Here is a 137,139-nt window from a genome sequence, read left to right as displayed (position 1 = left end):
CTTATTCTGTTTGTTCCGGGTCCCTTGCGTTTCCATGTAAGTTTTAGGACTCGCTGGTCTACCAACAGGCAGCTGGGGATTTGACGGGGACCCTCCCGAATCTGTGGAGCGATCTGGAGAACCCGATTCCAGTGCCTGCGTCGGAGAGCAGCTGACCTCCCGGAGCTTCACATGTGTGGACGGGTGGCCATCGCCCTCGGTTCTGTCACAACCACGTGTGCCAGTGACACCTGGGACACTTACCTGCCACCTCTCCTGGGTAGATCCAGAACCTGTGGACTAGCTTTCCTCTGCCCACACGAAGGTAAAACCAAAGCATTTTTCTTCTGGTTATAAAAGTGAGCAAACCCATCACCACGCACTTGGGGCGGCAAACAGCTAAGAGAGGGAGCTCCAGTGCCACGGCGCGTCCGCGGTGGGGGGCGGGTGTGTGGCGATGGGGCCCACAGAAGCTAGTCTCTGCTCAACTCTGCAAACCTGAAGCTGCTCTAAACATAGTCGGCTTAGAAGCAACAGGAAACACAGAACTCATGGTCACAGCCCGAATGACGTCCAGCCTCCCTCCTGGTCTGTTCCCTGGGTTGTGATTCGAGAGACACATAGGCAGCCGCTGCTCGACCCCCGAGGTATCACGGGAGCCCAGGACGGTCAGAGGCAGAGCCAGGATGTGGCCCGGGTGCCCCCAGAGCCCTCGCCTCATCAGGACACCCCGCCGTGGGCCTGGGGGGCAGGCAGGATCTCACTCACCTCATCTGACACTTTAAACCTTCGCAGCAAGGCCACGACCTTCTGCTTGAAGTTTTGTTGCTGCAAGGCAAGTGGGACAGAATCAGAACCGAAGGGGGTGGGTTCCCCGCGAAGGACACAGCGGGCTGCCAGGGGCAGCCGGCAGGAGAGAGGTGCCTGGCGCACAGTCTGTACGGGCTCCCGCGAGCGCGGCTCTCGCCCGCCAACAGCACTGACCCTTCGCAAGCATTAAGAACCACAGCCGCACCGGACTTAGTAACAGACCCAGGAGGGGCGCGGGGAGGGCGTGTGCCGTCCCTGTGGCTCTTCCCTCGGCCTCCTGTGGCTGGCCCCTTGCCACGGCACCGCCTCCCTCCTGTAGGACCCAGGGGTGGGCACGGGCTGGGCAGGGGGGGCAGCGAGGGCTCAGCAGAGACCCCAAGCTCCCTGTGTGCCCAGCGCTGCGCTGGGCCTCAGAGTCCAAGCTCCGGCCACGACTGAGGCAGCCACCCTCAAGGGGAGCCACGCTCCCTTGCACGGACACCCAGTGTAAACAGAGGCTCACACAGGTGCTGCCGTGCCCCCAGCCGGGGCCTCCAGAGGAGGTGGGGAGGTGTCTGGGCTTGTGCCCCGTGGCCTTTTACCCGGTGTCCACCCACCGTGCTGGGGGGCCTCAGCCCACGTGCAGCAGCGGCTTGGCTCTGGGAGCTCTCCCCGGGGTGGGCGTCCTGTGACGGGCCTCCATCTCCGTCTGGAGCTCCCCCCACCCGCCTACAGGCCTGCCCAGGCCCCAGGGCCTCTGTGCTGGGCGGACCCAGAGGCTGAACAGAAACAAGGGACTGGCCTCACTCAGGGAAGGGGACAGCCTCCCAGCTCTGTTCCTCTGCTCTTGGAGTGGCCTGAGCAGGACGGGGGTAGCCCTGCCTCCTCCCCTGCCCCCAGGGCCAGGAGCCACTGGCCCCCCAGGGTGAGCTCCAGGACCCCCTGCCAGAGAATAAAGAACAATGGGCGGCTCCTGGAGTCATGGCCTGGGCCTCAGGGTAAGCCAGCAGAGCCAGATCAGGGGGACCCGGACGGCGCCTCACCTCCCGACCCCCCACCCAGGGCCCCCCAACCCCGACCCCCCCCACCCTGCCCCAGTGTTAGTAAAACCAGTTTCCACCGACCCTGGTCATGGACGCCGTTCTTACTATCGATCGCCGCTGCTTCTTGGGCTTGCCCACATCGAAGTCCTCCTCGTCCAAGTCCTGGGGAGACACGGAGCCCCGGGCTGGGAGGACTGCCCTCCCCCCCCCCCCCCCCCCCGCTTCCCCTCCCAGTGCCTCCCGCACGCGGGCCCCTCAGGAGGGTCCAGGGCTGTCTGCCGGGGGCTGTGCGGCTGCGGGGAGCCCTGAGGCCACATCTCCCAGGTGGCCGCACGTCCCGCACACCAGGCCTCAGGTTACCTGCCCTTGCACGGCATCGTCACTGGCCTCCTGCTCAGAGGAGAAGCTCTCATACTCCTCCTCAGAGTAGTTATCTACGGAACGAGCAAATGGAACAGGGAGTGCCTTGAGATTCCGACCGGTGTCCCGGCAATGAGGCAGCAGCCAGAGGACCGGGCCCTGGGCACCCGCAGCCCCCACGGGCACTTCCAGGTGGGGGCAGGGCCGCACCTCCCGGCTCCCACAGCGGCCCCCGTGGGCCTCAGACACTTCAGCCTGGATCTCGTGCCTGACTGGCTCCCCCATGTGCCCTCCCACACCTCAGGGGAACAGTGGCCCCATCATGACGGTGGCAACAGCCACGCCAGGATCTGTGCCAGACTCCAGAAGGCATCGTGATCAACCCTGTGACCTCCTGCTGAGCTTGCAGCTGTGGGGCGCAGGGACGGGACATGTGGCACGGGGTGCGGGGCGCAGGGATGGGACGCGCGGGACACGGGGTGCGGGGTGCGGGGATGGGACGCGGGACACGGGGTGCGGGGCGCGGGGACGGGACGCGGGACACGGGGTGTATAGGGCGCGGGGATGGGACCCCCAGCCTAGGTTCCCAGAGCAGGCACGATGTTGCCGTGAGGGTGCAGTCCAGAGGGAAACCCACAAACCCTCTCAGCCCCCCGCCCCGCCTTCTCAAACCCGGCAGGACAGGAAGGCAGACACACCTGTGGACTTGGCTTTGGGCCCAGCCTGCATGGCACTGTCCTCGTGGTCAATGGGCTGGCTGGACAGGGAGAAGATCCAGATCTCGGCCACCTTCACGGAGGCCTCCTTGACGCTGCTGCAGAGGCTCAGGACCTGGCCGCCCTCGGAAGGGTGCTGCATCACCTGGGGGTAGGGCAGGGCTGGGCGCTAGAAAGCGCACCGGGCAGCGCCACTTTCCGGGTGCACGTGAGCAACGGCACGCGGCAGGCAAGAGACACAGCCGTGGGGCAGCCTGACAAGGGGAGGCACGGGACACGGGTGTGGGGGCCGCGGGAGGCCACTGGCCAAGAACGGGGGGGGGGGGGGGGTGGATCGGCACTAGGCTCTGCCACTGGGGACTGGAGGCTGTCAGAGAGGGGAGGGGCTTGGCTGCAGCGAATAGCGTGTGAGGCTGTGGCTGTGGGCCACCAACCCCGGAGACCCAAGTCCAGGGGCCTGTGTCTGTGGGGGACCAAGGAGGACCGGCCAGCAGCGTGGGCCGGGGGTCTCGTGTGGCAAAGCCAACGCCCGCGAGGCTGGCCCACCTGGCCGGTGAGTCCTTAGAGCCATTCCGGTCGGGAGAAATTTCCATTAGACCAGGGAGAGGGGCACTGCCTCCGCGCACCCCGTGCGCCAGCCCGGGTGAAAGCCTGCGCCCCACACCCGTCCCTCAACCCAGTACCGCCACTGTCCGAGCCCCGCATGGGGGTCCCGGGCCAGATGAGAAGGGCCGAGGGGCACGGGGTCAGGCTGGTCAACCCACTCACACGTGGCGCCCTGCCCTGCCCTGCCCCAGGCGGGCACCAGCACAGCTCTGTGTGGGCACCAAAGTGGCCTGGACAGCCCGGACCGCCACCCCATGACGGTGGAGGCCCCACGGCACAAGAGACACCAGGGCCCGCCCCACAGCTCCCAGAGGCCCGGGCTCCTGAGCCCCACACCTGCCACACCTGGGACGCCAGGTCCCCCAGGACAAGGTGGCGTCGGGCAGTCGGGTTCCATTCTGACCAACAGCGCTTGTTTCCAAGGGAGCTTCCTGACGTTCAGGTCACCCCCTGACCCAGAGCATGCGCGTGCCACCCTCCCGGGCAGTGCCGGCAGAAGGGAGCGGGGCTGTCCCGGGAGGGAGCAGCTGGGGTGGGGGCACCCGCAGGGACGCTCTTTCCGGGAGGCCGCAGGACGGACCCACGCCGGGCCAGGATCTACCCTCGGCCAGAGAGCAGCCGTCACAGCAGAGCCCAGCCACACAGGCCGTCGGGTCGGGGCGCCCGGGGGGGGGGGGGGGGGCAGCCGGCTGAGCGGGGACGCGCTCACCTCGGCCATGTTGATGGAGCCCGCCGCCAGCGTCTTGTAGCCCAAGATGGTCCGGTTTTTGTACCGCTTTCTCCGCTGCAGCATGATCTGGAGCTTGTTGCCTTCTCTTTTCAAGAAATGAGGGTACTGCAGAGAAGGGAAGTCACGGCTGCCCTATGTGCCAGCCGCCACTCCTCGCTGGGCCACCGTGGGCCTCAGTCCGGGACACGCTAAGAGCCGCCGCTGGCAGGTGTGAGAGGACTGCCAGGGTCTCTGGGCAATCAGCGGGGCGGTGGCCACCCAGCACAGCTGCCCACGACGCAGACTGCAGAGGGCGTGGGCCCGTGAGTGGTGCTGGTCCAGGCTGCCGTGCAGAGCACGCCAGGGGCTGCCACAACAACAGGGCTCACGTGCGAGGAGCACAGGCCACACCCCTGCACGCGGCTGTCCAGACCGCAGAGCCGTGCACTTACGAGGGTGAACAGCTCTCTGATAAAACTGGCCCCCGAAAAAACTCAACACATAACCCAGAAGGTCCCGTGGTGGCGTCAGAATTAGGGTCACGTGCACAGCCAGGCAGGCCCGGGGGGGCCGGCGGGAGGCAGGGGCCAGCGGGGTTGTCGCCGGCCTCACTCAACCACAGCCCTCTGCGACACACTCACCAGGAGAGAAGGTTTTCAACGGGACGTGAGCTGACGCCCACACGGTATTCATCTTTAAAGCGAGTGTGTTAACAGGACAGCAGCACCCCCTTAAAACAACCCCCCAGAGAGAGAGGAAGGCAGGAGAGCAGCTGTGCAGGCCGGCCCTCGGTGGGGGGGGGAGGCGCCAGGGCAGGGGTTCTGGTTCTCGCTGGGGGGGCCCGTGCCGCGGTCGCACCAAACCCAGCATACTTCACGGGGGTCTGAACTTGCAGCACTGAGGGTCCATATGTTCCCCCCACCTCTTCTAAACACTGGAACAAAATAGTCTTTTTAAAAAGGTTTTCTTTCTTCATCTAAGGGATCTCTACACCCAGCGTGGGGCTCGAACGCACAACCTCCACCGACTGATCCAGTCGGGGGCCCCCCAAACGGCCTTTTGAGGGTGAGTCTAGGCCTCACTACGTTCTCTTCACGGCAGGAACAGGAGGGAAAGCTCGATCTGACAAAGCACACGCTCTTCTAAGGCTCTGGCTGAGCCCGAGGGGAGGACAGGCCCACCTGCAGGGAGAAGGTCAGCGCCAGGTCGGTCTCCACTTGTCCACTGGGGGGCAGCACGATCTCGTGGGACCGCAGGATCCGTTTGGAGCCCTGGGACACAACAGGACAGCTTCTCACTCACAAGAGGAAACTGGCTAAGGACGTCACGTCGGCTCCCCGAAAACACTCGGGATGAAAAGCCACAGGTCGGAGGGGGGACGGCACAAGCTCACGGGATTCCCAAAGGCACCGTTGGGGAGACTTCTCAAGAGTCTTAAATATGTCCACGTCCTTGACCCTCCAAGTCCTCCTGTAGCTGACCAAGAATGGTCCCTGCCACACCTCATGTGACTACCAAAATGCCGCAGCGGGGTCAGGGGGTAAATGGACGGCACCCATTCAGGTGTGTGAGATGCCAAGCATTTCTGAGGGGTGACTGCCTCCCCAGAAAACAAAATGTGGTACAAGGTGTAATAATTAACACACGGCAGCGCCATCACTGGGACCAGATGAGAAGTCTAGAAACACAACTGAAAATACATACATAGATGCACAAAACACAAACTCAGTGTATGATGAGCTCTCAGGTCACTAGGAAAAACTAATCACTAAATACCTGTGGTAAGAAAATAACAAGTCATTTGTACAAAACATACAGGTCTTTACCTCAAGTCCTCTACCAAAATAAACCCCAAAGGCATTAAAGATGTTTCTCACAGTACTGTTTTAAAAGTGACTGTCCTAGGGGCGCCTGGTGGCTCAGCTGGTTAAGCGAGCAACTTCGGCTCAAGTCGTGATCTCACGGTTTGTGAGTTCAAGCCCCATGTCGGGCTCTGTGCCAACAGCTTGGAGCCTGGAGCCTGCTTCGGATTCTGTGCCTCCCCCGCGCTCTCTCTCTCTCTCTCTCAAATAAACATTAAAAAAATTGTTTTCTTTAATTTTTTTAACAGTTCATTTATTTTTAAATGTTTGTTTATGTTTGAGAGAGAAACAGAGACAGAGCATGAGTAGGGGAAGAGCAGAGAGAGAGGGAGACACAGAATCTAAAGCAGGCTCCAGGCTCTGAAGAAATGTCAGCGCAGAGCCTGACATGGGGCTCTAACCCCCGAACCGGGAGACCATGACCTGAGCTGAAGTCAGATGCCCAACTGACTGAGCCACCCAGGGGCCCCCCTCCCCCGCCAAAATTTTTTTAAACAGCTGTCCCAACATGGACAGACCGGGAGGCTGAATGCTGATTGCAGGAAGCCACGGGACGGACATGGTGTGGCCCCACGTCTGCGGGGCACCAAGGGCAGGTGGGTTCGGAGCCACAAAAGAGAACTGCGGCTACGGGGGGAAGGGGCTCCTGTGGCGTCTGACCAAGACGAGGGTGCAGAGAAGCAGCTGAGGGCAGCAGCGGGAGTGGGTCCAGGACAAAAACAACAGACGTGTGAGTTGATGGGAGTGATGGAGAGGGAGGGGTCCCGGGCACAGCTGCGGGTCCGGGTGGACGGCCTGTGGACCACATGGCATCGGCTGCTCCCGGCCCACACGGAGCTATGGAGCACGCGGACCAGCACCCCCGTCGCCTGAGCTCGCGGGGTCCGTGAATGTGGGCTCTAGCAGCCCGGGACGGGGGTGCAGCAGGCACTCTGTCCCGTGGGGCGTCGGACGGTCTGGGGCCCTAACAGGACAGGCACAGCTGAGGGGGCCGCTCGAAGGAGGAGCCGGCACACGCAGCTGCCTGTGAGCACGGCCACTGGGGGAGGGAGGTGCCTACAGGGCGGACCCCATCCGTAGGGGGGACGCGCCTGCAAAGGGCCACGGGAGGCACCATATGAGCAGCAGGGGGCTGAGAGCCCTCCTGACTCGGGAGTGGACGGGGAACTGGCATCCCTGAAGGGGTCAAGGAAGCACACACGGCACCTCCTGCAGGGCGGCTGGCGGCTGGGTGAAGGCAGTGCTGAGGGCCGCTGCCCCCCAGGGTGGGGGCCCGGGTCAGGTCCTCCTGGAAGAGTGATTTGTTTCAAGGCAAGATCCCACGAGGATCAGAGGGACAGAGAGGGGCCTGAGGATGACCAGCCCCGGGTCAGAGGTTGGCAGAGAAGGGCCGGCGGGCACTGGGCGCACATGCGAGGGTGTGGGCGGCACAATTCTGTTCCGGGAAGGCCCTTGTGCAAGTCACCTGCACACACACACTCGCGTCCCTCCACACTCCCCAGCCGCCAGCCCTTCACGCGGACAGGACTGCACCCTGGTTGTGTGGGGTCCAACCGTGCCAGAGCGCCAGGACCCTCCTCCAGGTCAAGCACCCAGGGCAGAGAGCTGGCCGTGTGGCCATGCCCCCATCTCCAGGACGGCACAGGCACCCTGGGTGGACTGCCCTCACCTGCATCTTGACGGCAATCACCACCGAGACCAGCTCCTTCTCCAGCTCTGTGAACACCACCAGCTTCTTCAAGGTCAGGCTGCACAACCTGCAGGGGCCAAAGGGCTGCTCAGCAGGGCCAGCGCCCTCCCACAGCCCCTGGAGCCCTAGGAAGGCCCGCCCTGGGCAGCTCCAGCCCCAGATGTGGCCCTCGCATCTCCCCAGGGACCTCAGCTAGGCCCAGGGCCACCGTCAAGGCTCCCTGCAGGTGGTAGGTGCCACTGGGCATCCCCTTGCTCCGGAGGGTCGCAGGGAGCGGGTCTCCTGCTTGTGGGGGCGCTCGATGCACGTCTGGGGGCAGGGCAGCCCGGGAAGGGTGCGCAGACCAGGGAAGCCCCCCCAGGTACCGGCTGCCCACCTGCAGTCCCAGCTTCCAGCCTCCGCAGGCCCCGCCCACCCGGCCCCGCCCCCTCGTCTCGACCCCCCCCCCCTCCCCCCGCCCTTGCCCCAGGCCTCCTGCTGGCCTGGGCCCTGAGCTTCCGGAACCCTCCCTTTCCCCACTCACCCTCCCACCCCCAGAGCAGGGGACTGGGAAGGGGGGAGGGCGGGGCCCGGGTGGCCTGGGGGCACGCCCGCACTGTGCCCCGCCGTCAGTGGGGTCCCTTTCTTCTGCTGTTGCTGCGGCGTGTGCCTCGCCCACCTGACATTACAGGACCCCGTCCACGCAGCCTTTCCTCCCGGGAGGCATTGGGGCCTGCCCAGAACAACCCCACCAGGGGGTCCAGGCAGGGGAGCGGGGCTGCGGGGAGGGGAGCGGGCACGGGCGGGGGTGGGGGGGGTGGGCATCACGGAACTCAGCCGGGACCTCTCTCCACGGCTCCCTGAAACCCCGGCCCGGTTTCCCTCCCGGAGGCCAGTGGGCTGCTGACGCGACAGCACCACACCCAGGAGCGCCACCAGCCAGGGCTGCCGCAGCCGGCCACACAGCTCAGGGAGCCGGGCCGAGTCCCAGACACCTGTGCCGGAACCCCACGGGCCCTATTTGGGAAAGGCACTCTGTCCGTGCCCAGCTGAGTCGTCACTCAGTCCCCGAAGCGTGCGTCTAACCCCAAGAGGCAGGACAGGTGCGGCCGTGGCCAGGACGAGGGGTGCGGCCATCTGCTGACTTCGGAGACTCTTCCTGCTCACATTTCTACATCTGGACAGCAGGCAGCGACCGTGCGAGGCAGGCGGGTTCAGGTCTGGATATAGGCCTGCGTGTGGTCAACGGTGTGGCCTTGGAAAGTTCCGTGGGCTCCCTGAGCACTTGCCAACCACCCACGGGGCAGAGATAGCCACCATGGTCCTGGGCATGGAGCTGAGACCCCACTGCCATTGTGGGCATGAAATGAAGAAGGACCCTGCTGTTGTGTGTTTCATTAGATTCTGTATTTTTCTAGCTGACATCCTTTAATTACGGGCCAACTCCTGGCCAGAACCGCTTCCATCTCCCCTGAATCCACAGCCCATACTCTGAATCCCTCCTTAACCAACCCTCAACACCAACCTAATGTCCCTCTGCCCTAAGCACCCAGGGCCAGCCCCCAGGACCTGCTGCCTCCTGTTTCCAGGGGCTGGTGAAGGACAGTAAACTCTCCTCTCAACGGCAGTCACGTCTCTGATAAGCTAGGACCGGCACACGCCACCCATTCCCATCCCGGGCCGAACGCCAGCCTGTCACAACGCGGCACTCAGGGCCACGTGGCGGACGATGGTGACGGCACTGCACTCCACTGAGCCCACAGGGGCCAGGAGACAGACGTGAGGGCCTCCCCCGGCAGCGAGGCAGGTGACTCGGCAGCAGGAGGGCTCCAGGCTGCGACGGCCCCGGACACGCGTGCGCCCTGGGGAAGCCCAGCCTGCTCTGCCCGGCAGGCAGCTCTGAGTCTGCAGGAAACAGACTGCCAAGACGTCGCGTACAACTGGCATTGCTTCATCTTTAAAGAACAGAAGTCACGTAAAGTGTGTTCTCTGACCAACACAGACTCCGCTAGAAATCAACAGTAAAGGGGCACCTGGCCACCTTGGTCGGTGGAGCACGAGACTCTTGATCTCAAGGTGGTGAGTTCGAGCCCCACGTTGGCCGTGGAGTCTACTTAAAACCAAAACAGAAAACCCAAACAGACAAAAAGAAATCAACAGTAGACAGGTGGCTGGAAACGCCAACCACTGGGGACAGCAGGCAGCGCTCGGACCCAGGAGGAAAGCTCAGAGGAGACCAGAAGTACCTTGTGGGGTCGTGAGTGAGATGGGAGCGGAGACCCCTGGGAGGCAGCTACAGCCACTCCTGTGCTCGCTCACACTGGGCAGTGAGAAAGGCCTCAAGTGCCCAGGCTGGGCTCCACCTCAAGATCTTGGGAAAGATCTTGGGAACCCAGAGCGAGCGGGCAAGGAAGTAAAGAGACAAAAGCAGTAACAAGAAATCGAAGATAGAAAAACAATACGGAAATAAAATATAGAGTAAAGGATAAAACAAAACGAAAACTGGTTCTTTGGGAAGAGCAATGGAACTGATAAAACCCCTAGCCTAACAAAGAAAAAAGAGGACAGAACCACCAATACCAGAAACGAAAGAAGGTCACAGGGTGTCAGGGACAAGGACCCCGGTAGACAGCGGGAAGTCTGGGGGCTTGCACACGACATAACGATACGTAACAGTGTGCGATGCGACCCCGAACCTACAAACTGCCGCGGACCATGAACAGATCATCCCAACAGCCTAATCCATTAGACAAACTGAAGAGCAAAACACCTCCTGAAAAAGAAAACTCCAGGTGCATTTAACCAGACACCAAAAGATGAAACAACACCAATTGCATGTAGTATCTTCCAGAAAAGAGAAGAGGAAGGAATACTTCTCAACTCATTTTATGAGGTCAGCAATTACCCTGATACCAACACCAGGCAAAAACATACAAAAAAAGAAACCTATAAACCAGTATTCCTTTATGAACACAGACGTAAAGATCTTCAACAAAATATTAGCACACTGAACTCATCATGTATGGAAAGAAATGAGTATAACATGTCACGACTACCTGGGTCTGTTCCAGGAAGACAAGGCTTATCAACATTTATAACCAATCAGTGTAATTAACCCCATCAACGGGCTAAATAAGAAAAACCATAAAATCTCAACCGATTTTTAAAAATTGACAAAATTCAATCCCATTTGTGATCAAAACTCTTGGCGAACTGGGGGCAGACGGGAACATGCTGAGTGGCCAATGTCGTGCTGGCGGCAGGACGGGCCAGCACCTGAGACCGAGAGGCAGGCCTCCCCCTCACCGGGGGTAGGCTGTCCCCTGCAGCACAGCACAGAGCTGAAGGCCTGCCTATGCAATAAGGCAAGAAAAGGAAAAACACAGCTCTTGTTTGCGTAACACAATAGTTTATGCAGAATAGCCCAAGGAATGTGGGAAAATGTGGAAGCCCCCAAACTAATGAGCTCACTAGCAAGATCATATGATACAAGTTCAAAAGATAAATAGTCCCATTTCTACATATTGGCAACGAACAACTGAAAGTCAGTTTCCTAAAACTGCCATTTGTAGGAACTCCAAAAACAAAAAGAAAATACCCGAACGTAACAAGACCAGTGTGGGACGTGCCAGCTAATGAAAGGGGCCAGCCAAGGGTTCAGCAGGTGGACCTGAGCCACCGCATGGGGCATCAGTGTTCCCCAGACTAGACCTGCAGGCTTAGCACCCGTGAAATCCCAGCACCGCTCTTTGGTAGCTACCAGTAAGCTGGCTTTTAAGTTCACGCAGAATGGCAAAGGAACTAGGGTAATCAAAAGGACTCTAGGGGCTCCTGGGTGGCTCAGTCGGTTGGGTATCCAACTTCGGCTCGGGTCATGATCTTGAGGTTCTTGACTTTGAGCCCTGGGTCCGGCTCTGTGCTGGCAGCTCAGAACCTGGAGCCTGCTTCGGATTCTGTGTCTCCCTCTCCCTCCCTCCCTCCCTCTCTCTCTCTCTTTCTCAAAAATAAACAAACATTAAAAAAAAAAAAAAAAGGACTCTGAAGAGGAGAACCGAGGAAGGCGAGGGCTGTCCGGATCCGCAGGGACCTGCGCGCTGCTCGCAGGGCAGAGGCAGGGAGGTACAGGACAGACACAGGAAGTCCACTGTGCTAGACTTCACCAAAATTTTGTGAAAAATGGAAAGGGGCTAGGACTGGCAGAAAATACTTGCACACTGCGTATCTGACCAAGGGTTTAATCCACAACATATAAAGCACCCTCAAAACTCAACAGCAGGAACATAAAGAATCCAATTAAAAAACAGGCAAAAGATTTGCAGATGCTTCACCAAAAAAGACATACAGACAGCAAAGCAGCACATGAAAAGATGTAAATGAAAACCAACAAGGTCCCTGCCCCACCCCTACTGCAGGGGTGGTTCTGGGCGGACTGTCCAGCGTCCTGAGCCTGGTTGAGGGGGTAACATGGACCTCAAAGCTGGGGACAAACACGGCGGCAGGCTGAACTTTACTGTAAGTTGTGAACAGTAAGTTTTCAAAAATTAAAAGATGCCACAAGACCCAAGGGAGGCCTTATCTGGGTCCTGCTGCGAAGAAACAAATTATCTGAAATGCCCACACAGCCCCTCTTTGGGTCTCGAGCTCCTCAGGGCTTTTCACGACGCCTGTTTCTAGACAACTGGTTAGACTGGGCAGGGGCTGGGGTGGGCCCAGCATCTGCTTTCCACAGCTGGGACGGACACGACTGTGTCTGGGGGAGTGGCACCCCACTCTGACGTGTCCTTGTCACAGGGACCCCTAGAGAGGCCACGAACAGAGCCTCGGACTTTCTGTGGGAAGGGAAGGGTGTCTCTTCTCGAAGCCTCTGCAGGCGACTCGTGGCCGTGCAGAGGGTCCGTCTACACTGCCGCTGACCGGCTTGCCTCCAGAGTTACGCCTTCCGGATGGGCAGGACAATCACAAGCCATTTGGATTTCCCTCTTTTTTCTTTCTTTCTTTTTTTTTTAAATTCTAAGATACGTTTGAGCTGATGCGACGTGCAAACAACATGAGAAGCATCCAAGGAGTCATTTGCATACAGACACTGAGCCAGATGGAAGAAACATCACTTGTTTTTCTACAAGATGGGTTCGGAGAGAAAGGCCTGAGGGCTGGGTTATAGATTATAGCCAAGGACGAGAGTCATTGCATAACACCAGGCCCGCAAGGAAATCATGAGCAAATCCGCTGAAAACACCCCACCAACGATGATTCATCACTAAGCTGGGGCTGTTACTGTGTCAGACGCCCTGCAACGTAGCAGCCTCAGCAGTAACAGAAAAGGAGGCCGCGCTGTCAGTACGCCCACCGTGCCCCCAACGGGCGAAAAGCCGGCATCCCATCCGAGGGACACCGGCCCCCCGCCTGCCCTCTCCTCCCTCTGGGATGGCGTCTGCTCGGGACTGGAAAGCCCACTGCACAGCCAACCCCGGAGGAGCGCGGTCTGGCTTTCTGAGGCACAGAAGCGTGGGGCTTCCAGAAGCACCGCGGTGACATCACTAACACCCACCCATCCCACGCCGGAAATCAATAACCCCTCTGCGTTGACTTCAGATCTTTTTAAAGAGATCGGGGCCAGAACCACAGACACCCGCCGTGTGCCCGCCGTGTGCCTCCCCGCCCCGCCCTCCTTCCCCTTTGCGGGAGCCACCATGGGGGTGGGGGGGGGTCTCCTTCCAGGAGTCGGCCAGCCGTCCCCCAACCGCCCTTCCCCCCCAGAGGCCACAGTCCTGCCTGGCGGGCAGCCGGGTGAGGCCCCTGAACGGCCAGGTGGTGGAACCTGAGCAGGGGTGACGTTGGCTCCCCCCTTGCTCGTTCCTTCTCCAGGCCGCGGTGTCTGGGCCCAGGCAGCCACCCTGACCCAGACATGGACGAGACGTGCCGTCCGTCCCTGGACCACAAACACCTGCGGGGCTACCCCAGGTGGGGGGTGGGGGTGGGGAGGCTCAGTTTCTGGTTCCCCGATGGTGCCAGACTGCCAGGCACACTGTTGTCACCACACACACACACACACACACGCGGCAGGGCATGGTTTCTGAGGTGGCACGGCGCACGTCACACAGCCTACGTGTCTGTGACGTGTCCTCTCCACCCCACACCTGGTTTCTCTCGGACTGCGGCAGCGCTGGACCACCTGATAAACGCGCGCTCCCGTACCACGCGAGCACGTGGCCTGTCCACCCTCTCCGGGTGCCTGCAGACACACAACACGCTCTGGTCCACACGTGCTCCGAGGGGCAGCCACATGCAGGGGGCTGCGTGGTCCGGGCTCTGCCCAGAGCTCCCAGGTTACGGGACTAATGTGCATCCTACTGGCCCAGGGGCGTGCTGACCCGCACACACACTCGGGGGCCCGGGACGGCCACCAGGACCCAGGCGGCTTCCGGAGGCGGGAAGTCCAAGACCAGGACGCCGGCAGGACCGCACCTGGGACAAGGGTCCGTCCCAGGCCTCTGTCCTCGGCTCGCGGGCGGTGGCCCTCACACCCCCTCCCTTTGCACACGTGTCCGTGGCTGTGCTGCGCTAGGACCCGCCTAACGGCCTCGTGTTTCCCAAACGTCCTGACGAACGGTCTCACCGTCTCAACTTACCACCTCTGCAAGGCTGCGACCACACTCTCCCCCGAGGTGCTTCCGGAGTTAGGGATTCGACGTGTGGTTCGAGGGGGAGGCAGTGGGGCTCGGGACGCTCACCAACACCCCGAGGCAGCAGTCTTTCCGTCTGGGTCTGTGTTTCCCTCTTGCGCTTGCTGCCGGGAGGTGCCCGTGGCCACGAGCACGGCCTGCAGCCCGTCCGTGCCCTCCGCCCGTCCCTCTCGCGCGGTGTCTTCTCACCGCCCAGGACTCATCTACTCTGGAGGCATTCGCGGCAGATACCATCTCCTGGCCGCAGGCGGTCACGCGAAGGTGTTTCCCGCGAGCTTACGTAATAAACGCGTCTCACGGTTTAGGCCTCGGGGCGCACTCTCGCGCGCTGTTCTTTGAGCCCGGCCCCCTCCTCCCGACCGCTCCTCCTGCTTTGACGCCCAGGGCAATCGGGCGCCCCGGGCCGTGCTGTGTGTGCAGAGACGGTCATTTACGGGTGTCCGGCGGTCCCCTAGTTCAAGGGCTCGTCCTGTCCTTACGGACGCCCGGGCCCTCTCCGAAGCCTGCCGTGGTCCCAAGGGTGATTCTGCGCTCATCCGTCTGTACTTGCGCCAAACTGACGGTATTAATTAGTACAGCCTATTTAAACAAACACCCGTCTGCTGCGGAAGGAAGGTACGCCGCCAACGCGGACACCCTTCACTCTTGCCTCAAGCCACCGGTCTGTTCCACGTAAACCGTAGGCTTAGCTCGCAGGGGTCTTTCCCTGCCTGGGTCCTCGTGTGCCTGACTTCTGTCTGGGCAGCGGAGTCTGTGCACCCCTCGCCCAGGTGCTTCCTGTCCTGGGGCGAGTGCCACGTGCCTTCGAGGCCCGCGTCCACTTGATTCCTAGACAGACACCCCTTGTTCTCGTGACTAAAGCTGCTTTTATTTTCCAGCTGTTACTGCCGGCATTTCGACACGGACCCTGGACGCTGCTCTTGGACCAATCAACATTACAGAACTCCTGTTTTCAGGGTCCTACTGCCCTTATAAAGCGGATGCCTTTCCAGTCTCCGCAGCACTTTGTAGGAGACAGGACTTATCTCTTAAAGAGTTGGTGACATTCACCAATAAAACCATACGACGCTGTTTAGGGAACAGGAGGTTTTAACGCAACTTGACTAAATTGTAGTGTAATTCACGTTTTCTCTTTCACCAAGTCAGTTTTTCATTCATGATCTCACCAACTGCCCTCTCAGGTTTCGTATTAATCGGCGTTGTCTGCCGCGCTCCTGACGTTTCCCTGCCAGCTCCTCCCCACCACGTCTGTATGTGCGTTCTCCGACTCTTCCCCCCTTTTGCCAAAGGCTGGCCACGTTCTCGGCCTTTCCCCGCAGTGGGCCTCCGGCTCCGTTAAGTCACCGTTGTTTCTATCTCATGACGCTGGCTCTTTGCGACCTCCATTTTTCTGTCTGTCTTAGACTCACGCTGTTCTCCACATGCCCGTGACGGACGCTCACTAGGTCCCCAACATCTGCACTCCGAATGGGGGTGTCCGTGCTCAGGAGCGACGCTGGCGTGGGGGCAGCAACACGGGGTTCTGGACTCCACCATCCCATGCGCACCACCTCCGCGAGGGGTCGGGCAGGGCGGCCGCTGTTTCCTGCGACCCCACCACGGACGTGCCGCTGGGGCCCACCAGCCACCCCCGGCCCCCTCCCCGGCTCCAGCCCGGCCCTGGGGCCTCCCTCGTGCAAGTGGACCTCCCGGGGATCTCCTTGGTTTGTTCAAGCGTGGGTGTGCGCCCAACGACGGTTTCCTCCTCTCTCTCCAAGGCAGCCGGCCTGGCCCCGGGTAAGGTCATCCTAGGTGTGTGTGTGTGGGGGGGGGGGGGGGGGCGGTTAACGTGAGACGCCTGTGCTCCTGGCAAGGGGGAGTCCGTGTCTCTGCGTACGAGGCCCTGAACACACACTTCGCTCCCCAGGGTCTCTGGTTCCCGCCGTGAGGGAAGAGCCCACCCACAGGGCAGCCGGCCACGGCAGTCGGCAGAGGCTCCCCTGACCCAGGACAACTGGACGCCCGGGCCGGGCTGTAATCGGGCTGGAGCAGGCGCCAGGCCCCCTGCCCCCGGGCCTCTGTCTCTGCACCAGGTCCGGGCGCTACGGCTTCCGAGTGTTCTATGGTCAGTGGTCTTCGTGGGGGGTCAGGGGGTCAACAGGACGGAGCCCCTGGAAGGAGGGCAGGCCTCCCGGCTGCCGCAGGGAGCCCCCCACGCCCAGGCCACGAACAGAAGGGCCGGCTCGGGCGCCGGGCGGAGGATGGACACCTGGGTCGTGAGGGCCAGCGTCTGGAAGAGGAAGGTACCGGCAGGTGAGAGGGGACAGCAGTTGGGGGCAAGGGTGGAAGCGAGATGGTTGCACAGGAGAGGGGACTCGGGGGGGTGGGCCACGACCACTCGAGGTGACCTGTACTGGCAAGGGCACAGGACCTGGAGGGCGGGGACCGAGTGCGGGATCGAGGTGAGTGTGAACTGAGCCATGGGACCCTGGGACAGAAGGCTGGCAGGGAGGCCAAGGCGGGGAGCAGAGCACCCTGTGAAAGGGAGAGTGGGGTGCAGGGGCCTCCCCCTGGGCCTCTCAACATGGCCCCACAGGCCAGAACACGCATGGCGGGGGGGGGCAGGGTCAGGCGCTCTGCCCTGGGGTCAGGGAAGGTGCCCTGGGGAGGGCAGGTGACAGGGGCCACCAACACCGTTCCCTCAGGGCGGTGACACGAGGTGGGGGACAAGATCCCGAGGCCCCCTGGTTTAAGTGAGTTGCAGAATAAGTGAAATTACAGAAACTTCACAGAAACCTGATTTTGCAGAAATTTTATACACGCGAGGCCTGCAAGGCCTTTCCACCTCCACCAGAGCGTCTTGTGGTGGCTGGGAGGACGCCCACCCGCCCCTCCCCCAGTCCTGACCTTTGGGACCCACGCGCTGGCCCCACCGCTCCCCATTACTGGGCCAGCACCTGCGCCCCCGCCCCCCAGGACCTCAATTCCAAGCTGGAGGAAAAGCCCCGAGGGGGGGAGACAGAGCTGGGAGCAGCACAGGGAAGAGGGACCCCCCACACACACATCCTCACGTGTGACACAAACCAGAGACGGGAGCCCGTGCAGATGCAGTGGCCTAGGAGGTGTGTGTGCCACTAACCAAATTACTCACGAGGAGCTGCGTGGGGACAGTTCTCCAAAGGTGGGGTCTGAGTGGGGCACCATGGGGGTCCCTCGGGCTCCAGGAGGTCAAGGGACAGAGGAAGGTCAGTCCCCACCTGTGGGGGGGTCTGGTTGGCCTGGGGCTTTGGAGACCACACCTCAGTCTGCAGGCAGACCTGTCACGTGTCTCGTGGGCTCCCCTCTGGGTCTCCAGCTGAGTCCAGCCGGACACTGAGGGTCAGAGCTGGTCGACACCACGGTTTCAAGTCCCGACCCCTCCCCCTGTGAGTGTTAATCGCTACAGCATTATTTTGGGGGACAGTTTGGCAATGTCCAGTTCCCTTTATTGAAGTAAAACATACGTAACATAAAATTTACCACTTTTAATTGTGCAGTTGGGAGGCATTAAGCACGTTCACACTGTCACACGTCCATCGCCACCGTCCGTCTCTAGAACTTTCCATCGTCCCCAACCTGAAACTCTGTTCCCGTTCAACGCTCACCACCACCCCCCTCTGTCCTGCTCTGTGTCCGTATGGACCCGACCCCTCTAGGGACCTCGCGGGAGTGGAATCTGTGTCCTCTAGGACTGGCTTGTCCCTCAGTGCGGTGTCCTCGCAGCTCACCCACGTGCGAGCAGGGCCAGAATCTCCTCCGTCTCTAAGGCTTGTTTATTCACTCACCCCGTGATGGACACGGGCCGCTTCCGTGGCCCAGCTACCGTGCATCATGCTGTTTCCAGTTCCTTCGGGACACCCAGCCGGGAGCGCGGCTGCTGGGGGCTGTGTGCTCAGCACCTCCCCTGTGACCCCCAGGCTACACCAATTACGTTCCCCCAACAGGGCACGGCGTTCTGGTTTTTAACGTTCGGTCAACAACTTTCGCCAGCAGGGTTCTCCCACAAACAGGGCTCCACAGCGCCACGTGTCCCCCAGGCCCGTCCAGAGAGTGGGCACGCCCATGTGCCGCACTCGCTCACTCACTCGCTCACTCACCCGCTCACTCACTGGCTGCAGGCTCTGAGCAGACAGTGCGTGGAGAACACACTGACCCCTCAGAGCGGAGGGGCCGACACGTCAGGGGCCGCGTCCCCACCTGGGCCCTGCCCGCAGCTCGGCGCCTGCATGGCCGGGGGAGGGGCCCAGATGACGGATCCTGCCGGGAGGAGCGCCAAGACCCCCGTCTTCTCCACAGCCTGTGCCTGCTCCTGGGGTACCGGGGCTCCTGCGAGGGGCCTCCAGTTTCTTTTTTGTCTGTTTCCACCTATTTCAGCTCCAGTCTCCAGTTCTTCTCAGCTTCGTCTGGCCCCTCGTGCTGAGCCTTCTGCGTCTGCCATTGAGTTCCGGCAGCCGCGGCGGAATGTTCTGGAATGTTCTTTCACCAGACCCTCCCATCCCCATTTCACAGATGCAGGCGTGTGCCACTGTTGAGTTCTGCCCCCCCCCCGCCCACCCACTCTCCCTTGCTCTGCTGGGCCTGGAGGCCGGTGGCTGCTAGAATCTAGAGCAGGGACCAGGAGGCCACCAGGCTCCAGCCTCTGCCCTGGGCGTCTGTGCCTCGGCTCCACCCTCCCACTACCGGTTGACCCGGTGGCCCTGGTCCTCCTCCCAGGGCTCCTCCTGAGGCTCCAGCCCTCCTTGGCTCTGCCGGGCCTCAGGAGGGGGCACACCAGCACCTGTGCCCACTCTGGTCTTCTGTACCCTTCCCGCTAAGATGGAAAGTTCCCAAAATGAAGCCTCTCTCCAGTGTGTGGCCTGTGTCCTCCAGACCACCCAGGGGTGAAGCCCAGGCCTCCTGCCCCTGCCTCTCTCCATCTCTTGGACGCCCTCCGTTCTGTCCTCCTCTGCATCCGCCCCGTGGCTCCGTGCGGTCCTGCTGGTGCCCGCTGGTATGGAGATGCCTCGCTGCCAGAGCCTGGTGCCTGTCCCCGTCCGGCCTCTGGGCAGGCCCGACGGGCAGCGTCGACCGAGACTTCCTGCACTGCCGGCCCAGGATCCGAGCCGGCCCGCGCTCAGCCGCCTTGTGACCCCCGCCACCCCATCCCCCGCCCCGGGCGGCGACCAGGGCCCTGCCGCCGTGTCACTGCCTCTTCTCCCCTCACCGAGGGCCCTCGGGGCTGGGAAACGTTCGCTTCCCACCGTCTGGACTGGCCCCAGGAACCAGAACAGCACCCCGCGCACACAGGCAGGTCCTCGCCCAGGAAGACGAGAGCCAGGAACACCAAGCCGCGTGGAGGAAGGCGCAAGACCCCAACTCTTCCTGAGATGGGGAAATGCGGACGCCAGCACAGAGAGGTCAGAGATGGACCACAGATGCGGGAAGACAGCTGCTAGCAGACAAAGGGCCAAAGTCCCGGGAACAAAGCCTCTCACAGAAGCACAACAAAGAGACAAACAATCCACAGAACGGGGGCGATGGCCACGAAGAGGCGACCCACAGAAGTGCAGACCCACGACCCCAGTGACCTCAGGCTCCAGAACCTTCCGGGGCTCTGCTCACCCCTTGCTGCCCGGAGCCCCGAGGGCACAGCAGTTCGTACTTCTCACCCCCCACCGCGAGGGACACCTCCCGTGTGCACGTCGGATTTGTGAAATGAGTCAGGGCAGAAGACCCTCAGCCCCCAGCGAGCGGCCCCCAGGAGTGGCGGACTGTCCCCCAGGACGTCCACACGCCCGCCCGTCTGCCACACGCTGCAGCCCACCGCCCGCCACCGCTCCTGAGCCGTGAGCCTGGCTCCCCCACCCCCACTGGCAGCCAGGGTCCGGGCAGACCACGCGTCACACAGGCTCACCTGCTGCTGGTCTCGAATCTACGACCACCCGAGCCCCATGTCTTAGAATCACTCTCAGAATCACCGTTTTAAAGTGTTCGAGTCGGTGGCACTTAGTACACGCAGAGCGTTGAGCAGCCGCCGCCTCCAATTCCAGAACATTCTCGTCAGCCTGCAGAGAAAGCCCTGCCCCTCGGCCGTCACCCCCATGGCCTCCCCCAGCCCCTGGCGGCCAGCAGTCTGCTCTCCCCTGTGGGTCCCCCTGCTGGGACGGTTCACAGAAAGGGAACCGCTCGACAGGCGGCCACAGTGCCTGGTTCTCCACCGAGAGCCTTTTCCAGACTCGTCCGTGCTACATCCACGTTCCTCCGTGGGCAGGATAACCCTCTCTGCACGTCTTGTTCGCGCATCATCCACCGATGGACGCGCGGGTCGTCCACGCCTTCTGGCAACTGTGAGTAGTGCCGTGAACATTCAGAGGAGTCCCCCCTTATCCGAGGGGGGCGCGCTCTGAGACCCCCTGAATCCTCGGGCAGTCCTGACCCCCACAAGCACATGCTTCTCCTCTCCACACACAGCCGGGACAAGGGTGAACTTACAAACCAGGCACAGGAAGGGGTCAACAACCGTGGCCGGCCGTAACGGGACAATCCTAGCGATACGCCGCAAGGGAGGCCGCGTGACCGTGGTGTCCTGCGGCCCGGGATGACGGGGGACATGAGATGCCAGGGACGAGGTGACTGAGGTGAGTGGCGCTGGCTTGTGACCAAGCGTGAGGCAGCACTGCCCTCCAAGCACTGCCGGGGGACCACCACCCTGCCCCAGGTGGCGGCTGATGCCCGTGACGGACTGCCGGGCGGGCTTCGGCTGGAGTCCCTGCCCCTCTCAGGAAAGACCGGTTTGCTGGGCCACGTGGTAACTCTGCTGAACCTTCTGAGGGCCTGCACACTGCTCCAGGGCGGCCGAGCAGGGACCCCGCCAGGCCCGGCCCTCTGGATGGCACCCGGCGCCTGCAGGGACGAGACCACTTTACGGGTTTCTGCAAAACAAGCGGCACCGGGGCTGGCCCTCTGAGCAGAGGCCGACTTCTACTGTTCTCCTCCAGGCACCGGGGGAACGGTTGAAACCGCGGCCACGCGTGGGGCGCACCTCCGGGGTCCCAGACGCGCTGACTCTGCGTTTGGCAGGAGGGAAAACCAAGGGGCCCTTTGTCTTCAGGAGCTGACCCGCCTGTGCGGTCGCGTGTCTGCCCCGGTGGGAGCGGGGGCTCTGTGCTGGCAGCTGGCCGGGGGCGCCCACGCCCTGCCCACCTCTCGGGGAGCAGCCAGCCCAGGAGCGGGGCCGGGGTAGACGCGGAAGGCCAGCCTGCCCCACGCAGGCCCCAAAAGTGCCACAAGTCTACGCAGCCGGACCACGGCCTAGTCTCGGGGCAAGGCTGGGGCACGTGGAGGCCTGGAGCCTCGCGTTTGGCCCAACGTGCTTCCTGTAGAAACGTGCCAGCAACGGCGAGCCGTGGCCAGCTTACAAGAGCAAGCTCCGCCAAGGGCTAAGGGCTCCTGTTCCACCCACGTCCTGAGCATAGGTCACCTGCCCCTGGCAGCCCAGGGTGGCCGCTCTCTCTCACTGGCCCAGCTCAGCTTTCTCTGCTGTCCGAGCCTTATCCGGACACGGCTGCTTCCTGCTAATCCGGAGGCAAGGTCAGAGGTGCCGTCTCAGTGTCTCTGCTGGCTGGCATGTGGGGCCAGAGTGGCCTTTGTCACCGAAGCTGGGAAGCCCTGCAAGGGGGACGGAGGAGGAGCGGCTGGGTCACCGTGAGCCCACCTTCGGGCCCCGGCCCAGCCAGCCTGCCCACGGTGGGGCCAGGGCGCAGGAGGAAGGGGCGAAGGAGCCGGTCCCCGAGCGAGGTGTTGCCGTCAGAGGCCAGCGTGGCCACCCGCAGGGAGGAGCCGGGCACTCGCAGAGAGCACTGCGTGTCCGTCAGGCAGAGCTTCAAGGGGGCCTGGGACCCCGAAACTCCAGCCAGCCAGCAATGCAACCATGTTACACAAGGGCGTTGGCTGTCGGCCAATGCCTGCTCTGGGACCAGCCACGGGGAGGTCTCCTGGGCCAGTGTCCTCCACCTGGGTGACCCAAATGCCCCAGAGGTCACCCTCGGCCCCTCATCCTCCAGCCCAGCAGCCTCAGGCACGAGGGGAACCCCACATGGTCTCCGGCAGGCGAGGCCCTGCCCAGCGCTCTCCCTCCCGCCTGCTGAGGCCTTTACTTTTGCAGAGGCGGCCCCGGCCAGCGCCTGGGAAGAGAAGGACGCCATCCGGCAACAGGGGTGGGGACGGCAGGCTGGGGAGCCCCCAGGGCACCTCGGTCGAACCCTGTGTCCCTCCAGAGTGGCCTGCAGGCTGGACTTCAGGGACACAATGATGGTTCTGGGTGGCCCTGCTCCAGGCAGGTGATGCTCGGCCAGCTGCCGGCCCTAGGGTCTGCCCAGACAGGGTCAAGCGCCAGCCTTTCTCTGGCCAAAATCCACCCGCTTCCCGCCCCTCCCTGACAAGGGCAGGGAGGGGTGTGAGCACACTCGGTGGTGAGCCTGGAAGGGGGCGGCCTCGCTTTCCAGCTCCTCTGGCTCCCCCAGGGGCTCACCCCCCCAGCCAGGCTTGCCCCAGGCACGTCCCCAGGCTAACCCAGAAAGCAGCCGGAACCTTGTCTCTGGGGACAACAAGTGCCCCACGTTGGACAGTACCGCCCTGAGCGATGGGTGTCCACGAAGGCCAAGGGGAGCGGGACCCACGCTGACGGCGGGGCGCTGTGCCACAGGCTGTCCCCCCCACGGGCAGGCTCAGTGGAGCGGCAGAACCAGCCCTGCCGGGCGTGGAGTGCTTCCAGCTCGTCTAATGACCACAGTGCGCCCGGGGCAGCCCGACCTCCCAGAGGTGACGGGTGGCGTGGGACCCCGAGGGGCAGCGGGTGGGTGGGAGTCATGAGGCGAAGGAGCCTCTGTGGTCCCGGCACCTCTGACGCCTCACACCAGGGGTGGCCCAGCAGAGCCCCAGGCCGAGTGGGCGCTCCCCCCTGGAGCCCCTGCCAGCACATAGCACAGAGCCCCGGCACCGCACCCCCCGCGCCGGGCTCGGCTGGGCCCCAGGTCGAGGCAGATAAGGAGCCGCGAGGCCGCCCGCAGGAGGCCTGTGTCGGGGAGCGGGAGAGTGCACGGCTGCGGGCGTCCCCCCAAAACCCCGGGGGGGCAGTGCGTGCCACACGCTAAATTTTGTTTCCCCCCAAATTCGTGCTGAAACGGCCCCCCACCTCTGGCATCATGGCGGTAGGAGGTGGGACCTGGGCGGTGAGGCCCGGGCGGGATGGACCCCAGGCTGCCGGACTAGGACCCCCACAGGCACTGCTCCATTTGTGCCGTGAGGCGTCCCTAGGGAAGCCTCCACCAAGGAAGCCCAGGTGCCCCAGGACTGCTCCCCTCCCCACCGAGAGGGCAGCAGGGGTCCGTCCCGCAGGAGCGCGCTGCATCTGCGACGGCCGCGTCAGGGGCCGGGTGGCAGGGCGGTAACGTGCAGGCTGGCCCGATCCGGGACAAGGAGAGGGACAGCGGTGACGCTGACCGCGGATTCGCGCCGTGCGCACCAAACCACAGGAAGCCCTTCCAAGCAACCAGAGAGAACTCCCTCCCCACGAGGAACCTCCAGCAGGCTTCTCCCCAACTTCTCAAAATCGCCGCAGAGGCCAGAAGACAGAAGCGTCCGAGGGCCCCGGGAGGGCGGGGCAGAGGCGAGGCCGTCCCCTGTGGCTGTCTCGCAGGGGCCAGGGTGGCGGGGAGGGGGCGGCTTTCCCTTCAAAGGCAGCGCAAGCCAGTAACAGACAAATGGACAGAAAACTTTCCTGGAGACGCTAATAAAGGAAGGCAAATCAGTCTCGATCGGTTTCCTCGGAGAAAAATGGCCAAAAACGCAAAGAGAAGGAAGCACGACAAACGCGTGTGACAGGTGCCGCAGACGTACAGACCTGGAGTCAAAAGTGGGTTTGTGCGAGAGAGCGGCCCTCCCGGGCGGGGCGGGGGCTGCCGCCGACACAGCTGGCCAGGCGGTGCTGAGGACACAGCGGGATTCGAGCAGAGGACAGAAATGACAAGGGGCCCGTCACCAGGAAGCCGAGCCGAGGCCAGCTCCAGCCACGCCAGACCACCTGCGCAGGGCAGCAGGCGGCGCAGCCCCGGCGGTGACCTGGGAAGTGGGCCAGGGTCCACGGGGGGGGCGGGGGGGGGGGGGGGACGCGTCGCCAGAGGCCTACGAGCAGGCAGCGCGGCTCCGGCCGGAAAAGGACACGAGACGAAGTCTCCAGGAAGCCCCGTCCACCCCTCTCACAAACCTGTCTTGGGCTTCTCGCACATCCAGCCCACCTGGGCTGTGCCCACCCCCCCCCCCCCCCCCCCGGGAGCCACCAGGCTGCCAGCAACACACAGACCACGCGCTGCCTCCGCCGGCACCAGGACCCCCTCCCTCACCCCGTGCCAGCCCCCAGCCCAGCAGCCCCTCCTCCCCACTGGTTCCGCCCACTAACACCCACTTGGTCAGCAGCTGTGCACCTGAGACGCCGGCCACGGCCACGGACTACCCACCCAGGTCCACGGCAAGGCCATGCGGGCTCTGGCGCTCCCGGGTCTGCGCCCCACTCTGGGCCCCCGTCTCACCACCCCCTGCTCTGCCACATCTGAGAATCAGGTGATCGATCCAGGAGAAGCCACACCCCTCACCCCCTTCCTCCCAATGACTCCAAGCCCCCGCCCCTCCCCCAGCGGCCACCACCCCCCTCCTCTCCCAGACGGCGCCCACCCCTCCCATTGTCTCCTGGCCGCACCCCAGCAGGCTCGGCCCCAGCCAGAGACACTCCTGGATGGTCCCGACAGGGGGTCTGTGCTCACACGTTTCCCAGTAGCAGCCTCCTTGGTCTCTGGCACCCAGGGAGGTTCTCGCCCTTCCAGACAGTGCCGGGCCCCTCTTCTCAGCCACACCCTGAGGGACCGCCTCAGATTCACCGGGGCCCCCGTCACCCGAGGGGCAGGGTCACACCGAGGTCAGGCCAACGGTCAGGCGGACTGGCCTGCAGGCTCGGCCACTTCCCACCGCCCTCTGCGGGCACAGCAGTGACCGCTCGGGGCCCCCAGCTCCCCGCGCCAAGCCAGGATCGTGCCCACAGCCCACTGGGTGGCCGGGATGAAAAAGCCAAGGTGCCATCACATGGGATCAGGTGCGCTGGCTCAGGGGGGCCCTGCCTCACAGCCCTTCCTCTCTGGAGGGGCTGCGAGACCCCGAAAGGGAAAGGGCAAGGTGGGGTGCCACGTGGAGCCGGCGTGAGGCGGGTGCAGGTGCCGGTGGGCGCTCGCCCCTCCTCTGCACCCGCCCCGAGTTCCAGCTGCAGACGTCCGCTGCCCGGCAGGCTGGGGACGGGCGCCACGGGCGCGCCTGTCGGCTCTGCGGACGAAGCAGCCTGCTGTGTGCTGTGTGCTGTGGACCCGCTGGGCACCGGGAGCCCCGGGTCTGGGGACAGCGCTGGGCCCCACCACGTCCCCCGCCATTCCCGTTTCGAGCGGCCCCCTGGCTGCTTACACCACAGCAACGCCCCCCACCCCCCGCCCCGCCCAGAGGACACCGAGGACCCCAGCCCCGGAAACTCCTGGAGCTCCTGAAGGCCACCACACCCCCACCCCGTGTCCTCTCCACAAGCATCAGCCAGCCCGGTGCCCAGGACGGTGCTGGAGGCCGGGGGGCCACAGGGAGGGGACAGCAGGCTGGGCCTGGTTCCAGGGGCTTCTCATCCAGGCAGGAAAGGCAACAGCTGCTGGGGAGCAAATCTCAAATGACGCCCAGAATGCCAAGCTGGGCATCTGTAGCGGGCGGGAGGGAGCAGGGGGTTGGGACAGGGCCGCGTGGGGGCCCAGGGCCTCTACACTACAGCGCACGGCCAGTGAGGACGAGGACCCCCGCCCTGGCTTCACCGTGCCCACGGCTCGGGGCCCGGCTCGTGCCCACCTGAGCACCACGGCTCAGGGCTCTGTCAGCCGGGGGATGGGCCTGAAGGTCACCGCCGAGTCCCCTGCTGTGGGACTCTGGGTCGAGGAGCTGGCCTGCCTTTCTCGTTGGGTCGCAGGCCGCGCTCTTGGGAGAAGGGACCTCATCCTCCCCTCCTCTTGAGGGAACCAGAAAACCCCCAAGGAGCAAATTCACCAGGAGCTCTCTCCTAAACCAATCCAATCAGACACGTTTTCTGTTTGTTCCCAACACGAAGATCATTGCCCAGCGAGCTCCCTGTGAGCAGACAGGCGCTGGGGCGCGACCACGAAGGTCCTCGGGGTGGTATTTTCTCACCCACCGGGCCGGCCTCCTCCGCCTGAAGACCCCGCCCGGGGCTATTTCAGGGACGGCACGTGCGGACACCCCAGCTTTCAAGTGACCGTGAGGCCAGGCCAGCAGTTTCCTGCGTCCACCCCCGGCGGCGGCTGGTGACGCAGCTGTCCCCTCCCTGGTGGGCCTCCGCCGTGGTGGCACAGAATGGAATGTCCTCCTGTCCACGGGAGCAGCCTGCCCCGGGCAGGGTGGTCACCACCTATTCTTGAGGAAGTGATTCTCCAAGAGGCAAAGCAGGAAAGAGGAACGCAGCTGTGGTCGACTCTGCTGGTTCAGACGAAGGCAGAGGCAGGGCCTCACTGCTGGGCAGAGGGCTCGGCGTCCACACCGGCTTCTCCCGGAGAACCCTCACCACGGCCCTCACGCCTGGCCTGCCGCTGCACGCGGCTTTTATCTGCCGAGATCGATGCCACCAGCGATCCTCAGGGGGCTCAGCTGTCGACAGTTCTGCTCCAGACCCAGACCACGAATAAACACACAACCGGAACCTTCCATGACCTGCCAGGTGGCTTTCCAGAACCCACGGATGGGTCCGGCCCATGCCTCCCGGCACATGCGGGCAAGTCGGAGGCGAAGGTGGCAGACGCCCCGCCCAGACCCCGAGGCCTCAGCCTCCTGCCTCCTCACCGGGGCCCCCAGCAGGGCCCCTCCCTCAGCTGCAGTGCTCACAATGCTGAACTCAGACCAGGAAGGCAGCCTCCACCGTCACAGCACAGCCTGGTGGGGAGCCAGGACCCGGTGCCCCTTGTGTGCAAACAGCCCGTCACCCCCCGCGACGCCCCTTCTGTCCCAGGGAGCCCCGTCGTCTTCCCTTCCTCCCAAGGGCTCGCCCTGACCAGGCCCTGTCCGCCCTCCCAGCCACCCGCTCAGCCCCTCATCCTCACTCCTCTCTCAGGGGCCCCACACCCACAAATGAGTTCATCGTCCCACCCCCGGACGCTCCATCGGACAAGTGCTATGTTTGTAAACACAGTCCCCGCTCGCGCATTTCCTGGCAGAACCAGCCAGAGAAGAGGGTGTGCCGACCCGTCCCTACTAACCTCCAGTTACGCTACGGCCGGCTGAAGCCTAAGCTAGGATCCAGCCAGAGCCTGCACGCTCCTGAAGGGCCCTCTGCGATGGCCTAGGACCCCCGGGGACCCCAGAGGACAGTCAGCTGGCCGCAGGCGAGGTCCCCAGAGCCGGCCCTCGGCAGGACACCTGCCTGAGGCACTTCTGGGGGCCCTGGAGACCCACAACGTCCCCTCCCGGGCGGGCAGGGATGCGTGTGTGAGCACGGAGGCACCGCCCGGCTGAGGGCAGAAGTGCGAGGCCGGGGCACCTGCAGAGCCGTGCTCCACGTGCCGCCCCTGCCACCCGGGAGGGCACGCCGTGCCACAGACGCTCACTCGAAACCAGGGAGGTCCCAACCTTCCAGCACACAATCGGGAGGTACGGTCACGGGTGCGAGATCTGCCACAGTCACGCGGCAACACGAGACTCAGATTACATGACGGATCCTAGCAAATACGTTAGAAGAAATAAAAACTATCTGGAGAAAAAACTCAGGGAAAGAGGCAGGCGCCCCAGCTGTCCACAGTTCGAGGCTCTGACTCACAGAGGTCACCCCAGAGGTCACCTGAGGGCCTGCCTGGGGGCGCCAGCACCGTCCCAGTGGGGACGACATGTACCCTACGAATTGAGCCGAGCAACCGGGGACAGGAAGGAGGTGGTTGCCACACGAGGATGGAGACTGTGCAGCCCACCCAGGGCAGAGCCGGGCTGGCACTTCGGTGAAGGGTACGACCACGTCTGAGCAGAGGGGGTGCCTCTGAGGGCCTGCCCGGTGGTGGAGGAGGGACGAGGGCCTGTGGGGGCGGGTGTGGGGGCAGAGACAGGGGCTAAACCCCCTGCCAGCAGGACTCCACCCACAGAGAGGGCAGAGGGTGACGCTGTGGACAGACACTGCGCCGTTCACCTCAGACCCCACGATGTGCGTGCAGGGGCGGGGCGCGGGGGTGCATGCTGGAACGGTGGTGTTGCCACGTGGAAAGCAGACACGGAGCCAGCTGACAGCCGGCCGTGAGACACTCGAGGCACCTCCCTTGCTGCCAGGAGCACAAGCCAGCTGGGAGGAGAGGCTGGGCCAGTTCCTCCCGGGCCCCTCCCAGCCCACCTGCCGATGGGCAGCAGAGCCCCACGTGTGCCCACCGCCTGTCCCGGCCCCCGGCCCTCGTCTCCCACCATCGGGACAACAGCACCCACAGGCTCTCGGCACCACGGCTGGGTGCTACCTGTGCCTGGCCAGGGGGCAGGTGCGCCAGTCGCTGGTGCCCCCGCCGCCACAGGGGACCCACCCTGGCTAGAGCAGCAAGAGACCCGGCGCCGCGGCCTTGACTCCCTGGGGCGCCAACCGCCAGGCAAGCGGCAGCTGGGCTTTGTACGCGTGCCTCCCTGCCTGTCAGGTGCACAGCTGCCCTTCCCCCAGAGGGAGACGGGGCCGGAGACACCGACAAACAGAGCGCTTCCACCGGACGGAAGTCCAGACGGTGCGGCTCGGGTACAGTCCCCCTGGACCGAGGCACCTCGAGGGCAGACAGGAGCCGGGCCTCTAAGTACGCGCCCACACCATCTCCAAGGCTGACTTTCCACTGCAAGGCTGCCTAGCAACCGCGGGAGCCGATGAGGCGCAGGTGCGGTCCGGCAGTTCCACGCGCTTGCCGCGCCCTGCCCGAGTCCAAACGCTGCCCCGCACCGCCAGCGGGGACGCGCGGATGTGCCAGTGCCCAGAGCACAGCAGCCTGGGGCCGGCCACGATGCTGGATGACACTGGGCTGTGCCCGCGGGAAGGGCACGCTCAACCCGTGGGCTCTGGGCGCACACGGTCCGCCCGCCCTGCCTGCATCCCAGCACCCGTCTCTGTGACGGGTCACTCTGGCCGGGCCGCATGCTGCCTGGGCTCCCGACGGACCCTCGTGATCTGACCCATCACAGGGTCAAAAAAACACATCATTTTTCCCGATTGAACAGCCACTCTCTGGAGCGGTCCCCCTACCCCACGGACACCCGCCCTCACCCAGCCCTCCCACGCGGGACGGCCAGCACGTGGGGCAGGAGCGCGGAGAGCTGCTTCTGGAGCCCAGCCGAGGGGTCCCCACCCAAGCATCACATGAGACCACCCTGCCCCCCCCCACCCCCCAGCAAAGCAGCTGTGAGCTCCCTTAAGGCAGCTGCTTCCTGCCACACAAAGGCCAATTCCGCACAGGAAGCAGACCACGGCCCAGGTGCACACTCACGGGTGGGCTGCAGCGAGAGGCACTGGATGCCCAAGTGCCCCCCACAGATGCCAGCCCACGGGCCACAGAGGGCCAGCCTTCTCGGTCTCCCCTCCGAGCCGACTTCATCCTTCGGACGCGGCAAGCACCGCGGCCCCCCCTCCGCCCGCGCACACATCCACCCCGCCCCAGCTGCCAGCCAAGTCCACGGCGCCCAGCCTGTGCCTCTCCCCCAGCACACACCCGCACACTCGAAACAAAACCCACACTCGTGAGCAGAGCACCCCCGTTCAGCTCCGGGAGCTCCCCAAGCAGGCGCACCATGTCCACACCGAGCCCTGGGTGGAAGACGGCACAGTGCCCACCGGCTGCCCCGTGGGACGCGGGCAGAGGTAGAAGGAAGAGCTGAGAACCAGCCACCGTCACGGGGACACGCAAAACCTGCCCGGCAGTGGTCTCTGTGACCACCCGCCGGGATGGTCGCATCCGGACGGGGCTCCAGAGGCCCGCAGGGACGGCGCTGAAGAGAGGGCGGCTGGCACTTCCCAGAACTGGTCAAAACCACCGACCCACGAAGTTGGAGAACCCCAACCATGACCAGGCAGTATCAGAAGAAAGCCACACCTGGAGGCGACAGAGAGGCGATCGCGGAGGACAGACCTTCAAATGAGTCTCATCCGACCGACGGCCGACTTCTCAACAGCAAAACTGAGCACAAAGTCAGGAAGATACGCCCTCCACGTGCAGAGGGGAGATGCCACCTGCACGTCCACACCCACAGGACACCCTCCAGAAAAAAGGACAAACGTTCCCGATACACAGAAAAGCAGTTATCAACACCACCTCGCTAAAGAAAATCCTGAAGATGCCTTCTCAGACATAAAGAGGAGGAAAACTATTCCAGGTTCTGAAATAAAGGAAAGGAAGTGGTGAGTTTTGCGGTTAATCGAGTGCTAACAGAAGAGCGGAGTGAACAACCCCTCCCGGGCTCACGAGCACGGTGACGTACACCAAACAGGAGCGTGTCAGCATGAAAGGGTTGGGTCAGAATGACAGGTTGTAAGGTCCGTCCTTGCGTCTGCCAGGAACAGAATAAAGGTAAATTACCTTGAAAATACAGCCAGTATGCAAACTGCAACGTACACAGTAATCACTAAGACACAGAAACAGTGGTAAATTTCAAACTAATATATGATGGAGAAATAGAACGAGAAAAAGCCCGTTCAAAATAAGGTAAGACCAAAGAGAAAAACAAACACAGAAAATAGAAAACTGATGAGCACAAAACGTAAACAGGTAGACGCGAACCGAAACGTCAGTAATTTAGGCAAAAGACCTAAATTATTCTAGTTAAAAAATAAAGATTCTCAGATTCTAGTTAAAAAATAAAGATTCTCAGAGTGAACAAAAACTAGATCCATGCCGAATAACCAAAGATACATCTCACGTGAAAGGACACACGAAAGTCTAAAGAAAAAAGGTGGAAAAAGAAGTAACACATAGTGCTTTCCAGAAGCTCAGAGAGCTTTCCTGTCACCAAAGTCCACGTTCAGACAGCCATATGTGCTCAAAGTTCAAAACCCCTGGAAGGTATCATAATCCAAACACGTATGTACCTAAGAGCTTAGTCTCAAAATGACACAAGTCCAAGAGAAACAGATCAATCCACCATCAGAAGATTTTAACACACTTCTCCGGTAGACAAAAAGGGGAAGAGATCTGAAGACGGCAGTGAACCAAGCCTGAAGGGCGCGGACAGACATCAAACGCCATCAACTGCCAGAAACGCATTCCTTTTCGGTACAAACAGAACATGTATGAAAACTGACCTCAAACTGAGCCATAAGGCAAGTCACAAAAAATATTATGGACCTGGTGTCATGCTGACCACTCTCTCTGACCACAACATAATTAGGTTAGAAAAGAACAGTCGGAAGAAGAGAGATGAACTGCATCATGGAAAACTAGGAAACAAACCCATATGTTTGCGTATCGAGAAACTTGGAAACTTGCAATTCCGACAGGTTACGGAGAGAATAGTGGAGACCACGAAGAATATTTTAAGTGGAACGACTCTGTGAGGCACAGCTGATTTCCAAAGTACAGACGCTTATGTGAAAGGAAACGAGGAGGAAAATGAGGAGCCACACATTTATCAGAAGAAACTACAACAAGAACAGCAATGTAAGCCCGAGAATCATAAATGGCAGAAAACAAAGAACCAGTATTCATTTCATCCACTGCTGAGCCCTCGGTGAGACAGAGACAAGCGTTCTTGTCCACCTGCACAGCAGCTAGTGTGACGAACTGAGGGGACAGCACTACAGACCCTGCGGGCGTTAGAAAATAAAAATAAGAGAATATCGTGAACGACTATATGCCAATAAACTCAAACATCTGGACAAAATGGACACATTCTCAGGAAAACATATTTTAAAACGCCAACTCAAAGGGGGGAAAGTGTCCTACAGCTATGGAAGCCACTGAATCTGGGCAGTGCCTATAAAGCAATCCCACGCTGAGGGTCCTTTCTGGCTGGCTTCCCACAAACATTCCGCGATGAAGCAGCCCCAGTCTTGCATACAGGACACCACAAAGCAGCAAAAGGAGACACACTCTGAAGCGTGTTCTACAAAGTGTCTTGGCATCAGAATCTGGTGAGACTGCAGACCACACGCGCACACACACAGATCCTAAACAAAATCTTCATCGTCTAAACCCGCCAGTGAGCGAGAAGGGTGACACTGCACGACCAGGCTGGAATTTTTCCAAGAACAGAAGGTTAGTTTAATACTAGAAAATCCATTTACGTAACGTAATGTACCACAACAGCAAGTCAAGGAGAATCAGATGATGCTCTTAATTTAAAAAAAAACCTGTTTGGTTATATTCAACATCCAGGCACAATAATCCCAGAAAAGACCCTCAGGAGAAGCCATCACCCAGCTGTCGGAATGGCTAGAAGTCACAAGACGATGGAACACAAGACGGAACACAGGACGCGGCTAGTGGCAGCAGCAGACAGTGCCACCACTTCAGAAAACTGGCACACGCCACCCCCCCCCCCCGGTGGCCAGTTGTCACCAAGGACAAGTGACAGCCCTGCCCCAAACGGCCATGGCAGCTGTGAACCCAAGAGCCTCACCCTGGAAACAACCCACACGCCTGCCGACAGGACAGGTAGAAACAAGGCGCGGTTTCTTCCCACCGCGGGATACCGTGCGCACCCAGAGGAGGGACCGTGGACACGGACTCGGCGTGCGTGAGCCCAAGAGCCACGTGCTGCCTGATCCCGCCGCAGGGAGGCCCCAGAACAACGGAACTAGCCTGCAGGTGCGAGCGGCCGCTCCCGTCTTGCTGGGGTGTGGCCGACGGGCACACAGCCACCAGACGTCCCCTGCCAGCTGGACAACCTCCTCCCTCCACCATGCGAACCAAACTGCAATTCGGTCCCTGAAATGGGCCAAGGATGCGAACAAGGGGTTCACAGAGGTAAAGATCGGAGTGAACAGTAAGCAGGGGAAAGGATGACCAGCCCCCCAAAATTTAAAAACTAATCGATAACCTGAACAGGAAAGAAAAAATAAATGGGGCGCGCAAGGGTATAAAGTGACCCAGAATCTGCTGGGGCCCAGGGGTAGGGGAGGGGCCACCTGCGGAACCCCGGCCACGGCGCAGACAGGAGGCGACAGGGAAGGGCGCCACGCCACTGCTGATGGCCACCCGGGAAGAGTGCACCTGTGACGGCCTCCTCGGGGAAAGCCACCAACTCAGGGCTCCCTGGAGTTCCAGCTTCACACCTTGCACAGGCCCCGGGGAGAGCAGGGAGCTTCCGCCACGACCAGGAAGGGAAGGGCGAGAGACAGGAGCCAGGAAAGGCAGAGGTGCACACCTCGCGGACCGCCAAGGACCACGCATCACTGGGAGAAGACGGCCCTAACGCTTGTGGCTGGGGAAGGATGACCTTCCCCTCAAGAAACTGACCCGGCTCAAGGGGGGACAAAATAAAAATAAGAAGGAGAAAGAAAAATTGGCAAAAGAAGTGGCCTGCAATTTTGCGGACGAGGAAGTGCAAACGGCATCAGTAATCAGAGAAATTCGAATTAAAACCACGAGACCGTTTCACACCCACCAGACTGGCAAAAATTAAAAGTCAGGCAAAGTGTTGGCAAGAATGTGGAGCACTGGGGACTCTCCTCCCCGCCGCTGGGGGCTGGAGTTGGCACAGCCACTGCGGGAAGCCTCCTGGTAGCAACACCGCGCACACACCCCCAAACCCTACTACGGGCACGTGCTTGCGGCAGGCCTGGCCGCCCCCTGGACACACACGTGCACAGGACGGGGACTCGACGCCGACGGCAGCACATCCGACATTGCCGAAAAGCTGGAAACAGGTGAAAGGTCCCCTGAAGAGCAGAGGCCCATGTTGTCATCTTGCAGGGACAGCCACGGGTACGCTGTCACTCGGGAACTTAAAGACTGGGTGAAAGCAAGACACGCAAACGAACAGAGAAAGTATGACCCCTTTAGGTACGAAAAACAGTCCTGCGCAGAAGGTATGGGCAGGGGACGGGCACCGCCTCTCAGGGAGGGGCCACACTCACCAGGACAGGTGGGGGGCGTGTGCCATAACCCATGTTCCCTATGTTCAACCCATAAACTCTGCCTGCCTCTCCTGATGGCTGTCGTGCTCACCCCAAAGAACACCACCCGCCATCACCCCTCCCCTTCGGCCCAGGCTGCACACCCCACCCCCGTCCCCTGACGCTCACCAGAGCGGGCTTCCCAGACCATCTCCACAAGGTGTTGCAAGGACCCTAAATCCAGCTCCTACCCTCCTGGCTTCTCCTGCAACCTCCCCCCACCACCCTCCAGTTAAACTTCAGCGGTCTTTTGGGGAGCCCCAGGAAGCAGCTGGAGAGGTGCAGCAAACAGAGGCCACGCTCTGCACTCTGTCGGGGGGCACGTGGTGTAGCAAGGGGGCACTGACGGAAGGCAGCCAGCATGAGAGATCTAAGGGCTGGTGGCGGTGGTGACAGTGCCGAGGGACAGACACATCGGGGGAAGAGCTGCCCATATTGACCCCTGGCTGTGGGACTCGACCCTAGGGCAAATGCCAGGATGGGAAAGGGCGAGGAGATGCTCCTCAGCTTGGCTGCGAGGCTCAGAGACCTCCCAGAAGGAGAGGTGAGCAGGTGGGTCTGGAGTCACTGGCCCCCAACCCCGGCTAACACCGACCCTCAGGTCTCACAGGGTCACCGCGTCCTCCAGGAGGCCCCATGCAGATCTGGCAGGTATACAGAGGGCCCGTCCTTTCCACTTGGCACAGCCAGTGCCCTGAGCTCCCAGCTCTGCACCCCCAGGGAGCACACCCCACAGACTGGCATCCCCAACACCTCGCTCTGTGACACCTATAGAACGAGCTGTGTCCCCTTCAGCAATACACCACCCACTCCCCATGTCTGGATGGCAATCCTGTGGTCCTCACCACGAGGTCTCCCTAGGGAGTGCAGCCCTCCAGGCCTGACCCTAGTGCGAGTCTGCCTCTTCCCTCTGGCCTGAGAACTTCATCTTCAGGGACCACTGAGTCTGGAAGAAACCGAGAGAGCGCCAAGCTGGCAAGGAAAACAGGGAGGCTGCCAGTCTGCGTGGAGGTGACCTCGCTACAGCACTGGCCTGTGGGTAGACCTGGTCTAGCTGTTCCCACTGGGGTCCAGCCACTTCCCCACCGAGGCGGGGGGTGCAGTCCTCTGCCATGGCAAAACTAACAGCCTGGTGCAAAGCGCCCAGCTCATGGACACGAAGGTGTCTCTAAACTAGGAAACACGGCGCACACAGGTAAAGGGCCAGCAGGACTGAGCAGGCAGCACCAGGCCCCCAAGACCACCAATAAAAAGCTGTGCGCTGGATGAAAGAGAAAAATCACGGTCCCAACTTCAGGTGTCCTCTGGACACTGTGCGCCCTGCGGGTCACTCCCAGGACACTCGGACTGGACAGTGTGGCTGCGCGCAAAAGGAAATCTGACAGCAGTGGAGAGAGGAGGCGCCCTGAGTCAACTCCAGCACCAGCACCGCATCAGTGGACAGGTGCAATGATGCCGCCTGGGAGCGAAACCAGGTGAGCCTCAGAAGACCGCGGGACCTGAGACACCCGCGCCACTCCCTCCCGGCGGTGCCAGGACCTCAGAGGCCCTCCACGCGTCAGAGATTGCTCCCATTGAATGCGCATGCCGGAGTGGAGCGCGCAAACGCGAGGCCCGGGGTGGGGGGCCCCGGGTGGACGGGCGGTTCGGGTGGAGACCCCGGGCACGAGGACCCGGGGGACGGCCCCGAGCACGAGGTCCCGGGTGGAGTCCCGGATGGACAGTCTCGGGTGGGGACGGCCCAGGGAGCAGGTCCCGAGTGGACGGTGCGAGGCGGACCGTCCCGGGTGGGGACGGCGCGGTGCGCAGGGCCCGGATGGACAGCCCCGGGCAGGCGGTCCCGGGAACAGGTCCCGGGTGTCCGGCAGGTGCGCGCGGGAACAAAGCGGCCGGGCGGCGGCGTACCTGGGCACGCAGCTGGGGCTGGAGCCGTCCACCTCCCAGGTGGCGAACAGGTTCATGGGCACGGGCGTGTTGAGCGCGGCGGGCGCGCCGGCCAGGCCCAAGCGGCCCCGCTCGGCCATGGCGCCGGCCCCGCCGCTCCCTCGGCGGCCTGGGCTGCGGCCGGGCCGCGGACGCGCGGCGGGCGGGCGGGCGGGCGGGCCGGGCGCGCGGAGGGCGGCGGCGCGGTCACATGGCTGCCGGCGGCGGGGACGGCCGGGCGGGCGGCGGACGGGCCCGCGGGCGGCAACCAGGCTGCGGCCGCCCCGCCCCGCGCCGCGCGCCCCGCCCCTCCCCGCGCCGCGCGCCCCCGCCGCGCGCCCCGCCCCCGCCCCGCCGCCGCCGCCGATTGGCTGAGCGGGCGCGCGCTCACCGCCTCGAGCCCAATCGAGGCCCGCGGAGCGCTGGCCGGAAGTGCGGGGACGCTCGCGCTCCCTGCCGCCGACTCGAGAGGCGTCCCCCGGCCCGCGACCCTCGGGAGCGCGCGCCCGCGCCTGCGCACAGGCCCCGCCCCGCCTGCCCCACCCCGCCCCGCCCCCAGGGAGCCTCCGGGTGGAACCCCACCCCCCACTCCGCACCCCGCACCCCGCACCGCGGTCGCCTCCACACACACACCCCGCCGGTCCGCCCGCCACACGCGCTCCCGCGTCCCCGGCCGCCAGCACCCGCCCAGTACCGCAGTCCCGCGCACTCGCCTGTCCGCGGCGCCCCCCAGGGGCACTCGCTGTCGCCCCGCGTGCCCCGTGTCCCCACGCACCCACTGGGGGCCCTCCGCGCACTTCCCGTGTCCCCTGCGCAGTGGGCCCCGGGCTCCTCCCGCCCCCCGCGAACTCTCCGTGGTCCCCCCACCTGGCGGGCTCGGGGCGGGCTCCGGGTGGGCCGCTCGGACCGGGGCCGCCGGTCGCCCTGCCCTAGCCCGCCGGGGGCCCTGCCTGCAGGGGCGCTGGGGGGCGCCGTGCCTGGCCCGCTGTGTGGAGCTGATGTCCCCAGGCCCCTCCGCAGTGTGCTCTTTGTGCCCGGAACCCCCTGTTACCCCCCGGTGCCCCTCTGCGTTCCTTAGGCGAGACAATGGAGAACAATTGGGGGCAGGGGCGGCTCTTGGCCCTGGGGCTCACAGTGGACTTGGGGACCCAGGCCGGTAGGGGACCGTGCCCAGGGCTACCCACTCGGCCCACGGGACAGGCAGGGTGGGGAAAGGCCCTGGGAAAGGACGTCCAGATTCCAGGGCCCAAGGAGGAGTCTCCACCCCGTCCCTTTGGCGGTGGTCCGGGTCAGTGGCCAGATGCCGCCCTGGGATATAGGAAAAGCTCCTCTGGCATCTGTTCTGTTCCCCCAGTATCTACGGTATTACGGTGGCTTTTCCTTCCGTTCCTGCCTGTTTTGTTGTCTACAAAGAGTTTTATTGAAACAAGGCCAGGCCAGGCAAACCCTCTTTCTTTCCTGGCCCTTGGGGTTCACCATCTCGGTGCCCATGTCTCCTGCAGAGGACCCCAGGCCACTCCCCCTCCGTGCAAGCCCCGCCTCCCGCTGGAGCGCCCTCTGTGGAGCTGCAAACAGCTGGGACTGCTTAAAGCCAGGCCACACTCGGGAGAGAACAAGAGAATCTGTGTTTCCCCGCTCCCGCCCCTTCGGGGTGGCGCAGTCCGAAGCCACGAGGGTCTGTGTGTCCTCAGCCAGCTGGCGGGGTGTTGTCTTAGAGGGACCGCTCCGCCAGGCACAGTGCCCGCCGTGGGCCTCCTACCTGTGAGGTAGAGGATGGGGACAGGACTGTTCAGAGAGGACACAGCAGCCTCGCGTGAGGACAGGCCCTTTGGTGGCAGGAGACTGACGGCCATCGACCTCGGCATGTCGCGTGCGGTGCTGCGGGGCAGCGTGCGGTTTGGTTGCAGTCGGCCGGGTGGGCCAGCGTCTCGCCCGGGCCGGGACTGGGGTGGGGCATGTGAGGAAATGCGGGACAAGTAGGCAGCGCACATGGGGGCTGGACACCGGCTGTCCCCTCTAGCAGAGCTGTAAACCTCCCGTGCGCCAGCCACCACGGTGAGCCCTTCACGGACGCGGCGGTCCTGTCCGCATCCCTGCTTTACCGCTGAGGAAACTGAGGCTGAGAGGAGGTGCCCGGGTGTGTGTGCCCGCTGCCTGGCCCAGAGCCACCCTAACTGGACCCCCACGGCGGAAGTTCTTAAATACCTCTTCAGGTCGGGGAGGCAGAGGCGCAAGATGCCGAGCACCACACCTGTGATGCTGCCCGTCCTGGTTTTGTTTTTTCGAGCTGGGACGATACGGACACCAGAGTGTTAGTGGTAATGAGGTTGTGGCCTTTTGTATTTTCCAAACTTTCCACGATCGACAGGTAACACTTTGGTGATGGGGGTACCTTTCTGGCCGGGACCTCTCACTTGCATTGTCATTCCCTGTACTTGAAAACGAGTCTTTGTTCATGATCCACTTGTGGATTGTCCCAGGATGAGTGCCTGGGAGGCGGGGCCGTGCCCCTCCAGGGAAGCTGGGCGTGGCAGTGCACGCCCCCGAATGCTTGACACCCCCAAATGCTTGCAGCACGTCTGCTTTCTGGTGGCTGTTTCTTTAAGGCAGGAACTTAGCTGAAGAGGAGCTCCTCTGGACAGCTGGGGGGCTGGGTGTGGCGGGGCAGGGACCCCTGAGGAGGGGTTGTTCAGACCCTGGAGCGGAGAAGGACTCGGTGAAGACCTGTACTGAGGACCTGATGGGCACCCTAGCCTGCCACCTTTCTTCAGATGAATTAAAGCCTCGGGTTTCCAACCCGTGCGACGGAAGCCGGCCGTGCTGCACATGCTAGGAGATCCAGCTCAAAGCCCCCTTTACGGGGTCCCACCCGTCGTCACCAAGAGCCCCTCTGCCTGCAGGTCGGGGCTCCGGCCCTTCTAGTTGGGCAGTCTGGACCTCTGGCACTTCGGGACCTCATTCATCTGTTCAGCCTGGCTTTAGATGGACACCCATGTCCAGGCGGGGGACACGACGAGGCATCGGGCAGGTGTGGCCCCACTGGCGAGAGGTTCCCCGCAGGTGTGGGGACTGCTGCGCTCCCCTTGGCCCAGGAACCACGTACGCATCCCCACACCGGGAGAGCCACAGCGTCACGGGCACGATGGGCCACGGCAGGCACGCTGGGGCCCGACTGCCGCTGTGCTCACCTGGAGAGGCTGGCCCGCTCCTGTGCACCGTCTGGGGCGGCTCAGCCTGCCGGGTGCGCGGCCAGGGCACCGCTCAGCTGGATGGCCTCAGCCGGCTCCAGCCTGCAGCTGCGCAGGCCTTCTCTTCCTCGTGGAGCCGGTCGGGGAAGCCGGGTGGAACGAGCCGTTGTCTAGGCTCTGCTCCTGGCAGGGGGCGGATGGCCTGTGTCACACCCACTCCCCTGGGTGGACCGGTGGTGTGTCCCGGCCCCCAGTGCTGAGGTAGGGGCAGAAACTTTGCACAGAAGGCACGCGGGTGGCCGGGAGCGGCCAGGAAAGCGGGCCTCTTACGGGGAGAGGAACGGTGGTCCCCAGGGACCCAGGCAGCCTCCCGGCACAGGGCAGGTGCACGGGCACCAAGATGGATAGGAAGGCTGGCCCCGCGGCACGGCTGAGACGCTCCGTGAGGATCGGAACAGGGACAAGGGCACTTGGCAGCCACGCTGCGTGGGGTGCGTGGGCTCGCCGGAAGGGCACAGCCGGCTGTTGGTGTTCGTACCCCATTAACCACGGCTGCTGGCTCACCGCTGTAGAAGTTACACATCCCACGTGAGCCTCACAGAGGTGAGTCAGACATTCAGGTGTTGTCTGAATGATAATAAATGACGACCTGGGGGTGCCTGGGTGGCCCGGGCTCAGGTCATGCCCTCGTGGTTTGTGAGTCTGAGCCCCGTGTCGGGCTCTGTGCTGACAGCTCGGAGCCCGGAGCCTTTCTACCTCTGTGTCTCCCTCTCTCTCTACCGCTCCCCTGCTCATGTTCTGTCTCTTTCTCTCTCTCTCAAAAATAAATAATAAACATTGAAAAAAATTTTAATAAAAAAAAATGATGAGTAAGCCAGCGTCAAACCCTGAGAACACAGGAAAGAAAAGACAGTTTTCCTGCCCTCAAGGAGCTTACATTCCCCCAGAGAGAGGTCACGGCCTGAGCTGAGACCAAGAGTCAGAGGCCCAACCTAGTGAGCCTCCAGGCGCCCTCCCGTCTTATCCTAAGTGTGCATCAGGAAAGCACTGCAGGGAGGGGCCACCTGCTTCCAGCTTCTAAAGCACTGTGGGGGCAAAAGTGGATGCGTGAGACGCTGGGGCACATGGACAGAGGGGAGGCAGGGAGAGGAAGGACATGGCTGTAGGTGGCCAGGGTTTTGAAGGAAGAGTCAACAGGGTTGGCGAATAGACTGGACGAGGAAGATGAGGACAGTGGTCACTGTGCTGCTCACTGCAGGGGGAGGGGAGGGGAGGGCTGGGGCATGAGGAGGGGGAGACAGGCTGTACCCGGTAGGCAGGTGATGAGGGTCTTAGTGGGCATGTTTATAATGCAATGTTGATAACGAACATAGTGTATCCAGATAAGTCCCTCCAGCGCACAGGTGGCACCCTCTGCCTGAGGGCAGGTGTAAGGGAAACCCAGGCAGGGCAAGGAAAGTCCTAGAAACCGGGAAGGAGGGAGCAGCATGCCGGGCCCTGACCAAGCCCAAGAAGGCTGATCCACCTGGAAGCCCGGAGACAAGGGAGCCCGTTCGTTCGTGGCCCCACTTGGTCAGAAGGGAAGCTCTACGCGAGTCTGTCGAACGGCGGGGTGAGTGAGGAGGAGCTCGCGTGGCAGGTGGCGAGCTGGGGCGTGGCACCCTGCACGCAAACCACCAGCACGTGGGAAATGACAGGGAAGCTTGCGTCCTGTTCAGAACAGCAAAAGAAAAATAAAATACCTAGGAACGAACTTTGTAACTTTCGAACATGTTAAAGTTCTATCGAGGAAAGTAAGAGAGGCTTGCTCGCTCCTGACTTGCGCCTGAATGGTGAGCCACACCAGAACGCTGACGTGGAAAGGGTCGAATTCATTCTCCGATGTGTGTGCAATGCTGAATGTGAGCATATGGCCGGGACAGGCCGCTTTCTCCGGAGAAGAGGGAGGAGGGGCCGCATTCACGCGAGGAGTGTGTGACTGGCGTCCCCATGATGTGCGGCCAACGGGGCGAGACGGGGCACCCAAAGTATGGTATCAGGACAACGGGCTAGACTTTAAAAAAAAAAACAACAACGAAAACGTAGTCTTTACCTCACTTTTTACACCAAAATAAATTCCAGATGGAGCAAGAATCTAATCGTGAAACATGAAACTCTAACGGATCTAGAAAAACACTGGAAAAAAAGTTTCTGATCTTGGAGTGAGGAGGCCTTTTACAAGCAAACCACCAAACCGTAAAAGATGAGATCCATAACTTTGTCTATTTTCCGAAAAAGAAACCAAAAGAGCACAAAACTTGGAAAAAACGCAAAAGATCTATCAGAAGACCGTTTTGTTTTTTTTTTTTTATCACATAAAGAGCTCTCGCGGATCAGTAAATAAAAAGAAGACCCAGGTAGAAAAATCTCCAAAAGATACGACCCCATTTTGCGGCCCCTTCTAAAAATTAAATTCTATAAATTCACAGTCAAATAATTGTTGTGAAAAACGAAGGCAATAAACACACGGTACTCTTGCTGGTAAGTTGAATGCATTTGAGGACGCTCTCTGCTCATGAGCTGTCTGTGTCTGCTGTATTGGTGCCGCTGAAGATGCGACTTGTCCCTCTTGCCAGGCTCACGGTCAGGGCAGCACCTGGGCAGCTAGAAGTCGGCGGTGGTGGGAGCATTTACACCCCAGACGCAGCAGACACGCGGGGCTGGAGTCCCTTCTCTCTTTGCGGCCAAACTTCTCGAAGGCATCAGCCAGGGAGCTCATCCCACAAGAACTTGCCTCTCGGGGCGCCTGGGGGGGGCTCAGTCGGTTAAGCGTCCGACTCTTGATTTCAGCTCAGGTCACGATCCCAAGGTTTGTGAGTTTGAGCCCCGCGTTAGGCTTTGCACTGACAGCACTCAGCCTCCTTGGGATTCTCTCTCTCTCTCTCTCTCTCTCTCTCTCTCTCTCTACCCCTTCCCCCCACCTCAAATAAATTAACTTAAAAAAAAAACTTGCCTACCACGACTTGTCACCAACTGTCACAGTTCCCGCAGCGTGTGTGATGTCATACTTTCTGGAAGTTTATCACCTCCAAAGGAATTCCATCAGGGTCAGGAAAGTTAAAAAAAAAATTTTTTTTTAAGTCTATTTATTTATTTTTGAGAGAAAGACAGCCAGCGTGAGCAGGGGAGGGGCAGAGAGAGAGGGAGAGAGAGAATCTCAAGCGGGCCCTGACACAGGGCTCAAACCCACGAAACCGTGAGATCAAGACCTGAGCTGAAACCAAGAGTCGCACACTAAACCTGCTGAGCCCCCCGCGCCCAGGAAAATTATTTTTTAAAGAGCATTCGACGCAGCGGCCGATGCTCCACTTCCCGAAAGCAGAGACGAAGGTTCTGAAACGAAGCCGGGTGCGTGGCATGCACTGTGGTTTTTCCCGAAGTTTGCTGGAGAAGAGCTCATTCCCTCCGCCTGCTCCGAGCACCCTCTCTGAGTTATTATCACACCCCAACCCACAGCTCCGAAGGCGCCACCGGAGGTCCGGGATCCGACAGAAAACGTGCACAGGGCCCCACCTGCATGTCACAGAGAAAAGGCCTCGGATGACGGCAGGAACGAGGGACAGGGACAGGGCACTCTGGATGGGGGGGCGTGCCCCGCCGCTCCAGACTTTACGTGTGCACAGACAGTGGCTTCTGTCCGGCACCAGGTCCCCCGTCGGGTCTTCCTGACTTCGGACCGGCTGTGGCTCCCACCCCTTCCTGAAGGCCCCTGGGCTCCTCCTGCCGATGGCCACCCACGCCGTCCTCGCCTCTGAGCCAGGAGGCAGCTGCCGCGGACGTGGCCCGCGTGGCTTTCGAGGCTGGGTCACAACAGGCGCCCAGCTCCACCGGCGCTCTCCCTGCCCCCCAGCTCTCCCTCCCTCCCTTCTCTGTCTGTCTGTCTGTCTCTCTCTCCCTGCCTTGTGAGTGCGTCGCAAGAGGGTCCTCACCGGGAACCTAACTGGCCGGCTCCCGGACCTCAGGTTTCTGGCCTCCAGAGCCACGAGAGACAGACGACTGTTTAAGGCGGCCAGTCTGTGGGATTTGCTGTGGCGGCTCCAGTGGACTCGTGTTCTCTCTCTCCACCTGCCCCGCCCCGCACCGGTACAGGCTGGGTGAGCGCGTGGAGGCGCCCAGCCCCCCCTTCCCACCCTGGAGCCGTGAGGAGAGGGATCCGGCCTGCTAAGCCCCAATCAAGTGCTCGTTCCGGGACCACGTAAGTGTCCTGCGTGGATTTTCTAACGGCTTTGTTGAGGTAGAATTAGCACACGACAAAATCCCCCCACTTAGCATATCCGATTCAATGATTTTAGTACGTTTGTAAGGTCGTGCAACCATCACCACACAACTGGAGGCCGGTCTCAGCATCCCCAAACTTCCCCTGTTCTCCCTCCAGCCCCCGTCAACCACTGTCCGCTTTCTGCCTCTACAGACCGACCTCTTCTGGACATTTCACGTAGATGGCGGTAGAGCGGACGTGATCTTTCGTGTCTGACCTTTTCCACTTAGCGCGACGTTTCTGAGGATCCTTTGTGCAGCACCCGTGAGTACTTGGCTCTTCTCGTGGCCAGCCGAGTAACGTTCCCTTGTACAGAGATGCTGCCTTTTGTCTGTCCGCTCGCTGGTGGGTGCACGTCGTTTCCAGTCGGGGCCGTAGGAATAGTGCTGCCGTGAACATCGTGAGCAAGTCTTTGCGGGGACCTAGGTTTTTCGTTCTCGTGGGCAGATTCCTAGGAGAAGAACTGTGTAATAGGGTACCTCTTGACAACTTAAAACTCTTAAAGAAAGTGGTAAAGACCCTGAGAAGCCTTTCTGGAACGGCCAGACTCTTTTTCCAGGGTGACTTCACCACATTTTCACCAACAACATCTGAAGGCTCCTGTTTCTGCACGTTCTCACCAACGCTTGTCTTTTTCCTTGCACTAGTGGGTGTGAAATAGCATCTCATCGTCCTTTGATTTGCACTTCCCTGATGACTAATGATTTGAGCCTCTTTTCATGTGCTTATTGGCCATTTTTGCATCTTCTTTGGTGAAATGTCTACTCAAATCTTTTAATTGGGTTGTTTGTATTTTTATTATTGAATTGTAAGAGTTTTTAAAATTTTTTTTATTTACATCCAAGTTAGCATATGGTGCAACAATGATTTCAGGAGTAGCTTCCTTAATGCCCCTGACCCATTTAGCCCATCCCCCCTCCCACAACCCGTCCCGGAACCCTCTCTTTGCTCTCCATATTTAAGAGTCTCATGTTTTTGTTCCCCTCTCTGTTTTTATATTATTTTTGCTTCCCTTCCCTTACGTTCACCTGTTCTGTGTCTTAAAGTCCTCACATGAGTGAAGTCATATGATTTTTGTCTTTCTCTGACTGACTCATTTCACTTGGCATGATACCCTCCAGTTCCATCCACGTAGTTGCAAATGGCAAGATTTCATTCTTTTTGATTGCCGAGTAATACTCCCTTGTATATATAGACCACATCTTCTTTATCCATTCATCCATCGATGGACATTTGGGCTCTTTCCGTACTTTGGCTATTGTCGATAGGGCTGCTATAAACATGGGGGTGCATGTGCCCCTTCGAAACAGAATGCCTGTAACCCGTGGATAAATGCCTAATAGTGCAATTGCTGGGTCGTAGGGTAGTTCTATTTTTAGTTTTTTGAGGAACCTCCATACTGTTTTCCAGAGTGGCTGCACCAGCTTGCATTCCCACCAGCGGTGCAAAAGCGTTCCTCTTTCTCCGCATCCTCGCCAACATCTATTGTTGCCTGAGTTGTTAGCCATTCTGACAGGTGTGAGGTGGTATCTCACTGTGGTTTTGATTTGTATTTCCCAGATGATGAGTGATGTTGAGCATTTTTTCATGTGTCAGTTGGCCATCTGGATGTCTTCTTTGGAGAAGTGTCTATTCATGTCTTTTGCCCATTTCTTCACTGGATTATTTGTTTTTTGGGTGTTGAGTTTGAGAAGTTCTTTATAGATTTTGGATACTAACCCTTTATCTGATACGTGGTTTGCAAATATCTTCTCCCATTCTGTCAGTTGCCTTTTAGTTTTGCTGATTGTTTCCTTCACTGCGCAGAAGCTTTTTATTTTGATGAGGTCCCAGTAGTTCATTTCTGCTTTTGTTTCCCTTGCCTCCAGGGACGTGTTGAGTAAGAAGTTGCTGCGGCCAAGATCAAAGAGGTTTTTGCCTGCTTTTTCCTCAAGGATTTTGATGAATTCGTGTCTTACATTGAGGTCTTTCATTCATTTTGAGTTTATTTTTGTGTCTGGTGTAAGAAAGCTGTCCAGGTTCATTCTTCTGCATGTCGCTGTCCAGTTTTCCCAGCACCACTTGCTGAAGACACTGTCTTTATTCCATTGGATATTCTTTCCTGTTTTGTCAAAGATTAGTTGGCCATACGTTTGTCAGTCCATTTCTGGGTTCTCTATTCTGTTCAATTGATCTGTGTCTGTTTTTGTGCCAGTACCATACTGTCTTGATAATTACAGCTTCGTAATACAGCTTGAAGTCTGGGATTGTGATGCCTCCTGCTTTGGCTTTCTTTTTCAAGATTGTTTTGGCTATTCGGGGTCTTTTCTGGTTCCAGGAAAATTCTGGGATTATTTGTTCTAGTTCTGTGAAGAATGCTGGTGTTATTTTGATAGGGGTTGCATTGCATTGTAGATTGCTTTGGATACTGCAGACATTTTAACAATATTTGTTCTTCTAATCCATGACATGCTGCCATTGTTTTGAGCCACTACATTTTGGGGCAACATTTTTTTACTGAACAATAGATAACAGAAACTGACTGCCATATGCAAAGGCACAGAAGCGTGTTTACAGAGGCACGGGGCACCCCACCCACTGCACTGGAGGCACAGAGTATAGTAAAAGGGGAGAGACAGAGTCATAAGCACTGTCCTGAGAGGCCTACAGCCCCTTTGTCTATGCATACATACACACGTTTCTCCAAAATCTGGGTTGAAATATACATAGCATATTTTTCTCACCTAACTACACGCTATGAACATTTTTTACAACCTTAAATGTTTTTTCTGGAGTGTGGTTTCCAATAGCCTTCTGGTGTTCTGTGATGTGGAAACACTATAATCTGTTTACCCAGCTGTCCATCTGGGGCATTTAGACCAACATCACGTATTGGCAAAACATTACTAACATCCCATTAAAATGGCCCGTTAATCCTTAAAACATTAGTAGGAACTATGGGAAGGAAAAGATTATATTGCCATTACTTTTTTTAAGCTTATTTATTTATTGAGAGAGAGACAGAGAGAACTCAAGTGTGAGCGGGGGAAGGGCAGAGCAAGAGAGAATCCCAAGGAGGCTCTGCACTGTCAGCACACAGCCCAACGTGGGGCTCCATCTCACAAACCGTGAGATCATGGCCTGAGCCGAAGTCAGAAGTCAAGAGCCTAAGTGACTGAGCCCCCAGGCGCCCCATATATTGTCATCATGAATAGAATTTGGTTATATCCTGACAAAGCACAAGAGAAAGCCCTTGCAATAGTGTTGTGACTAACCAAAGCTGGGACCGTTGTGTGTCCTAAGACGTCAAGGGAAGGTCCGTCCCCCAAACGGCAAACAATGAAACAAAATACCTCTCAGGGCAGAGAGAGCAGGATGGCCCCAATATCTGTTCTCTCCTCTCCTGTGGGGACAGAGCCCTTGATTTAGGGCTGGAGGTAAGACCCCCCAAAAGGGCAAGCCCCCTTCTTAGCCTTGTAGCAGAAGGTGGGCAGGTGCGTGTGTTGTGAAGGAATATCTGAGTGTGTGGACAGTGACATGTTGTTTCTCAGTGAGGGTACTGACCGACCGCGTATAGATCCAAAGGGGACGACAGGGGAGGGGGACAGTCCCTGCGTGCATGCATGTGACCGGCCACAGGCGCCCAGATCAGACACTCCTCCCGGGTGTGTGCCGGGGGCTCCCGGGGAGACTGGCGTGTGGCTCGTGGCCGGGTGAAGCCGGGGCGGCCCCAGTGTGGTGCCCCATCCAGTCCAGGCCCAGATAGAACTGAAGGTGAAGGAAGGAGGGATTCATCCCCTTCTCCAGCCTCACTGTTGTGGGGGGGGGGGGGTCCCTGTCTCACGTCCTGTCCTAGGACCCAGGCTTCCACCATCATCTCCCCCTGGCTCTCAGGCCTCGGGACTCGGGCTGTGTCACACCGCAGGCTCCCCAGGGCCCCAGCGTGCAGACGGCAGGTCGTGGGACTTCTCAGGCCTGGTGCTCCCCCCCGCCAGGGCCCCATCGCACTGTTGCATCATAAATCTCCTTGTATATGGACATCCTGTTGGTTCCGTGTCTCTGGAGAGCCCAGACTTTTGCAAGGAGCTGGAGAAGCTGATTTAAGTCCACCTGGAGGGACCACCGTGTGGCTGTCCCTGAGAAAGCATCCTGAGTGTTCTCACCGGAGCCACGGGTGCCTGCGGTCTCCTCCCGCCACACTCAGGGGATGTGACATGGGGGGAAGGGGCTGGAAGCCACACAGACATTATTATTACCACACTTTGGGAGAAGGGGATTAATCTTAACCAATGTACGATGTCTCACGAGGTGGCCGTGACCAAAGCCATGCAAGAGTCCAAGAGGAGACTGAGGTACAGAGCCAGCGTGGGGTGTGTGGCCTCTCCTCGGGGCCACGGGCAAGATCGGGTCCCAGCCTTCTCCTCACAAAACACCAACAGGAAACCCAGACGGACGACACAGGGAAATGCGAAAAGCATCAAATGCAGCAAAGCCCCCGTGAGACCCAAGGGGACTTTCCAAGTATAGAGACACTGAAGGACACTGCTGGCTGAGAGCCTGGAAGTGTCAGATGTGTCCGCAGCCATAAACCCACTGCCAGCAAAGTTAAAGGGTAAACAGAGGGAGCGTGCCTGTGGCATGAATCGCAGGCCCAAGGTCAACATCCTTAGTGCATGACATTCTCCTGCAGACGGGTAGGAGGAGCGCAGAGGCCAGGTAAGGCACCCTGCCCATGGGGTGGACAGGCTGAAGATCACGGGCGAGGAGTCCCACGCGTGGACATGCTCGTATTGCCCATCAGATTGTGGGGGTTGGACACCAGGGTCCCCTCCCAGGCGCCAGGAAGGGGGCGGTGGGTGTCAGCGCACCGGAGGGCTACATCAGGTCCCTGTTCAGAAACCGCTGGAAGGGGGGTCCGGAAAAGACCCTGCGGGTGGCAGAGTCCTGTCGCAACACCTGCTGGTGGCCCCGAGGTCACCCACAGGGACCAGCAGGGGGCAGTGTGTGCCTGGAGACCCAGCCAGCTCAGCTTGGGAGACTGACACCCGGAGTGAGAGCCGGGGTCACAGAGCAAGGCACGGTTAGGTCGCCCGGCACAGACACCCCAGGAAACACTCGACGGCCACGAGGGATGGTGAGTTTACACGTGGCTAAAAATGGAATGTATCACGCGATCCTATTTGGCTAACAGACGTGTGTGTAAATGCATGTGCGTGTCAAGTATACATTTACATGCAAAAGACCTATTTTTAAGTTAGAAATGGGGGTGCCTGGGAGGCTCAGCGGGTTGAACCTCCAACCTCAGCTCGGGTCATGATCTCACAGTTCGTGAGTTCGAGCCCCTCTTCTGGCTCTGTGCTGACAGCTCAGAGGCTGCTTGGGATCCTCCCTCCTTCTCTCCCTCTCTTAAAATAAGTAAATAAATTTGGGGTGGGGGAAGAAATTACCTCTATGGTGGGAATTCGGTTGGTTTAGTTTTTCCTCTTTTTTTTAAAGTTTATTTATTTGGAGAGAGAAAGAGCTAAAGTGGGGCAGGAGCAGAGAGAGAGAGAGAGAGAGAGAGTGCATGCACATGGGAGGGGCAGAGAGAGAGGGAGAGAGAGAATCCCAGGCAGGCTCCCCACTGTCAGCACAGAGCCCAACACGGGGCTCGAACTCACAGACCTCAAGATCATGCCCTGAGCCGAGATCAAGTGTCGGACGCTCAACCCACTTAGCCCTCCAGGCACCCCATGAGAGCAACAGAATTTCTTAAGTCAAAGAAGCACAAGTGGGCCAGATGGAGGTGGGCTCGGAAGGCTGGGCTTGCTCTGGATGACAGAGCTAGCCTAGAGGAGAGCAGGCATGGGACTGCCCTTGTCCGGAGAGGAAATCTTATCACCCAGCGGGTAACTGGTGGGCGTCTTACTCTTGCGGCCGGGAGATCACGTGTTGGTACCTACTATCAAGTCTTGCCATAGACTGGGGCTTGCAAACGTGGGTCCAGCTACTCTACTGACAGTGCACGCTGATCTGGCTAACCCAGAACGATTCTGGCTCAGGGGCTATGGCACCCCTGTGATGTCCCTTCCCCAGGTCCTTCCCTTCTTGGGACATGTGTTGGGGTCATCGGGGTCAGCCGAGGCTTGGAGACATGGGGACATCGGGAGAACCCTGGTTCTTGATCTTGGGGTCCCATCCCCAAGGATTCCCAGCTCAGAGGAACCAGGCACCTCTGTGGGATCTTCTGGACCCTGTGCATGACAAGCTGATCAGGACCCTCAGTGAAGCCCTGGGGACACTCAGGGAAGGTGACACCTCTAGGTGGCCTCAGAGCATGGGGCCATGCAGCACTGGGGGCCTCTTCAGGCTCTTCATTTGCCAAGTCTGATCTTTACCGGGTACATGTTAACTCGGCCTTAAAAATCTGTTCGCAGGGCGCCTGGGAGGCTCAGTCGGTTGAATGTCCAACTCTTGATTTAGGCTCGGGTCATGGTCTCAGGGTCGTGGGATCAAGCCTGTGTCAGGTTGTGGGCTGAGCGTAGTGCCTGCTGGAGATTCTCTCTCTCTCTCCCCCTCCCTCCCTCTGCACCTCTCCCCTGCTGGTATGCTCTCTGTAAAATAAAGAGCAAAAGTAACTAATTAATCAATTAATTTTTAAAAATCCGTTCGCAGTTGTGAAAATGGAGGTGATTTCTAACTTGCTAAATTGTAACCTTCCAGCCTTCATTCCCCCAGCCCCCTGCGGTGTATCCCCTGCCTATGGACGAGGCGCCTTCTCTAAACCAATGGAGCCACAAAGGGGCTCCATCGCCAAAGGCAGCAGCCACAGCCATGTACCTGTTTGAAATATGGTCTCCGTATATCTCAGGACATTCTCGACATCATGAGCTCAGGAACTTTCCACTGGGCTGCAGAAGCCAGCCCTCTTAAGAGTTGTAGAAAGGGGTCTAGGGAGGGAGGGCCCAGAGAGACGCTGGTGGGGCAGCTGACATCTGACCAGGGGACCCGCGGCACAGGGGACTCCTCCAACCCCCTCTGGAGGGAACAGGACTGAGTTGCAGAGTCAGGAGGCTGTGTCCCAGAGGTGGGAATGGGTGCCCCGGGCCTCAGCTTCTGCGGAGGAAGATGGGCTCACACAGTGAGGGCAGGATGAACAGACAGCTACTGGGATGTGTGTTCTGAGCTGTCTGTAATGAGAACTACTGTCTGTAGGATAGTGCTCCCTATGGATAGCAGGACTGTGCTCCCTATGGACAACAGGACAGTGCTCCTTAAGGACAACAGGACAATTGCTCCCTGTGGACAGCAGGACAGTGCTCCCTATGGGCAGCAGGACAATTGCTCCCTATGGATAGCAGGATAGTACTCCCCCTGGATAGCAGGACGGTGCTCCCCGTGGACAGCAGGACAGTGCTGTGTTGGAGGTGTCATCACTCCCAGTACGCAGACGAGGAGCTGGGGCCTTGGAGAGCTTGCCCATAGCCGTGTACAGGGTGGAACGGGGAGGTGACGGAAGCCTTCGTGCCCAGCCTCAGTCCTCACCCCTGTGCTGATGGCTGCCCATGGGGAAGTGTTAATTTAAAGCCCTATGACCCAGCAGTTGCACTACTAGGTATTTATCCCAAGGATACAAAAATACAGATTTGAAGGGGCACATGCACCCCCACGTTTATAGCAGCCCTATCGACAATAGCCAAAGTACGGCAAGAGACCCAACGTCCATCAATGGATGAATGGATAAAGAAGATGTGGCATAGATATACAGTGGAGTATTACTCGGCAATCAAAAAGAATGAAATCTTGCCATTGGCAACTACGTGGATGGAACTGGAGGGGATTCAGCTAAGCGAAATTAGTCAGAGAAAGACACATCGGATGACTTCACTCATGGGAAATTTAAGAAACAAAACAGATGAACACGTGGGAAGTTGGGGGGCGGGGAGGGGAAAGGGAAACAAACCATAAGAGACTCTTAAGGATAGAGAACACACTGAGGGCTGCTGGAGGGGAGGTGGGTGGGGGATGGGCTAGATGGGTGACGGGTACTAAGGACAGCACCTGTTGGGATGAGCCCTGGGTGATGCACGTAAGTGATGAAGCCCTCACTTCTACTCCCGAAACCGATATTGCCCTGTATGTTGACTAACTAGAATTTAAATAAAAAGCTGAAAAGTGGGGCGCCTGGGTGGCTCCGTCGGTTGAGCGGCCGACTTCGGCTCAGGTCACGATCTCACGGTCCGTGAGTTCAAGCCCCGCGTTGGGCTCTGTGCTGACGGCTCGGAGCCCGGAGCCTGCTTCGGATTCTGTGTCTCCCTCTCTCTCTCTGCTCCTCCCCCATTCATGCTCTGTCTCTCTCTGTCTCAAAAATAAATAAACATTTAAAAAAAAATTTGAAAAGAAAAAAAAAGACATCAAATCATCATAAAATGTAGAAAATTCAAAAACATGACTAAAACAAAAGGCCAGCAGGACTGGACAATCTGTGCAGCCTCGTCTTGCCCCTGAAACCGGACCCTGACTGGCCCGGCTGTTTTCCTCGGGCCCTGAGAGAAGAAAACCCTTTCTGCTTTGTTTCATGGAGGCATTCAGCTTAGATTAAATAAAGCTGGTGTCTCTCCAGTCTGACAGCCACACTGCTTTCTGGGGTCCCCTCTAAAGCCATGCCAGGCCCTGCCTGGGCCTGGCCTGACTGCTCTTGTGTCCCTGGAGCCAGAGAGGTCAGGAGAAAACGGGGGGCCCTTTCCCTGGTTGACTAGAGATCACGGCTTAACCTTCCTGCGCCTGGCTTGCCTTTGCCAACCTGCCCCTGCCGGGTGCCCAGGTGACCCGCCCTGCTGGGTGCCCTCTGTGTCCCCACACGCACTAAACTTGTCGGTACAGGATCTCGCCTGGTAGTCTTAAGTGTCACTGAGCATCTCTGAGTGGCAGCTTCTGGAGGTGCCGGGGGGAGCCTGACAGACGTCCCGGAGACAGCTTCCCTACACCCTCGCTCCGCACCGGCCCCGTGCTTTATAACCTCGTTCCCCCTTGGGGTGGCTCGCTCCACTCTGTGGGCCGTCTGAGCAAAGTCTTCTCGGCAATGACGGCACCCACTTCTCCCCAGTACCCAAACCAGCCACGCTCTTCAAAACTCTTGCCCTCGTGGGTGTTGTCCTCCCCTCCCCCTGCCCCTTTGTTCAGCGAAACCCCAGTCCGGCCTTGCCCAACAGGGAGCTTCCCCGGGACCCCTCTGATGTACCGAGCGAGGACAGGACTCGGCGGCCACGAGGATCCAGGCTGAGTTCCACCCTCGTCTCCTGTTGGCCGTGTGATTTGAGGCTGTCACAGGGGTTCCATGGAGATAACGGTACCTGTTACCACCGGGTTTGAGTCGGATTGTGCACGGAGAGAATGGTTTGCATAGAACCCAGTAGCAGAGAGATATCTGAGAAACCCCCAAGTTTCATTCCCCAAACGTAAGCAACAGACTAGCAAGTAACCCATGGGTCAAAGAAGAAATCAAAAGGGGAGTTAGGAAGAATCTCAAATTGAATGAAATGAAAACTGAACGCATCAAAACTTGTGGGATTTGTGAAAAAAAACAAGGCTTGCAGGGGAAAGTCCAGCTCTTTGACACCTCTGTCATGGAGAAGAGACCATGTTGACGAGCTCGTCGCCCACGTTGCAAACCCAGCGGAAAAAGAACAAATTAAACCCCAATTAAGCAAAGAGAGAGATAAACATCAGAGCAGAAATCAATGAAGTGGAAAACAGGAGCACAACAAAGAAAATCAATCAACCAGATGTGCTTCTTTGAGAAGGTCGGTAACACTGAGAATGCTCCAGATGGATCGGGGCAGAGGACAAGAATGGCCAGTTCCAGAGACGGGGATGTGAGAGGGACAGGAAGAACCAAACTTACCAAATAACCTTGGGTCCGACAAGAAACTAGAAAGGAAAATGATCGGATTATACATTTGAATGTGTGTGGTCACTACATGCCAGTTATAGCCCAATAAAGCTGTAAACAAAACCCAAAAGCATCCTGGGGAGAAATTTAGAGAGACCTAAATAAAAGGCAAGGAAAAGGAAAAGACAAGCAGAGGCATCGGAGGTGTCACAGGCAACGGAGCTCAAGGCTTGTCCTGGAGGGTCCCGGGCCCCTGGTGACTCTCAGATTTCCGGCTTGGCCCCTAACAGGCGACACCTGCCAACATTTCTGAGCACCCCCACAAAGCCTGAAGTAAAGCCTGGAGTCCAATTGAAGCCTGGTTGTATCAAGGAGGGGACCCTGGCCCCACGTGGCTGACAATAAAAATGAGCTCTCTCTGAATGACAAAAGCAGCTCCCAGAGCCTTGCAGCTTTCCATCAGATGGTCACCATTTATCCCCAAATGCTCGGGTGTGCCGGGAGGCAGGCTCTCCCAGACTTAGAATACGCAGCACTCATGAGTCTGCGGGCCACCGCGTATGAGAATCCTTGCGATGGCCTTGAAATAGGATTAATATGTGAAGGCAACAAGTGGGAAACACAGAGAATTTCATCAGAGGATTGACCTCCAAAGAAGAAGAACCAGACGGATGTTCCAGAGCTGAAACACAAAATAGACCAAAATCAACGATCGCGTGGATGGTTTTAACAGCAGGTTACAGGGAGCAGAGGAGGGGACTCGTGGAGTGGCGCTGCGTGAGCAGGGAGTGCCAGCTGGATGCCTGGAGGGCGGACACGGAGTGCAGTGTGAGAGGCACACAGGACAGAGTGAGCATCTAACCTGGGTTAGAGGGAGTCCCGGGAGCAGAGGCTGAGAGACAGCGGTGCGGGAGCCGTATTGGAACGATACTGGCCAAGAATTAAAAAAAAGAAAGAAAAAAAGGGGCACCTGGGTGGCTCCGTGGGTTAAGCGTCCGACTTCGGCTCAGGTCATGGTCTCGCGGTCCGTGAGTTCGAGCCCCACGTCGGGCTCTGTGCTGACAGCTCGGAACCTGGAGCCTGCTTCGGACTCTGTGTCTCCCTCCTCTCTGTCCCTCCCCGGCTCATGCTCTGTCTCTCTCTGTCTCAAAAATAAATAAACGTTAGAAAATTTTTTTTAAAGAGAAAAAAAAGATGAAAGACAAAAACCATAGATTCAAGACACTCACTGTAGGAATTTTGATTAGCATAAATACAAAGAAAATATACCTAGAAACAACCTAATAAAACTCAAAAGTCAGGGATGCCTGGGTGGCTCAGTCAGTTGAGCATCCAACTCTTGATGTCAGCTCTGGTCATGATCCCAGGGTCGTGGGATCGAGTCTTGCATTGGGCTTCAAGCTGACAGCCTGCTTGGGATTCTCTTTCTCTCTGCCTCTCCTCTGCTCTCTCTCTCTCTCTCTCTCTCTCTCTAAAATAGTAAAAAAAAAAACCCTGCAAAAATAAAATTTTATTTATTTAAGTTGACTTATTTTGAGAGGGGGGAAGAGAGGGGCAGAGGGAGAGGGAGAGAGAGAGAGATCCAAGCAGGCTCCATGCTGTCAAATACGGGGCTCAAACTCACAAACTGTGACATCATGACCTGAGTGGAAATCAAGAATCAGACACTTAACAGACTGAGCCACCCAGGTGCCCCTGAAAACCAAAATTTTAAAAGCGTCCGGGGAAAATTGGGACAGAAAGAGACAGCAGAATTTTCAGCAGAAATAATGGAAGCAGGAAGACAATGCAATGACGTTTTGGAAGTGCTGAATGGCGAGCACCACCGCCCTTCGATCCTGCGTGGGGGCCCCTCTCCCCTGTCCCGCGACCCAGCTGCTCCCTGGAGCCCCACCTGGCCCCACACTGAGGGACGCTCCCTGTGCCCTCTCCCCGTCCCCTACTTCAGGGTGGCAGGTGCTGGCCCCGTGAAGTCTGCAGCCAGGCTCCAGAGGGTGGGCTCCCCAGCAGGTGCCCCCCACACAGGACCCAGCAGGGACCCCCGGCAGGAGGCCTGGACGGCTGCCTCCCGGGGTCAGCCAGGCCCCTTTCTCCGGAGGCCCGCTGCTCCCACTCAGGGCTCCGGCCAATGGGGACCCCCCCTCCTCGCCTGGGACGGCCTCCCTCCTCTCTGCAGGCACCCAGGATAGGTAGCTGGAGAGAGCGGAGAGAGAGAGCCACGCTCCGGGCCACCCCCCTGCTCTGCGGCTGCAGTCTTGGGCTTGCCCTGGGGCTCTGTCCCCGTAGCTTAGCGTCTGTTCTCCTGTGGGTGATGCTTCACTCTCCAGGACCCCCCACCCCGGGCCCAAGGGGGTCTCGTCCACACTGGCCACGGCTGGGGCCTCCCGGGAGCCTGCCGCGGCTCGAGTCTGAGCGCCTGGCGCGGCCGTGGCAGGTCAGAGGCGGGTGGCCTCGTCAGGGCAGGTTAGGTGCCTGGACCTTCAAATGTTCCTGGGGCGCCCAGGAGCTCAGCCGGTTCAGCGGTGCCGGGCTCTTGATTCCGACTCAGGTCACGGTGTCACAGTTTGTGAGTTTGAGCCCTGTGCCGGACAGCGTGGAGCCGGCCTGGGATTCTTCCTCTCCCTCTCTCTCTCTGACCCTCCCCCCGCTCTCTCAAAATAAGTAAATAAACATTTAAAAATAAAACAAGATAAAAAAAATAAAATATGTTCCCACGTCCTCCTCCTCCCCCATCCCCCCGGAGTGTGGGTGCCCGCCGTGGGGTCGGCCATCAGAGCCCTGCAGCCTCTGTCCCCGTTCTGGGCTCCGTGGCTGTGGGAGACGCGCCGGCAGCTGGACCGGCCCGAGCCACCCGAGTCAGAGTGACCGCAACGTCACGGGAGACCCCGAGCCACATCCGCCCGGCCAGCCTCTCCCGGACCCCCAGCCCTGAGAAGTGGCCCGAGATGACAGGTGTTAGCCATTTTAAGCCGCTCAGCTGTGTGGTGATTTGTCACGCAGCAGTGAGAATTAATGTGCCATGTTGAGGGAGTGCATACTCTGTGCTCCCGCGGTGCTCCCCTGGGGTCTTCCTGGGGAGCACCCACATGGTGGGGATCATCACTGCACCAACCTGTTTCCTGACTCTGCAGTGAAAAAGGACGTCTCAGAGTAAGCAAATCTCAGAGAAAGAAGGGGGAGTTGTAGGAGGCCAGAGGTGAGGCTGTTTCTGTGCGCGTTACAAGCCACTGCTTAGGAGTGATATAAAATCTGCTCGGCATTGAGATGACCTCTAGGCCGGGGGAGGGTGGGGGAATGGAGTCTGAGCAGACCCGGGCCCGTGTCCCTCACAACAAGACAAACAAATCAAAGACGTAACAAATCGAAACAAGGCAAAGAGATGAACCAAGCAGCCGTTATGGGAAAATGCCACACTTTGGTATGGCTGAGTGATTTTTTCTGGTTTTCTCCCTAGTTTCAGTTATGTTTGAAATATCTTTATTTAGAAAAGCCACTAGTTGAGGCTTTTCAAAGCAGGGAAGTTCTCCTGGCTGTACCCCCCCCTCCCGGGTGGCTGTGCCTGTTGTCATCACTCACGCAGGCACTGTTTTCAAGCTGCTTGCTTGTCCACACCCTGCGGTGAGGGCAGCGGGCCAGGCTCTGGCAGGTGCCCGTGAGGTCCAGGACTGCACAGCAGGGAAGGGTCTCAGATGCCAGCCACCGCCCCTCACAACATGCAGCCACAGGGGACTTACCGTATCCTCTTGTATTTGATTCCATTAGCCTTGGTCTTGTTTTTACTTTTAGCTTTTAATGCTACTTGGAATTTATTTTTATTAAAAAAAATTTTTTTTAACGTTTATTCATTTTTGAGAGACAGAGAGACAGAGCATAAGCGGGGGAGGGGCAGAGAGAGGGGGAGACCCAGAGTCCGAAGCAGGCCCCAGGCTCTGAGCTGTCAGCACAGAGACCGATGCAGGGCTCGAACCCACGAACCACAAGATCTTGACCTGAGCCGAAGTCGGGTGCTCAACGGACTGAGCCACCCAGGTGCCCCTGGAATTTATTTTTAGGGGCTCAATTTACCCTTTTCCTACTCTAACTGAGGAACATGCAATACCACTGAAGAGTCTAGCTCTTTCTTAATGACTCGAGGCCCCTAAATTTCTTTTTTTTTCTAAGTTTATTTATTAAGAGAGAGAGAAAGAGAAAGAGAATTAGTGGGGGAGAGGCAGAGAGGGAGAGAAGGAGAATCTCAAGCAGGTTCTACTGACAGTTGTAGCCTGATGCGGGGCTCAAATCCACCAACAGTGAGATCATGACCAGAGCTGAAATCAAGAGTCAGAGGCTTACCTGACTGAGCCACCTGCCCATCCCAGAGGCCCCTAAATTTCTGTGTACCGATGGGTTTCTTTGTGGACTGCTGGTTTTATTCCACTTGTCCATTTGTCTGCCCCTGTACAAACATCACGTGGTTTTATTGCCTGTAATTGGATGTAATATTTTTATGTACGGGAGGGCAATTTTTCCCTCCTTCAGTTTTTTTCTTTTTATTTAAAAAGGTGTTTCATTTTTGAGAGAGGGTACACACAAGCAAGGTAGGGCAGAGACAGAGAATGGCTCTGCCTCAGGACAGAGCCCAATGCCGGGCTTGAACTCACAGACTGTGAGATCCTGACCTGAACTAAAAACCAGGCGCTTAACCAACTGAGCCACCCAGGCGCTGCTTCCCTTTGTCTTGCAGAATTTGACTATATTTGTGAACGCACTCTTCTGGATGGCTTTGGGATCAGCTTATCAAGTTATTTGAAAATCTCGTTGACATTTTGATTGGGATTAAATGGACTTTACAGATTGCCTGCGGAACGGTTTGTGTGTTTACTTGGTCGCCTCCAAGTGTGAACAGAGCGTTTTCTGATGGTCTGAGCTCGGGCTGCGTCCCACAGACAAACTTGGCAGTTTAAACACTGGCGCCCCGCATGTTTCTTCTCAGGCTATTCTCAGGGGCGCCGGGGGGTCGCGGTGACTGCATATATTTGCAGATACTTGCGGGTCGGGGGACACAGAAGCCTGCCACGGGTAACACACTTTGCACAAGCAGCTGTCAGGCAGCGGGGACTTCTGGGGGCACACACAGCACGGGACAGGGGGCGCATGGGGGCGTCCGGGCACCGTCAGGCGGAAGCCGGGGAGCCGGGGCGAATCGCGAGGCGGGCCTGCCTGTGCAGGGGAAGAAGCGGGCGCCCGGGCCCGGCGTCTCCACCCCCGACCCACGCCGCCAGGCGAGCCAACACTGCCGCACACACCTGCCCGGGCACCGCCCACCGCTCCGCGTTCGGTCCCAGGGGGCGCTCCCAACCAAAGCTCCGCCCATCGCTTTGACCCCGCCCACCGCCCCCTTCCCAGGCGGCTCTCCCCACCAAAGCCTCGCCCACCGGCCTGGACCCGCCCACCGCTCCCGGAGCCTTCTTTGGTGTCGCTCACCACCAAAACCCCGCCCACCACCTGCGGCCCCGCCCACAGCTCCGAGTCCGGTCCAAGGGGGCACTCACCACTCAAAGTTCCGCCCATCGCTCCCCGTCCCGTCCCAGGGGGCGGGCCCCCAAAGCCCCGCCCACCACTCAGGGCTCCTTCTGTAGCTCTGGGTTCCGGCCCTGGGGGCATTCACCACTCAAAGCCCCGCCGTTCGCCTTGGTCCCGCCCACCGCTCCCGGTCCCATTCCCGGAGGCTCTCGGCACCAAAGCCCCGCCCGCAGCCCCTGGCCCCGCCCACTGCTGACGCTCGCTCGCCGCCAGGGAGGCCTGCTGGTTAGTGGTTCTGAGGCCCGGTAGCGGCGTCCGGGTCCGCAGGTTGCGGGTTCGAGTCCTCGAGGCCCCGCCGCAGCCCCGGTGCCCGTCCCCGACGCGCGGGAGAGACCGTTGCGGGCGGCGCGACCGCGGCGTTCGCGGCGAATCTGCCGCTGCGAATCGGAGGGCTTGGCGGCGGCGGCGGCGGCGGCGGCCTCGCGAGAGTCGGGCGGGCCGACGCGCGGGCGGGCGGACCGGGGCCGGGGCCGGGGCCGGGAGCGGGCGACGAGCCCGCGCGAAAGCCGCCGGCATGACGGGCCGCGTGTGCCGCGGCTGCGGCGGCACGGACATCGAGCTTGACGCGGCGCGCGGCGACGCCGTGTGCACCGGCTGCGGCTCGGTGCTCGAGGACAACATCATCGTGTCCGAGGTGCAGTTCGTGGAGAACAGCGGCGGCGGCTCGTCGGCCGTGGGCCAGTTCGTGTCTCTGGACGGTGGGTCCGCGCGGGGTCCGGGGTCCGCGGGAGGGGGCCGGGGGACGCAGGGGGCGCGCGGGGACGCCGGGGGGCACGGGGGGGGGGACGCCGGGGATGGTGCCAGAGGACAACCGGGGGACGCGGGGGGCGCGCCAGGGGACACCGGGGGGGGGGGGCGCGGGTAGCCGGTGGGGTCCGGAGTACCGCCCCCTGTGAACTATGTGCCCGCAGTTTTTAAATAACGGAATTTAAAAGGGAGGAACACGATGACCGTGTCCGGTCCTGTCTCTCTAAGCGTCCGGTAACGCTGGCTTCATCTGGGTCCAGCGCTGTGACTGTCACCGCAGCTAGGTTCAGGGGTAAAGAAAAGTTGCACAGCTCCAAATCTTCCCCGCAGGCTCTCCCAGCCGCCCTGTCCCCGGCCCTGCCGCTAGTGGATGTGCTCTTGGTCCCCACCTTTGGGGACTGGCATCTTCCCCCAGCCTGGTGCCTGTGACTTCACCCAGGGTGTGGGGCTGAGGTCGGAGGACGGTGGTCACTTTGGGGTGGCGAGGAGCGGAGCTGCTGGAAACAGCGTGTGGCCCTTTCTGCGAACCTGTTTTCATTTCTCTGGGGCCGATGCCTCTGGTACAGAGCGAGCTGTGCTAAGGACTATCTTTTAAAATTCAGCGTTTGATTGTTCACTGCTGGGATGTAGTAATACGGGTTTTTGTCGTTGGCCTGCTTCCTGTGACTTTGCTAAACTTAGCTGTGAGTTCTGGGAGTTCTCGACATCTCTTGGCATTTTGTATTCAGACCGTCCCGTTGTTTGTAAACAGGGGCTGTTTATTTCTTCCTTTTATTTCTCTTTCTTGCCTTATAGCCGGACTCAGGGAAGGGCTCAGCGTTCCCCACTCAGTGTTGACGTTTAGCTGCAGGCTTGGGTAGATGTCTCTTAGTAAAGTTGGGGAGGCCCTCTTTCTGCTCCTGGTTTGTTGAGAGTTTTCATCACGAGTGGCTGTTGGAATTCGTCCAGTGCTTTTCTCTCATCACCTTACATCCTCGCGGTTTTCTTCTGAATCAGCGTGGCCGTGGCCGTGGCCGCGTTTCGAATGCCGCACCTGCCTTGCTGGGGCAGACTTACCTAGCTCGGCTATGCTGAGGGGTTAGGTCTGCTGATACTTTGTTGAGAGTCTGTACGTGGAATGTGGAATGTCGGTGCATAGATTTCCTGCAGTGTCTCATCTTCTGGAACAGGTTGGAGAATGTCCCCTTCTCTTACGTTCTTCAGAAGAGACCGTGTAGAACCGTTGTTATTTCTTCCAGGAACGTTTGGTGGAATTCACCAGTGTAGCCCTCTGGGCCTAAAAGGCTTTTTGTTTTTGTTTTTCCCTCAGAAGGTTTTTAACTTCAGATGCAGTATCTTTCATCGTCGTAGGTTGTAGTCATGTTTTAGGTTAAGTCCTTCCCCGTGGGTGAGTGTGTAGTTCTGAGGATTCGGTCCCCCCTCGATCAAAGTTGTTCAGTTGATGCGTTCAGAACAGTTGGCACCAGTCCCTCCTCGTCCTTCTGATGTCTGCAGGGTCTCTGGTGATGTCCCTGATTTCTTTCTCCCTTTGTCTCCCCTGCCGGAATTTTATCACTTTAATTGAGCTTTTCAAAGACGTGGCTCTGGGCCTCACTGACTCCTGTGTCCTGCTCTCTCCCCATCACCTCTGGTGCAGCGCGCACGTCTTTGTGTTCTGGGGCAACTTCCGGGGCTGCCGGGGCACGGGCTCCCCAGCACTGCTGTCGTTTTGTCACACATTGTCAGGCGCTGCCTCCCGTCACTGGAAAGAGAGGAACGAGACGGTAGTGAGAACGCATGGTGGCAGGAGCTGACCCTTAGGGTTCTCCACGGGAAGGCACTGTGCTGACGAGGGCACCCGCGCACCTGATGACGGCGCCTGCCCTCCGTGCAGACGGGGAACAGGCTGCGGAGGCGCTGCACACCCCGCCGGTCCCGGACGTGAGAGGTGTGCTCTCACCCGTGTGCGGCGAAGTTGGTGGCACAGCCTCGTGAGCACGGGCTCAGAGCCCGGTGCTGTCGGAAGGCATGCCGTAAAGGGGGTGCAAAGATACTTCCCCAGGCCAGGGCTGGCTCTGTCCTGTGGGTCTGTTCCCTGCAGGAGCCCGTCCAGGAGAGGGGAGGGGCATCGGTAGCCCCTCTGCCGCCCGGCCCCCTCCCTTCCCCCTCAGGGCAGAGGTGGCTGGGCCGTTGACTGGGGTTACTCCCAGTCCCCTGGCCGCTGAGCGAGTGCCCGCTGGCTCTTCTCGGGTCTTCCTGCACTCCCCCCTCGCCCTGAAAGCTGACCTTGCCCTCTGAGCTGCCCTCACTGGGTCCCACGGTCAACTTTCCCGAGCATTCATTCTTAGTGTTTGAGAACCGAGCGTGGTCAGTTAGGGGTGTACTACCTGGGACTGTGTCAAGTAGACACCGGGGCCGGGTGGCCAGAGGCCCTGCCACTGTGGGCTCCTGGCCGCCCAGGGGTCTTTCCCAGTGGGCGCCCATTGTGCGCCGGGCCTGGACTCTAGAGCTCCAGTCACCCTGATTCCCTGGATCCCAGACCAGCAAAGCGTGAGGCCAGCGTCCGGGGGTGGCAGCGTGAGTGGTACTAGGGACATCCGGGCCGAGTCCTTCAGCTGCCGGGCACAGGCGACAGGGAGGCGACCGGCTGGCAGAAGGGGTGGGTACCTGGGGGGGACTGCGGGCGGTTCAGTGTGGCCAGAGTGGCTGGGGTCTTAGCGAGGCCCTGAGGAAGGGTCCTGCTGCTCTCCCGGGAGGGGCTCGCCTCCAGCATGTCCGGAACCGCGGGGGCAGAGCCCGAAGGATCGACTCTGAGTGTCCTGTGCCGCGTGTCCACCCGAGGGCCTCCAAGCCCCAGCTCCTTCCCTGGGGCGCCCTCGGCTCCCGCCAGCCTCCCCCTGGGGTTGTCAGAGCCCTCCAGAGGGCTCCGCACCAGGCAACCCGTGGCTGCTGCTTCCTTGGGGCCCCTCCCTCCCTCCCAGGGAGGCGGGGGGTGGGGGGGCCTTCCCACAGCTTCCATAAAATCACAGCTTCTCCCGGCTGCAGACCGCGTCTTTCAAGCAGGGTGTTTGTAAGTGCTACTGTCGTCACCGTCCAGAGTCGTGATGCGCTTCGCACACATTTGGGGTGGATGAACCCCCAGTCGTGTTTGCACCCCTGGCCCTGGATGGGGAGGGCCGTCTGCCCTAAGGAGGGGGGGGGGGACCTGCACCCACCTGCCTAGTGCACCCTGCCCATAGGTGGCTCTCCCGGGACAGCCCACCGGTGTCCTGGGCCGCTGAGCACCGGGTGCTGTCCTGGCCGAGCTCTGGTCCCAGAGGCGGAAGGTCCTGCATCTGCTTTGTCCTGTGGCCCCTCAAAGCCCCGTGGAGCTCCTGGCCAAAGTGCCGCTTCGCAGGAAACGCTGGCCGGGCTGTCCTAGAGGCCCATGGAGAGAGAGGACTCTTCTTGTTAAGATGTCGCTTGCAGCCTTTTTCGTTCTCTACGCTCCGTGCTGTGTGGTTTCCCTACGGAGCAAGCTCTTTGGGAGCCGCGCCGGCTTGAGCGCAGTCTCGGCCGTGGCCTGCGCCCAGCTGTTTATCCCACCCTGGGTCTGTGTCCAGGCTGCATCCCGGGACTCCCTGCGGTCCTGTTGAGGGCCTGCTGGCGGCCCCAGAGGAGCATGTGTCCATGTGGGGGCTCCGGCCGCTCCCAGGGCCTCTCTTGAGAAGAAGGTAGACACCCCTCCCTTAAAATTAAGTTAATAGAAAGCGATGGAAGTTTTTGCTTACGAGTGTTGATGGGGCTTGTGGGTGAGACGGGGGACAGACAGATCTGTACGAGCGTCTCTCTGGGGTGCTGAGGCCTCTCGGTCGTGCCGGGGCCCCGCCTCATCACTGCCTTTCTCTCCCTGGTGTTACTGGCTTGGTCCCTGACGCCCAGCCTGGGGGGCTCATGGTGCGCCCGTCTCCAGGGTCGGACCGCGGTGCCCTCCTGCTCCCGCTGCCACAGGCGGCATCAGGCGCCCCACCGCTGTCCACGAGGGGGCGGTCTTGGCCTGGCCCTACCTTCCACCAGCTGGTTCCAGCGTGGATTTTTGCCACAGGAGCTTGTTAGAGAAAAGGTCCGATGTGGAACAAGTAGACGGAATAGTGTCGCATCGTGCAGGCTGAGAACGGCGTGTGTCAGCAGTGGTGACCGGAGGTAACACTCCAGCTGGTTTCAAACTTCGGGGGAGCCTTAGGCTCATGGTTTTAGGGGGCCGAGGTTTGCTAAATAAGCACTTTTTGTACGACCCACGGGTGCATTCCAGACTCTGTCTCTCATAACCAGACCCTAGTGGGTGGTGTTTGCTGAGTACGAGAATCAGTTTGCCTCAGTTTGGCAAGCAGGCTCGGACACCCCCATCCCGCCCTGCTGCGGAGAACTGGGTCTGCGGAGGGGACCGGATCCCCGCGTCTCCTGGAAGCACACGAGGAGCACGGCCGGTGTGCGTGCGAGGGTGCACCAGTGTACGTGTGCGTCTGTGTGAGCAGGAGTCAGGAGACCGGCCCCAGAGGTGCCCTGGCCCCGGACAGGGGGACTGGGTCCTCAGGGAGAGGCAGGGCAGGGTGGCACAGACACAGGAAGTGCAGTGAGGGGGTGGGGAGTCCCGGACAGTGCAGGGGAGAGTAAGGGAGGAGGGGGAGGAGGGGGAGGAGGGGGCACGTGGGCGGGTGACCTCTGGTGGCTTTGCGAGATTTCCAGGAATAAGGAGATGCGTTTAACGCTCGACCGGAACGAAGCCCCTGCTCTTCGTAGGCACAGCCTCCCTGAGTGACCCGCCCCGGCCGCCTTCTGTCTGTGTCTAAGCAGGGGGTGTTGGCCCCCAGGGTCCTTGTTCCCAGAAGGTGGGGCTTTACAGCATTTCGTCACCCTTTTCCTCATGCAGTAGCCCCATCATTTATTGAAAGTACACATCCATCTTAATTAAAACAGCATGGCGATATTTCTGTTTTTCTAAAATAGAAGTTGGGGGTGCCGGAAACAGAGGCCACGATGTGGGTGTCCTGGTCAGGTGCTGTGAGTGACTGGGCCTTCCCCCGTGGTTCTTGTACGTTAAAGATTGCACAGGTGAAGAACCTAGAGTTGTAAAAAGCACCACCACCAAAACGGGAAGGGAGCAGACGCGGGGCCCTGACCTTGGTCCAGGGAGCCTGTGATGGGCTCTGGAGCCGAGAGGCGGCGCGCGGCCGATTTGGGGAGCCCTTTGCGGCTGGTGCGGGTGGATGAAGCCCCTCTGGGCCCTGCAGCTCTCCAGCCCCCAGCATGCCCCGCTTGAGCCTCCCCAGCCCCGTGAGGACACACAGCCCGTCCCTCTCCCTCCCCATCCTCTGCGACCAGCCTCTCAAGGACGTGAAGTCTGTGGCCGTCTGTCAAGGCGGCCGTAGGAACCAACGGTCCCGGTGACAGCAAAACCGTCTGCAGGTGGTGAGCGACCCTGTCCTGGGCCCTGCTCTCCTGGGGAAGGTCCCCACCTGCCCCGCCCCCCAACCCCTCTGCTCCGCCGCTGTGGTGGGGAGTGCGGGTGCCCGGCCACCTGACAGCCGGCTCCCAGCTCCGCTCCGGCCAGCCCACCCGCCCGTGGCTCCGCAGCTGCTCAACAGAGCCCACTCGTTGTTCTTCTCAAAGTTTTCTTGGCCAGTCTTACTCCTTCTCACTGCCGGCTAAACTTTGGAACCACTTTGCTGAGATCCTTAAGGAATCTCACTCGTGTTGCTTCGGGCCCGGGTCGCCGTCACAGGTGTGCCGGAGGTCACGCTTACTCTGCTCTGCCTGTGTGGTGCCTGCCCGCGGGCGACCCGAGGTCCCTGCTGGCCCCAGGAGGGGGGCCACATGCTTCCCTGGGGGCCTGCTCCCAGACTTCAGGGATCTGGGTGCCCAGGTCCCTGCCACTTCTGAGTTTCCCTGTCGCTTCCCCTGTGTCTCGGTCCCTCCAGCACACCCTGTGTCATGTGGCTGAGCGTGGGAGATGTCCTCTAGCTGCAGAGGCCTCTAATCCTTTGGTGTCACACGCGTTGGCCTGCAGGATGGGCAGCATTTCCCTGCTTGTTCGTGGCTTCCTGAGCACTCCCTCTGTGGCAGCGGCAGCAGGGTTTCTAGGTCTAGCACACAATCCAGACCTCTGCCTGGCTGTTGTCACGGGGTGACAGGGCAGAAGTCCCAGCCCCAGTGTCTGCAGAGCAGAGAGTGCGGGACTTCCTGGGACATCTGAGCCTTGCTGGGAGATGCAGGGCAGGGTGCCCGCAGGCCTGGCTACGGCCACCTTCGGGGTGGGCTCTCTAGGCTGCCATTCTGGGGGTGGGCAGCACACAGGGGGCCAGAGGTGTGAGTGCCTCCTGTAGACCAGGTGGCTCAGAGGCTCTGGGCCGCATAGGGCGTGGCCCGGGACGTGGCCCGTACCCTCCGGAAGCCCACAGTCCTGTGGGGAGATGGACGCACTAGCCAGTGGTCACTGTGCAGGTGTAGCTCCTGTGAACGGGCTGGCCCAGAGTGCGCAGAGGGCCGAGGGGAGAGCTGTAGTTCGGAGGTGAGCTGTGCTCTCTCTGGCCGCCATGTGGCAGTGGTCTGGAACGTGCTTAGAGAGTGCCGGTGGCCGTGGTCCACCTGCCGCGGCTCCGGGTCGAGGCCGCAACCCCGTTGGCACGGCAGAGGGAGAGGCCCCGATCGTGGCTGCCTCGCGCTGTGAATGCTGGTCCCCCTGGATCCTGGCTCCAGAGACGCCCCATGCAGGGAAGGTCTGTCGGTGTGGATCTTTTTTGCCAGGTTTTGACTAATCAGGCTGGTTGTTTTTCTAGGTGCCGGCAAAACCCCGACCCTGGGCGGCGGCTTCCACGTGAACCTGGGGAAGGAGTCGAGAGCACAGACCCTGCAGAACGGTATTTCCTGTGGCGGGGGGGGGGGGGGGGGCTCTGGAGGAGGGCAGGTGTCGGGGGTGGATGGAGGTGGGGTGGAGGGCAAGAGCGGGCGGCCTGCGGTGGCCCCTGGCTAGCACCTTCAGCACCGTGCTGAATAGGAGTGTCTTTTTCCTGATTCCAGGGGAAAGTGTCCAGTCTCGCAGCGCTGAGGGTGCTTTGAGCTGAGGTCAGCTCAGGCAGGGACACGTTCTGCCAGCACTTCTCAGACATGTGCTTGAGGACACCCTCGGGAGTGATCGTGTGTCCCCTTGCTCTGTGGTCTTAAAGGCATACCTCAGAGACACTTCAGGGTCTGCTCCAGACCGCCACAATACAGTGAACATCACAACTCTTTGTAACGGGTTTCCCAGCGCACGTAGAAATTACATCTGCACATTATTCTAGTCTTGGTCTCAAGGATACACTAGCATTAGGTCTAAAAAGTCAGTGTTTATACCCCAATTTAAAAATACTCTGTTGCTAAAAAAGTGCTAACCGTCATCTGAGCTCTCAGTCAGTCATCTTTTTGCTGGTGGAGGGCCTGCCTCGATGGTACTGGCTGCTGACCGGGTAGGCGGTGGGTGGAGGCTGGGGAGGCCGTGGGGACTTCGGAAAACGAGACGACAATGAAGTCTGCCGCAGGGATGGACTCTCGGTCGTGAGCAACTTCTCTGCAGCCTGCGATGCTCTCTGATAGCATTTGACCCACAGTAGAACTTCTTTGAAAATGGGGGCCCAGCCTCTCAAACCCTGCAGCCGCGATATCCGCAAGTTGATGTGATCGTCTGCGTCCTCTGTTGTCGTGTCAACGATCTTCACGTCATCTCCGCCAGCAATGGATTCCGTGTCAAGAGTCCACGTTCTTTGCTCGCCTGTCAGAAGCAACGCCTCATCCTTTCTAGTTCGATCATGAGATTGTAGCGTCTCCAGGCCTCCTTTCCAGTTCTGGTTGTCTTGCTGTGCCCACCACGTCTGCAGTGACTTCCTCCCCTGGAGTTTGGAACCCCTCACGGTCACTCACGAGGGCTGGAATCAACTTCCTCCAGACCCCTGTTGGTATTCTGAGCCCTTCCCGTGAGCCGCATGAGCCATTAATGTTCTGGGTTTTTTAAATGTTTACTTAGAGAGTGTGAGTAGGGGAGGAGCAGAGAGACGGGGGGACAGAGGATCTGAAGCGGGCTCTGCGCTGACAGCAGTGAGTCCGACGTGGGGCTCGAACTCATGAACCACGAGATCATGACCTTGGCCGAAATCAGGCGCTCGACCAACTGAGCCACCCAGGTGCCCCAAACCATGAATATTTTTAATAGCATCCAGAGTGGTGAATACTTTCCAGAAGGTTTTCAATGTACTTTCCCCAGATCTGTCAAGAGGAATCACCGTCTATGGCAGTTACAGCCTTCCAACATGCATTTCTTTTTTTTTTTTTTTTAATTTTTTTTAATGTTTATTTATTTTTGAGAGAGAGAGATACAATGTGCAAGCAGGGGAGGGGCAGAGAGAGAGGGAGACACAGAATCCGAGGCAGGCTCCAGGCTCCGAGCTGTCGGCACAGAGCCCGACGCGGGGGTCGAACCCACGGACTGCGAGATCATGACCTGAGCCGAAGTCGGACACTTAACGGACCGAGCCACCCGGGCCCTGACATGCATTTCTTAAGTAACAAGACTCGAAAGTCGAAGCGCCTCCTCGATCCACGGGCTGCAGGACGGATGCTGTGCTATCAGTGATGGACACAACGTTGCTCTCTCTGTCCGTCTCCATCAGAGCTCTCGGGCGCCCGGGTGCTTTGTCCACGGGCAGTAACGTTTTGGAAGAAATCTTTTTCTGAGCAGCAGGTCTCCACAGCGGGCTTCAGATCTTCAATAAACCGTGTTGTGAACAGACGTGCTGCCGTCCGGGCTTCGTGTGCCGTCGATAGGGCGCGGGCGGAACACAGGGTAACTTCAAGGGCCCCAGGGTTTCCAGGACGCTACGCGAACCCTGGCCTCCGCTTCAAGTCCGCGGCTGCCTTGACCCCAGCAGGACGGTCAGCCTGTCCTCTGAAGCCCTGACGCCAGGCGTTGACCTTGCTTCCGAGCTGTGGAAGTCCTCGATGGCGTCCGCTCCCTAGAGAAGGCTGTTTCGTCTACACTGACGGTCTGTTGCTTAGCGGGGCCACCTTCGTTCACGATCCTCGCTCGGGCTCCGGACAGCTTGCCGCGGCTTCTGCATCGTCAGCGCTCGCGGCCTCACCTCGCGCTTGTGTGTTAGGACACGGCTTCTTTGCTTAAGCCTCCCGAACCCGCCTCTGCCAACCTCAGACGTTTCCGCTGCAGCCTTCTCCCCTCTCGGCCGTCAGAGAACGGAAGAGTCCGGGCCCTGCTCCGGATCAGGCTTCGGCTTCAGGGATCACCGTTGGGGCTGGTTTGAGCTTCTACGTAGACCACTCAAACTTTCTCCGCCTCGGCAGTGAGGCTGCCTCCCTTTCTTATCACACGTGTGCTCACTGGAGGGGAACTTCTAATTTCCTTCAAGAACCTTCCCGCTGCGCTCGCAGCTCGGCTCGCGGTTTGACGCAAGAGGCCAAGCTTTCGGCCCGTCTCGGCTTCCGACGTGCCCTCCTCGCTCAGTGGCCTCATTTCTAGCTTTGACGGTGAGAGACACACGACTCTTTTACCTGCACACTTAGAGGCCACCGTAGGGTTAGTAGTTGGCCTGATGTCAATACTGTTGTGTCTCAGGGGCCAGGGAAGCCCGAGCAGAGGGAGGGAGACGGGGGAGCGGCCGGTGGGGGGAGTGTCGGTGCGCACACGACGTTTATCAAGGCCGCCGTCTTACACGGGTGGGGTTCATGGAGGCCCGAAACGGTTACAACGGTAACATTGAAGATCGCCGGCCACAGATCACCGTAACAGATAAAACAATCGTGAAAAAGCTTGAAGTATCGGGAGAATCACCAAAATGTGACACAGAGACACCAAGTGAGCAGATGCTGCTGGAGACACGGCACAGTCTTGCCGGGGGCCTTCTGTTCGTAAACACCGCGTCTGCGAAGTGCCGACAAGGCGTGCCCATGCCCGTGCCGGGAGGGCAGTCTGCGCGGCGTGGGGGGGTCCCAGCTGCAGCCCGCCGTCTGCTGCGCCGCATCACACTCAAGGACCCATGTCCCCTGTGGGTGGGTGTGGCCAGCATCACACGTGCCACCGTCACCATCACCAGCCGCGGCGCCCGACCGCCAGGAGGGCAGTTCGTGGGCTTGGAATGATTGCGTCACAGGATGCTCTTACATTTCTTTCGTGCTTTTTTCTCCGATGCCATGGGTTTATTATTAGCATTGTTAGTTTTTATTAGAGGTCATACCGTGCGTAGGACCTGTCCCTTGACTCGGTCGGTGGCCACTTGTCCTGTGGTCGGGACAGCGCCAGGGGCTCCTTTCACAACGGAGGGTCAGGCCACCCCCTGGTGCTGGCCCAGCTCCGCCCCTTCACTGTGGCCGGTGCCGTCACGTGGTGGTGTTCTGTGTGCCGACTTCAAGGTGGACCCGAGTGAAGGGAGGCGGTCACACAGACTTGTGCTTGCAGCAAAATCGGAAACTAACAGGACAGAAATAATCCATCTTATTGAAGATAGTTACCCTTGGTTAAGTAAGAAATCAGCACAACTTGCAGAACCCTCAGAGCGGGGCCACAGTGAGGTCTGAGGCCAAGGCATCTGGGGGAGCGCTGGGCGGCCCTAGGGGCCGGGCCTTTCCTCGGGGCTCTTGCCTGCGGAAAGCAGCCTGCGCTGGGCGCCTGCACAGGGCCCGCCGACCCTCCGCCCACCTGGGCAGGCGTCCCCTCCCGCCACCGTCGGCATCCGGTCTTTACTCAGGCGGGGGCTGTGGGGGACAGGGAGGCCGGCGGGCCCAGCCCCCGGTTCCGCTGCTTTTGCTTGGCCCTTGGGGCCTGGCCGTGAGGCTGCACTGGGTTGACCTCCTGTCCTCGGAGATCTTTCTTTGCTCTCTGCCCTGGTGAGTTTATGGCAATTTTATTTCCTCCTGTCCTTTTCCGTAGCTCCTGGGGGAGGCGGAAAGGGCAGACCCCAGCAGGCTTTCCGGACATTGTCTGAGAGGTGCGGCCGGTACACTTCTGATGTGCTGGGGCTGCCCCCGCCTCGCGCTTCGTGGTCCGTATTTCACTTTCGAAATTCCCGTTACCGCTGCCTGCTGCTTCCCGCGTGGCTTATCTGTCTGCTCCTTCTCGTGTCCCTCACCTCCCCCGGCCCTGGTTTGGAAGTGCTGTGCTGACCCCTCCGTCCTGGTGCCCTGGGGCGTGTGCGACCGTCCCCCACCCAGCCGTGGGTCTGGGTGCAGTCTGGGCGTGTGGCTTCAGCCCCCACGGTGGTTGCCGATCCGTTGGCCCTGATGAGAAAACAGGAAAATTGGAAAATGGGCTGAGACGGCTCCCAGCAGCGCCCTGCTCGTTCTTTACGCTGACGTAGTTTGCCGGCTCCTGGCACCCCTCCTGGGTGGCCCTGGTGCCCACACCTTTCCAGGGTCCGTCTCTGGTTTTGTTGGGAACGCACCCAGGTTGTGCTTAGCAGGTTAGCCACCTCCTCTGGGCTGTGTTGGGGGGCTGAGCAGGACGCAGGGATGTGATGTCACCAGCATGGGAAGGTTGCTGCCACTCTGAGTTTTGATCTCTCTCGTCATCTCTCCTAACCGGCCCCTTGTGGGTTTTCCCTCCGTCTCTGGACTTCGGAGGCACCACCGGGCTGGAGCGTTTTTCATTGACTTGAGAGCCCTTTTATTTGGGAGCTGTTTCTATTCTACTCTTTTTGTGTCTGTTTTTCTTGGTGTAACATATGCATAGTCAGGTGCATAAAACGTACTGACCTTACGTGAACTGCTTTGTAAACTTACACAGATCAGACGTGCCTCACCGATCAAGGTAGAACATGCTTCTTTTTAAAAGAAAAGTTTTTTTTTTTTTAACGTTTATTTTTGAGAGAGAGAGAAGGAGCATGAGCAGGGGAGGGGCAGAGAGAGAGAGAGACAGAATCAGAAGCAGGCTCCAGGCTCCGAGCTGTCAGCACAGAGCCCGACACAGGGCTCGAACCCACAAATCATGAGATCACGACCTGAGCCGAAATCAAGAGTCGGACACTCAACCAGCTGAGCCACCCGAGCGCCCTGGACATACTTGAACCCCAGAAAGCTCCTTGCTGTCTGTTGGATTTATGTGTTTTTCTGCTGCAGATGATTGGGATCCTGGAAAATGCCCTTTCTTGTGCACATCAGTACTTTGTTTTGGGCTGTTGGGACTTCGCTGTATGAATACAGCACAGTTTGTTCACCCACTTTTCCTGTCGGTGGGTGTTTGGGGTTTCCTTTCTGGCTGCTGTACGTGAGCTGCCGGGCACCTCCTTGCACTCCGTCCTCTGGTCGACGCCCCTTGGGGGTGTGCTTGTGAGTGGGGTTTCTGGGGCCGCAGGCGTGCGCTCACGATCGGTAGATGCGCCGGAGGCTTTCCAGCATGGTTGTGCCGCGTCACCCTCCCGGCTGCAACCACGCGGGAGCACAGGGGCCGTGTCCGCACTCGGTGCCGCTGCTTTGCTGACTCCGGTCTTTCTGCTGGGTGTGTGCTTTCGTTTGCTGTGCCTGGTGAGTGGCTGCGTGGAACACCTTCGTGTGTGCTTTTTGGCCATTCAGAGATCCCTCTTTTGTGAGGTTTTTTAAAAAATCTGAGTTATCATTTTCTTACTGCTTTGTAGATGTTTTGATACGTTCTGCATTTGAGCCCTTGGTTGGAGGTGCACATTCTGAATCCTTTTCCCAGCTGGTGACTTGTGTTTTCACTTAAGTCTCAACATTGTTTCTGGATGAGTAGAAATTTCTTAATGAAGTCCCAACATGTTGCCTTTTTTACGGTTGGGGGTTTTGTGACTGAAGACATTCTTGTCTACCCTGAGATCTGCAGACACTCTCTTGTGTTTTCACCTAGAAGCTTTGTTGTTTTGTATTTCACAGGTAGGTTTGGGATTTCCCTCGGATCAATTTTGTATGTATGGTGTGAGGTAGGGGTTGAGGCTTACATTTTTCAATGTGGACGTATAATTGTCCCATTCGCCAATAAGACCGTCCTTTCCGAAACCAGGGTGCCGAACTGGTCCATTCGTCACAAGTCAAGTGACTGTGCAGGGATAAGTCCATTCGAAACTCCCGTGCTGGTGCCACACTGTCTTGACAGCCGTGGTGTCCTTGTAGAAGTCCCACAGTGTAGCTTTCCGGCACTGCCCCTCTTCAGGATGGTCTCAGCCCTTCTAGCTCCTTTGTGTGGCAGAGTAAATGTTAGAATCGGCTTGTCGGTTTCCACAGGAAAACTTGCCCAGACTGTGGTTGGGATTACCTGGACGCTGTAGATCAGTTACTCATGAAATCTGGTCATGCATAGCTGCTTCTTGGTTAACAGTCGCGTGATGTGTGATAGTCATTTGCTACTTCTCTCTTCCCCATCTGTACGCCATCGTTTGTTTCCAGGGCTTTGTTACCCATTATTGCCGTGTGGCCGCTCTCCCTGGGGTGATGTTGGGCAGAGTGGTGACCGTGCATGTTCCTGTCTGTCTCCTGACCTTGGTGTGATGGTGACCACCAGCTTGTTGTCAGGAAGAATCACGTTAGCATTTTGTCACATGCTCCTTTGCATTTGTTGCAATGATTGTATGTGTTTTCTATTTGTTTTGTTAACGTGATGAAGTACACTGAGTTTGTGAGGTTAAACGCACCTTGCCCCTCCGGCCAAGACCCTGCAGGATCGCGCTGCATTGTTCCTTGCTCTCTGCAAAGGCTCCTGTGTGACCTACCAGTGTCTTCTTAAGCATGTGGGAATGGGAAGTCCTCTGGGCCTTGACCTTTCTTTGTGAGAGGTTTTAATTATGCTTAAAGATTAAAGATGCATCTTCTTGATTGGGACTACTTTTCGTAGGGTTTTAGTGGGACCAGTTATCTTCCTGCTCTTTCTTGTCGGTTTTGGTAAGATGTCCATGGGGCGCCTGGGTGGCTCAGTCGGTTGAGCGTCCGACTTCGGCTCAGGTCACGATCTCGCGGTATGTGAGTTCGAGCCCCGCGTTGGGCTCTGTGCTGACGGCTCAGAGCCTGGAGCCCGTTTCGGATTCTGTGTCTCCCTCTCTCTCTGACCCTCCCCCGTTCATGCTCTGTCTCTCTCTGTCTCAAAAATAAATGTTAAAAAAACATTTAAAAAAAAAAAAAAGATGTCCTTCTCGACTTGTCTTCGAGTAACTCAGACTCAGACTGTCCTGAGACTCATTTGCAACACCCTCCCCCTGTGCCCCTGGGTCTCCTGATTTGGGAGGACGGCCTGTCTTCATTCCTGGCCTTGGTCATCTGGGCTTTCTCCCTTTTTTCTTAACTGCATTCATCTCTCCAGAGCCTCGGTGTGGGGTCATCTGTCCTGTTTGTGTGTCTCTTGCTTGATCGGAGCCTTCTCTCCATTGTCTCCTCCCTTTTACATCTTCTGTTCAGTCCCTTGTTCCTTTTTAGTTTTTTGACTTGGGAGCTGTGGCCACTGTTTCGGGCTTTTCTTTTTCTTTTTCTTTTTTGATATTTGTAATTACAGCTGTTCATTGCTGCAAGCTTTGCTCCATCTAGAACCCGCAAATTTAGAGACTGCTATTTCTCCTTTCTGTTCTTTTTTTTTTTTTTTTTTTTAGTTTTTTTTAATGTTTATTGGTTTTTTTGCAAGAGGCAGAGAGCAGGAGTGGGGGAGGCGGGGAGAAAGGGGGACAGAGGATCCGAAGCAGGCTCTGCACTGACAGCAGCGAGCTTGATGTGGGGCTTGAACTCACAAAATCTGAGATCATGACCTGAGCCAAAGGCAGATGCTTAACTGACTGAGCCACCCAGACATCCCATGAGGTTTATTTCTTTTTATTTTTAGAGAGAGAGAGAGAGAGCACAAGTACAAGCAGGGGAGGGGCAGAGAGAGAGGCTGAGAGAGAATTCCAAAGCAGGCTCCACACTGTCAGCACAGAGCCTGACGTGGGGCTCGAACTCACGAACCGTGAGATCATGACCTGAGCCGAAATCAAGAGTCAGATGCTTAGCTGACTGAGCCACCCAGGCGCCCCCTCTGGGTTTTTTTTTTTTTTTTTTTTTTAATTCTTTTTAAATGACCTCTGGTCTCCCAGCAGAGTTGCAGAGACAGCCCCGAGTGTGCCCGCATGGCTGCCCTAATTCGGACATCTTGCTTGGCCTGGCTGTGGGGCTGGCCCTTGTCCCTGGTCTCCTCCTCTGTGTGACCATTTCTCCCAGCTAGACGCACCTGGAGAGTGCTGGCCTGTTGTAGAAGCCGCCGGGGTTGGAGCTGGCTGTGGGTTTGGGGTGACTCTGCAGAGGCGGCCCCCCTGTCCTTGCCCCACGCCAGGTGTACCTGGCCTCCCGTGACTGGGCGCTGGCCATCGGGGCCCTGAGGCTGCCAGGTTCCTCCCTCTCCTGTCCTGTGCTCCGTAGAGATCAGTCCCGAGGGCCACGCAGCGCCTGGCAGGGCTGCAGGGAGATGACATCCCGCTGCCCCCGCAACACTTGCTGTCTGCTGGCCTCCTGCACCGCCCGCCGGGCCCCTCCCTCAGCTCTGTGCCTGCCGGACTGCTGTCCTCCTGGTGGGGTCCGTTGTCCTCGTGCCGCGTCCTTGTTCTTCCTGATGATCCCTCCCGCAGGAGTCCACCCCCTGTCTGGAGGGAGAGGCCTCTCGAGCCAGCTGCGAGCCCCCTCCCCACCCCGACCCCGCCGGCGGCCGCTCTTCCTCCACTCCCGAGCTCACTGTCGAGGTCTTTATCTGCGTCCACACGGCTCCCAGTTAATTTTGAGTTTGAAAAAAAGTTTAGTGATCGGTTTTTAATTTCCCAGGGCCGTGTCTTTTAATCTTTTAACTTTTGTAGGGAGCGTGTGCGCGTGCACGTGGGGAAGGGGCGGAGGGAGGGAGGGAGAATCCCAAGCAGGCTCCGTGCTGTCGGTGCTGAGCCTGACGAGGGGCTCGATCCCACAGCTCCGGGATCATGACCTGAGCCGAAATCGAGGGTCAGATGCTCAACTCTCTGCGCTCCACTGGGAGGACCGAGATCTTTGTAATATTGGAGGAGGCCGTGGGCTTCACAGGCCTTCTTCCGTTACCGGTCGGCTTGTGGAGCTTGGGGTTTCCTCTCCCTTTTGTTGCCGTTTTCCACAGAGGTCAGTGATCGCTTAGGGTCCGCTCTAGCCCACACACGCAAGTCTGAGGCTGAGCCCTTCGCCTCTGTGGCCGCGCAGGCCTCTGGCAGCCCCCGGCAGCCCGGATCCGGTCACAGGAGTCGGTGTGACCCCCGTCCCCGCGGCACCGGCCTGACCTTGGGGCCCGGCTGGCATCGTGGAAGTCCTCCTGGCCTTGGGGGTTGGGAGGTGGAGGCACCCTGTGGATGGAAGGTGTGCGGATTCTTGAGCCGTTCGGAGTCAGACCCTTCCTCCCGCACGTTCTCCGGGGCGCTGGCCCTGCCCCGGCCCTGCCCTGTGTTCGTGTTCCTGCCCTCCTGGCCGTTGGCGTGGGCCGGGAAGGATGCCGTCCCGCCCCCGGCTTGAATGGAAACGCGGGCCTTGTCTCACAAAACGCCAAAATTTTGAAGGCACCTGTGTGCTAGTGTGTTTCCTTTTTTAAAAAATTTTTATTTGGGGAGAGGGCGGAGAGAGAGAGAGAGACAGAGAAGGTGAGAGAGAGAATCCCGACAAGGGGCTTGATCCCGTGGCCCTGGGACCATGACCTGAGCCGAAGTCCGACGCTCACCTGACCGAGCCCCCCGGGCGCCCCAGGTGTGTTTACTTTTAGCATTCGTTTATTGGGAGGAAGCCTAAAGGGAAGAAGCTGTGGTTCGTTGATCAGGAATCGGTTGTACGCAAGTTTATGCTTACCGGCATCGTTGTGTCTTTGTGCTTGTGTCCCTGTGTCATGTGACTTCTCAGTCTGCCGTGGTGCTGGCTGACCTCGCATGAATTAAAAACTCATTGCGGGGGGGGCAGGGGGGGGCGGGGCGGGGTGAGTGGGGAGTGACTGCTAATGAGGACAGGGTTTCTTTTAGGATGATGAATTGTGAATATGCCAGAACCGTCGAATCATACTTCGGTGAGAAGATATTACAGTGTGTGAATTATGTGCAATGAAGCTGTGATAAGATAACGTATCACAGTAGTTCTGTGCCCCCAAGCCGGCAGGGAGTCCCCTCCTGCCCGCTCTGTTCTGAGAGCACACCCCCCCCACCCCCGCCAAGCCCCACAGAGCCGGCAGGTGGGGCCCCTGCTGCTCTGTGTTGTCCCAGCGGCTCTCCTCGCCTCCGGGCTTGCTGGGCTGAGCGCGAGCCTGCCGATGGGGGGTGGCGCTAGGCCCTTCTGTCCAGTCAGGGCCGTGGCCCTGGGGACAGTGGCCCTGATCCCGTGTCGGTTCAGCCGGAATGGAGGGCTCCAGGCAGGGCGGGGGTGTGCCACCGGGAGGGCGTGCTGACCGTCGGGTCCCCCTGCTGCCAGATCACATGCCGGATGCCAGCTTCTCGGGGCGCCGGCTCCCCGGGTGCCTGCCTGTGGCTGGCGGTCGCCGTCAGCAGCATGCCTAGGGTGGGCGGGCCGGACCGTGAGCCACACAGCCCTCGCCTTCCCCTTGCCAGACGGGGGGGGAGGGGGGGGGAAGGGGGGCGGTCAGCACTTAGCTGTTCGTGGGTGAAGCACAAGTCCCTGGCTTCTCTCCTTGGCCCAGCTCAGGGTGGCCTTTGCCAGAAGAGTGGGTCTGGGGAGCCAGCAGGTGTTAGGTGGAGTGGGGAGTCTGTGTGGCGGCCGGGGTGGGTGGACAGCCCGCCACACTGCAGCTCTTGCTGTGTCCCTGCCACGGGCTCCGGCCACACGGCCCGTGGTGACTTCTCCTGTGCCGGCACGGCACGTCTGCGTCCTCTCCCGTTGCTGCTGTAGCTCGTGGGATGTGCTCGTCCAGGAAGAGGGGTGTGTGTGGACTGTGTCCCAGACTGGCCGACGTCCCGGCCATCCCGTCACCTGGCAGCCCCCGGCCTCCCCGAATCTGCCTGCTGCTGCTCCCGCCCTTGCACGATGGCACACGGCAGGCCGGGGCAGCGACTGTTGGTGGACAGGCTGGCGGGGAGGCCAGCTGGCCCTGCTGGGGAGGCCGGGCAGGCACGAGCCAGCCTCCTGGCTGTCGGAGCAGGAGGCCAGTCCGGGGAAGTCAGCTGTGGGACAGGGGTGTTCCCGTGGGGGCCCACGGCCAGCAGGCAGTCTCGTCTGTCCCTGTCAGGAAGCTGTGTCTGTGTGGAGCATGTCCCAGGGAGCAGCCCCAGGCTGGCCAGCCCACAAGCCCTTTGCTGCCACCCTGAGCACAGGGGCCTCGGGAGGAGCAACTGCTCAGGCTGCAGAGCCTTGCTCTCCAGGCGCAGAGCGGTGACAGTCCTAGGGACTCTGGGAGAGTGGTGACAGTCCTAGGGACACTGGGAGAGCGGTGACAGTCCTAGGGACCCTGGGAGAGCGGTGACAGTCCTAGGGACACTGGGAGAGCGGTGACCATCCTAGGGACCCGGGAGAGAGGTGACAGTCCTAGGGACACTGGGAGAGCAGTGACAGTCCTAGGGACCCGGGAGAGAGGTGACAGTCCTAGGGACACTGGGAGAGCGGTGACAGTCCTAGGGACACTGGGACAGTGGTGACAGTCCTAGGGACCCTGGGAGAGCGGTGACAGTCCTAGGGACCCGGGAGAGCAGTGACAGTCCTAGGGACCCTGGGAGAGCGGTGACAGTCCTAGGGACCCGGGAGTGCGGTGACAGTCCTAGGGACCCTGGGAGAGCGGTGACAGTCCTAGGGACCCGGGAGAGCGGTGACAGTCCTAGGGACCCTGGGAGAGCGGTGACAGTCCTAGGGACCCAGGAGAGAGGTGACAGTCCTAGGGACCCGGGAGTGCGGTGACAGTCCTAGGGACCCTGGGAGAGCGGTGACAGTCCTAGGGACCCTGGGAGAGCGGTGACAGTCCTAGGGACCTGGGAGTGCGGTGACAGTCCTAGGAACCCTGGGAGAGCGGTGACAGTCCTAGGAACCCTGGGAGAGCGGTGACAGTCCTAGGGACCCTGGGAGAGCGGTGACAGTCCTAGGGACCCTGGGAGAGCGGTGACAGTCCTAGGGACCCTGGGAGTGCGGTGACAGCCCTAGGGACCCTGGGAGAGCAGTGACAGCCCTAGGGACCCTGGGACAGTGGTGACAATCCTAGGGACCCGGGAGTGCGGTCACAGCCCTAGGGACCCTGGGAGAGCGGTGACAGCCCTAGGGACCCGGGAGAGTGGTGAACAGTCCTAGGGACCCTGGGACAGTGGTGACAGTCCTGGGGACCCGGGAGAGCGGTGACAGTCCTAGGGACACTGGGAGAGCGGTGACAGTCCTAGGGACACTGGGAGAGAGGTGACAGTCCTAGGGACCTTGGGAGAGCGGTGACAGTCCTAGGGACCTTGGGAGAGTGGTGACAGTCCTAGGGACCCGGGAGTGCGGTGACAGTCCTAGGGACACTGGGAGAGCGGTGACAGCCCTAGGGACCCGGGAGAGAGGTGACAGTCCTAGGGACCCGGGAGAGTGGTGAACAGTCCTAGGGACCCTGGGACAGTGGTGACAATCCTAGGGGCCCGGGAGTGCGGTGACAGCCCTAGGGACCCTGGGAGAGCGGTGACAGCCCTACGGACCCTGGGAGAGCGGTGACAGCCCTAGGGACCCGGGAGAGTGGTGAACAGTCCTAGGGACCCTGGGACAGTGGTGACAGTCCTAGGGACCCGGGAGAGTGGTGACAGTCCTAGGGACCCGGGAGTGCGGTGACAGTCCTAGGGACACTGGGAGAGCGGTGACAGCCCTAGGGACCCGGGAGAGAGGTGACAGTCCTAGGGACCCGGGAGAGTGGTGAACAGTCCTAGGGACCCTGGGACAGTGGTGACAATCCTAGGCGCCCGGGAGTGCGGTGACAGCCCTAGGGACCCTGGGAGAGCAGTGACAGCCCTACGGACCCTGGGAGAACGGTGACAGCCCTAGGGACCCGGGAGAGTGGTGAACAGTCCTAGGGACCCTGGGACAGTGGTGACAGTCCTGGGGACCCGGGAGAGCGGTGACAGTCCTAGGGACACTGGGAGAGCGGTGACAGTCCTAGGGACACTGGGAGAGAGGTGACAGTCCTAGGGACCTTGGGAGAGCGGTGACAGTCCTAGGGACCTTGGGAGAGTGGTGACAGTCCTAGGGACCTGGGAGAGAGGTGACAGTCCTAGGGACCCGGGAGAGTGGTGAACAGTCCTAGGGACCCTGGGACAGTGGTGACAGTCCTAGGGACCCGGGAGAGTGGTGACAGTCCTAGGGACCCGGGAGTGCGGTGACAGTCCTAGGGACACTGGGAGAGCGGTGACAGCCCTAGGGACCCGGGAGAGAGGTGACAGTCCTAGGGACCCGGGAGAGTGGTGAACAGTCCTAGGGACCCTGGGACAGTGGTGACAATCCTAGGGGCCCGGGAGTGCGGTGACAGCCCTAGGGACCCTGGGAGAGCGGTGACAGCCCTACGGACCCTGGGAGAGCGGTGACAGCCCTAGGGACCCGGGAGAGCGGTGACAGCCCTAGGGACCCGGGAGAGTGGTGAACAGTCCTAGGGACCCTGGGACAGTGGTGACAGTCCTGGGGACCCGGGAGAGCGGTGACAGTCCTAGGGACACTGGGAGAGCGGTGACAGTCCTAGGGACCTTGGGAGAGCGGTGACAGTCCTAGGGACCTTGGGAGAGCGGTGACAGCCCTAGGGACCCGGGAGAGCGGTGACAGCCCTAGGGACCCGGGAGAGAGGTGACAGCCCTAGGGACCCGGGAGAGTGGTGAACAGTCCTAGGGACCCGGGAGAGAGGTGACAGTCCTGGGGACCCGGGAGAGCGGTGACAGTCCTAGGGACACTGGGAGAGCGGTGACAGTCCTAGGGACACTGGGAGAGAGGTGACAGTCCTAGGGACCTTGGGAGAGCGGTGACAGTCCTAGGGACCTTGGGAGAGTGGTGACAGTCCTAGGGACCCGGGAGAGAGGTGACAGTCCTAGGGACCCGGGAGAGTGGTGAACAGTCCTAGGGACCCTGGGACAGTGGTGACAGTCCTAGGGACCCGGGAGAGTGGTGACAGTCCTAGGGACCCGGGAGTGCGGTGACAGTCCTAGGGACACTGGGAGAGCGGTGACAGCCCTAGGGACCCGGGAGAGAGGTGACAGTCCTAGGGACCCGGGAGAGTGGTGAACAGTCCTAGGGACCCTGGGACAGTGGTGACAATCCTAGGCGCCCGGGAGTGCGGTGACAGCCCTAGGGACCCTGGGAGAGCAGTGACAGCCCTACGGACCCTGGGAGAGCGGTGACAGCCCTAGGGACCCGGGAGAGTGGTGAACAGTCCTAGGGACCCTGGGACAGCGGTGACAGTCCTGGGGACCCGGGAGAGCGGTGACAGTCCTAGGGACACTGGGAGAGCGGTGACAGTCCTAGGGACACTGGGAGAGAGGTGACAGTCCTAGGGACCTTGGGAGAGCGGTGACAGTCCTAGGGACCTTGGGAGAGTGGTGACAGTCCTAGGGACCTGGGAGAGAGGTGACAGTTCTAGGGACCCGGGAGAGTGGTGAACAGTCCTAGGGACCCTGGGACAGTGGTGACAGTCCTAGGGACCCGGGAGAGTGGTGACAGTCCTAGGGACCCGGGAGTGCGGTGACAGTCCTAGGGACACTGGGAGAGCGGTGACAGCCCTAGGGACCCGGGAGAGAGGTGACAGTCCTAGGGACCCGGGAGAGTGGTGAACAGTCCTAGGGACCCTGGGACAGTGGTGACAATCCTAGGGGCCCGGGAGTGCGGTGACAGCCCTAGGGACCCTGGGAGAGCGGTGACAGCCCTACGGACCCTGGGAGAGCGGTGACAGCCCTAGGGACCCGGGAGAGCGGTGACAGCCCTAGGGACCCGGGAGAGTGGTGAACAGTCCTAGGGACCCTGGGACAGTGGTGACAGTCCTGGGGACCCGGGAGAGCGGTGACAGTCCTAGGGACACTGGGAGAGCGGTGACAGTCCTAGGGACACTGGGAGAGCGGTGACAGTCCTAGGGACCTTGGGAGAGCGGTGACAGTCCTAGGGACCTTGGGAGAGTGGTGACAGTCCTAGGGACCTGGGAGAGAGGTGACAGTTCTAGGGACCCGGGAGAGTGGTGAACAGTCCTAGGGACCCTGGGACAGTGGTGACAGTCCTAGGGACCCGGGAGAGTGGTGACAGTCCTAGGGACCCGGGAGTGCGGTGACAGTCCTAGGGACACTGGGAGAGCGGTGATAGCCCTAGGGACCCGGGAGAGAGGTGACAGTCCTAGGGACCCGGGAGAGTGGTGAACAGTCCTAGGGACCCTGGGACAGTGGTGACAATCCTAGGGGCCCGGGAGTGCGGTGACAGCCCTAGGGACCCTGGGAGAGCGGTGACAGCCCTAGGGACCCGGGAGAGCGGTGACAGCCCTAGGGACCCGGGAGAGTGGTGAACAGTCCTAGGGACCCTGGGACAGTGGTGACAGTCCTGGGGACCCGGGAGAGCGGTGACAGTCCTAGGGACACTGGGAGAGCGGTGACAGTCCTAGGGACACTGGGAGAGAGGTGACAGTCCTAGGGACCCGGGAGAGTGGTGAACAGTCCTAGGGACCCTGGGAGCGCGGTGACAGCCCTAGGGACCCGGGAGTGCGGTGACAGCCCTAGGGACCCTGGGGACTTCACACCCGCGCCCACATGTAAAGCTTGGAACCCGCAAAAAGCGAACTTAAAAACGTGGCAGGGAAAGGGTCGGTCTGTCCTGACCTTGGGAATCCGTGGTAACGTCTCTGTTGTACCCTAGGGAGGCGTCAGATCCATCACCTGGGGAACCAGCTGCAGCTGAACCAGCACTGCCTGGACACAGCCTTCAACTTCTTCAAGATGGCCGTGAGCAAGCACCTGACCCGCGGCCGGAAAATGGCCCACGTGATCGCGGCCTGCCTCTACCTGGTGTGCCGGACGGAAGGCACCCCGCGTATCCTTTGGTTTGGGGGCCTCTCGGAGGAACCCCGTCTCGGCGCTCTCTGGGTTGGCCTCCCTCCGTTGGGCTCAGCGGTTGCAGTTTCCCGGCGCATTTCGTGGAGGCACCCTAGTGGGTGAGCGCAGGCCTTCCTGGATCGAGGTGGCCTTCCGCCACTTGGGAGGGTAGGCGCCCGGCCCGTTGGCCCCCGGGGAGGACAGAGCGCACTCCGCCGTCAGGCCGGCGATCCGCCCCCTCGGGGAGGACGGCGGCGTGTTCTGTTACTGCACTGAGACCGACCCTGCAGACGCTCCTGCGTGCCCGGAACTCAGTGCGTCGCACGCCCTGGAAAGCCCTCCCGGGGCCGCTCGCCCCCACCCTGGCTGTCCGCCCTCCCTGCCTGCCTGTGTGTCTTTTCCACCATCACTCGGCTCCCTCGGCCCGTCCTGCGTGGGACCCCCGCTCCTGGTCCCGTGTCCTTGTTTTGAGATAGCACGTCCCCCAGCGGCTTCCTGCAGGTGGTCTCCCTTCTGCCTGTCCTCTCGGGGACGGCCCGGCGGGCTGCGGGTTGCACGTCGGTCTATGGAATGTGGACGGTGGTGCCCACCGCGCTCGGGCGCCCTGACCCTTGGCCCCGTGCGTGAGGCCGGTGTGCGGTCCCCTGGAGGGCTTAGCACCTCCTCATTGTTCTCTCTGAGCCGCGGACCCGGAGCCCCTGCCGCTCGCGGTTCCTTCCTTGGCGTCACCCTCGTTCCGGGGGTGGCCCACCGCCTGCTTTCCGGCGTTCTCTTCCTTCGTTCCCGCTCACTTACCTTCCGCTTTCCCACCGGGCTCCTCTCGTGGCACGTGTGTCCCCACTGGATTCCTGTCCGTCACAGCTGCCCTCACGGGCGGGGGGCCCCAGCCACGGCTCCCGTGAAGCAAGCATGGGCTGCTGGAAGGGTCGTGGCGTGCGTGGCTGGGCCTGTTGGCCGCCGTTCCGATCGGGCAACCCTCAGCACCGGAGTCTTTCACTGAAACGTCCTAAGGTCTTGGAAGGTTCTCATTCCAGCATACCACGTCGAAAGCACACGCATGCTCTGAGCGGGCACGGGTCTCGGGTTCCCAGCACAGCGCCCCGGCAGAAGATGGTGTAGGCGCCTCGCCTGCGTCCTACCCTGGCCCCCGTGCACCGAGCAGCGAGAGGCCCGGCCAGCCTAGCTCTGAGGAGGGCGGCACAGGGGAGGCGCGTGGAGCTCCAGTCGGGCTGGCTCTGCGTCTCCGGGAGTACGGAGCGCGGGGAGCAGGGCGAGGGTGTGCAGGCCAGGCTCCGGGATCCGTCCCTCCCCCACCGCCCCCACCTCCGGTCCCCGCCCCAGTCTGGCGAGCAGAGAGAGGCATCCTCAGAGGTGCTGGCCCGTGACCCCCAACGGGAGAGGCCACAGGGTCAGGGGGGCGGGTGGGAGGGCCGGTGGGGGGCGGGGGCGGGGGCGGGCCGGGGTAGAGCCAGGAGAGCCTGGGGGGCGGGGGAGGGCAGAGCCGGGGGGGGGGGGGGGACAGAGGCAGGAGAGCAGGGTGGGGGGCGGACTGGGGCAGAGCCGGGACCAGGGGAGCCGGGGAGGGCCAGGACCAGGCTCCCTTGCTGTTGCCAGATCAGGTGTGACCTGCGTCCCTGTTTGTCACGCACGCATCCGCGGGAGCTGTTGCCGCCGCAGCGGGTGTTGAAGCCTGTGACATTTACCGGGTTCCAGCTGAGCTGCCAGCAGGCCTGTATGTGAGCGGCTGGCTTTGCGCCACGACTCCGGGTGTGCCCACGGAGGCTTCTGTCACTCGCGACCTGCCCCCACCCACAGGGGCCCCGGGTGGGAGGGACAGATGTGCGCGGATCGTCCCACGGCCGACCGCGCCCTGCACACGGCCGCCTGCAGACCTGTCTCCTCTGCCAGGCTCCAGACCCCTGGGGGCTGTTAGTGGCGGGTTTGGTTCGCAGGCCTGGGCTGGGTTTCCAGAGCCTGACTGCTGTGACTCCGGCCACCCTGTGTCCCCCTCCTCACGCCCAGCTGAGGACCGCGTTTCTTGCTTTAGAGGGCGGTGCAGTCGGAGACTCTCCCTTCTGCCACGGGCCCCCCAGCCCCCCTTTACCTGCTTCCCTCTGCCCCACCCCCTGTGTGCCCAAGGGCAACCAAGGAGTTGAAAACATGTTTTTAAATAGCTCTTTTCTAGACGAGTTTTAGGTTCACAGTGCAGCTGAGGGGAAGGTACAGAGATTTCCCAAGTGCCCCCCGTCCTCCCCCAGAACGGACCCCCCCACCAGATAGTGCGTGGATTACACTGATGGACGCATCAGCACTCGGCGTCCGTGGCTTACCTTGGAGCTCACGCTTGCTGTGGTGCCTTCTGTGGGTTTGGGCAGACGTGTAGTGACACGTGTGTGTCACCGTGTAGCCTACAGGGAGCCCGTGGTCGAAAGGAGGCCTTGGGGTGGCTGGTTGGCACGTATCGGAGGGTGGCCGGCATCACCGGGCACCAGAAAGTCGCAGGTTCAAAGCCACGGTAGGCTGACGTGAAGAGGGCGGCCCGCCCCCGGTGTCTGTCGGCTAGCCAGGGGGCTTCGGGAACCCTGGGGACCGTCTGCCGGTGTCAGCTGACACGGAGCGCGTCCGCACCCTGGGGCCCAGCTGTCCTGCCCGGCTCGGTGTGCAGGTGCGTCCTGGGTGGAGGCCGGTAGCCTCCCCTCCTGGCTGCGTCCATTGTGGTGGGGCCTCTCTGTGGGCAGAGCTCTTACTGAGGGCCACCTTAACATCTTGTCCTTTATGGCTGATTTGTGCGCCTGTTTAAGAGGCCTTTGTCTGTTCCACGTCGTGGAAATACCCTCCTGGTGTCCCTTCCCGAAGCTTTTGGTTTTATGTGTCCCCTTGGAGTTTGGGATTTCTGTGGGGCTGGCTTCACTGTGTTGTCTGTCGCGAGGAAAGGGTCGGGTTCCTCTCCACGGGGCGTCCGGCACGCGGCGCACGTGGGCCCGATGCTGGCGTCTCCGAGCCCTTCTCTGGTCCGCTTGCCTGTCCTGGGCCGACCCCGGGCTGCTAGAAGCTGCAGGTTTGGAACAGCCTGAGGACCCCGCGCGTGTCAGGAGGCCTCCGGCTCCAGCTGTGTCAGCGTCTGCGCTGTGTGTGGCCCTCCGTTCTTCTGCGTGAGTTTTCCAGCAGCCTGTTTCCGTGAAAAGTCTCCTGGGATTTTCTGGGCTTTATGGATCAATTTGTGGGAGATTGAAGTTGACGTTCGTTTTAACAGTACTGAATCTTCCAGTCGATGAATACCCCTGTTTCTTCCAGTGTTTTGTACTTTCAGGGATGCTTTGTTATTTTTGAGGAGGAGGCCTTTCCTGTCCTTTGTTAGATTTGTTCCCAGGTCTGTTTTGCGCTAACGTAGATGCCGTCTTGTGTGTGTACAAGTACAGTTGGGTTTGTATGCTTTAAAAAAAAATGTTTTTTAATGTTCACTTATTTTTGAGAGAGAGACAGAGCGCGAGCCAGGTGGGGGGGGCAGACAGAGAGAGGGAGACACAGAATGCGAAGCAGGCTCCAGGCTCCGAGCCGTCGGCACAGAGCCCGACGCGGGCCTCGAACTCACGGACCTGAGCTGAAGCCGGACGCCTAACCGACTGAGCCACCCAGGCGGCCTGTGTATATGGTTTTAAGTTTACTTATTTATTCAAGCAATCTCTACACCCGACCTGGGGCTCGAACTCATGACCCTGGGATCAAGAGCTGCGCGCTCTTCCAGCTGAGCCAGCCGGGCACCCTGAGATTTGTCTCTTGACATTATGTCCACGTCTACAGGATTCAGTTATTAATCTTACGAGTTGGCTGTTGGGATCTCTTGCCTTCTTAACCCACGCAGTTGTGTGTGCGGCACCTTTTCTTTCCTTCTATTTTTTTGGGGGGTTTGATTCACTATTTTTCTAGCTTCTTGAGACCGACGCGCAGGTTCTTGATTTTAGTCTTTTTTGTTTTTCCTGGTAAGAGCCTTAGAGACTGTCCCTTCCCCTCCAGGCAGATTTTAATTACATGGCGCAGTCCTGACGTGTCATTCAGAGTTGTGTTGCCCGTTTTGACAATGGTTGCGGGTTTTCTCCTTACCTTCGGATTATCGGCTTGCAGCGTAACCGTGTGGTCCGAGGACGCTCACCGAGCGCTCCACGGTGTGTGCACAGCTCAGCGCACGGTCTGCTCTGGTGGGGGTGCGTGTGCGTTTCAAAAGAATGTGTGTCTGTGGTCGTTGCGTGCGTTGGCTGATTGTGTGCCTTGAATCCCTGCTCGTGTCTGCTCGTTCTGCGGGACAGTTACAGCCTCCCGCCGCCCCCGTGGGCTGGGCTGCGACTTTCCCCTTGACCCCGTCAACGCCTGTCACGTGCCGGAGCTGCGTCGTGGGGAGGGCGAGACCCACCTCTGGGGGATGGGCCCTGGATGCCACGGGACGCCCGCCTGTTTCCTGAGCGCTTCTCCCCTCAGTTGCACCCGGTCTGATGTGCCGCAGGTGGACTCGCTCCCTTCTGCCTGGGGTTCGCGGGGTCGATTTCCATCTTAAAATTCACTCCTTCCTGATATGTTTAAGATGTGTCTCTTGTGAGCAATGTAGAATCATGTGTTTTTCTCTGATTTTTTAATTCAGTTTTGAAATATTTTTTGTTGGAGAATTTCCTCCATTTACATTAAATGTGCTTATTGGTGTATTTGCATTTAATTCCACTACTGGTTTTCTGTTTGCTACATTTGTTCTTTGTTGTTTTTTTCTCATGATGTCTTAGAGAAATCAAGTATTTTCTTACTCTTGTTTCCTTTATTTTGTAAATTTTTTTAATGTTTGTTTTTGAGAGAGAGTTTTGCTGTCCTCGGAGGGGCGGGCAGTGTGGGGAGCAAGCCCTGCTCCAGCAGAGGCTGGTCGCCCGGGGCCCGACGGCCAGCCTCATTTGGTCGACCACCTCGCCGGGTGCTGCCTGCCCTTGGAAGTGCCCGGACTTAAAGTCCACCTTCCTCCAGGGGGCGCCGCGCTTTGTCCCGGGGCAGCTGGTCCCCTGAGCAGGAGCACGGACTGCTGGCGTGGCCCTCCTTCTTTTGAGGGTCTTCCCCACAGCGGGGCTCCCAGTTGCTCCCCTGCCTTTTATCTATTTTTCCGCTTGTTCCCCACCCCCAACCACCGCCTGCTTCCGAGCGCCGGGCCCCTGGGTGCGTTTGTCTCCAGCCTGTGGGCACGCCTTTCGACACTTAAGTCAGGGCCTGCTCCTTCCTTCCCTGGACTGTCCGTGGCTTTCCCCGTGGCACAGAATCCCTGTCCTCCGTGGCCAGCAGGCTGCAGCTTCCAGCTCCTGTCTCCCTCGCCCTCCCTGTCTTCCCAGCCACAGCAGCTCCTGGCTGCCACTCCCTGTGCCTCAGGTGTGCTGACCTCCTCCGAGCTCCCAGTCACAGGTGCCGGCTGGCCTGCCACCAGCCAGTGGGGGAGCAGGTACCTCCCGCAGCACAGAGGTGGGCACGGTGCCTGAGTGCAGACCGCGTCCGGGGCCTGTGCTGCTCAGCCCCTCGCTGAGCCTGAGCCCTGGGCACATACAGGTGTGCTTGAACCAGGAGCTGCCAGCGCGGGATGGACCATCTCAGCATGGTTGGGGAGGGAGCCGGGACCTTTGGCCGGGGCCGGGGCGGGCTGGGGCGCGGGCCTGAGCTCTGCACCTCCCTGGCACTTGGGGGGGCAGGGCCGGCCTGGAATCCGGCCCTGGGCCCTTCCCACACCTCTTCCGGGCAGGCAGCTGGCACAGGCCGTGGCGTGGAGCTGGGAGGGTGGGCTGCGGGCACCTCCAGAGTGTGGGAATGTCCTGCAGAGTGACGATGACTGCCCGTGTCAATTATTTGAGGAGTCGTGTACATAAGGGAGAGCCCACCACAGGACGCCTCAGCCTCAGGCTCAGTGCGGGGGGAGCAGGGTCGGCGTGCGGGGACCGGGCGCTCAGAGCCCTGCAGGGCACTTCCGTCTTTACCGGGCACAACTCTTCAGTGGACGGGGTGTTGGGTGTTCCTGGTGGCCCTTGTCCTTCGTGGGGCGTGGCTGTGAGCTCCTGTCTAAGCAGGAGTGTGTCGGGCTCATAAATAATCGCCTGGGGAGAGATCAGTCAGGCCAGAGCCACCCTGCAGAAGGGGGTGTGGGTGGACGGGGGGACAGGGGGTGCGTGCCGGGCAGGCCGGCCTCCGTGGGGCGGACGCGTCTGCTCCTGGTGCGGAGGGCGCCGCTGTCCCCGGCCCCCCCCCCCCCCCCCCACCCCGTCTGTCCCCGCCGGGGCCCGGGAGCTGCGGTGCCGGTTGGGAGCTCTGCTGCCCCGACCGTTCCCGCCACCGTGAGCTGGAAGTGCGGTGTCTGTGCACGCGCTCACACCTCCCGTTGGCCCGCATGCTGATGCCATTTTCCTTGTCTCTCTTTGGGCGCCCTGAGGAAACACTCCCACCTGAGGCCGTGTAGACAAACGTCATGGTCTTTTAACTGTTTGCTCTGCCGTCATTAAATCTCCGTAAACTTTCCCACTTACTGAAAACGGGTCTGCGTGTAAATCGAGCCTCATCTGATTGTTCTTCCGGCACCGCGCACGCCAGCCAGGTGGTCCCCTGTCCCTCTCATGGTGGATCCGGACGCCGGGGCGTTGCTGGCCCAGCGTGGGCCGCCCCACCGTGGCACTGGAGCCCTCTGTACACGTCCTCAGAATCTTCTGTGGGGCCACGGGAGCGCCGGCGTTTTGGTCCGTGCGGACAGTGTTTGTGTTCGCACATCTCTTCGCAGGCCGACACCCCAAGCTGGTGCTCCCTGAGCGCAAGTGCCACCTAGCAGAGCATGTCAGGGACCAGGGGAGGCCGCCAGGCTCCAGGCCACCGGAAGGTCTGCTGACCTTTTATGATTCCAGCACCCGCGAAGGGGGGCTGGTGCCCCTGTGCCAGGAAGGTGGGGGGCGCCGCCCCGCAGGCGGTGGAGACACAGGCCCGCTGGCCGGCCAGATGACACTTTCCAGAGCCACGGCACATCCCCACGTGCGCCTCAGCCGGGCGACCTGCTGTGGGCCGGGCCCCGAGGGCACTCACGAGGACAGCGTGGGCGCCCGTGTGGGGAAGCACGTTGTTCCCGCGGTCCTTGCTGCCCGGCCGCGCGTGCGCGTCTCCTCCGGTGTCACGAGGAGAGCAGCCGCGCCTCCTTGGCTGCGCCTGGAGTCCAGTCTCCTGTTTGAAACACACACACTCCCCCAGGGTTTGCTGCGGGGATCGCGCTGCTCGGCCCACGGCAGAGGGAGGTGCAGACGCCCGCCTGCTCCCACGCGCCCTTCGGCTGCCAAGTCACTGACTGACCGGATCTCCGTGTTTGTCCGTGTTTCTTTTTTTCCCTCGGAGGGGAGATTGGCATAAAACAAAACGCTCGGGGGTTTTGACAGACGTACGTCTCTGCAGCAGGATGCAGGGCAACCTGGTCCCTTCTGGTCAGGCCCCCCCCCCCCCCCCCGCCGCCCCCGAGGCACCCACTGAGGATTCTCACGGGCTAATTCGGCTTGTTCCAGACGTCGGGTGAAGGCAAGGCCTCTTCTGTAAGGTTCTGTCGCTAGGCGAGCTTGTGGGCCTGCGCTGTGGCACACGCTCCGTGTGGGAGCGCCCGCCCCGCCACGGCTCTGCCGGGGGCGGTCGTCTGGGCTCTTCTGGCCTTCTGGCCGTTTGTACGAAGCCCTGTGTGGATGCGCATCCGCATGCTGTGAGCGAGAGCCTCGCCGGGAGGAGCCGGCCGGAGGCGGGCGCGGGGTCAGCCTTAGAGGAAGCCGGCCGGCCTCCCGCCATCGGGCCGTCCCGCTGCGCCCCAGCCCGCAGAGCGCGTGAGGCCGGCGTTGGGTGCTGTGGGGGGGCCCTTTGTTTGCCTTTCTCTTGCGAGGTCTTTCTCATGTGCTTATTGGCTCTTGGCTTCTCCCTGTGAAGTGTCTGTTCAAAACTTTTACTCCTCTTTTTGCCTTTGTTTTGTTATTACTTTGTAATAGATTTCGTTTTTCAGAGCGTTGTAGGTTAAGGAAAAATTGTGCAGAGTCCCCCGTGCGCCTCTGTCCCCTCCCCCCCACCCCTGCATTTCCCTGTCAACACCTGCGTTAGTGCGTAGACACCTGCGAAAGTCACGGCTGACGGCCCAGCGTCACGTCGTCCTTACCGCAGGCCCGCGCCTGACACCAGGGCTCGCTCCCGTCACGTGCTGTGGTGCCTTCCGTGGCTCTGACAGGTGTGCGGTCAGTGCCGCGTGTCCGCGACCGGGAACGTCACATGCAGTGGCTTCGCCGCCCCGGACGGCCCCTGTGCTCCACCTGTGCGCCCCTCCCCCACCCGGGCAACCTCCCACGCCTGCACCGTCTCTGGGGCTTTGCCTTTTCCGACCGTCACGGACCCGGAGTCTTGTGGTTCCCGCCTCTTGGCTCGGCTCATTTCTTGTGTCCTTTTTGGTGCCACGGGTCACCGCTCCCTCCCGTAGCTCGACTTCCTTTCCTCTCCCGGTCTCCCTTCCTCCCCGGCCTTCTTTGCTCCCGGCCTTCCCTGGTGTATCCCGCTTAAGGGTGTGCCTTCAGAGACCGAGAAACCCGGTACCTTTTAGTCAAGGACCTTAAAGGTGGGGGCGGGATGTCTGGGACCTTGTGCAAAGCTGTGGCCTCGGGGAGCCCTTTCTTCTTGATGTGTTGGGCCCGGGGTTACCCTCCCGATGCCTGGTCGGGGCTCTGACTCAGCACGTGGGGATTTCTCGTCCTCACCTTCTCAGAGCCACAGCAGACCCGTGAGTGACATGGAGTTTCTCTTCTCTTGACGAGCCGCCCTACTCGGTGGCTTGTGTTTTGTGTTTTTGTGTACGTGTCCAGCTGAGTTTCATCACTTAGGACATAACCTGGTGACTCTTTAATCACCTGCTGAGAGTGAGCACAGGTCCCGTGCCAGAGTCTCCACAGCTGTCCCCTCAAGCACCGGCACTCTGGAGGTGCCTGCCAGCCACCAAGGGCGGGTGGCCCTCTGTCCACGTGTCTGTTCCCCAGGAGCCACGAGTCGTGGGGCAGAGGCCACACGTAGTGCCTGGGTGGCCGTCAGTAGGTGCTCGGGGGACAGACCGAGCGTCGTCACGCGCTTCTGGGCTGTGCCACACGGGGGGTGGGCCTGTGAGGACTGCATTCACGGCCCCTCTCCCCCTGTCCTGGGAGCGGTTCACAGAGGTCTCCGTGAGCAGCCCCGATGCCTCACTCCTCTCGATCCATGCCGAGCTTAGATTCACGACAAGGTCCGGTGGCCGGGTGTATGGTCGGTGCCTCTGGGAGGCTGTCGGGTAACGGGGGGTCCATGGCTTGAGTGCACGTGTTCCTTGACTCCTGCCACAGACATGCTCCTCGACCTCAGTGATCTGCTCCAGGTAGACTGGTTTCCTTCCTGAGCCCTTTTCCCAAGGGAGGCTGGGACTGGGGCACAGGATGGGCCAGGGTGTGGTCTGTTCAAGAGCTGGGAGGGGGCAGTAAACACGGGTCACGCTGTGGTCCTGGGAGCCGGGCGGCCTCGGCCTCAGCACCAGTGGGGAGACCCAGGTGTACTTGGTCCGAGACAAGGGAGATTCTTTAAAACGGGGGGGGGGGGGGGGTGTCACGGCACAGACGTGTCCACGGTGTGAGGGTGTGTGCGGGGCGCTCGTGGATTCCACGCCTGAGCGGAAAGCGTGGTCGGGTCCCGGTGCACCTGGGCCGCAGGGCCCCCCAGTGCTGACGAGGCTGGGCTTCCACGAAAACCACATGCCACCTGCGTGGTCGCCGTCCTACTGTCCTCGTAAATGGCGTCTCTCAGGAGTCCTCTGAGATGCTCTGGCCGAGCTAATAGTCATCTGTTGGGATCGTGGAAATGGAACATTGCACGTGCGGTACCAAGGGGGCGGGGGGGGGGGGGGGGTGTGGCCTCACGGCCAGTTCCGTGGAAATGGAACACTGCACGTGCGGTACCAAGGGGGCGGGGGGGGGTGTGTGTGGCCTCACAGCCAGTTCCGTGGAAATGGAACACTGCACGTGCGGTACCAAGGGGGCGGGGGGGGGGGGTGTGTGTGGCCTCACGGGCCGGTTCCGTGGAAATGGAACACTGCACGTGCGGTACCAAGGGGGCGGGGGGGGGGGGGGGGGTGTGGCCTCACGGCCAGTTCCGTGGAAATGGAACACTGCACGTGCGGTACCAAGGGGGCGGGGGGGGGGGTGTGTGTGGCCTCACGGGCCGGTTCCGTGGAAATGGAACACTGCACGTGCGGTACCAAGGGGGCGGGGGGGGGGGGGGGGTGTGTGGCCTCACGGGCCGGTTCCGTCCCGGGACTTCCCACAAAGGACGGAGTGCGTCTGGTGTAGGGCAGATGCTCAGAAGCCCTTAGGCAAAGCCTGGATGGGTCAGGGTGGTGTTCTGGCGGTTTCTTGCTTCACACCGTTGGATATGGGAAACCAGCGCAGGGCCAGACAGAAGGGGTGCGTGTTCTTGCTCCTCCGGGCTGGACCAAGGCCCCGGGGGCAGCCGCTGCGCCGGCCGGCTGAACCCGCACAATTTACTGTGAGCTTTTATTGCCCGAGATGGAGGGGTGTGCCTCGGGCCCCTGGGCCAGCCTGCTGGGTGGGTGTGGGGGGACCTGGGCAGAGCCGGCCCCAGGCTCTGGGCCGCGTCCCTTCCCATCAGCGGGGTCTCCCTGGGGCCGGGCCGGGCGCAGCACACACAGGACGTGTTGTGTGCTTGTCTGTGGGTGTGGGGCAGCGTGTCGGGTGAGGGTCTCGCCTGGGGCTCTGGCTGCGGGGGGCTGACACGGGTCCTCCCATCCGTTCTTGTGTGAACGCTCGCCGAGTGGACCTTTCTCCCCGGGCTCGGCCCCCGCTCAGGCGTGGCTGGTACAGGAGCACTCAGGGCCGTCTGGGCGGAGAGCCCATCTGCCAGGTGGACAGGATGGGGGGTGCTGGCTAGCCATGCCCGGCTGTACCGGCCGCCTTCGCAGAGACAAGCTACAAACACCTCAGAGCTCCTAGTGCGTGCTGGTGCACGTTAGCGTCTGTGGCAATAACCGTGTGTGTTGTGCGGGTGTGGCCTTTCGACAATTTGACTTTCCATTTGAAGTCTGTTCAGAGGACTGTTTCCTGCAGATCTTCATCTGCTCGGGACACAGGCAGGGTGGGAGGCGTGAAGGGGGACCGGCGGGTGCTGCGGTGGGAGGAGACGGTGAGGGGGACACTGAGCTCCACTCTCAGACGGGCCTGAAGTCAGGAGGGTCAAGTTGCAGGAACTTGGGGGAGCCCGGCAAAGGCTGGGGCGCTCATAGAACGTCCGCACACACGGACACGCGGAGACGCGGCACGCGTGGGCAGGCTGAGGGCTGAATCCCTTCGGAAGGCATGCTCCGTGAGCCGCCAGCCCTGCGAAGGGGGGCTTCTCCCAGGAGGAGGCCTGGATGGGAAGTGCAGGTCTGCCCAAGCTGGCACCTTCCACGTCCTCTGAGGGGGCTTTGTGCCATCCCTTAGCGCTCCCGGACGGCCGCAGGCACCTGCCTGTGCTGCCTGAGAGGCCTTTTCTGGTGTCCCCTTGGGCACCGGCGAAAGGGCCCTCATCCGGGCCTTCATAGGCCAGGCTTGATTAGGCAAACTCCCTGGGGAGACCAGAGACAGAGGGCCAGGGCCAGGATACTGAGGCCTGAGAGTCCCAGGGGAGGGGCGGGAGGGCACCAAGCCTGAGCTTTTCCCAATTCTGCACCCCACCCGAGCGGACCGGCTTCTTCCATGCCTGTGGTCAGGCACCCCTCAGAGGCCCCCCTCCCACAAGGTGCCCAGGCCAGCACGGGGCAGGCTCTCAGGGCGGCCGAGGCCCGGCCGCACTGGAGGGTCGCGTCCAGGAGTACATGACTGGGTGCTGCGGTTGGTCAGGTGCCGGGCTCCACAGCGGATTTGGACTCGAGGTGGGAGTGGGCGGCGTGTCGCTGAGATCTGCGGAGACCCACGGCCACGACTGAGCTGCTCCCGGCGAGGGGCCGAGGCCATGGCTCCCGGGCCCGTTGGGAGCACGGCATGCCGTGGCCAGCAGGCCCCGAACGTGCGGGCGCACGCCACTCTGAATGACACACCTTGCACTCCGCGTGCTTCCGCTTTGCTAACTGTCTCTCAGGCAGCTTTTTTCCTCAGCAAATCGCCACTGCTGAGACGGTGGTGGGGCCTGGAAAGCTGCCTGGGGCTGGGAAGCAGGGCCCTGGGCTGCCGTGGGCTCATGGGGGCTGGCAGGGAGCCTTACCAGGGCTCTGCGGACTCAACGACGAAGTGCATATTTTAAGAGAAGAAAGCAAACGTTTCCTAAATTGCTAATCTCGGTAGTGGTTTTTTTGTGACAGGTGAACGTTTACGTGCTGGGGAAGACCTTCCTCCTCCTGGCGAGAGAGCTCTGCATCAACGCACCAGCAATAGGTATGGCGGGGCCGGCGGGGGGGGCGGCGGGGGGCGGGTGGGGGGCGTGCTCGGACGGGAGGCGGTCACGTGCGGGCACAGCAGCTCCGCCAGGTAGGAAGCAACCCTGTCCGAGGGCAGCCCGGAACCCCACGGCCTGGGGGTTACCCCCGGTATAAGACCAGAGCGCCCCGCGGTTGTGGGTGAGCGCGCAGAGAGGGAGCGGTGCTGCTGCCTTGGGGGCCCGCCCGCCTCGTGAGAACAGGGCTGGAGGCGGGTGCCTCGGGGAGGCCAGGACCCCTGCGGATGGAGTGCCGCTTTCCTAGCCACATTCCGCCTTCACCGGAGCCTTACCAAGGACTGTTTTCAGCCCGCTCGGAGGGCTTGCTCCCGATTTTGCCCACGGAGGAGGCGCAGTGTGCAGGGCCGGGCAGGGCGGGCTGGGGGCGCGGTGCTGGGTAACCCACGGGATGGTCCTCTGAAGCCGGGAGAGGCCTTGCAGGACAGGCCCGGAGGCCAGAAGGGCTGCTGGACGGAGTAGCCACACAGCTGTGGCTCTCTGCTCCCAGCCCAGACCCTCTCCCGAGAGGCCACGTTCCTGTGGCCAGTGACACGGTCCCTCCCTGTGGAGGCGAAGATGAGGTTTTTTTCCAGAAACAAAGCAACCACCAATAGAGTGTGTGGCCTGGGAGAATAGAGACAAGGGGCTCAAAGAGCCTGCTTGACCCCAAAGCCCGCCTGGGCAGGGGCCATCCAGGGCCTGCCAGGGAAGCTGCTGCCTGAGCCTGAGGCAGGAGATTGGCGCTCAGGGTCTGGAGGCGCGGACCCAGCAGAGAGCCCCACTTTACCCCCCTCAAATCTGAGCTTCACAGCAGGGGTTTGCGTGAGAGGCTACGACGCTCTAGGAAGTACAGACGCAAGCACACACCCAGCTTTTTCCAGAGCCTTCTAAAGCAATAAGCACGCCCTGGTGGTGGCAGCCCGGCTTGCCAGCAGAGGGCACGCTCAGGAACAGACGGGGCCTGCCAGGGAGGCCGTTCGATCCTAACCAGCACGGGAGGGTTTGCTGTGTGCTAGAAGGGAGTGCCCAGCTTAACGCTCCCTCGGACATTCATCTGCCGGTGGCTCTTGTCTTGCTGAAACTCTGAGACCCGGCTAGAAAGACTACGTTAGGTGGCTTCTTCCAATTTTGGTTTTGAAGGGAAGGTTTTGGGTTAAGCGTAGTACCACTCTGAATTTGTGAGGGTGGGAGCCGGCGAAGCCCACAGGGCACGCAGCGTGGGCACCACCGGGAGGGGCCCGAAGCCCGTCTCGGAACCCCAGGGCTGCCCGGCGGCCCGGCCTCCGAAACCTGGGCAGGGCCGTGGCTGTGCAGCACAGCCTGTGTGTCCCCGCTCTGGCCGCAGCCGACCGCGTACAAGAGACGTACAAACTAAGCACGGTCTTTAATGACGTCGGCGAGGCCGTCGGCGGGGGGTGGAGGGGTAGCACGGCCTCCTGCACGTCCCTCCCCCTCCCAGCGCCCCTCACGGCGTACCCATGCCACCTCAGGCGTAGAAGATGAGCTCTGGGATCTGCCCACCCTGGACCCCGGTCCCGTTGGTGCTGTCCGAGGAGCACTGGAACTGGAAGGTCACCTTCCCACACTGCACTTCCGTCATGCCCTCCTGCCCAAAGTAGCTGAGCTCGCTGCCATCCAGGACCGCGCTGGCCGTGTAGAAGGTGTCCTGCTCCACCTGCACGGGGTGCTCAAACCAGACCGAGAAGGTGTTGCTGGAGCCGTCCGAGACGAACTTGGTCAGGTTCTGAGCCAGGACCACCCCCAGCCGCTTCAGTTCGATCTTCACGCTGTACTCGGCCTTCCCGGAGCTGGAGCCGTACAAGCCCAGCCCTGCCACGAACACCCTCCGGTCCACGGCAAACTGGATGCTGTCACAGCGCCCGCGGTAGCGCCACTGGTTGCTGCGGTAGGCGGAGGACTGGAAACGGTGGCACCTCTGCGGGGCGAGGCCCTTCCTCTTGGTCAGCGGGAAGCTGAGGAGGGGCTTGTTGGCGGCCGTGTACCACAGGAAGATGCTGTGGGTCTCCTCCAGCGTCAGGATGTCCGACTGGGCAGCGCCGTTGGCGAACTCCTCCAGGGTCATGGTCGGAATCCGGACCAGGTAGAGGACGGGCCCCAGCACGTGCCTCTTGTTGCGCGGGGTGGCCGGCAGGCCCTGCCTCTTGCACTCTGCTTCCGCCCAGCTCAGGACGGCCTCGAAGACCACGGCCTCCTTGGCGTTGAGAGCTTCCCGCGTCACGATGATCTCCAGCGTCTGCCAGTCAATCTCACAGAAGCCTTCAGACCTCAGAGCCATCTCCGCCTGAGCATCGATGACCTCCCAGCAGCGCTGGGTCAGCTCGGGCTCCTCAAACAGCCGGCTCTGGGACAGCAGGACACAGGCGTTTTTGGCTTCCAGGCTGGTCTCCAGGAAATTAACACAGGCTTTAGCTAGTGCCGGCACGATGTACTTCTTGGCAGCATAGAGAGTGGCCAGCACCGTGTCGGCCTCCAGATCGATCTCGTCACTGTACATGTACCTAGGTGGGGCGGGGACCGTGTCACAGGCTGCGTGGGGCATGCCCCCAAGAAGCTGCACGGTGCCCGCTGGCGGCAGCCAGGCAGCAAGGAGCCACCCCCTCCTCGCGGACTCGTGCAGCAGACTTACTTTAACAAGATGAGGAAGGCTGCGGGCTCCACGTCAGGGATGTGGATTTCTGACTTAACTTCTGCCAAATCGCCATAAAACATGGCATAGAAGACAGAGCTCCCAACGGCCAGGACGTACTGTGGATGACACAGGAGCTGCCCTGAGCCCCGGACCCTCCCTGCCCCCAGCGGATGCCGCACCCGGGGTACAGGGCAGCCCCTACTCAGGCGGTGGGCAGTCGCCTCTGCGGGCTTACAGGGCCAAGCCTCTACCAACCTTGTGGGCGGGCACCCTGCGGGCCGCTCCCGGGGGCCCCACGACGAAGTGGACGTCAGCCATGAGCTCGTTGTTGAACATCAGCGCGTTCCTGCAAAGGGCAGAGGCACACGGCTCGGGGCTCGGGGGTCGGGCCGGGGCGCGGGCGCGGGGCGCGGGGTGCGGGCGCGGCCCGGGCTCACCTCTCGCGCAGGGTCGGGTGGAAGGACTGCCAGTTGGGACTCTCCAAGTTGTTGTTGTCGGGCGCGGGCGGCGCGGGCGCGGGCGGCGGCGGGACGGGCGGCGGGGCGCTGGGCGGGCCCTTCCTGCCCGCGGCGGCGGCGGCGGCGGCGGCGGCGGCGGCGTTGCTGTTAGCGATGTCCGTGGCGGTGGCGGTGGCGGTGGCGGCCGCGGCGCCGGCGGCCGGGTACAGCTCCGCGGCCATCTTCGCGGGCAGGGCGGCCTCCGCGCGCGACGGTGGCGCGCCGTGCACCCTCGCGCCGCGCCGGGCCCGGGGGGGCGGCTCTGCGAGCACCAGGAGCGCCGTGAGGCACTGCGCCACCCGGCCGTGCAGGCAGGCCAGGGGCAGCAGCATGGGGCCGCGGCGGGCGCTGCTGCCTCGGGCCGCCCCGCCCCGCCCCGCCCGCCGGCCCGCAGCCCGGCCGCAGGGGGCGCCGTCCGGCCCACCCTCGCCCCTGCCGCCGCGGCGCCCGCGCGTCACGCCGCGTCACGCCGCGTCACGCCGGCCCGGCTCCGCCCCGCCCCCTCGCCGACGGCGTGCGCGCGCGGCCTGGGTCCCGCCCCCGCGGGCTGTGGCTGGCAGAGACGGCGGCGCAGGCGCAGGCGGGAGCGCTCGGGGAGCCGTGGCTCTGCGCGCAAGGTCCGCGCTTGGGGGCCGGTGTCTGTGCGCAGGCCCGGGTCTTCCGTTTTCCGCGTGCCGGAGTTCGGCTGCGTTGCGTTGAGGGTTTGTGCGTGCTTGACGCTCGCTAGCCGGTCCTTCCCAGATGCGGGGTCCGCTCTCCGGCGCGGCTTGCCGTACCCGCCCCCCCCACCGAGGCCCGAGGCGGGTCCGGGGCTGCGGGGGCGGGGGGCGCCAGGCCTTGTCCCTACCGCGTGGGGCCCGTCCCCGCGCCGCGCCCCTGTGGGCTGGCGTCCACCCGTCCGTGTGGACCGTTGTTTCCCGCCCGCCTGCAGTGCGGGCTGCTTGCTAACTAAACGCGGGGGTCTGGGGGCTTACCTAGGAGGCTGCGCCTTACTCTGCGCGGTTTGTTCGTGTGCGTGCCTGCCAGCTCGCACTCTCCGTCCTGGGAGGCCGCTCTCGGGGTCCCTGGGGGGGGGGGGGCGCCTCTTTCCGTCCTTCCCCCCCCCCCCCCCCCCCGTTCTCAGGTTGGGGAGATCTGGCGGAATCTCACATCGCTGTGGGTTTAGTGTCTCCTCTTGGCGCTTCTCACCAATCTCGTCCATCCTGCGTGATCTTCTGTGAGCTGCTTTTCTTTCCTTCGTAAAGTCTGCCTCTTGGCCCGTTTCACTGCCCGTGCCGGGCTGGCGGCGCCGCACAACCTTTGTCACCGGCCCTGGGGGAGAGGGTTCAACCTACCCTCTCCTGCAAATTGTCTGTTTTCGTGGACTTGTTGAGGTGTCCTGGTACCCTCCCCCCCACCCCCCACCACGTGCCTGGGCAGTCGGGAGCTACAGCACACTTGGCCATGGGCTCCGTTTTGATTTGGTTTGTGATTTGGTTGCTGAAAAACGTATTACTGGGAGAGAAGAGACATCTTATTTTATTTTTAAGCCTATGTTTTTGAGCAAGTGAGAGTAAGTGCACACATTGGGGGGAGGGGAGTGAGCAAGTGACTGGCAGAGACAGGGAGGGACAGAGAATCCAAAGCAGGCTCCATGCTGTCAGTACAAAGCCCACCAGGGAGCTCCAACCCACAATCTGAGAGATCATGACCTAAGCCGAAATGGGATGCTTAACCGACTGAGCCACCCAGGCTCCCTGAGGGAAGATACATTTGAAGAATTGATGTTATTGTTACGATTTGGAACTGTTTTCAATAGAACATCAGAGCTAGAGGTGAAAACTTTGACACTGATTAATTTCTGAGGTAGAAAGCTGAGCTTAAAAACTACTTGTAAAAGATTGGAGACAGATGTGCCAGAAGATGGTGGGAGGGCCTGGGCTGAGGTGGCAGGCAGCGGCTCTTGGTCGTGCTTTGCCACCAGAGTGCCACCAGCCGTCCAGCCCCATGTGCCCAACACAGGGAGCTGTTACCACTGACTCGCCTTTCCAGAGACTGCTCAGCGCCCCGGGCCTCTGGAAAGGTAGGCGAGTAGCCGCTGCTCAGCAGCACCCCCCTGTGGTCAGTGTGGGAGGTGTCACTCCAGCCCTTGGAGTCCTTGGGGACCCAGACTGCCTCAGGGCCAGCTGCCAGTCTCTGTGTTTCCTTATGTGAGCCAGGACTGGCGGAGGATGCGAGGGGGTGCTTCTAAAGGGGGTGCGGGTAGGCCCTCGCGGGGCTTCCAGGGATCAGAGCTCAGTCACGTAGGCCCTTGCAGACGCAGGGAGGCTGGGAGAGGGATGGGGCCAGAGCCCCAAAGGAGGGTGCTTGGTCGGCGGACGGCCAGGGTCACCTGCTAGTGCCGCTGACCAGTCCCAGGATCTTGCCGGTCTGCCCTTCCTCCTCCTCCACCCTCTGACCGCACATGCCTGCTTTCTGGCTCGCCCGTGGCCCCCTCAGGCCTCAGCAGCGGCCCCTCTTGAGCAAGGTCTTCCCAGATGATCCTGCCCAAAGGAGGTTTTGTTTCTGGTGTTCTGTCGTGGACCCTGTGCCACTCCGTCTGTGCACTCACAGCAGTGCCGTAGCCCACCGAATTCGTCAAGTTACTTGGTCTCCCCCGCCCCGGGGGCTGGAAGTGTCCTAAGCCTAGGGCGCTAAGGGACTCTTCTAGCTCGTAGCTTAGAGCAGGGCACGAGCGAGGGAGAGCGTGTGTGCGCGCGCGTATGTCCGGGTCCCTCCGAGCCCTCCCTTACTAAGGACCGTGTGGTTATTTAAAGAGATGTACCCACGCCCGTAGCCAGAAGAGCAGCGTGTTTCACAAGAGTAAACGCGGTAAACAGCTAACGAACGTGCTGTGTCTCAGTCAGTCCACGACCCGCCAAACAAAGCAGCAAGGTGTGGCGTGTGCACCTGCACAAGCACGAGGGATGCCCGCACGGGCCTAGCGTCCTGCCCCGGGAAGCAGCTGTGGGAGGGACGTGGGTGAGCGGCCCCAGCCGAGGGGCGGGGGGCCCCGGGGAGCCTGTGCGGCGGAAGGACTGGGAAGGGTCGCCCCGATGGGGAGATGGCGTGCTGTGTTGTTCCCGTGCGCTGTCCGGGTCTGGAGCATGCACGTTCCTCGAGGCCCGGTGGGGCGAGGCCTGCTCCCGTCCCAGGACGCAGTAGCACTGAGGCCCACGTGTCTGCTGCAGACCCGTGCCTGTACATCCCACGCTTTGCCCACCTGCTGGAGTTTGGGGAGAAGAACCACGAGGTGTCCATGACGGCCCTGAGGCTCCTGCAGAGGATGAAGAGGGACTGGATGCACACTGGCCGGCGCCCCTCGGGCCTCTGTGGAGCAGGTGTGGCGGCCTTGCTGGCCGCGGTGGTGGTTTCCGTCCTGGCTTCTGCAGGCCGGGCACGCGGGTGGTGGGCGGGCTGTCTCCACAGCGACCCTGGCCGCCGAGGACTGCCAGCTGCTCCCTGCGCTGACTCTCAGTCACAGGGGCAGGGCAGGACTCGTGGAGGCCGCGGCCAGCCCTGCCCTGGCCCCGCGGCCCGGTCGTTACTGCAGAGGGTGTCCGGGCCTCTCTGGCTGACTCCTTGACCCCCGAAAGGGTAGCTGTCTGGGTTGCCCTCTAGGTGGCAGCTGCCTGAAAACAGTCCCGCAACCCTGTCCTCCATGTCTCGGGGCCTGACGCGGGCCTGGGTCTGGAGCCCTCCCCGGCAGGCCCCCACCCTGGCCCCCACCGGCTCCATACCTGTCCAGAGCGCCACGGGCCTGCGTTCCCGCGCTCGGCTGCCAGTAGGATCGTTTCCCATTTCGGAGCCCGATTTCCAAGTGCGCTGCCCACTCGGGGCCTGTCTGAGAACCAACCTGGCTGTGGCCGCCACGTGGGGCCCACCGCCTTTTCTCCCCGACCCCGGGCCGTGTCCCCAGAAGCCTCACCTCCACTGCCGACCAGTGTGCCTGTTCGAGTCACCTGAGAGTCAGCTCGCTGGTTTGCGGGGTGACGTGAGGTTCTCAGGTGGATTTTAATTCTCCCTGTGTGGAGGACGGAGTGTGAGATGAGCACTTTCTACGTTGATAGATCACTGCGTGGTTGCACGCAAAGCCGTGTGCAGCTTTCAGGGGCTGTGACGGTCACATGCTGTGTAAGCGTTCCCCATGGTGAGGCTGGGGACTCGGCGCCTGCAGGCCCCCCAGGCAGGGCTCTCCCCACCGCAGGTCATCGGCCCCGAGCGCTGGGCTGCTGCGCACCTGTTCCGATGCCTGACTCCCGTCGTGCCCCCCCCCCCCCCCCCCCAGCACTTCTGGTCGCAGCCAGGATGCACGATTTCCGGAGAACCGTCAAAGAGGTCATCAGCGTGGTCAAGGTGTGCGAGTCCACGTTGCGGAAGAGGTAGGTGGCTCTAGTTTGTGGCCTGGGGCATAGACGGTTCATCCGTCGGGCCCAGCCAGGCCCGTTGGTCGGAGCCACCTCCCGGGGGGCTCCTCGGCGTGGGCGCCACCCGCCTCCCTCCCGGGCGTCTCGGTCAGTCCTGGCACCATGCCAGCTGCAGGTGCAGTGCCTCTCTAAGGTGGGTTGACGTGGACTGTGGGGGCCCGGGAGCCTGGTCCCCCACCCGGGGGGACGCCCGGCTGACACCGAGGGCCACCGTGCCATGTGTCCGGGTGCCCACGAGCTCCTGCTTTGGGGTGTGGTGTTCGTGGGGTGGCACAGCTCAGCATCAGATGCATGTGGGCTGAAGTCCAATTGCCAGCAGACCTGTAATTGTGCCCGTTCTCTCAACGGATCTGGAACATTCGATGGCTTGTTTTCAGTGGAGGTCGTGTCCTGTGGCAGTTTTCAAAAGCAGATAGTAAGGCATTTTGTTTGTTCAACCTCTAATTCTCTTCAAAACAGTTAAAAAAATTTTTTTTTTCATGTTTATTTTTGAGAGGGAGAGATCACGAGCAGAGAAGGGGCAGAGAGAGAGGGAGGGAGAGAATCTCAAGTAGGCTTTGCACTGTGAGCACAGAGCCCGATGTGGGGCTCAATCCCGTGACCCTGGGATCATGACCTGAGCCGAAATCAAGAGCTGGACCCCCAACCGACAGAGCCCCCAGGTGCCCCTGACCATGCATTTTTAAAACCACACTACTCCACTTTGGAGAATCATTGTTCTTCAGTGAGTAACACTAGAGAATTTTAAGCCACAGTGGTGTGAACGTAATCGTGGTTTGGAAAGTTAATCTGTTGTGTTGAGAGCTTGTAAGAACGGGTTCACTGAAGGTAGAAGCACTACTCGTTCATCCAGAAACATACATACGTTTGTTTATTTGTTTGTTTGTTTAGCGTTTATTTTTGAGAGAGAACTCGCGCGTACACGAGTGGGGGCAGAGAGGGAGACAAAGACTCTGAAACTGCGAGATCATGATCTGAGCCCAAGTGAGACGCTTAACCAACTGAGCCACCCAGGTGTCCGCCCCCCGCCCAAGTTTTTTACTGAACATTTTGTAGGTTGGGGGCACCTGGGTGGTTCAGTCAGTTGAGGGTCTGAATCTTGATTTCAGCCATGGGATCAAGCCCCTGTCAGGCTGACTGTGGAGCCTGCTTGGGATTCTCTCTCTCTTTCCCTCCCCCTTGCTGGCCCTTGATATCTCTCTCTCTCTCTCTCTCTCTCTCTCTCTCTCAAATAATAAAAAACTAAAAAAAACAAAACGTGTCTTGTTGGGTGTGAGATGTAGGGAATTGAGCTTGAGTCAGCACATACCTAGGGCTGCTGGCTTGGCCTCCTTCCTTCTGGGCCTCCTCTGAGTCTCCCCGTGGGAGCGACAAGGGGAGCTTATCGCTTGTCCAGCAACAAGGGCAGGTGACCCCTGCCCACCCTGCCTTCCTCCCCAGGGCCCCGCCGTGGGGGGCGGCAAGCAGGGCCTGGTGACCAGCAAGTGGGGCCACAGTGCCCGATGGCCGTCTCCAGGGCCCTTGTCTCCCCGTGACTCTCTTGTCCCAGGCTGACGGAGTTCGAAGACACGCCCACCAGCCAGCTGACCGTGGACGAGTTCATGAAGATCGATCTGGAGGAGGAGTGTGACCCCCCTTCGTACACAGCTGGGCAGCGGAAGCTGCGCCTGAAGCAGGCGAGTCCCCGTGTCCGTCCGGCACTCGGGTCCCTCGAGGCACTTCCTAGATCTCGTGTCACGTTCCTACTTTGGGACGAGAAGCTTAGTTACAAAGGCTCGACTGGGTCTGTGTCCACACAGCTCGCAGGGAGAGGCGGACAGATGGGTGGGTGAGCAGTGGGTGGGGCACCAAGGGCCGGCTCTCCCCAGGCCGTGGTCCCCGTGCCTTCCCAGGGTGTTTCGCGTACGGCGCCTTGGGCAGGCGCTGCCTTGCTCTGGGGCCTGGTCGTTAACGTTTACCCGGAGGGCTGGGGTCCAGGGCCGCTGCTCCGTGTGCCGCCTGCGGGGCCCCCGGACGACACCCGGGAGGAGGGTCCGGGCAAGGCCCGGTGGTCTGCGAGGAGAGGCGGGGTGTGCACGCCGCGTACCTCTTTCACGCCTGCCTGTCTCCACTGAAGGTTCTGGGTGCTTTGTTTCAGCTTGAACAAGTTCTGTCCAAAAAACTGGAGGAAGTTGAAGGTGAGCAGCCGATCTTACCGCTACGGATGCCTCGTGTCCCTTAGAACAGGGGGCTTTATATTCATGGTTCGCTTCTAATTTCCTGCTGCAGGTGAGATATCCACCTACCAGGACGCGATTGAGAACGAGCTGGAGAGCAGCCGGCCGAAGGCAAAGGGGGCCCTCGCCAACCTGACCAGAGACGGTGAGTCCCGCCGGGGCCCCCGCGGCCTCGAGGGGCCGGCCCCCGCCCTGCCGCCACCCCTTCTGTGGCCGAGGGATCCCGCCTCACAGGGCCCCGCTCCCAGCCCCGGCCACCAGCCGCCTCCTGGCCCTGACGTGCTGGGCACAGTGTCCAGATGCTCCCGGGACCCCTGCCCGCCCGCCCCCCCACCCAGGTTCCAGCCCTGCCACCCAGATCTTCCTTCCAGACTGGCCTGCTGCCTCCCTCCAGACCCCTCCCTGCTGTCGCCCGCCCTGTGCCCTCCTCAGCCTCCCTGGGGCTTCCTCCGTGTCGTGGCTCATGTGAACGTTTTCGGGTACGCACTTGGTCTTCCTTTGTCCCCCGGACGCCCCCGTGTCGACTTCTTTCTGGGTGCTCTGGGGACCCCGTCTGGAGGTCCCTGGTTTGCCAGGGCCAGGTGCCCGCTCTCACTGCCCGCCCCTCTTCCCCGGGGTCACTTCCTCCTGGCACCTCTGGCCCGCCCCGCGCCGCCTCCCAAGGACCCGCGTCTTCCCGCCCTTGGGTTTTCCTCGGCCGCCCGCTGGTCCGGTGACCCACCGTCCATCGCCGCTGCAAGCGGTGTCCTGCCCCGTCTTCACTGCTGCCGTGCGTGGGAGACCGCGGTCTCCAGGTGCTGCCCTGGGCTCCCTCGTGTCAGGAATCCCGTTACCGCTCCCGGTGCCGCGCTCTTGGTCCCCAGGTTTTCCTCGTGAGTCGCGGGGGTGGCAGCGGGCACAGCCTCCTGCAGGACACGGGGCGGCTCTGGGTCGAGATGCCACCTTTCCCCGAGAAGGAAATGCTCAGGCCTGGCTTTCACCGGGTCTGGGCTCCGTGAGCGTGACCCACTGCCGGGATGGCACCCTGTCGTCGGGCCTCCCCGTCTGGGCCCCCGGCACTGTCCACACAGACGGGCAGAGCTGTCTCAGGACACGTTTGACTTTGTTATTTCTGTGGGGTTTGCGCTCTCCTCTTCTCGCATAGCGTTGTTTTCTGGTGTTTTAGTCGGTTCGCGGTTCCCCACGGGTCCCGTTGGTCTGTTCATCCTGCCGCCTTCCCGTCGCTGAGCCAGGAACGCCTGTTCTTCCAGCTTTGCCCATGTCCTGACCTTCAGGGTCACTGCTTGGGCGGCTCGCGTGCAGGGCCCGTGAGCCCGTCCGAGCGGCAGACGCCGTCCTGACGCCCGGTGTCCGCGGGGCTCACGCCTCTGGCTGGCGCTGCTCTCGGAGGCCGAGGTTTCCGTGAGGAATTCAGTCTGGTTTTCGTGGTCGTCTCCGTGTTTGGCCCACAGCCCGTCCTCGGTGCTCCTGTGTGCTCGTGGCCCACCCCGGGTCTGTGGCTGGAGATGCCCGTGGGCTTGGGTCGGGCTGGGTCATCGCACTTTCTGCTCCTCGCTCGCTCTGCCCGGTGACCCCTCAAGGACAGAGGTGGCCGGTGTCGGCTGCCCCCGGTGCAGCGCCTGCGGCCGCCGTGTTCTGACAGGCCGGTGTGTCCGGAGGGCCGTCCTCGGGGCTGCGTGCACACCCCATCCCGTCCGCGTGTGCTGCTCCGCTCCCCTTCCTCGGCGCTTTCGTGCGTCGTCGTCTTGCGGCAGAGAATTGGACGCTGCCTCGTCGCCTGGCCTGAAGCCTTTTCTCCCGTAGCAGGTGCAGCTGGTTTCTGTCCGTCGCCGTGACTTGTTACCGGTCCCTTCTCTGCGCCGGGGGCCCCCTCGTCCCCTCCCCCCGCCCCCACGGGAGGGCCGTGTGGGTGGCAGGGGCCGGGTCCTCCGGGCAGGCATCAGGGCAGAGGTGTTCATCCGGAGGGATCATCACCCCACACGCGTTTCCTGCTCCAGGGCATCAGTGGTTTCGTCCCCCCAGGGCTGCGTCGGTTGGGACGTGACGTTCTCGTGTCAGTCGGCGCTCACCACGAGCTTTAAGTGGGACACGTTCCAAACCGGAGTAAGGTGTTCCTTTTTTTTCTTTTAACGTTTGATTTTGAGAGAGAGAACCAGCAGGGAGGAGCAGAGAGAGAGACAGAAGTTCTGAAGTGGGCTTTGCGCAGAGAGCGGAGAACCTGACGTGGGGCTTGAACTCACGGACCACGAGATCGTGACCTGCGTCGAAGTCGGACACTTAACCGACTGAGCCACCCAGGCGCCCCAGAGTGAGGTCTCACGTAAACTTTAAACTCTGTAAGGAACCACGCACGTCGTTGGTGACTCGTCAGTGGTTTTACTGAGGCGTCACTGACGCACGACAAACCGCAAACTTAGAAGGCGGTGTTTTGGTGAGATGGACGAGGCTCCCCCCTCCCCCACCCCGACGCCCTGGGCCTGTGTCAGCCAGCCCTCGGAGGTCGGTTGTACTTCCTGGCGTTTTTCCTCCGTGGGATCACAAGGCCCGTCCTGACTCGCGTCCGGCCGCTCTGCTGTGTGGGAGCACGCGGGTGGGGTGCACAGCGGCCCCGTCTGTGGTGCGTGGCAGGCCCGACGTACGCCCGGGTCGTTAGTCTAGCCGGGGCTGACGCACACGTGGGGTGTTTTCTGGGTTTGGGTTGTCGCGCACACAGCGCTGTGAACGTCTGTGCGCAGGTGACCGCGTGGACGTTTGCCTCCTCTCTGCCGGGCGAGCGCCGAGGAGCGGACTTGCTGGCCAGTGCGGGGCACGTGCCCCTGTCTCGGAGGGGCCGCCGCGTGTGTGCCCCGCTGGGCGTGGGAGCCGCTTCCCGACGCCACTGTCGGCCTGGCGGGAGGGTGATGGCGCCCGCAGAAGCCGCGGCCGGTTCTGACGGGCCGTGTGTTTTCTTCTTCCGGACTCTCGAGTGTCGCCTTCGTGTCCCGAACACCAGTTGCTCACGGGAGGGCCACGCTCTCCAGCTGGTTGCGATCGAAGCGACTGATGTTTTGTGGGTTGCTTCCCGAATCACTTCCTAGACGTGACTAGGAAGTTTTGCCTAATCCCAAGCCATAGGTATTTTCCCCCGTTAAAAAAAATTTTTAGCTGTTACATTTGAGTGAATTTTTGCACAAAGCGTGAGGCATAGGCCGAGGGCCGTGCTTAGGTGCGTGGACGTCGGGCTCCCTCTGTGACGAGGCGCGTCTTTGAGCCCCTCTTTCGTCGGTTGCTTACTGATGTTAACGCAGCAACTGCTGGCTGGACGGCGATGCTTCTCTGCACAGCGGCGGGGCCCTCTGCCTTTCCACGCGGTTCACAGGCGGTGTGTGCGATTGGGTCCCTAGGCTCCGTGGAGGACACCACGTCCAGCGTATTCGGGGAAGACGATGCTGAGGACGAGGAGTTAGAAGCCGCTGCCAGCCACCTGAACAAGGACTTTTACCAGGAGATCCTTGGTAGCGGCTTGTCCAGCAGTTCCGAGGGGGCCGGAGACCCCGACGGGGACGCCAGGCCCCCTGCCCTGGAGTCCCTGCTTGGCCCCCTGCCCACCGCGGCCAGCCTGGGCATCTCAGACTCCATCCGAGAGTGCATCTCCTCCCAGAGCCAGGACCCCAGTGAGTGCCTGGGGGCTTGGGGAGAGGAGGGGGGCTCCTCTGGGCGGGGGGGCGGGACCGTGGCCGGCAGATAGCAGGTCCAGGTCGCCCGTCCCCAGCTGGGGGAGGTGGGGTGCAGCCTCACGGAAGGGTGGGCGCTGCGCCTGCCGTGTGTGAGCCATCGGTGATCCCGGCATGGGCTTGTCACCACCCTCAGAACCCTTCCCCAGCGGCCCGCTGGCTTAGTCCTGGCCAGAGTCCTCTGCTGGCCGGGGGTCCTCCTGCCCGAGCTCCTCCACGGGGACAGGGCCCGCGTCCCCCGCCCGTCCCTTCTCGTCTGACCGAGGGCACGGTCCCCGCCGGTTGGGCTTCGGCGCTGGCGGTGCCGGTGGCCCGGCAGGAGCGTTGGCCTCACCCCGCTGGGAGAGGCCTGGGGCGCGGGCTGTCCCGGTTCTTCCGCGTCTTCCTCCCTCAGGTGTCCCCAGACTGCAGGGTGCGGGCCCTGCCTCGTCTCCGGGCACCGAGGGCTGGGCCAGGAGCCCCTGTGAGGCTGTGCCACCCAGACGTTCATCACATACCCTGTAGCCAGGTGTGGCGATGGGCGGGCACGTGCCCGCCCCGATGGCGGTGACGTCTAGGGTGAGAGGGACAGCGACACGGCCCGAGCCCGGTGTGCAGGTTGTACCGTGAGGGCCCGTGCGAAGGCCCTGAGGCAGGAGGGGACCGTTCTTGCAGGGGCCGAGGGAGCCGGCATTGAGGCAGAGCAGGGAGGCGTGTGAGCGATGTGTCTGAGCGCCAGGGGGAGTCCACGCAGGGCCTCGGCCGCGGAGCGACGGTGTGGCCCGCGGGCTGTGGGTGGAATCGGGAGGAGCCGGCAGAGGACCATCTGGCGACGGGGGCTGCAGAGAGCAGCGGCTGCCCCGTTTTCTGGGCCGTGCACACTGTGCTGTTGACCCAGCTGAGGCAGGAGGGGAGTGGCCAGCGGGGCCTGGGGACGTCCCGAGCGTGTCACTGGGGACTCTCCGCGGCCCCTCTCCTGCTCCAGAGACGCTGCTGTCGTCCGGGAGCCGCAGGGGCCGGCGGGGCACCGCCTCGGCCGTGGCCCCGGTCTAGTGTCCTTCCTGCACGAGCGCTGGCGTGAGAGCCGCGCACTGTCCCCCGAGGGGCCGCCGTCCGCCCTCGGCCAGAGCCCCCGAGTCCTGAGACAGCCCGGGGGAGTGTGCACCTGGTCACCGGTTACTGACCCCCAATGACACCGGTGTCGTGCTTCCCCGTAGCGGACGCGTGTGGGGACGGCGAGCTGGACCTCAGTGGCATCGACGACCTGGAGATCGACAGGGTGAGTGCGCCTGCAGCCTCCGCCCGTGCGGCGCGTGGTCTGTGCTGGCCACACCGCCCTGCCCTCCCGCGGGTGGGGCGTCCCCACACCGGGCCACCACACGGCCCCCCGGGACCTTCATCAGTTCCCGGGGCGGGGCACCGTGTCCTCAGCTCAGTTCCTTCTCAGGGACCTGTGCCCCTGCACTCTGGCCTGGCTCCTGTGCCCCTGCTGTTGGCCTTGGAAGGGGCGGAGGACGACAGGGTCCTTGACCGGCTCCCCCAGTGAGCCTACGGCCTCGTGGGTCAGAGGTGCACCCCTGACCAGCGTATACGAGCAGGAAGGGTGTTGGTGGCCGAGACCTGAGTGTGGTGCTGTGTTCTGCCCAGTACATCCTGAACGAGGCGGAAGCCCGCGTGAAGGCCGAGCTGTGGATGCGGGAGAACGCGGAGTACCTGCGGGAGCAGAGGGGTAAGCGCCCGCCCGGCCGCCCGCCCAAGAGCCTGGGCCACGGGGCCCCCGCTGATCCTGCCATTTGGGGACTTTTCAGAGAAAGAAGCAAGAATAGCAAAGGAGAAGGAGCTTGGCATCTACAAGGAGCACAAGGTAGGGGCACCCGGTGCGCGTGGGGGCCGGCCTTGCTCCCCCCCCCCCCCCCAAGTCACGCCAGGGCTCCCGGGGGGCAGCACAGACCTGTGCCCCTGGCCGCTGGGCCCTGACTGTGCTGGCCTCCCCTCGGACAGATGTGCCGTTCGGCTTTGGGCAAGATCCTAGGCAGGCTGAATTGGGCCCCTGTGACCTCTGTGGACACCCTGTCCCACCTCTGGGACCTGAGAGAACCTGCAGTCACGCTTCCCTTCCTGTTGCTGGTCACAGTGATGTGGCCTGCTGCTCGTGTGGCCGGATGGGGAGCACCTTTCTGGGGCAGGGGGTGAAGGAGGCCAGGGGTGGCCGTGGAGCTTGGGGGTCAGGGTTTGGGGCCCCCGGCAGCATGGCAGGGAGGAGCTGGCAGGAGGCACAGTTAGGCCCTGGTGCATGGTGCGGCACCCAGGACGAGGTCCGTCCCCGCTGGGTGACGCCTCCTGAGGTCAGGGAGCACCCCGTGTGCCCTTCGGGTATCTGCGTGGTGGGCTCGTGGGCGGTCGAGTTGGCCCCACGCCCCGAGACCTGCGCCCGGCTGGTGGTGATGGTGAGCTGCCAGGGCACAGTGGGGTGCAGCCGGCCTCCCCCGTCCCAAGAGAAGGTGGGAGCCGCCCTCAGGGAGGCCCCGGCCCCCTGCACACCTCGGCTCCCCTGGGCGGGGGGTCCCCAGGAGACCCTGGTTGCCGAGCCCCTCCCCCCCCACCTGCCGGTGTCCAGCCGGCCGTGCCCCCACATCCCACGCGGCACCTAGCAGGCTTACGGGCGCTGAGGTCCCCGTGGGGTGGTGACGTCCCCGTTTCCGTTGAGCCCAAGAAGTCCTGCAAGCGCCGGGAGCCGATCCAGGCCAGCACGGCCGGGGAGGCCATCGAGAAGATGCTGGAGCAGAAGAAAATCTCCAGCAAGATCAACTACAGCGTGCTCCGGGACCTCAACAGCAAGGGCGGGGGCGGCCTGCAGGAGGAGGACGCACAGCCCGAGGGGCGGACCGCCACCCGGAAGCTGTCTCGGAGGAAAACGCCCGCCAGGAGGCACAGGGCCGACCCCGTGACCGGCGTGGGGAAGAGGTACTGGGCCCGGTGGGCCGGGTGCTGGTTCCGAGCGGGGCGGGAGGCCTGGGCTAGCCTTCGGCCCCCAGGTGCTGGGGACGCACGTCCGCCTCGCGCTGTGCCCGCTGCCCTGCGCGCTGACGAGGGGCTCCAGCCCTGGAAAGGGGCTGTGGCCTCAGGGTGTGTTGCGCTCACGGAGCGGGTGGGCCGGCCTGTCCTCCAGGAGGGGCTCTCTGCACCCCGTGCCCTGGCTGCACGCCTCTCTCTGCCGAGAAGGGGGGCGGGCGGAGAGCACATGCCGTGGGGGGTGAGCGGGTCAGGGGAGGAGCTGGGAGCGGCAGAGCAGGCCAGCGCCCTGGGCCCAGGGGGTCACGCAGGGCGTCATGCGCCCCGCGCAGAGGCGCCCTGGAGGGCCCGCGGGGGCAGGGTGGCCCCACTCCCCCGCCCTCACCTCCCAGACCTCTGTCGCTACCGGTTTTTAACCCTAACTCGACCGAGAAGTAAAAACGTTTTTGGTGTGTTTTTTTGTCTCAAGTGGGACTAAATGTCTTTCGTGGTTTCTGTGACCCTTTTTTTTTTTTTAAGCTTTGTTTAAGTAAACTCCGTACCCAGCGTGGAGCTTGAACTCACCACTCTGAGACCAAGAGTCGCGTGCTCCGCCGATTGAGCCGGCCTGGTGCCCCTTGTGACGCTTTTTTTTCTAATTTTTTTAAAGTTTATTTTTATTTATTTTGAGAGAGAGAGCGTGTGAGAGGGGCAGAGGAAGGGCGAGGGAGAGAAAGAATCCCAAGCAGGTTCTGTGCTGTCAGCACAGAGCCCGACATGGGGCTCAGACCCACAAACCGTGAGATCGTGATCTGAGCCGAAATCAAGAATCAGACGCTTGACTGACTGAGCTGCCCAGGCGCCCGTGACACTTTCTCTAGAAGTTGGTTATTCTGCTCCCTGGTTCCCGAGCGCCCAGCGCGGCCTGCCACAGACCAGCACCCCCGTGATCCCTTCTGGTCGTGGTCTGGGGCCTGGGGCGGTGTCCCCAGCCTGTCCCCTGCCTACTCGCTGGACCCCCAGAGCGGCGCCCTGGGCCCTCAGGAACCTGGCACCCTCCCGCACGGGGCCTTCCTGCCGGGCTGCTCAGGCTGCCCCGAGCTGAGTAGGTGCGTCACCCCCACCACAGCCCATGGCGCCCTGTCCACGGCGCACAGGGGCTGCTTTGTCTCTGGCCGCCAGTGGACAGCGTGCGGGCGAGTCCCCGTCTCCTGGGTCAGCTGTGCCCTCTCAGCGCCAGTGCGTCTGTGACCCGGGCTGTGAGAGGGTGAGCGGGCTGGGGTTATGGGCCGAGGGGAGGAGCGTGCTTCCCTCCCAGGGGCTCGCAGACCCTCCTCCGGGCTGCTTGACCCATACCCCCGCCTCCCCGCTGGCCGTCCCACATGCCCTTGACCGCCGTGACTCTTCCCCAGCCAGGTGGGTGGACAGGCCAGCTTCCCAGTGGGGACCGGGAGTCCACCTCTGTGGGAACTGCCCTCCCTGAACCGGGCCCGTGGTCTCGGCCGGCACGGCCACACGCTTGCTGGTCTCCTGCCCAGAGGCCGCCGGCCTGAGGCCGTGCCAAGCGGAAACCTCCCACGAGCGCTCCGAGGGCCTGTCCACCTGTCAGAGCTGCCCTGGTGTCCACTCCCAGTGTCCCAGGGCTCGTTGGCACATCACAGTGGTGGGGTGCGCTCGGTCATCTGAGGCCCGTCTGGATGCTTCCCCCAACTGGCCCTGGGGCAGGGTCCCTGAGCGTGGATGGCTTCCGTGGCCAGGCCGTGGGAAGGGAGCCTGCCTCCTCTCAGTTGGGGTCTCACTGTCGCCCCGGACAGGTCGGCGTTGTCCGGGGGGTCTTGGTGTTCTTCTCCTTCCTCCGTTCCTTGCAAGTGGCAGTGTGGCCGATGTCCCGGCTTTTGTGTTTGGAGGGTCTGGGGGGAGGGGGCTAGGCCCCCACTCCTCCAGGCATCCAGCCACGGGAGGGGCAGGGCTGTGGTTGGCCGCTGCCCGCAGCCCCCACACGCCGATCCAGAACCTAGGCTGGCAGAGCCCGAGGGCAGCCCGACGTCAGGTCTGCGTTCATCAGATATCGATGGACGTCAGTCACGGCCCGGGGCTGTCTCCTGTTGGCTTGCGTGGCGTTTTAGCTAAAATTGGCATTTGCTGCCAACGTCGTAAAGAAGCCTTCACCGAAGAGCCCTGCTTTCCGACTTCTGCCAGGGGCCCTGCTCCCGCCCCAATTCCCAGCACAGCGGCTGTGCCCCCACGTGGTACGGTGCCAGTGCCTGGCCTGTGGGGGTGGGGACTCGGAGATAGATGCCGTCCCTCTCACAGGTCTGTATCACGTGGACACGCGACCTGTTCAAACGACTGGCTGGCGCCGCGCGCGTTCGCGGAGGAGAAGCCCCCTAGCGGCATGGGGCGGGGGGGGGGGGAGGGGGAACGTGATTGGCACCAGAAGGAGGAGACCTGCTCACTGGGAGAAAAGGCAGAAGGAGGGGCCGGAGGGCAGAGGGAACCAGGGCAGGTCACAGCTTGAGGCCCGCAGGGTCCACTGGGAAGAGTGACCACAGAGCGGGCCCCGGGGAGGCGGTCAGGGCCGCCAGGGGCCGGGGGAGCCGAAGCAGGAGGGGCTGGGCACCGAGAGCACACCGTGCTTGCGGAGGAGTGGTTGGCCACGCATCTCAGCGGGGCCCCCTGTGTCCCGACCGGTGGCTCTGGCCCGGGCTGAGGCCCTGCGATGCACTTTCTTCTAGGTTGAGGCCAATGGTGTCTGCGCAGCCGGCCAAGAAGGCGGCCGCAGGAGAGGTACGTGATGCGGCCGCAGCCGGGGGCAGGGGCCTCGAATACCAAGCTGTGAGCAGCTGAGAAGTCGGGCCGGCCCAGGCCCGGGGAGGCCCGAAGCCTGCAGGTGGCAGGGCAAGTGTCCCAGGAGCAGGCCTGCCACTCTGGGGTCGCACTGCCAGGCTGTGTCATCAGACAGCGTGCCCTCAGGGCGAGGCTTTCTGGGCACTGATGTGGGTGTGGGCTGAAGGGTGGGGCGGGGGGCCACTTGGGAGGTCAGGGGCTCTGGGTGTCCTCACTGACCACTCTGGGAGCACAGGGACCCCCCCCCCCCCAGGGCAGGCGGCCTCTAGAGCCTGTCCCCTCACCTGCAGCCCTTGCCCCTGAGCCCGTCCACCCTGGGAGCCGAGCCCGCCAGGCCCACGGCGGTGCTGGTGGAGAGCGGGCCGGTGTCGTACCACCCCGAGGATGACCCCGATGAGGACGACCCCGACGAGGACGACGGGGAGCCCTGTGTCAGCGCCCTGCAGATGATGGGCAGTGGCGGTGAGGGGGCAACACTGGCACTGGGCGGGGCAGGGGTGCTTCAGAGAGAGAGAGAGAGAGAACCAGTGGGGGAGGGGCAGAGAGAGGGGGAGAGAGTCCCAAGCAGGCTCCGTGACTCAGAGCCTGATGCAGGGCTCGAACCCGTGAACCATGAGGTCGTGGCCTGAGCCGAAGTTGGGCGCTCGACTGACTGAGCCGCCCAGGCACCCAGGCCTGTCAGCTTCAAACGCAGTTTTTCTGTCCAGAAGGAGGTTGGGCCTGGGGCGTTCACAGCTCGGCTCCGTCCGTTCTGAGAACATCAAGTACTGGAGGTCGCCGACCGGGCCCTCCCCGATGTGAAGGCCGCGGGCTCCGGGTTGCAGGAGGGCCGCCTGGCCGGCGGGAGCGGGGCTCCCACCCGCCACCCCACTCCCACGGCGCTCTGCCAGGCACCCGGGTGGCCACGGTTCCCTTCTGCGTTCCACAGATTATGGTTGTGACGGCGAGGAGGACGACGGGTACTGAGCCGTGGCCCCGCGGCCGTGGCGTCTGGCGGTGGGGGCCTCAGTGGGCCCGCCTGCCCCGCAGCCCTCACCACGGGCGCTCAGCACCTCCGTGGCACTTGCTGCCAGGACCACGTCGGGAGCGTCGTCGGGAGCGTTTCTGCCCAGCGGGGGACTGGAACGCTGCCTGTGCGTCTGGTCCGGTGTGTCTTGTCCCGTGGAAGGAAACTGAGGCGCGAGAAGGCCCGCTTTTCGGAGCGAGTGGAGGGCTCCTTGTGGAGCCGGGTGCCTTGGCCCCCACCCCTCCCCGGGGGCTGAGAAGCACTGCACCAGCCCCACCCCCGCGGGGCCAGGGCCACTCTGTGCCTGTGGCTGTGTCTTCAGCCAGACCTCGGACTCTGGCCCACTCCTGGCCCACGACAGGACAGTTGGCTCCATGACCCCTGGGTGCACAGCTGCCCTGGGCAGTGCCCGCACAGCCTCTGGTGGCTGCCCAGGGTGTTGGGCTGGCCCTGCTGCATGGAGCCAGACCCAGGAGCTGGAACCGGGAGCCGGAACTGGACCCGGGAGCCGGCGCAGGAGCCAGGAGCCGGAACCGGGAGGCAGAGCCAGAACCGGGAACTGGGAGCCGGGAGCCGGAGCCCAAGCTGGAGCCAGAGCCAGAGCTGGAACTGGAGCCAGAGCCGTAGGTGCTCCTTGCTTGACCTGGGATCTGGCTCAGTGGCCACAGAGGAATGACAGGCAGAGGGTCTTCAAGCCTGGCCACTCTGCTCTGGATGGTTCCTGCTGCCCTTGACCACCCCTAAGGACCAGGCCTCGTCGTTGGAAGGCCCAGCAACCACTTTCAGGGTCTCCGCTTGGGCGTTGCTGCTCTGGACATGGCCACGGAGGCAGGGCGGATGTTTTTGCTGCTCGAGGCCCCAGACCTGGCCACCCTGCCCCACCCCCCCCCACAATGGCAGAGTGGGGCCACACTGCCTTCCCAGGGCCCGGCCCTCCGTCTCCAGGGCTGGGCCAGACCCCTCCTGAACGCAGCAGTACGTAGGTAGGGAACTTTGAGGTCTTGACTGCACGTGTCTGTACCCTGCAGCCAGCCTGGACCCCGGGGCGCCTTAAAAGCCGGAGAGGAGAGTGAGTTTAGTGGAACAGAAAGATCCGTTACTTAAGCAGAAATTGGCTGAGGCTATGGTCTGTGCCTTCGCATCTGGGGCCGTGGCCTGCCTTGGAGGAGGGGGGCCACGGCCAGTGGGAGTGGGAGGAGCATACAGTGTGCAGGCTGGACTCACGCCTGACCCTGTTGTCAGATGCGCTATGGGGACGTGGTTCGGCTTCATTAGCAGTCCCCTTGTGCCCAGCCCCGTAGGAAGTCCCAGAGTCTGCTCCTGGCCCCGGTCTCTCGTGGGGCCACGGGGCAGGGAGAGCTTGGCCGCAGCGGCTCTTAGAGCAGCCCCAGGCTCTGGCTTCCTGGCAGGGCCGGCGGGGTGAGGGGTTTCACTGAGCCGCTCGGGGAGCAGAAGGTGGGCTGAGCCTGGCCATGGATGACTGGCTCTGGGGACTTCCAGGTGGAGGTGTGGCGGTGGCCACGGAGGTGACAGAACCACCCTCTGGCAGACGGGGCTGCCTCCCCAGCAGGGCGGGCAAGGCAGGCTTCAGGACGGGGCCCTGGCAGGACACATCCCCAAGGGGCTGGACAGAGGAGGTTCCCACGGAGGAAGAGTCCTCTGTCCCAGTGGGGATGGGGTTTCTGTGGGGGTGTGCAGAGGGCTGGGGTCCTTGGAGAGGATGTGAGGAGAACAGTGAGGCGCGGGCCGTGACCGAGGTGCCGTGACCTGGGGCTGGCAGCCAGCAGCCCTGTGCTCTGTGTCCAGGTCGCCACCGCCACCGGCGTGGGCTTGCAGGGGACACACAGGCCCGTGTGCCCCTCCGCCCCATACCTGGACGCCCCTCGTCCAACCCTGAGGATGACCTCCGTCTGGTCGCCGGGTGTGGCTCTCTTCAGGGGGCCATGGGGGGTTGTCCCTGGCAGGTGCGGGCTGCAGCTGATGGGACAGGGTACCAGCATCACCTGCCCCCCCACCCCCAACCTGGGTCCCTGCGGGCTGGGCCGCAGGAATCTGCACCCAGAAAGCTTGGGAGGCCTAGGTGCCTGGGCCAGGGAGGGGCAGGGACCTCACTCCTGCGTCTGAGGGTCAGGGTCACTGAGGTGCTGAGAGCCAGTGGGTGGTCAGACCCAGGCTGGGATCAAGCCCCAAGGGGGTGTGTCTGGCAGTGGGCCTGCCCGGGGTGCCTCCCCCCCACTGCGTGCGGGTCCCACCCCCGCCCCCTGCGCTACAGACAGGTAGGTGCCGGTTCTGCCCTAATCTTAGCCGAGACCAGAGGGGCACGGGAGCCTACGTCACTTCCCAGGTCACCCAGCGTGGAGGTGGCCTCCCTGGGACCCATCCTGACAGCCGCCCCCTTCCCGGGTGCTGGGGCCTGGCCATACCCGCTCTCGGATGCCTGCCCCCGGGGCCTGGCCAGCGACGGCAGGCATCCCGAGAAGAACGCAGGGCTCCCCGCTGGCTCCCTGCGGTGCTGGGGGACCTAGGGGGCAGGCGGGCCGCCGTGAGCACGTGTGCACCCGTGGGCACACAAACAGGTTCTGGGCAGCCTGGCGGCGCGCGCTTGTCCTCTGACCCTGCAGAGCTGGGTGGCCTGCCAGTGGGGCCAGGGTCCTCGTGGGGGGCAGGAGGCAGCAAGCAGGCGTGTCTGGCAGGCTCCAGGTGGGAGCGCTGTGCCCGTTGGCTCCCGGCCCCCTGAGCCCGGCTCCCCCTGGCCAGCACGTGCAGCGCGGCCGGATGGGTGAGGGCCAGCGCCGGCCCGGACGGGGCACCGCGCGCGAGCATATGCATGGGTACAGGCCCGGCCCCACGCAGGTGTGCACGTGCACACGCAGGTCTGTCGGGGGGCCAGGCCAGGGCGAGCAGGCGGGCCCGGTGCTGGCTGAGGTCAGACGGCCCGTGGGCCTGCCGCTCTCGCTGGTGCTTCCCATGGGGCACCTCCCCGCTCTCCGGGGAGGGTGGGGGACGGCCGAGACTGTGTGTGTGTGGCACCTGCTTGTGCCCCGCCACACCCTGTGCTGTGTGACCTGGCGCCAGTCCGTCCCTGAGCGGGAGTCGGAACTACAGCGTACCTTCTAGATGCCGCAGGGAGGTGGGCGGGCCACAGCCCCTCCCAGGCATGGGGGGACAGGTCTGTGACTCCCTTCCCCACCCGGGGCTCTCCGGCAGGGCGGCCTCTCGGGATTGCCAGCTAGATCATTCCCAGGCATCCTGGGCAGACAGCGAGAGCCCCGAGGGCAGAGAGAGGCAGGCAAGGAGGGAGGTTGGCCTCACGGGAGAGCCCTCTGCGTCCGTCTCTCAAGGGCTGTCCCCAGAGCATGACATCGGTGCATTTCCTCCAAAAGGCTGTGCTCAGCCCCACCCTCCCACACCCGCCCTGCTGGCCACCGTCACCGGTGATTTGGGGCTCACACCAGCCTGCGTGTCCTCAGGCCTCGTGTGCCCTAGGCTCACACACCCCGCCTCCCCGCTGCTCCCGCCAGGTGCCTCCTGCAGCCCCAGGTGGTTCTGGACTGGTCAGGCCCCTAAGTGGGCAGAAGTGCCGACGGCCCGAGGGCGGTGTGGGTCTCTGGAGGAGGGGCTGGGCAGCCCCCAGGGTGTCCTGCTGGGTGTCGTCGCCCTCCGTCCCGCCCTCCCTGGACCAGGCCTGGATGGCAGCAACCTCTGCCGCCTCCGCCCTCCGGCATCCTGCCCTCCCACCCCTCCGTCCACCTCTGGGCGGCTGCAGCACCGAGCGGAGGGTGTCCTCCGTGGTGCCTTCCAGGCAGGGTCCAGGGCCGCTTCCTGGGGAGGGGCTGACCGGTGAGAGGCTGGGGGGGGGGGGGGGGGGGGGGAGGGGCTCTTGTCACCGGCCTGGGTCTGGGCTGGCTGCCCCTGCCCCTGCCAGGCCGCAGATGTTCCAGTGGGGCAAACTCAGGGACTTGAACTGCAGGCCACACACACAGCCACCAGGGAGATGAGGTCCTTCGGGCTGACCGCGTCACTGTCCTCAGCCCTGCCCCCTGGCCGCTCGCCCCCTCGGGCGCCCGGGCCCAGCCTCGCCTGGCTTCACAGGCAGGTTCAACTGAGGCCCCCGCTCCCCCTGCAGCCCGGAAATGCTACATTCCCCGAATAATAAAGACTAGGAGACTTGAAGTGGCAGAGTGTCTATGGTCTTTGTCCACAGCGTGTCAAGGCCTCTGACACATCGTTGCGGGGCCCGCCCGGCCGGGCCCCCCACCCGGCGTGCGCACGCGGAGTGGCCATCTTCCACACGCCGGGCCTGTCCCCTTCCCGGATCTGAGGGCCCCCTCGCCAGCAAGGTGGCAGAGACGGGCACGGACAGGAGGCCCCGCAGGAGCGGTCTGCTGGGCCTCCTGGACACTCCTCGGCGCCCCTGGCCCAGCAGACCGTCTGAGCTCTCGGCCTGCAACCCTGTGGACACTATACCCCCAGCTGCCTGCGACCCTAGAGAGCCCCTTCCCCCACGGGGCTGGTCCCAATTACGCTACCCCCGTCCTGCAGCCGCACTCCTAGGGGCAGGGGGTGACCTAGGACCAGCTGGGCTTGGGGAGGACTTGTCCAGCGGGGGGCACGACCCTCTGCCTGTCCCCTGCCCTGCGAGAGGACTGATGGCCCTTCTTGTGCCACCCCCCCGCGCCCCCCTCCCCCAGTCCCAGCACCAGCACCGAGTGCTTGCCCACACCCAGGCGCTAAGCCGCCGCTTGAGGACTCTCGGCCACCCTGCGCGTGCATCCTGGCCCCTTGGGGATGCCGGGCTTCGTGTGGGGGCCGTGCTGGTGTGTGGCCAGCAGCTTCCCTGACCGGTCAGGGCCTCTCTGTGCCTACGTGCCTAGAGGGTTGGCTCGTCCCTGGGGAGGCCTGGGCCCCAGCCAGGCTGGCAAAGGGTAGTGGCCAAGGGACCGGCTCCAAAGTCGCAGGCCCTTCAAAGGGACGTGGGCGGTGGCAAAGTGGAGAGTCTTTATGGCTTTCCGGCCGGCAGAGGAACCTGGCTCAGGAAGCCATTGTCCCCATACAATGGGCCTGGCTGGGACCTATGAAGGCAGGGGGCCCCAGATTGGTGGGACCTGACCTTGACCCTGATCAACCACCGATAGTCCCCAGCACCTTCTCACGGCCACCGCGGCTGGCCCTGGCCAGGGAAGCGGACGGCCGTGCCTGAGGGCTAGGGCACCACCAGCGGGGGCGGGGATGGGTGGGGAACGGTGCTGGAGCAACCCCGGGGGGGCTGTGGTGGAGGCGCCCTGCAGCCCAGGCCGTCTCACAGGTGGGCAGGGAGGAGCTGATCGGCGGGGTCAGGAGGGGTAGGTCAGCTTCCATCACAGGGAACAAATCGCTGAGGCCACAGAGATCCTGTCAGCGAGCACCCGGGAGGCCCTGACCGGATGGAAGGCAGCGCCTCCCTGCCAGACGACGAGGGGGCTGCCCTTGGTCGCCAGGGGCCTTTGCACCAGCCAGGCCGAGTCCTCGCTCCCCTCCTTCGGGAGGTCACAGCGAACAAGGACGTTGTCTGCCACGCGCCCACTTGGCGGGGCCTAAGATGAGCGCCTGGCGTAGGGCAGGGGGATGGCCACTGTGGCCCCGGCGCCTGCCCTCGGCGGCGACGTGGCGCTGAGCGGGTGGCCGGGGGACGTGCCCCTCAGGCAGGTGGCCACGGGGCCGCCAGGGCCAGACGTCGGCAGGACCTGCAGGGTCCCAGCAGGGCCCGACTGCGGGTGATCGCGAGTCCCGGCAGAGGGTGGTGGGCGCGGGGGGGGGGGGGGGGGGGGGAGCCAGGATCAGCACCTGCGCCTGCACAGCCCCACCTGGGCCCCAGGCGGGCGCGTGTGCGTTACACACTCAGGTGCACACACACACCTCGTGTTCGTCATGTCCGTGATGGGGAAGCGGGGACGTTCGCTCACGTCTCTGTGCCCGTCGCCCTCGCATCTCCCCGAGGCCTCCCCACACGAGCCCCTGGAGCGTTTCCTGCGACCACACACGCAGGACTCTGGAGAATGTGTATTTCTCAGCCGTCGGCTCACGGAGGTATCACTCCGCCAGCGTCGGCAAAGCCTCACGGCAAAGGTTTGCTCTGACGTTGTCCGCGGGGACGTGGCCGGGAGGGCACGGCCTCCGCGCTGTGGGGAAATCCAGCAGGCAGGGGGTGGGAGACGCGCAGAGCAGGTGTGCGGCCAGCTGGAGCACAGAGAGGTGGGCCGCTGGGGGCGCGGGGAGCCCGGGCAGGGTCTGAGCAGATGGGCCCCGTGGGCATGGACAGCGGGTCTGTACAAGGTGCAGGGTGGCTGGGAGAAGAGTGTGGGATGACGGGGAGGCCGCAGAAAAGGGGCGGCAGTCTGGAGCCCGTCGGCCCGGGGATGGCATTCCAGGCCCCCCGGGGGCAACCCCAGCCCGGCCCCGGGCAGGGCTGCTGTCCACAGACAGATTTTCCAAACCGTCGCGGACCCCAGGCTGGGAATGGGAACGCTGGGGAGAGGCGTGGTGGTCACGTGGCCCAGAGGAAGCCGCTGGCACACAAGGTTCAACAGCCGCCGGGCACCCCCTCCGCTCCTGTGCGGGCTCTGTGAGTGCCTGGGGGCTGCCGGGCCCCAGCCAGCAGGCGGCGCTGCAGGACGGCCCGGCGGGCTTCCGTGGGTCGGGGAGCCTCCGGCTGCTGCGGGTGCAGGAAGAGAGAGCCCTCTTGAGTGGGGGGGGGGGGGGGGGGTCTCGTGTTGCACGTGGGTGGGTCAGTGCCGTGAGGAGCCCTGCTCCTGGGGGAGGGGGCACTGCTCCTCTGGGAAGGAGTCCCCCCAGGTGTGTGGCTCCTCGGCCCTTGACACCCGCGCCAGGTGGTCTGATGCGGGCAGAGGTGCCCCTCTAGGTCAGACTAAGACCGCCTGCTGGGCCCTCTCCACTCAACCTTCAGCTTCACTTCCTGTCTCACCCGCACAGCGTCCCCAGGACCCCGAGGTAAGGGGCGGGTTCTGCGGTGGACAGCGGGCTCCGGGTTCCCGCGGAGGGTCCAGACTTCGTGGAGACCTCTAAGCTCCATGCAGTGGTGACATCCCTCCCTTGGGAGGCCCCGGAGTGAGGGGGGGGGGGTGCAGGGGTTAGTCAGGAAGACTTCCTGGAGGAGGAAGGGTCCACACCAGGACTCAAAGGAAAAGACGCTGGTCAGGCCACAGTGGGGCACAGAAGAGGCAGGTGGGCCACCAACCTGGTGACAGAGGGCGTTGGAGAGGAGGGGAACGTTAGGTCAAAGCCTCTGGGGGTGGGGGAGGTCAGGATGGGGTGTTGTGTTCTTGCAGAGGAGCGGGGAGGGGAGTCTCGAGTCCGTGGGTGGGGAGCAAGTGTGTGTCCAAAGAGGGCAGAGGAGGTGTGTGCTTGACCCTGGTGGACCCTGCGCCCTGGCTGCTCACCTGACTGACTGGCTTTGGGCACTTGGGATTGCAAGGAGGGCAGACAGCGCTGGTGGCTGGGGTCGGGGTTGGGAGGGACCTGCAAGTCTTTCCCGAGGGCAGAGCCGGACCCTAAACCACGGGAAAGATGGTGGGTGGAGTGTGGCGGAAGGGCAGGGCTGCAGCAGGCCAGGGCTCCTGGGAATGGGGTTCGGAGTGGCCTTGCCAGCCAGGTGCAGGCTTGGGTGAGAGCAGGAGGGCATAGGTGGGGGAGTGGTGTGCGTACGAGGGGGGGCAGGGTGTCCCCAGGCCAGGCTCCCGGTGAGTCACTGCTGACCCGTCGTCCCGGCGCCGCGGGGGCCCAGGCTGGGCTGGCCGCAGGAAGCTGATAAAGGGCCAGAGTCAAAAGCCTCCAGGCCTCCCGCTTCCTGCAGCCCCAGGAGCAGGGTGTGGCGCTTGGTGGGGGGGGGGGGGCAGGTCCTGGCGGGCATCTGTTGATGCAGGCTCAGGTGTCCATGGCCTGGCTGGATGGCCCACAGAACAACACAAATTGTGACCTATGACTGCCTGGCTCTGCCTTCAGAGGATGTGATCGGGGACGTCGTGGCGGGCGCAGGCAGCCTCCGGTAGCCATGGGCAGGAAGGCCAGCGGCAGCTTAGAGGTGTCAGATCAAGGGGCAGAGGGGAAGGGGTGGCCAGGGCAAGTGCACGGCCAGGGCCAGGACAGGGGCAGGCAGGCCAAGCGGGCGCACGTTTACCTGAGGGCCACTCTGCCACCTGAAGGTCAGGTGTGTGTCCACCTGTCCAGCCACAGAGGGGTCATGGTGACCCAGGAGATGGGGTGCTCCTGGGAGGCAGGAGGGGCAGGAGGTCAGCTGGCAGGGGCGCTGAGGCACCCAAGCTGCGTGGGCGACCCCATGGAGCCACTCCCAGTGACAGCAGCGCCTCTGCCATGCCTGTGGTGACGACCCGCCAGCCCACAGGTAGGGATGTCACCATGAGCAAGAGCGACCTCGCCCCACGCCACCTAAGCTGGTCCTGCTTCCTCAGGGCCACATCCCAGCACCACCATCCCCACGGTCACCCCACCGACCCAACCTCTGGGGCCTTGGCAGAGTCACCACGCTCGCGCTCTCCCTGCCAAGGATGGCAGCCAACGGCCACCTTCTCCAAAGCCACCGCCACCATCACGCCCAGGCGTCCCACCCAAACAAGGCCACGGAAGCGCAGCGAGGCGCCGACGTGCCCCAGCGTCAGGACTTATGACGCCTTTGGGGGTAAATCCCGAAGACCACGCCCCCTGCAGAGCGTGCCTCCCTTCGCCGGCGCGAGGGCCAGGCGGCCCGGGCAGCCCGCGGTCCCGCACCACCAAGGCCCGGGGGCGGGGCCGCGCCCGCGCTGAGCTCTCGGATTGGCCCCGCGCGGCCGGCAGGGGCGGGCCGGCCCGGCCGCCCTTTGGTCCGCAGCCGCAGGGGAGGGGCCGCCGTCAGCGCCGCGCTCCCGTGGAGCCGGGCGAGCGCGCGGACGTCGGGCGGCGGGGTGTTCGGATCGGGCCGGGCGTGAGGGGCGGGCCGGGCGTCAGTCCCCGCGCCGCGCGCCGCGGCGCGGGGCCTTATCAGCGGGGGCAGCTGGCGGCCCGTCAGTGCGCGAGCGCCCCGGCCCAATTCAATGGCCATTGTCCGCCGGCCCCTTTGTTCGGGAGGCGGCCACTTCCTGCGGGGCCGGGCTAGGGCGGGAGGGCAGGAAACGCTCCGAGCCGAGACCAGACGCTGAGGCCGCCCCAGCCAGGGGTCAGAGGCGACGGCCACCTGCCCGGGGGGGGGGGGGGGGGGGGGGGCGCCCTGGGCTTGGGGCCGGGGGACTGCGAACAGATGCAGGGGCTTGGCCAGGGCTCAGCTCGGTCCCGTCCTCGGAGCCTCAGTCTGCCCGTCTATAGGCTGGGTGGACGGGCCAGAAGGTCCCCTCCTGGGGAGGTGATGGTGGGGGCTGGGCTCATGAGATCAGATCCTGTAGAGACGGGGGAGGGGCAGAGGAAGCCGGAGGGATATCCTCAGGCAGAGGGGTGCCCCTCCCAGGCCTGCCCTCTTCCCCCATCCCTGCCTGGGGATGACCGGCTCCTAGAGGCTCAGAACAACAGCAGACGGGACTCAGGTTCCAGGGGATGGAAATCCAACTCCCACTGCCTCTACAGGAGGAGAGAGAGTCCACTCAGGACTCCAGGCTGACAATCAGGACTGTGACCTGGGGTGGGGGGAGGGGTAGTGAGGGAAACAGTGGCCCGGGTGCTGCCCCACCTGGGGCCGGGCCTCCCATTCCGCGCTCCCCTGGGCTCTGCTGGGCAGTTCTGCCCACAGAGGACCGGCTGTCTTCTTGGGGTCCCTTACCAGGGCCCGGTGGGCGCGGGGGGGGGGGGGGGCGTGTAGCACTCTGATTGGCTGTACCTTGATCACATGCTCACCCACAGCTGGGAGTGGGGTCTAGGGTTGGGTGGGAGATGGGGCCCGGCCCAGCACCAGAGCCCACCATTCCCGCCCAAGCGAGTCAAGGCACAGATGGTCACAGCCTCTGCCGCTGTCCCCCCCCCCCCACGCGGCGTGGACCTTCCTTGACCAGCCCCCATCCTGCCCGTCTCCCCAGTGCCCTGGAATCTCTTACACTTCCTTCCTCTGAAGCCCCCGTGTGGCCTGTGCTGCCTTCCCCCGCCAACCTCAACCCAACTCAATGGGAAAAAACTGCTGGCATTTCAATGGCAGAACTTGATGAAAAGTTGGTGACCAAAGGCTTGGACGAGCTGGCAGAGGACCGAGGGGACAGTGGGCAACCCGGAAATTAAATGCTGCAGGAGACTGCTGTCCGAGGCCAGAGGAGCCAGGGGAAGGTTGCCACCCAGCCCCCATGTGGCTGAGTCCCCACGGGGACAGACTGCTGGAGGGGCTCCTCTGTGACCCTGGGCAAGCCTTGTACCCCTCTGAACTCCTTAGCTATCACACGGGGGTTTGTGCAAGTGAAGCGAGGCGTCAGACAGAGAGCACCCAGCTCAGCACCGGAACTTAGGTGCTTTGCAAAGGGCAGAGCACTTACCAAGGAACTGAGCACCCACCAGGGGAAGAGGGAGCCATGCCCCCCAGGGGTCCTTGGCCTTAGGAGCTGGAGGTCACAAGGTCTAGGAGAGGCTCCAACTTAAACCTGTCTGAGAGGCAGACGCCAAGTGGGTGTCTGGTGTGGAAGAGATCTGGGGGGACACAGCTGTGAGGGACACAGGAATGGGCCAGAGGGGTGGGGAGAGCCCCGATCCCCCCACAGGGCGCCTGCCCAAAGAGAGCAGAGGGGGGGGGTGGGAGGATCCTGCCCCCACGCCCCCACCCTCTTGGGCTGTGCTCTCCACCAGGTGGGTGGGCACATGGCCGGGAGCAGCCAATGCCACGGGGTCCAGAGGGTGTCAAGCAGGCTCAGCGGCGGGACTTCTGAGCGGAGCCTTGCCACATGGCCACGTGGGCCAGCCCGGCAGGGGTGTCGGGGACACGCAAGGAGAGGTCTGTGTGTCACCCAAAGCAAGGTGGTCAGCCCTACTATCCCTGCGCTGTGGGGGCCTTGAAGGGGGAGGGCAAGGGCGGGAGAAAGGTGTGCCCCCCGGCAGGACCCCAGAACTCCAGAGGAGGAGTGGTCTGGCCATGGTGGGTCTTGGTGCGGCGGAGGGTGGGGGGGGGGGTGGCAAAAACCTCAGGAGAAGCCATGGAGGTGTTTAGCGAGGACCTGGCCCAGGGAAGACCAAGGAGTGTCCACAGGGAGCGGCAGTGGCTGGGCTGCTCAAGGACACGTGGCCCTTTGGCCCTGGGGACTACAGAAAGGTTAGAATAAAGTCAGGAGATGGGCTGACAGGCCGAGGGCCCTGGAGAACACGTCAGCGTGGGAGGGACACAGCAAAGGACTCTTCAGCCGGCAGCCCCGTTGTCCCGGGTGGAGACCAGCATGCTTACTGCGTTTCCAAAGGAGAACAATTCAGCGGGAGCCGGGCCCCGGGTCGGTCCTGGCCGCCTGGTCTGCCCCCTGCCCCCTGCGGGGTACAGGGGTCAAATCTCCTGCCCCGAGGTCCTGCCCTCACCCCTCTTCTCCACAAGGGAAAGACCTCAGAGGGCGCCCTCGGGCTCCTCCTGCTACCGCAAGGGACTGTCCCCACCGGATGGGCAGGTCTGACATCCCCTAGGGTCTGGGCCTGCCTGAGCCATTCGGGACCGTTTGTCACCTCACCCAGCGCCACCTTCAGCCTCAGCCCCGGCATGGTGGTCCTCACTGGCCATCACTCCCCAGCCTCCCTATATCTGAGGGTGCCCCCCACACTCTACCCTCTGCCCTACACTGTGGAAGCGGCCCGGGCGGTGCCACGGCCATGCCTGCCTCAAACCTGCCCCCCCCCCCCCCCCCCCCCCCAGTGCCCATGGCCTGTTCTCACTATGGCCCCTCGGTACTCAAGCCCACAGGCACCCTGTCCCTCACTTCTCTGGAGCGGGGACCCACCGTCCCCCAAGACGCTCTCCTCAAGCTCCCCATGGCTGGCTCCTGCATAGCTGTTAGCCTTTCACTCGGGTCCCCCTCCTCCAGAAAGCCCCCCGTGGCATCTCCCAGCCCTGTTGCTGCCTGTCTAGCTCCAGCCGCTCTGCACATGTTGAAGCTGCTGGGGTCGGGCCGCAGCTCAGAGGACGGACGGCTGGTGGACCTTGCCTGGCCCTGGGGGTCTGGGGGGTGGCGGGCGTGCAGGGCCCCAGCGGCACCCAGCCCTGGCGGACTTGGCTAGAGGCTCCTCTTTGTGGGAGGTCTCTGCGTGAATCACCCCTCAGGCCCAGGCACAAATGCAGGAAATCGCCATTCTATGAGACTCTATTTTCTCCCACAGAGGGGAAAGTCTGTCACACGAAGGGCATTGTTCCCCTGCTCGTGCTTTCCGGGTGGGCACGGTCCGCGATGGGGCTTGCACGTTCTGGGGGCTCCTGGCCGAACCGTTTCCCTTCGAGACCCGGGGGCGCCTAGAGGTTCGGAATATGGGGCCACGGCGCAGCCACCGGCCTCAGGGGGACACGGACCCACCCGCAAGGCGGTGCGGGTCCCGGGAGCCTGGGTCTGCACAATGTCGGGGCCTGAGTGAGGTCAGGGCCAGGGTTCCGCCTGACACCCACACGCTCTCTGCCCGTCTGTGGGCCTCAGGGTCCCGTCCAGGCTCCAGCTCAACCTCGCCTCCCCCTCTCCAGGAGGGCCGCCCCAAACCCACCCTGCGCCCCCTGCAGCCTTTGAGACCTGGCCAGGGGCTGCGGCCCTACCGCCCCTTGGCTCTGGGCTGCACGAGCCACTCTGTCCTGGGGAGACCCTGACACAGTCGGGCAGCAGAGGGGCAGGCAGCCCCCACGTGACGCCACCCCGGCCGCTCGGTCCCGTTGCTGCCCTCGGGGCTGACGTCAAGTCCCACGTGGGGCACACGGGGCACACGCGGCACATGGGGTGAAGGGGCCGGGGCGTCGCTTACAGCTCAGCTCGGTCGTACACGGGAAATGGCAGGTGCACCGAGGGGCTCCCACGAGCCCCCGAGGAGCCCCGGGAAGGGCTGTGGACAGCTGACGCCCCACTTCTCACATCCTGGAGGATCCCAGTGAGGAGCCCGGGAGTCTCGGGGTGCAGGCGCCACAGACCCAGGGCCACCCAACACGGAGCCCCCAGTTAGAGGTAGGAGCGGCGGGAGAGGGGCAGGGCTCAGGCCAGAGGGGTGGGAAGCCACGCAGCCAGGAGGGCAGGCCCGGGGTGGGCGTCGGGGCCTTAGGAAGGGTGGTGGCAAGGAGGAGGCGGTGGGGCGCGGCCTCGATGTGAGCAGGAGGACGCCCCGACCCCGGCCCACGCACTTGAGTCCCAGCCCGGCAGGCTCCGGGGTGCAGTTGGCAAGGCCAGGCCAAGGAAGAGCCCAGCCTGAGGGAAGAAGGGAGTAATGTGTCCCGGGTGTCCCGGGCAGGACAGACTGACAGACTGGAGGGGGGGGCACAGGAAACCAGAGGCGGGAGCCCAAGTCTCAGAGAGAGCCAGTGGAGACACAGGTCATGATGCCACTGAAACACGGGGCTCAGGAGGTGTCCCCAGGGAAGGAACCAGGGAAGGTCATGGCAAGGCCTCTCCTGGAACAGGGCAGGGTGCAGAGCCGGCAGCCGCACCAGGGCAGAGACAGCGGTGGGAGGAGGGACGGCACGATCGAGTTCCCTCCGAGAACAAAACAGAGAAGGGACTCTTCAGAGAAGATTTGCCTAAATTACAGACGCAGGACTCAGGTAGAGAGGACTTTCAGGGGGCATGGGGGCCGTGGGGGTGGTTTGGCCTCTTATCACCCGGCTCACACAGACCCTCCTCCATCCTTCCTGCCTCTGGCCTCCACCTTTCGTCCTCACCCCCTGACACGCCTCCTCCCACTTGGTTGTTCTGAAGCGAATCGTAGGTATGGCTTCATATTTCAGTTTGTATCGCTAAGAGACTACTTCCCAGAAAGGGACTTCAGTGCCCTCAGCACACTGGTGCCCAGTCTGGTTCCAGTTTCCTGGACAGTCGGTCTGGTGAGGGCCCGCGCGTGGCCCGCATGTTGTAACTCCTTCGTGTGTCTCTCGGATCTCAGTGTCCTCAGGTCCTCCCTTGCAGTTGTCTAGCATTTGGGCCCCGACCACATATCTGCCGTGGACCAACTGTTGAGTGTGGCCATGGTAGGCGCGGGACGTCGCTCATCAGCGGTGTTCTCCTGTTTGGAAGTGCGTGGTTTCTGATTGTTTTATTTTATATACTTTTTTATTGCAGTAAAACATACCAAGCATAAAATGGACTGTTATAACCATTCTAAAATACAAGCATCACAAAGGACAAAGAGGAATATCAATAAGTGTGACATGACTCTCAGATCAGAGAACAGAACACATACGCAACTAAAAACATAGCTTCAGAAAACAAAAAGCCACAGATGACAAGTGACCTGCTCCAACTCCTCTCTGCACACAGACAGCTCGAGCAGCCACAAGCAAAGATGTGAACAATTTGGATAATGCAATAAACTGAGGCACACTCTTTTCTAGTACAAATGGGACACTCTCCAAAGCAACACGTTTTGGGTCCCAAAAGAGGCCTCAGGACACCTTCGGAAGTAGAAGCGGCCACACGGGAGGCAGGCAGACAAGGAGGCGACGAACTGCCTGCCCACTGCCTCTAGTGCTGCAGAAAGTGGTTCCAACCTAGAATTCCATACCCAGCCAAGCCATCATCGGAGTAGGAGATGGAATAAAAAACATTCTGAGACATGCGAGGTGTCACGCTATCTGCCACGTGTGCTCTCTCAAAGACCTGCTCCAGGAAAACAAGCGTGCAAACCAAGAAAGAAAGAAGTCCAGCATGCAGACCCCAGTGTCTCCCACGGGAGCCCCAGGAAGGGAGCCCCAGGGCTGTGGGGGGAGAGGTCTGCGGGACAGCCGTGCCTTGTAAGGGCCGGCCATCCGGACTGGGCAGCTGAGGACACAGCTTCCCCCAGGAGCAGCGGCTCTGACACGTGCCTGACCTACGCCAGAGAGTGCGCAGAGGACCCTGGTGGGTCAGAAGCAGACACGCGGGGCAGCCCATCCTCCTAGCCCTGCCTTTTGCCCTGCCCGGGCCGTGGGCGCCTGGCGTCCATAGATCATCTGCGTCTCTGCCCGCCGACTGGGAGGCTGAGGCTCTGCAGTGTCTCTCCTCCTGGGGGGCCTTCAGCTGAGCCGCTTGTCAAAACAGGGAGAACGTAGGCCGGGGACATACACCAAGTGCTAAAAGCCAGGGGACAGGACACGACGTCTGCAGGAAGTTACTGTGCTGAGACAGTCCCCCCAGCGGCTTCCAGGGAACCAAAAATGTGCTATTTCATATCGGGCTCCTGCATGTCTATTTTGCTATTTTTTTTAACTGGTTTTTTGTATTCTCCTCCATGCACAACACTTGGCACTTTACCGTCTGAAAACCAGCGGTGCCGCTTCCCCAGGCACACGCAGCACAACACTGCTGGGGACGCATTGGCAGCAGTGGGGGGCGCAGGTCCCCGACAGCAGGGGGGCATCCACAACAGCGGGGGAGAGTGTCCCCGACAGCAGGGGGGCATCCACAACAGCGGGGGGGGGGGGGTGTCCCCAACCATGGGGGTGTCCCCAACAGCAGGGGATTCGAGTCCACAAAGAGGCACCCCAGAGAGATCCAGGCAGATCTGGGTGCATGAGGGGGCTCCGTCTGGGCGCGGGGAGCCCGTACGCATGTTCTCCCAGGTCATCACAGACCCAGTGGCCATTCCGATTCAAATCCCTCCTGTTGGTTTTATCCCATTTGTTCTAGCGCTTGTAAGGAAAAGTGAAGGTTAATGATAAATAAGCTAATTCTGAAGAAAAACAGGCAAAGCAAAGAGGTGGAACTGTGGAGTCAGACGTGAAGTCAGCAGTGACACCGGGTGGCACTGGCACGGGCATCGGCAGAGTGGCAGGAAGAAAGCCCGAGCGGCCCGGCCATGCGGTCCGGCCTCTCTGGGGGACCAGGGCTCAGAGGCGGGGGGCGGGGTCAGCGTGCGCTCCGTCCACAAGGCTCAGGCCAGAGAAAAGACCCCGATACGAAAACCTGGGCCCCCCGGGGCTGGACGGTGACACCAGACCCCCCCATCCGTGACACACCTGCCCAGACACAGACGGGGCCATGGTTACAGGAAACAGGACGGCGAGTGTGCACGAGGGACCGCCTGTAACGCCCCGACAGAGGCTGAAACATCGCGTCGGGAAACAGGGACAGCGCCGCCGAGAAGGCAGAGGCGGGAGAGGAGGCATGGGCTCCCCGGGGTCAGAGACACGACGGCAGCAGTTTGGAAGACGGGTTGAAAGTTAAAATTGAGAAACGCTCCCATTCAGCAGAACGGAAGGGCAGACATACAAACAACAGACTACAGAGGTGTGATCTGACATCCAGCCAACGGGGTTCTGGAGCGGTGAGCAAACGGAAGGGAGAAAATGCCAGAAGGTTTCACAAACTGCAGGGCACACGTTTGCAAACAGATGGGTCGCTGGCTGAGGATCCAGAAGCCCATCCCAGACAGGACGCAATGGGACTTCGGGATCCAAACGCAGCCAGAGGGGCACAGGCCCCCCCCATGGCCACAAGGCCCCACGACCGGGCCCAGGAGAGCCGGCCGTGGGTCTCGCTCTGAGCCCAAAGGCAGGAGGAGACCCGTGTCCCAGCTGGAAGACGGGCAGAGGGGGCGGGTTCTCCCCCTCTGCCTTCGTCTTTAGGCCCCAACTGATCGGACGAGGCCCACCCACACCGGGGCGGCCTCCGTTTCCCTCAGTTCGCCGAGTCAGATGTCCGTCTCACCAGAAATGCCGGGCGTAACGTTCCACCAAATACCCGGGCCCCTGCGGCACAGCCACGCTGACGCGTAAGACGAGCCCTCGCAGGAGAAGGAAAGAGAAGGGATGATTACATGAGAAGATTAAGCGTGGAAGGAAGTACAAACAGGACGCTCTTCTGAATGTGCTACAAAGTGCACACTCCCTCGAAGGAGACAAACGTCCAGCGCCAAGTTAGCAGGGGGTCCCAAGCTGAACACCCCGGGAGGGGAAACGGGCACGTGTACACACGCACGCACAGAGGAGCTGAAGTCCCCGGCCGTGGGGCTGAGGCAGTGGACGCTCCCCCCCGTCCGCTCCGCGGCCACCTGACCTCCTCCTCACCCTTGTGGTCTGTGCTCAGGGAAGGCAATGTCCCCCGGCCAGACCTCGGAGGAGAGTGGTCACTGGTCCTCAGAGCGGGGCCTCCTGGGCAAGGGTTTCCTCTCGATTGCAAAACCCCTCCCGTGTACTGATGCCACGGGGTCTGCAGGCAAGGCTGGGACCACGGTAGCCACCCTGTGACCGTGAGGTTCAGCGGGGCCGGCGTGCTGTGCGTGGCGGAGCTCGGACAGCTTTGGGGCCTCCTCCTTGCAGACTTCTCACGAGAGATGGTCGACCCCGTGCCGTCTGAACTCCTGTGGGCGGCTCCCCTGTTTGTCTGCGGCCGAGCCTGTCGTAACCAATGCGTTACACACACCGTGTAGTCGGGGAAAAAATACCTTCAGCCCATAACTGCACAAACAGCCAGGCGCCTGGGTGGCTCAGTCGGTTCAGCGTCTGACTCTGGATTTTGGTTCAGGTCGCGGTCCCAGGGTAACGGGATTGAGACCCGTGTTGGGCTTGCACTGAGTGTGGAGCCTGCTTGAGATTCTCTCTCCTTCTGCCCCACCCCTGCTTGCACACTTCCTCTCTCTCTCTCTAATAATAAAATAAAAGATAAGCAAAAACCCCAAGACAAAACACACAGCCATCACCCGAAGTCCCTTCCTAACTGACGTGAAAAGAAGAAAGAGGCTTCTCCGGGCACCGGAAGGATCAGGGGTTTGGTACCTTCTCCCCATTGCCGCCCCTGGTTCTCCCCCAGGCTCACGGAGGTTGGGGAGCCGAGTCCCCCAGAAAGGTGAGGCTTCAGCCCCAGCAGGAGCCTTGCTGCCCCTGGGTCCTCTGCACAGGTGCCCACCTTGCTCGGCCCCTTTGCTTAGCGGAGAAGACCCACCCACACCAAGCCTGGAGGCCCTCTGCCCACAGCTTGCTGCAGAGACACAGAGGTCAGGACACCCACGCGCACGGGCAGGCCACCAGCGACCACTGAGTGACGTGGGGCACAGTGGCGCGTGCTCCTCAACTCAGCTGCTCCCTGCCTTCAGGTATCCCTGCTCACCTGTGCGCGGTGCCCAGACGCACCCCTACAGCCCCACACCGTCACCCTCGGGGCCCCACCCACCCCTCGTCCTCACGCCTGAGAGCCGGTGGGCTTCCGTGCCTGTGCCCCTGAACTTGCCCCTCCCTGACTGTCCTCTGGCTCAGCCCCTCCACACATTAGCTGTGCACCTGCTTTACACGCCCAGGCCCGGCTGCACTGTTCCCGCCGGCCCACCCCTCTGGCCCTCACTCCTGGTGCTGCCCCCCACCCCGAGTCTCTCCCATCAGGAGCCCCCGACCAGCATCCTCACCTCTCTGGACCATGGCTTACCCATCACCCTCACTACGAAAAGGCTGAACCTTGGAGGAAGCCAGTGTCTGCCTGTCTATCTGCCCAGGCTGCTGGCTACTGCCTGAGAGCACCCTGCAGCCTGGTGCCACCGGAAAGCCCTGCTGGCCAGGCCATCAGGGCTCGCAGTCCCCTTCCCCGTGGGGACCACTGTGCAGCCGGTGAGCCCGCCCCTGCTCCTGCAGAGAGTGGGAGGCAGCAGCCAGCGGCAGCCTCCGGCCGCCCCGCCAGCGCCCGCCCGGCACCGAGGAGCAGGGCCTTCGGGAGCCCCGGCGGCATCCCACTGCCCCAGGGCCTCCTGACACAGGACTGCCCTGCTCCCCGTGTCCACACCCTGGTCCCCAGCACTGGGGCAACGGAACCGTATGTGGCACGGAATGATTAAGTCCTTCACTGAGATGGGGAGATAAGCCTGGATTATCGGGGTGGGCCAGGTAATCACAACATCCTTATAAGGAGGAGGGGAGGAGGAGGAGGAGGAGACGTAATGATGGGAGCAGAGTCAGGGAGAGGGCCAAGGGGCATGGGCGCCTCTAGAAGCAGAAAAGGCCAGGACAGGTGCTCTCCTGGAGCCTCCAGAAGGAAAGTGGCCCCGGTGACGGCTGAGCCCAGTGAGGGCTGTGTTGGACCCCTGCCCTCAGAGCTGCAGGATAAAAAATCTGTGCTGCCTTAAGCCACCAGTTTGGCCTCCATGGCGCTGGGGCGCGGACACGGGGGCTCCGTACCAGCTCAGCCTCCGGATGGGGCTCAGCAGGGCCTCTGGAGGCGGCTTTGGGATGGGCCCCAGTTGCTGAGGGCCGAGGGCTTCTTCTGTCCTGACCCTTCCTCTTCCTCCAGGTCTCTGGGAGCGGCGCCTCCTTGGCTAGACTGCCCCCCAGCCTGCCCCCCCCTACACTGAGGGGGGTACTCGGCCCAGTGCCTGTTACCAGGGACCCCCGGTTCCAGGCCGCCTGGATGTGGTAGGCACTTCAGAACAATGGCTGGATCCACACCTTACCAGAGAGACTCACCGCCACCCGTGGCCTCCCGACCCCAGGTCCACATTTAGGGTGCACATCCACGTCCAGGACTAAGGGGAAGGGCCCTAGGGCATGTGGGGGATGGGGCTGGGGGAGACGCCTTGAGCTGTTTTACAGACAGTTTTTCCCCTTTTAAAGAAACTGAAATCCACATGACGTTAACCCTCTCACCCTGTATACACTCCAGTGGTCTTCCCCACCCACTGCCTGGCTCTAGAACTTGGGCTCCGCCCCTAGAGGGAACCTCATCCCCAGGAGCAGCCCCCCCCACCCCAGCCCCTGGTGATCCCTGAACTGCTGTCTGTCTCTGGATTTGCCTGTTTTGCCTCACGTCCATGGGGTCATATACGACGTGGCCTCTTGTGTCTGGCTTCCCTCACTCAGCATGACACCGAGTTCACCCGTGTATCTGACTTTCCCTCCTTTTTATGACCCAACAGACACTCTCCCTTAGGGCGAGAGCACACGGCTCACCTGCTGGCCCGCGGAGGGAGGTGCGCGTTGCCTCCGGCTGCCAGTAGGGCTGGCGGAGAGAGGGTCTCCCGAGCCATCTGGCTGCACAGCCGGGCGTGTACTCAGCAGGTCAGACGGCAACTCTACGGAACTGCCACTAGTTCCCAGAGGAGCAGCGCCTCGCTGGTACTCTGAAGGGACCTAGGTTCCGCAGTCCAGGCTACGAGCCGCTTCTGTGATGAAAACAGTGCTTTCCGCCTCAATGTGAAGGAAACAATGCTCTGTGAGACGCTGCGTCTTCCCAGATGCTCCTACAGCTCCCTGTGGCCCCTCCTCTGCCCAGGCCGGGGCTCTTGCCAGCTCAGCTCTGTGATTTGTCCTGTGCTCCGGGAAGGGAGCGTCCCTGGGCCCGGAGTGTGTGGAGGACAGGTGCACCTGGCTGCTGGGTGGGGTGGGGTCAGCTTCCGGACGGGCCCTGGTGTGTAGTCTCTCTGCCCGCCCCCCCCCCCCCCCCCCCCGCCAGGACACTAGTCGGTGGCGAAGGCTGGGAGGGGCAAACCCCTACAGGGTTATTGGGGGCCCGGTGCTCCAGAGCCCTGTGAGGTCCCTTCCCTGGAACCCGGGCAGCCCAGGACTTTCTCTGTGACACAGGACGCAGTGGAAATGGTGCTGCGAGACATCTGAGGTGGGTCATGGGAAACACGGCTTCGTGACCATGTGCTGGGGGAGCTGCTGTCGTGGGAGAACCCCACTGCTCCGAGACTGCCATGCCACACGGAAAGGTCACACACCGGGAGAAGGCCAGCCAGCCCATGGGAGGGGCCAGACACACGGCAAAGAGGCCATCCGGGTCACGTAAGCCCACGGAGCCCTGCTGCTCCTGACCACAACCGCAGAGAAACCCGAGGGGAGAACTGCCCATCTGGGCGGGGGCCATCCATGGACTGAGCTAGCAACAAATGGGTGCTTGCTTTGAGCCACGAAACGCTGGGGTGCCTTGTTGCACCTACGCAGCAATGGATAAAGAGACATGGGAGTCAGCTTCGGGGCCACATGGCCAGACCTGCCTGGGCTATTAGCCCTGGGGCCGTAGTTCAGAGAGCAGGACTCGGCTCCCCTACCCCACGGACCTTAGTGGTCCCGGGGAGGCAGTGGGTGAATTTGGAAAGGGTCCG

At 61.8% G+C, this 137,139-nt stretch overlaps 3 protein-coding genes across 14 annotated transcripts in view; 1 reads left to right on the top strand and 2 right to left on the bottom strand.

Moving 5' to 3' along the window:
- PACS2 (phosphofurin acidic cluster sorting protein 2) overlaps positions 1–36,806 on the bottom strand; it is a 56,200-nt gene extending 19,394 nt beyond the window's left edge. For 3 of the 9 annotated variants that reach the window (XM_078447746.2, XM_078447749.2, XM_078447747.2), the window contains exons 1-8: positions 36,516–36,802; positions 7,734–7,821; positions 5,384–5,473; positions 4,203–4,328; positions 2,870–3,032; positions 2,172–2,245; positions 1,893–1,973; positions 748–807 (exon numbers count right to left, since the gene is read on the bottom strand). In XM_078447746.2, the coding sequence (XP_078303872.1) occupies positions 748–807; positions 1,893–1,973; positions 2,172–2,245; positions 2,870–3,032; positions 4,203–4,328; positions 5,384–5,473; positions 7,734–7,821; positions 36,516–36,634 (801 nt within the window). In that variant the 5' untranslated portion in view covers positions 36,635–36,802. Of the gene's footprint in view, positions 1–747; positions 808–1,892; positions 1,974–2,171; positions 2,246–2,869; positions 3,033–4,202; positions 4,329–5,383; positions 5,474–7,733; positions 7,822–36,515 lie in introns of all 9 variants that reach the window. The other 6 variants (XM_078447750.2, XM_078447755.2, XM_078447754.2 and 3 more) reach the window with 5 other exon arrangements.
- A 22,795-nt stretch (positions 36,807–59,601) lies between these two features.
- Positions 59,602–120,141, top strand: BRF1 (BRF1 general transcription factor IIIB subunit). Of its 4 annotated transcripts, XR_013555943.2 has the most exons (19): positions 59,602–60,128; positions 66,972–67,052; positions 82,960–83,133; positions 92,510–92,541; positions 95,512–95,584; positions 101,981–102,130; positions 103,078–103,171; positions 104,766–104,892; positions 105,354–105,393; positions 105,485–105,577; positions 108,816–109,085; positions 110,342–110,403; positions 110,772–110,853; positions 110,933–110,988; positions 111,832–112,088; positions 114,851–114,902; positions 115,253–115,424; positions 115,891–119,412; positions 119,455–120,141. XR_013555943.2 is itself a non-coding variant. In XM_078447759.2 (18 exons), the coding sequence occupies exons 1-18, from the start codon at positions 59,945–59,947 to the stop codon at positions 115,926–115,928; spliced, it is 2,037 nt and encodes a 678-aa protein (XP_078303885.1). In that variant the 5' UTR covers positions 59,602–59,944; the 3' UTR covers positions 115,929–120,141. The 4 variants fall into 4 exon arrangements, 3 of the variants coding, with proteins under 3 accessions (XP_078303885.1, XP_078303887.1, XP_060476942.1); XM_078447759.2 differs by having other exon boundaries at positions 115,891–120,141; XM_078447761.2 differs by lacking the exons at positions 59,602–60,128; positions 82,960–83,133; positions 92,510–92,541 and having other exon boundaries at positions 67,028–67,052; positions 115,891–120,141.
- Positions 96,990–99,235, bottom strand: BTBD6 (BTB domain containing 6). Its single transcript, XM_060620963.3, has 4 exons — positions 98,712–99,235; positions 98,530–98,620; positions 98,272–98,390; positions 96,990–98,143 (listed from the first exon to the last, which is right to left on the bottom strand). The coding sequence occupies exons 1-4, from the start codon at positions 99,101–99,103 to the stop codon at positions 97,111–97,113; spliced, it is 1,635 nt and encodes a 544-aa protein (XP_060476946.3). The 5' UTR covers positions 99,104–99,235; the 3' UTR covers positions 96,990–97,110.
- Positions 120,142–137,139: the final 16,998 nt, after the last annotated feature.

Source organism: Panthera onca, chromosome B3 (genome assembly GCF_046562875.1).
Source record: "Panthera onca isolate mPanOnc1 chromosome B3, mPanOnc1 haplotype 2, whole genome shotgun sequence".
Taxonomy (NCBI): domain Eukaryota; kingdom Metazoa; phylum Chordata; class Mammalia; order Carnivora; family Felidae; genus Panthera; species Panthera onca.
Note: the sequence above shows the minus strand (reverse complement) of the source record. Positions and strands in the feature narration are given on the sequence as shown.

Coding starts and splice junctions, on each gene's coding strand:
- BRF1 (XM_078447759.2), top strand. CDS start 59,945: ATGACGGGCCGCGTGTGCCGCGGCTGCGGCGGCACGGACATCGAGCTT. Junction 60,129..66,971: donor CCAGTTCGTGTCTCTGGACG/GTGGGTCCGCGC, acceptor TTGTTTTTCTAG/GTGCCGGCAAAACCCCGACC. Junction 110,989..111,831: donor GCATCTACAAGGAGCACAAG/GTAGGGGCACCC, acceptor GTTTCCGTTGAG/CCCAAGAAGTCCTGCAAGCG.
- BTBD6 (XM_060620963.3), bottom strand. CDS start 99,103: ATGCTGCTGCCCCTGGCCTGCCTGCACGGCCGGGTGGCGCAGTGCCTC. Junction 98,391..98,529: donor GCAGGGTGCCCGCCCACAAG/GTTGGTAGAGGC, acceptor TGTCATCCACAG/TACGTCCTGGCCGTTGGGAG. Junction 98,144..98,271: donor GCCTTCCTCATCTTGTTAAA/GTAAGTCTGCTG, acceptor CGCCCCACCTAG/GTACATGTACAGTGACGAGA.